This window comes from Rhyacophila brunnea, unplaced genomic scaffold, assembly GCF_057557595.1.
Source record: "Rhyacophila brunnea isolate RB1 unplaced genomic scaffold, BYU_Rbru_1.0 scaffold_22, whole genome shotgun sequence".
NCBI lineage: Eukaryota > Metazoa > Arthropoda > Insecta > Trichoptera > Rhyacophilidae > Rhyacophila > Rhyacophila brunnea.
The window spans coordinates 12,160,863-12,274,013 of NW_028232882.1; the positions used below are offsets into that span (position 1 = coordinate 12,160,863).

Here is a 113,151-nt window from a genome sequence, read left to right on the forward strand (position 1 = left end):
GTAGTACTTCACGGCTCCGGATGTTTTTTAATTATATTATTTATTACCCAGAAGTGAGTAGGTATTCGCGGCGATTTTAGTATGATGTCACCACTCTCAGCCAGTGATTTTTTCTATTATTTTTAACTGCTCGGGTTCGTAATACAAATGCCAATAAAAAATATTTTTACGAGTCTTTTGCCACCTAGACACATTATGCATAATATAATGTCATTTACTCAGATTAAAGAGTTCCTTTCATAATAGTGGCTGCGCAAAAGCCAATTATATGGCGCCAATGAGCCAAGAAGTTATTGAAACAAAATAATATTTTATACCAATATGTCAACGTAGGTAACGAAACAGTAAAAATTACGGTGGAGATTTATAGGTATATACATCCGTATTTTTTAATTTATCCAAACATTTTTGCCAGTCACCCGCGAGATTTAAAAGTTGCTGGATGTACCTACCTATTGTAAAATTGATATTTGACATAATCTAGTATTCGTGCATATAATAGGTATTTACGTTAAGTACCAGCTAATTGTAATAAAAATTTACACTAGTAGATACCTACCTAGATTATAATATCATCTGTTTACTACTATTTGTTAGTAATTATTGTGCTGTGAATAACAATACCTTATTTTAATTTGTTTTTTGTAAACATATCTTTTGCTGATAATAGTGTGGATTTGTGGTTTATTTAAATCATCAACATGAGTGCAAGACAACGACTTTCAGGAGCAGCGTATAAAAAGATAAGAGAACGAAAGGAGGCAAATGCTACAAATAATACAGGTACACTTAACAATTATTTTATCAAGAGTGAAAAGCAAAATCAGAAAGTCAGCGCAGAATACCTATCGTCTAAAACTAAAGAACCAATAATTCAAGAATCAGATGCTACAACGCTAGAAGAGAATGTAAATTACGATGCCAACGATAATAATTCAGACGACGATAATTTTGATTATTTAGACAAAGAAGAAGATAATAATTAATTTTGATGATCCACATTTTTGGCCAAGTTTTCTTGATGAAAGTACAAGGATAATGATATTAAAAAAAGGACCTATACAGAAAAAACTTGCTGATTATCCTATCAATACGTGCAATAGAAAGTTTTCCAATGCATAATATTATGAATGTACGTTGAAAAATGGCGAAACATATGAAAGAACTTGGTTAGTGTATTCTGTAAAAAATGATTCTGCGCATTGCTTTTGCTGTATAATATTTAATAAAAAAAAATGTGAGACTGGAATGGGATCATCAGTTGGCTATGATAATTGGAAAAACTTGTCGCAAACTATACAAACCCACGAAAAGTCAAAAAATCACCACGAAAACTTTTCAATCTGGCAAGATATTCTAATCAGATTAAAGCTAAATAAAACAATTGATTTTTGTCAACAAAAACTTTTCAATGAAGAAATTATACGGTGGCGGTCAATTTTAACTCGATTATGTGCAGTTTTGCGAGTCATGGCGGTGCAGAATATGGCTTTACGCGGACCTAAGTCCACAATCAACACACTGCACAATGGAAATTTCTTAAAATTAATTGAATGTTTTGGACTGTTTGATAATGTTATTAAGGAACATTTGAAAACCATAAGCTGTAAGCCCCGCACTACTCATTATCTTGGACCAAGAATTCAAAATGAATTAATTGCCATAATGTCGCAAAAAATCAAATCAGAAATTATTAATATGTTAAATGAGGCAAACTATTTTTCTCATATATTAGATTGTACACCTGACATAGGACATATAGAACAGATGTCGATTATAGTACGATTTGTTCGAAAACACTCAGAGGAAGTACGTGAGCATTTTTTAGGTTTTATAGAAATTGACGATAAAACTGGAGCTGGATTAGCAAAACGCATTGTTGAAGAACTAGAAAATTTAAACATAAATATACATAACATGAGAGGTCAAAGTTATGATAATGGTGCGAATATGCGGGGAAAAAAGAATGGTGTCCAAAAGCATATTAGAGACATAAATCCTCGTGCATTTTATGTACCTTGTAACTCACATACGCTAAATTTTGTGGTAAATGATGCTGCAAAATGCAACTTAGATGCGATATCATTTTTTGGGTTAATCCAAAAGATTTATGTTTTTTTCTCGGCATCTACTGATAGATGGAATATACTTTTAAAATTTTTACCATCATTAACATTAAAGGCAGTTTCTGATACGCGATGGGAGTCCCGAATCGAAGCAATCAGGCCTATTAGATACCAATTGGTAGAAATTTACGATGCCTTATTATATATTGAAGAGAAACATGCCAATTCACACACTGAAAATAGTTTGCAGACCAAAAATGATGCCATCGCATTATCAAAAAATATATGCAACTTTAAATTTATAAATTGTCTCATAGTTTGGTATGATATTTTGAGTTCTATAAATCCAGTCAGTAAACAGTTGCAAATGATAGAATTCAATATAACCAGCGCGCTTGATTCCATTGAAGCTGTTTTAAATTTTTTGCGTAATTATAGAAAAAATGGCTTAGTACAAATGAAAATAATCGCACACCAATTAGCAGAAGCCCTCGAAATACCTGCAGAATTTCCCAAAGAAACAGATTGCAGAAGACGAAGAGTACCGAAACATTTCGAGTATGAGAGTTGTGATGAAACGCCTCTACATAACCCTGAAAAAGAATTTGATGTCGAGTTTTTCAATCAGGTAGTAGATAAGGCTATAAATTCAATTGAAGATCGATTTGAGGAATTAAAATATCATGGAAGATTTTTCAAATTTATGTATAATATTAGCCTCTTAAGAAACATGACTCCTGAAAATTTATTGGAAGATTGTCAAAATTTAGAATATAAAACTCACTGCAAACGGCACATCTGATGTCGATGCAGTGGAGCTTTGTGAGGAGTTAAAATTACTGTGTAGACTTGTGACTGAAAAGTCTTCGCCACATGACGTATTAAAATTTATTTATGATAATAATTTGAAAGAAATCTATCCAAATACGGTCACTTCAATTAGGATAATATTGACAATGCCAATAACGGTGGCTGGCGCAGAGAGGAGTTTTTCAAAACTGAGAATTATTAAAAATTATCTCCGATCTAGGATGACCGAAGAAAGGCTAAATGGACTTGCAATATTGTCTATTGAAGCAGAAATGGCATATAAATTAGATTTGGATGACATAGTTACGGACTTTGCTACAAAAAAGGCCAGGAAAGTTTGTTTATTGTAACGGTTGAGTGTTGAGACAATTAATTAATAGTGTATTTGTGATTAAAAATATGTTCATATTAAATGAATGATAAGGAAAATGATTTTGTTTACATGTTGTACAATAATAGCATAGAAAAATAGTGTGAAAATAATACATCTGCGTATTATTACTAAATGGTACTCTGCAAACCAAATTTGTCAGACATATCAACAAATAGAATCTCAGACTCTGGTGATTTGGGTAAGTGTCTAACTAATATTATGTTTATTCGCTTTTAATATCTAAATTTAATTTTGTATGTTTTAGTGGTATATATTTTGTTATTAATGCATCGATACAACACATTTCTTAGATATAAAAAAAAATGGGGTGGCATTGTGACGCTGCCTAGGGGCGGCATTTTGTCTAGGGACGTCACTGAATATGACCATAAAATATATGTAATAATAGGGTGCGGTCCGATTCAACAAATTCACATTTTATTACATTTTTTACAATAATTGTAAGTTTATCTTTGACTTAAAATAAAAAATATTTTTTTTTTAATGTTTTCAGATACATCTTTATTTATTAATACAGTTGAAATTGTAAATTATCAAAAAAAAAATTCAAATTGCAAGCTTCGTATTTTTCCGCTAGGTGCCTCTTTAAAAAGGCTCAGTAAAGGCTTCACCTTAACCTTCGCGTTAGGTAAGGGCCCCATCAAACATCCTAGCCTGGGTGCCCGCGTTACGATGTGGGGGGTATGATACAAACCATTAAACAAAATTAAATGTACTTAGTTTGTTTAAAAGTGTAAAAACAATTGAGAGAGATACCAAGTATCGATACTTTATCTTTTGATATGACATCCATAATCTTGAGCTCTATATGTCATAAGAGTAGAGCTGATAAGAGCTTTGTTGCTCAAGTTTAGTGGACCAGAAGGAAAAGTGAGGGAACTCGATGGCTTCATCATCTATAGATAGACTTGCATGGGCTGAGTGTCAATCAACCGTGGAAGGAGAAGGATGTTGCATGCATGAAATAAATAACAATAAAAAACAAATGATTGGTGAGTCTTCCAAGAGACTGTTATAATATATTCTGCGGTAAACATAATTTTGAAACAAAAGTAACACAATCCATATTAAGAGCAAATCAACAACACAATATAATCAATAATAAATTACATTTACAGTGTGTTACAAAGCATTGCAATGAAGAAAGGTAACATTTCAAATCGGCATAAAAAAAACTGGTAAAAACACAAAAATATAAAAAGAGACATATTAAACACCACCATGTTAACATACGTCTTACTAAAAAAATCTAATATATAATTTTTATTGCTCAAAGTTAAAACTAAATTGATACTAATTCATTTTTAATGACTGATTTTTTTTTTTTGATAGAATATCATTATAATAAAGTCTGCGATAAGTTAATAAAAAAAATGCTTTGAAATCTATGAGGTCGAACTTGGTTATTACGAGGAAGATGGGACCGACTGAATTTGCTTGTTATATCAGAGAATAGGTATTTTTAAATGAGCGGTCACGTAACACAAAAAGTCGAAAATAAAAATCTGAAAACCATTGTAAAAATTCCCGAAACAAACAAGGCATTCATAAACTACAAAAGAAGTTGTTTATTGTAAAGAACGCTGGTACCTAGGTACCTACTGACTTCACAAACCTTGGATTTTTTTACTTATTTCAACCATATGCGTGGTTACCTTTTCAATATTGACGGCGAAAACATCAATTAGGTCGGTACTTAAGACACTTAACTAGTGTCATAAAAGTAATGCGATCCCGGCGGCATCCTGTCTGGTCGGATTTTATTACTTAGGGTCGAAATGTTTTTAAACAATCAACGCATTAACAGTTTTAAGAAAATTTTTGACGATATTTTAGCTCGGTATATCTGATAAGTTGCTCGTTATAACAGTGAATAAATGTATGGAGAAAATCATAAACTAAAATGTCAACGAATGTTTCCTCATTACATCCGAGATCTCGCTATATCCGTGATCGTAATAACCGAGTCCGACTGTATTTCAAATTAAAACCATAACAGGTTAAATAAGTATTTTCGAGAATATACACGCTTAGCAACTAAATCAATCAAAATGCATAATATTATAACTAAACATTTAGTTTAAAAAAAATTAATCAAATATAACACAGAGTACTTGTCTTCAAATTTAATTAAATAACTAAAATTTATCTTACTGATTGATAGAACATGATAGGTGTGGTGTGACATACAAAAATTCATCTTTATTGATTAATTTTATTATTCAACCATTACGAATGTAAAAATATTTTTAAATTCTACAAAATATTATAGAAAAGACATATTATGTTCACAGTGACAAGAAGAAAAGTGACTTATTTGTCCATTGAACTAGCAAAGATTGCATCCACATAGCCTATGTGGATTCCCGAACTGTTATGTTCGGCAAAACCCTTGAAAGATTTTGCGAAGAATGCATATGAACATACGTGTAAAGCAGTAAGCGGTAGAGGTGAGTTAGAAAAACTATCACCAGTTTGTGTACTCAAGTCTCGGCATGTACTACCCATACTCAGTACGTGTGGCCCAATAAACTTGTTCGAACGCATACAATGAGATCATCGCCGCGACTCGCTAGTTGGTACTGTTGGTAGACTTTCAACACTATTGACATGAAATGGACACGAGCGAGATAGCATAATACACTTACATCTAGACGTGATACTGATTCGTGATTCTTATGTAGGTCTATGGGTTTATAGGTCATAAATTTTGTGTAATTGGCAGCACATTCACTCATGAATGTGACGACGGCACAAGCTTGTTATGACAGCTCAAAACATGATTAAAATAAAAAAAAAAAATTATATATTCATTTTATGTCAACAAGAATATTATAACCTAACATGAAAACAACTCATAAATTTAAAATGTTGAAAATTTTATAATAAATGGGATATTTCGAAGGAATCAGCAGTGTATTTTAGTGATTCTATTAAAGCCAATATTTCAAATTTTGGAACAAGTTTCGATACCAAGTATTTATTTATACTGGTAGTAAGTATACTTAGTCTTCAAAATCGACCAGTTTTCCCATCTCTAGTAAGCAGCGACATATCACTCAAGAAACGTGCTGCCCTTAAGTAGACTTGCAAACTCTTACTATTTTTTAAATGCATTACCTACCATATTTAATTATTTCCATGTGGCTATCTTAAACGAAAACATGCAAAAATATCTTCACAATCCTATTTTACCTAACAGAATCCACTCAAATGTATTATTTGCCACCCTTTTAAAATGACCCGCGTACCTGCACAGGATGTCACTGTCAATAAGCTTAGAACGCGATGCAGAGCTGTCTGAGTTAACTTGGCAATAAACACCATCCAAACTTGCTAATTTAACTTTTCTTAGTTAGGCATGTCTTCGTCGTCATGTTTCATTCTGGGCCACTGCCTTTTTTTCATAGATTTACCACCTACAATATTATGACGTATTATTATGTATGAATAGTGTAGCTGTAAGGCAATACAATCTAAGTTACCGATATTGGCCTCTTAAAGATATTCACGTATCTTAGGGACTCACGCACCTAAGTATTGTTCTGCATCGCAATCTTAGTAAATGGTAATTAACGTATAATGTGAAGTGACGCTTGGTACTGACAATTTAAATTCTCTATTTTTATTCCTTTTCGCAACAAAATTAACCCTCCCAATTAAAACTTTAACTAGGTACTACCTACAAAATTGACTGCGACCGATGTTTAATGTTATCATGTTAAACTTCTTTCAAACACCATCTGTGCATCTACTCTATACACAAGACTGCTTTCGGCCGCTATCTAGGGTAGGTTTGTATCGAAGTATTAACACTTATTGCAACAATTACAAAAAGTTAGTTGTAATTGTTACAATGAGTGCTATGTTTTAACAGCACCTCTTTTGGCTGTGGTAAATTTTAGAACGAGATAGACAGTTTTGACTGTTTCAACGGCTAACTTATTGTAATTGTTACAATAAGTTTTAATACTTTAATACAAACCTACCCTAGATAGCTGCCGTAGCGGCCGAAAGCAGTCTTATGTATAGAATATGCGCTGAAGTTCAAACCTTTGTGTAAGTATGAACATGCAATATAATTGATTCATGTGTCGTTTTCCATTGTTCTTAACCCAATGTTTACGGGCCGCACAAAATTGTGTTTTTGCTAATTGCTTTTCAAATGCAAATTAACACGTTAATTAAAAAATTAATTAAAAGGGCCCGTAAGCATTGGGTTAATAACTGCTATTTTACTAATTGCGACTATAAGAAAACGCAAAATATATTTAGAGTGAATTAAATTACAGTTCACCAATAGATAATGCTATTCCATCAGCCAATTTTTTATTCTACCAGTTATCAAAGCAATAAAAGTGACAATCGGACATCTTGAATTACACTGTCGCCCTGTGGTCTTTTGGTGACTCAGTATCTATGGCAAACGAGCATCACCGGCGTGGCATATTCTATCGCCACTTTTCTTCACTATGAACATTCAAAATGAATGTAATTTCAATTCTACAAAATATTATTTATAACTGACAAATAGTGATCATGAGTGAAATAAAATACCTAACACAGAAAACATCTTCTGGAATCTAGATCCAGACAAAACTATACATGAATAATTGAGGTGTTGAGGATTAAACTAGTACAATTGACATTTAATTAAAACATCACACATCACCACGTATGAATTTATGCGTAAAACAAAATTCAAACATGTAACTGCTTTGTATGAAAAGTTAAAAGCATTTTATTACAAACATTGGATTATATTCCATGGACAAAATAGTGTTATTTTAATGTTTTGTGTGTTACAAAGAAATATCTTTTATTTCATTAGGATAGTAATAATGGATCATATGAGAACATGACCTCATTTATAGAATATTGTAAACAGTTTTGTGGACTTCACAATCACATATTCAATGTTGCTTTACTCAACTTTGCCATTGGTGCACCTTTTTGGTGCACAACACTAAAGCAGGCAATGAAGCCCAACGACGGTAGTGTAATGGCAGTACTAAACAATCACAGACAGACACACAGGCTTTGAGAAGGTCACATAGACGTATTGTGGCTTCACCGGGAATCAAATCCAAAGCCCCCGGATTAGAAGCAAGTCCCTTACGCTTTGGGATACAAAGACTTATAATAGTTTAATCCTCAGTACAGTTGAAAACTCAGTTTAAGATTACTTTAAGTAATCACACAGAATTAATAATATACAGGTAACTCCTGATCCAGGTGAGTGAAATTTCATTATAACGCGATCGGTTTATAATAAAAAAAATGTTCCGCACTTGTTTTGACATGTGCCACATATCACCATGAATGAGTGTGCGATCTTTGTCGCTCAGTTATTTTACTTTTATTTTATTAATGGAGTGTTATTTTATTAAATGCCCCGTTCATTGCGAGATTTTGCTTATCACGACCGTGTCCCCGCAATCAACAGTTACCTGTATAATGAATTCAGAAAGAATGGCTTAAGATATATATAATATATGCTTATTTTCACTTATATTATTTGTAATAAAAACAACAATCAATAGTAAAAACACTGAGTCCACACAAACATTATATGAGTATTGATTTCATTATTTTCAGATAAAATGGTTTCAAAACATGAACAATTCTATATATTTATTTATTACCTACCTTACGATATTCAAATTACATTATCATAAATGTACTTATGTATTGAAAATTCTCTATTACATTGATAATGTAAATTCTCTATTGATTATCCATGTAGCACTAGATTTCGCCTCAGATTCTGACTGAATACAAATATATTTTAAAAGCCTCCAGATTCTATACAATTTCAGAAATATATTGACTATTTATTGTTTTTTTCATTCACTTGTAAATTGTCTAAAGTAATGCAAAGAAACATTCAGACCAATTAGCAATATGTATTTCCATGAAATAATATTGGGGCACATAACAAAAGACTACATTTCAACCACAAAATAAAATTGTATGTTTTTTCTGTCCATAGATTGTTTATTTTTTTATAATTTAATTCTCAAGCTGTTGCACTAAGAAAATAGAAACTTGATTAATTATGTCAAATATTTTATTATGCTATTCTTTCGACCATGTTCGATCCTAATGGGATCATATGGGCCCCCATAGTGGAGATTTGTATTAACAGATATTATTTTTACGAGAAATGTATGTCAGCCACTTGCTCAACCTATTAGGTCCATACTCTGACTCATACACAAATTGAAAAACAATATGTGTACTTGCCAGACCCAGGTTTAGAACCTGGGACCCTTGACACTATAGACCGGCGCATAAGCCACGCGTCTATCGTGAGTGTTAGTGAGGCTTTCATCCCTGGACACCTCCGTCCTCCATCCTGAACCAGCCGGAGCCCCTATCCTCCCTTCACTATACACTAATGCAATGTTTAAGTTTCATTATCTTAATACATAGTATCTTCAAATGACCTCTCATTGTGTCTTAGGAAAAAGTGTGCAACAAATATGTGCCACCAATGCTCACACATACATGTGAAACATAATAACTCTCTTAATAAGAGAAATCCAAAAATTACCAGTAGCGCAATGTGGCATAGAAAGGTACATGCAGGGCATAATGTGGAAAGAAACAAAATAAACCAATGAATAAGGAAGCAAACAAGATGTGATAAAGGTGGCTAAACAGATGAAATTGATAGCCGGATATGGTACTCAGCGAATTGACAACCGGTGGACAAATGCCGTCATACGGTGGATCCCAAGGGGTACTGTACGACCGCAGGGACGCCCTGAACCCCGCCGGATAGACGAACTCATAAAGTTCAGTGGATGTATGGTGAAGAACTGGTGACCGAGAAGAGTGTGGGGAGCTAGGGGAGGCTTTCATTCAGCAGTGGATCGACCCTGGCTGATGATAATGATGATCTCGACAAGTAGATCGACAACATCTTTTTGAAGGTTTCAGATCATTATCAAAAAAGTTAAATTTTGTTGAACATTGTATGGAGACCCCATTTTTTAGGTATCAGCATGGCCCCAATTTTCAAGTCCCTGGGTATATGAGAAATAGGTGTAAAATCTTTTTGAGCATGACAGAAAAATGTGATTATATCTCTACAAATTTATTAGCAAACAATTAACCCTTCCTTTGAGAATGATAATAATGAAATTATCTACTAATTAAATATTGCCAAATGTTTGAAAGCTGCAATGGTCGATTTACGCTTGACATTTTACAAATGATGTTGTGTTAACTAGCGCCTCCTATAAACATTCGATAGCAAGTATATCATAAATATCATTTTAATTTTGAATAATGTACAACTGGACTATTTGACACAATTTTGACATTTACAAAGATACACTCTTCTTACCTTACTGAATAATTTGAAAACTTAACTAGTATTAGTGGTAAGTAGTAAGTATTTACATGATTTTAAAGAATTATCATTACTTGTTCTAAATTTCACTAAACCTAATAATTTTCTTTGCATAATAATTTACAGAAGATACCTACATAATATTCGCACATCATATATCTTCAAGACGATAACCATTAAAAACCAATACAAAATGGTATGATAAATAATTAAGCATTCGATTCCGCCGGATATTCATTTGACGATAGCCATTTTTCCTCAAATAGAATCGCCATCAGGAGTTGCATCAAATATTCAATTATCTATTTACAAAGCGTTTCATAAAATACCAATTTAAAATATCAAAATATTCAACTATGAATAAACATTTAATGAAAGACATTTTTTATAATAAATTAAAGACAAAAATAAATTTAACGATTGATGAAAAGTTTCTATAACAGATTATTGGATAAATATAGAAAAATGCATGTTTCAATCGTCGAAAGGGCAATGTCCTTCACAACTTAACAATTGGTTTCACTTTTGTCTTAAGAGTCTATTCCATAAAATAATAGATTCACGATGGATGAATGACATTTGACGGCATACTGCCGTACAAATTTAAACACATTGTTGAACGCCTCGACAATAACTGTGAAATTTGGTAAAAAGTTGATCATACGATTGATTCGGCTCGTGTACGATTGGTGTTGATTGATAGTGTTGATTTTCAGTTTGAAGAAAATGGCAAGGCCAAATATATTAATGATGCGCCAAGTCGGAGAAGAATGGATCATACGCAGTTATCCTGAAACCCCCTGGCAAAGAAGACTATCAAGAAAACGACCAAATCTAACTTCACCTCCCGGGAAATGTTTCCTGTAAGGTGTGCACACCTACCAAAATTTGTCCGCATACATGTTTTCATCCCCCGCACACTCCTCACACAAAAATATTGTAAAATAAAGTTTCTTTTGTCAGATTTTAGTAATAACTACAGGTGTGTTCGGTGTACATAACAAACAATTCAAGTGAACAATATGATTGCTTGCACAGTTAAATATATAGTACAATAAATTATACTTATTAATATAGAAAACTTATCCCCTAACAATGTCAAAAAGGAGTGGATGTGATATTTCAAATGCGATAATTAAGAAGAAATCCTTCGATAAATTTAAATTGGAATGGCTCTCTGAAATCGTCGAAACACAAATACCATCTTCAATGCATTCGCAAAAAGTAAGAATAATTTGTGATATATTTGTAAAATTGAAAAGAGGTGGACTTTTGAAAATAATAATGGAAACATCCGAAGAATGAAAGAATATGATTGAGATCACTGAGCGCATAAAATCTGGTTGCGATCTAGTCAAAGTGTTAATTGATACGTAATGTTGATTGATAATTGGCGAAAAAATCAAATTGCTTCTATGCTTTCTGTAAGTACAAAATATTCATAATCATGTATCGAAATACACAGGTATTCCCGAAAGCTGGCGAAATAAAAATTATGCGTTCGAATTTGTCCAATTAGTCTAGACTACAAGTCTCCGTTTCATACATTAATAATAATTATTATTGTTGATGAAGGTAAAAATATAAAATTGTATGTGTGATTGTGGGGGGGGGGGGGTGTAAATTTACCGCACTGGGTGACGAGTGACACTGCTCAGATGCGTTGATAATCCGCACACACAAGAGAAAAATTAGAGGCAACGTTGCTCCCGGGTCCATAAATTTACATATTTACTTAACTAAATCTAAATGACAAGAATATAGAAGAAACGTTATAAAAATCAAGCTGTGCTTCTTTCTACTCTATATCTACATCATATTGCCTCAATGACAAAGAATCCGGCGGGAAGAAGAAAAATTGTATTCAGGATGGCTATGCTGTGTGTACCATCACATAAAATCATCAAAACTCAAAAATTAAAGAAGAGGCAGGCATGGAGAGATGGACACGATTCACATTGGATTGTAGGGGCAATGATGACGATTTCTCAGAAGTCTAAGAGAAGACGAGTCTCAGAAGACTTCTCAATATGAAATCGAATCGAGATCTGTAGGCACTCAGCCCCTGGGCCGCCCCGTAAAGAGGCGTATAACATTAAGAGGTACGCAGAAAGGCTGAGTGTGACCGACTGGAGAGGGAGAGAGAGCTCGGGATAGAGATTCCTGGAGGACGGTTGTGCAGTCGGCCATGGACCTGAATGGCCTGTAGCGCTAGCTTAAGGGAGAGAGTATCACATATATGTTGAACGTATCAAAATTGGTGGCACTCTAAACAAACCACCATTTTTCCATTTCATTAAAATATTAATTTTACACTAGGTACTAAACTAAATCAACCGCACTAAAAATGTTTCAGAAATGCCATTTCACAAGGCTCCCTCTTAGGTGCTTTTTACTGGTTCTCCGTCATCTTTATCCGTAGGTCTCCATTTTGAAATTCAGCTATCTTTTTGTCATCGAATTATAGTACGCGTTCCAAGACATTATAGTATTTCGGCAAAAATTATAGAACGTGTTGAAAATGTAAGTTTTTTGTTACATAAACATAACGGAGAATTCGAGAAATTCCGACGCCCTGCTTTATTAAAACACCTCTTAACTGTCACGTTAGTTTTTTAGAGTATACAACGCCAGACTACGTCCATAGACTAATATCGCACACTGAGATCTTAAATTATTTATATTATATAGATTATACTTACTACGTCCCTCGCTTCATGTTATTATGATTTGCTGTGATTGAAGTACGAACATTTTACAGAACTTTAAACATCGACAATATAGACAACTTTTAAACAGAATGAAATAAGCAATGGGGAATATTTGCACAACCGGCGAATTCAATTAAATCCATTTTTCAAAACTGTAGTATTTTGACATACTATACTTTTGTAATAGTATGCGAACCAAAATGTACTATAATTATAGTTCAGTTGGCAATACTGCGCTCACTGACAGATGACAGCGAGCGGTGGCGGAGAACCAGTAAAAAGACCCCTTCTTACTACAGTCAAATACTTTGATATTTGCTAATTGCAGTGTTCAAAACATTTGCGCAATTATTCAGAAAGTTGTCACTGCTGACCAGTTAATTACCACAACTCGGTCAGTGCTCAAGACACGCCTGGCGTGTAGCAATTAGCATGATAATTCAATGTGGTAATTAACTGGTAAGCAGTGAATGTATATGTATCTAATGGCCACACGCCAGGCGTGTTTTGAGCACTGACTGTGTTAACGCACACGAGCCGTATTTAAATTTGATCAGGTCTAAGATAACTTTACCATTATGATTACCTATGACCACATTTCACAAGCATCTCAACGTTCACAAATCTAAACTAAATTAAAGTGAGGTCAGTCTTTATTCACATTCTGGATCCCTTCTGTTGCAACACTTTGGCTCTGTCCGTCGGTTCGGTCTCTTGGCTGTTCAGAGAAGCACCGTACTCCCGACTGACCACGCAGAGGAACTCGGCGTGCTCGTCGGTGCCGTAATTATATTGGGAGCCGATGTTTATTAACTGTTCGAACTTCCAGCCGTCCGACATCGTCGACACCATCTGAGTGAGTTCGTCCTCATGGCATTGCAGCACTCGATAGACATGTTTTTTAGAATCGCGGAGGGGCCTTCCGTCTCTTATGCATATTCTCTCTTTCACTAAACGTATCAGTTCGGTGATATTGTAAAACTCCGCTTCTTCCAAGATCCCTTCTTCCGCGATATCATTGTTTAGTACTAATTTCCCGTGTCGGAGATAGTTGAGGACCGGAGAAAAGTAAGTCGGATCTCTATCGATGAGATACGCTCCGGAATGATCCTTGAAATTACAAGATATAAACAGATTAACATCAACAATTCACGGTTTTTAAAACAACTCTGTTCGCGCAATGATGTCAAACATGCAATGAAAACAAAAAATACTAACCTTATCCGAAATAAGATCGCTATCCTCTTGGACTAGGCGCGACAAAAATGAATTCTGATCTCGCGATAGTGTTGTTTTTGTGGTTAAAAAATATGTGCCGCCGACATTTAATCTGACCCACTGTTTGCTACTACGCCTTTCTAAACTATTTTGTTTAGAATCTTTTAAGGAGTCTCCTTTCTCCGCCATGATGCCAAGTGTGACCATTCGGTTGAAAAATGTTATTCAGCTGCCTTTTTTGTTTTACCAAAGTCAAAACAAACCTGGCAGCACCAAAATTTTATTTTGCTCAAGTATTCTACCTATCTATGTATGATGCTCAAGTGTCACTTGTTCGGAGACTATTATTTTGTGTATTGCGCATACATGACAGCCAAAAAAGTATGACAGCTGTCACTGCGTACTTTGAGGTTAAAAAAACTTAAAATGGTGGTTGGCATTTGTTAGGAGCGTGACGATGTTATAACAATTTGTAAATTTGCACTATCAAAATGTATTTAAGTACATCTAATCCTTACAGGAACGGCTTATTGTATGCGGGATTCAATCAAGACCAAGGTGAGGTTTTAGAATACGCATAGACTGAGCGATTAATCCTGTCAGAATACAATAAATTCATTGTTTATTTTTCTTCGATAGGTTGCTTCGCCTGCGCCACGGAGAATGGGTTTCGCGTCTTCAACTGTGATCCGCTGAAATTAAAGGAGAGACAGGAGTTCACCGACGGCGGCCTGTCGTACGTCGAAATGTTGTTTCGATGCAATTACATGGCATTAGTCGGAGGAGGGTCTCGGCCGATTTATCCTCCCAATCACGTGATGATTTGGGACGACCTGAAAAAGGCGCCGGCGATATCGTTAGACTTCAACGCCCCAGTTAAGGCCGTCAAATTGAGAAGAGATAAAATTGTCGTTGTATTAGGTAAGTAAGAATTTAAAAAAATCGCCGTTATTATTGAAATTGTCTCATCAAGTATATATGGCGCCCACCATAAACCGGACTCGGGTGTCGCGCATCTGTTTGGTGAGCCAAAGGTGGAACCCCTTGAAATTCACATTTAATTTTTTTTCCAATCAATGTGTGTTCAAATTTTAGACAGGGACCTAATTGAATGAGTCAATGGCTAATAACCAATAGGTAGGTACTGGGGTAATTGTGCCGCAGAGGTGGATACGAGCTTTTATATTTTTTTTTACGAAAACAGTTTATTCCATGTAGACAATTATAATAAATACCTTTTTCTGTCGGTGCATCGGCTTTTCGATCCAATAATCGTTAATTGAAAATTGAAAATTTTGGTACTGTTCGGTTATACGGAATACAGCGGCAAACACATTTTGAAAATACCCGATATGCTGGATTATTTGTTAGTTTGGGTTAGGTTTGGTTAGGTTAACCTAACAAATAATCAAGTATATCGGGTATTTTCAAAATGTGTTTGCCGCTGTATTCCGTATAACCGAACTGTGCCAAAATTTTCATACATTTTGATACACCATTATCACTAAGATTATATGAGGTAATATTAGGTTGGAGTAGGTTAGATTAGGTTAGGTTTGGTTTGGTTTGGTTTGGTATGGTCTAAAAAGAAAGTTGTAAAATCTCATGTCCACCTCTGCGGCACATTTACCGGTAATGGTTAAAAATGCGTTTGTTAAGACACCCCCTGAACCCAAAAGGTTTCTATTATGGTCCATCTTAGAGCAATGATAATGATCGATTTTTAATAAAATTATAAATGACTACTTTATTTAGCACAGTTTTAAATGTGATTAAAATGTTTTTAGCTAGTCTACTTCAATCCCTCTGTCAAAATCATATCTTGCCAAAACCAGCAACCCATTCGGTGCCCCATTTTGGAAATAGAGTGATGGTGATCATCTAAATGATTTTTAAAAAGTAAATTATCATTTTCACTAATAAATTAAACCTACAGGCCTCTACAGAATTAAGGTTAAATTAACAGACTTTCTTATGAGGAATGGTTGCCATCCATTCATCCAACATTCGGTCCTTGTATCGGACCAAACACGTTACTATGTAACCCCTATTGTGACCCACAGCAATCTATCAATTACAGAACCGTGGATGCAAAGTAAATGATTAAGCTATCTTATTTCTGCATGGTGACTCAATTTGCACACATAATTTATATCTATGGCGATATTACATATTTGACATTTCCATGTAGGTATCAAGTCATAGCTAACTTTGTAGATCAATGACCGCAACAATAATCTTTGTATATCTGTTCTCACTTAGTTAGTTAACCTTTTAACAGCCCAGCTGAAAGTACTAGGTATACTCCCCAGGGCCCAGGAATTAATTATATTATAAAAAAATTAAAAGAATAGTGAAAAGTTTAATATAATGCACTTACATATATGAGACCTCAATTGAAGTTCGGCGAAAAAGTTTTTCATACACAATTTCGTGAAAATGTCTGAAAATTTTCAGGTATGGTAGGGTTGTCACAACACTGCACTTACAAGAATTAGATGATTTTTTTTTTTTTTTTAATATAAGTATTTTGAAAAATAAATTTTATAGTATTTTTGTAAAATGTCACCATAAATACTTATAGCACTAAGAAGTATACTAAACACATTAAAATCACTAAAAACTTTCTTGTGTATGGAAAATTTCGAAGCACGGTTCAAAACACAGAGCAATGTCGCACTGCTTGCACAAATACCTAGTTTCTTTCCGTCTTTTCTGATTTTTTGTATTGGCACATACGTAACATCTTCTTGCCGCATTAATTTTATTGTTAGTAGGTGGTATTTTACCCAAAAAATGTCTTTCTGTTAGCCTAGAGGGTAAGGGTGCTTTTCGCTTCAAAAGAGTTTTTGGTTCTAACTTATGTTTTTCGATCAGTTGTCCGATGACTTTCAATTGAAATTCACCCAGCGGTTGTTTTTTTCCAGTTTTTTGTTGGAACAATACATGGGCATTCAGCAGAGATAAATCTATCAAATGGAAAAAAAGTTTTTTGTACCATTTGACAGTTTTTCTTGTCGAATTTACAGAAGAAATTATCATATCACTACGATCCACAGCACCCATGTTTTTATTGTAATCAACAATGCATTCCGGCTTGGAAATCGGAATTTTAGTCTTATAGTCTACTTTTCCAGTAGGTTTGAAAGTATTGTTGTGAATTGTGGACAACATTGTAACATCCTTTTTATCCTTCCACGCCAAAGCCATAATTTCGTCAGTATGGAATGTATCGGTTTCCCCTTTTTTCAATTTCTTAGTAAATTTGGGCATCCCAATTCTGTTTCTCCTTACGGTTCCACAGGCATTCGTCCGGTGATCATAAAGATACTTGAATAACGTTGGGCTGCTGTACCAGTTGTCAATGTACAATGTATGCCCTAGTTCCAAGTATGGTCCAAGCATCGTTACCACCACGTTGCCCGATATACCGATGTAATTATTTTTCTCAATTTCAGTTTGTTTTCCGGTATAAATGATTACATCTAAGACAAAACCAGTTTTGCAATCAGCCATTCCAAAATTTTTTATTCCGAAACGACTAGCCTTCGTCCTGATGAATTGGCGGAATAAAAGTCTGCCTTTGAAAAGGAGAAGACTCTCATCAATACATATGTTCTGATATGGACACATGTACTGCTTGAAAGAAATTTTCAGTTTCTTCAGGACCTGTCTAATTTTATATAGTCGATCTCCGGGAACCTGCGTTTCATTGTCACAAAAATGCAACATTCGATGCATCAGTTCGAAACGATTCCTGGACATGGTTTCGGAATAACATGGTAAAAATAACAATCTGTGGATAGACCAGTGTTCAGATATTTTATTCCGTGAATTCCTTGACATTAGCATACACAGCCCCAAAAATGTGTACATATCATCAATTGTGCAGTCTACCCATCGCCGTAGACGATCACTCAAAACTGTGATATTTTTTGTGGCAAATACAAATTGTCTGTTGGTCTCTCGGACTAACATTTCAACAAAAGAAATATCGATGAAACATTTGAAATAGTCCATTTCGAGTGCATCCGAAGTCAAATTATCAGCTTTGCATCCCGAAACGTTAGCATCGAAGGAAAATGCGCGTGGCTCAAACATATCCGATTTCCAATCAAATGTCGGTCTTTCAGTGGATTCCGGTGTGATAATTTCACTTTCATCGACTTCCAAAGTTTCCTCAAGTTCGACATCCGAATCATCACTTCCATCGTCTTCAGATTCAACTGTTTCGATAAGGTTATCGATTTCACCAACTTCGTCGATCTCATCCATTTTGAATAATAAAATTTGTAAAACTAAACTCGTAAATAAAACACTTTGTATACGCAAATCGAATCCGAAATACAAATAAAAAATAGTCACAACACTTAGTCCTTTGTCAATTTCTATCTAAAAACATCGAAAATCTTTCTTTTCATTCAAGTTTAGTAGGTAAAATCTAAAACAAAACTCGTAAATATAACACTTTTTTATATGCAAATTGTTTATGAAATATAAATAAAAACACTTGGTCACTCAATAGAAATTTAATTTCAATGTAAAAACATTGAAAACATTCCAATTATAACGCAAATCTGAATAAGAAAGCATTCTGAATTAGCATCCCGACTAAATGATATTCCGGCGACAACTGACACATCACTATCGAATCGTACCAACTGCCTATTGTACAAGATATCCCAGTGTGCAGGGGAATTTTGAGCTAACCCTGATTTGGCCTCTCGGGATATTCCCTTATTCTCGCGATGTATGCGCCGTACAAATGTTTTTTGCTTGCAAGGTCTGATCAGAAATGTAGTTACACGTTTTAAAATTAAATAAATAAATATTTGACTCATACAAGCGCGTAGAACGGCTCGGCGTATATCGTACGGTATGGGCGCCTGAATCGCCGCCGTGCATGACGTAAACGTTACGTTACGGGCAGCTATCAGGTTAATAGCCTAATTATTACATAATTATAAGTTGATAAAATAATAATCAGTACGTCATGATTGATAAAAAGAGAATTATTCGATTATAAGTTTTCGACCGAAGCACATCGCTCCGTGCTGTGATTCGCATTATTGTAACAATTGTACACATGTACTTACGCAATTTAAATAAACTCACACCCTTCATAATCACGACAACGACTTCTCATCTCTCCTCGTCACCACACCATTGGCCCTCACATCGACGACCCCTACATATCTAATTATACTTTTAAATAATTATCAGACGTTGACTTTATAACAATAGTTCGCTTAAAAAGGCTTTGATTAAACACTTAATTATATCAGTCGCATTATATTAAATCCACTTAACTATTTTTTTTATTCAATGAATAATTCACAAGATTTAAGAATATCATTCTAATTATTGACCATACATGATTTTGAAAACATTTCTGAGAAAATAATATATTATAACCAATTTTTTCAAAAAGAGTTTTTCTATTGGTTATAAGCAATGACATTAATATGGACGACGCATCTGGAAAAAAAAATGACGCTCACTTTTTTGTCGGGTCTGCCGAATGGCATAATCTGTTCTAACGCCATTACAATAAAGGGGATATTGCTATAAATTCCCAATGCTTTGTGTCGGGTCTGCCGAATAGTTCGGTTCGAACGGGTTCACTCAAATGAAGATTGACACTAGAAACACTGTTCTAACGCCATTACAATAAAGGTGATATTGCTATAAATTCCCGATGCGTGATGTCGCATAATGGAAATTGTGTGACGTCTACCTATACATGTGCGAATGTCACTATGCGTGAATTTATTTGCTAACTACTGTATTGAGTGCGTTGTCATTAATAATGTCATTGGTTAAAAGTAATATATTTCCTCAGAAGTGTTTTCAAAATTATGTATGTTCAATAATTAGAATGTTACATTCTTAAATCTTGTGAATTATTCGTTGAATAAAAAAATAATCAATTAAAATTATTAGCAAGCTCAAGTAAGTTATAAACAAAAAATCTTGGAGTGATCCGTGACATCGGTTAGTAATTAAAGTAATTCCTACATTGATATAAAACACACAAACCGATAGCCAATAGTAGCTCAATTTAGAAATCGCTTCAGAGAGTATTTTAAGAGCCATTAGTTAAAATTTGTCATAGGTAATTAAGTATGGCGCCTTTAGCATTGTGGTCAATGTGCATGGGCGCGAAACCCGATAGATGCAGGTTCAATTCCTGCGGCGTAGTCTTACTTTTTTCAAAAAGATTTTTTCTATTGGTTATAATATATTTTCTCAGAAGTGTTTTCAAAATTATGTATGTTCAGTATTAAATCCAATTAGACTTGAAATAACTTATGTACCTACTCATTTATTGCTGTGATATCATGTTGATTTCATAATATCCTTTTGAATGATGACAATTATAATTTTATTTGTTATATATAGTAAACAATAAATTACTAAATAAAAATAATAAAAATAAATACTTACTTAATTCCTATCACCACAGAGGCCATTGAGTAAACAAGATAGTATAAAAAGTGCATTAGATATGGTTACAATTAATTGCATTATTGTGTATGAAAATAATCTCATCTCCATGTTATTACTCTCGTCCGGGTATAGGTCCTGCATAGTTGAACGTCAATAGCAACGTAGAATAGCAAGCAAAATAGAACGTCGTAGCATAGTGCTAGATAAAGAGCTCCAAGCTGATTGCAAGCCTCCTACCTCGTTATGTTGCCATGAACTACAGTCCGGTGTCTGCTAGGTCGATCTTTCGAAAATTTTCTACCTCTTGGGTATCACTGAATGACCAGATTTATCCAGCGACTATCTCTTCTTCATGCTATGTATTTTGCCTATATCCATTTTAGGGTTTTTGGCAAACTATCATATCGCGTACCCTTGTTTTTTCCCATATCCAATTGTTACTCTCCATGTTTTTACTAGTTGTGTCCAATATGCACCACATGCCATCAAAGATGTTGAAGACCTTCTTGTATAGAGATGGAGCGTAAATGTATAAAACTGATGGCATAAAAACAACCACTAATTTTCATATAAACTCTGAAAAGAAGAGTGTATGCTTAATTTATTTTGCAAACAAAATAGGCACTTATGTCTAACTTCGACTTTCTTCAGCGATTTTGATAGATAAATACTAGGACCGGTTAAAGAATTAGAATTAATCGTGAGCTTCCGAGTAGGGCCGCACGTGACGTGCCATTTGACAGCGTACATTTGACATATTTTATTCATTATTTTAACAGACTATAATAATATAAAACAAAAATAATTTGCTAGTAAATACAATCAGCAATTTGTTACTTATCTAAATGTAATCTCCAATAGTTTCCATTGGCATTTAAAGTAACAACATATTACGAGGGAAGCCTTAGTGTTGCCATTGAAGATGACCAATAGATGTTTTCTGGTTTAATTGTAATCTTTAATACTAGCAACTGAAGGTATATTATGAACCAATTAAATCAAGCGTCAAAACAATTGAGTCGGTAGCTGAATCGTTCCGTATAAATACTATTCAAAGTCGACAATTGCTCACAGCGATTGGTGTGGATCGTTGAATCTGTTCGGGTCTGTGAGTCTACTAGTCTAATTAGACGTTTAGTAAGTTAGTAAACCACAAAAGCTTCCATCTGGAAGAAGTTCACCATATTTGATATAGATAGACACTCACTAAATACCGATCATAATAATACATCGGTTCACATGCTAAATCCTAATCTTATTATGTCGGTCACACTGCTTAATGTTTAATATTTTTGAATTTAACATTTTCAGAGGGTATCATAAAGGTGTTTACATTCACCGTCGCTCCTCAGCAGCTTCATGTCTTTGAAACCAGTCCTAATCCACGGGGTCTCTGCGTCTTGTGTCCAAATAGTAATAACTCGTTATTAGCGTTTCCTGGCAGAAAAGTGGGTCAAGTCCAAGTAAGTTATCACTGCATTGATTTTACTTTGGTATTTTAAGTAATTTATTTAAATAATGCTATACATTGCTTTCATGTTTGGTCGTTATATGGTTGGTATTTGGTGTCAGATAATCTAATCTTCACATGGTAAAAAAAAACCGAACACTCGGAGCGGTCTACGCATTCATACAACCTAAGTCCAGTCGTATTTACAAAATTGACTCTACTGCAATACCAATATTTCAACTCTTTTCCGTGCACACAGCCAAGATAGTGACGCAACAGTGACGTTACAGCGACTAGCTGAAACAAATGATCAACCGCAAAGAACAGCATCTGCTCATGTTATGCAACAACATCTGCTATACTGACTGCGTCAACCTGATTTAATTGAAAACGTCACCGGCTGCTTTTTTTCAATGAAAAATATTGTATGTGTTTTTTGATTGCCAATAAAATCACATCAATAAATGCGACATTTTCCAGTGACGACAAGTTTGTATGTGCGACCCGGCTTACAGTACACTTCAATATATTATCTATTGAGAATGGCCTCTGCAATGAGCCTGAAACGTCAAAGAATGACAGAGGAAGAAGAAGAAGACACAGTGACAAAACAAAAACTGTTGAATATGCCATACTTACGTCGTAATTTAGTCATGTGATATGTGGTTGACGATATTTAGAATTTTAAAATTGCGAGTGTCAACATGATAAATTTATATTCTTATACGCCTGAATAAAATCTTCGATGACCAGGGATTTTGTTGTAAATTTGATTTAAAATGACGTGCTCCTCGCTCTGTGGACAATTTTCGACTGAAATATGAATGACATTTTGTGTTCACCTCACTCTTAAGTGGACATTAAAAAAGGCTATTTTGACTATTCAGATTCATTTAAAGATTGTAAATATAATTTTGGTAAAAAATTGCAATTTTATTAACCGGTTAAGTGCCCAAAGCGTCTTTGGACGCCCTAATTTCACTAATTCTTATGTTAATTACTATCAATTAACTAATTGCGGCATAGAAAGGATTAAATATGCCGGTATTATAGAACCTCTGTGTAAGAAATATCCTTTCATCCATAACATCTCTAATCATTTAAAAAATCAATCCATAAAAATCTTGTAATTTGTCACCATACAATTAAATGAATGGTATGAAAATTACATCTTCCTTATCTTTTTCTATGCCTCACAATATTACTATGGCAGTATCTGACAGGCTGCAGATTTTTAACGACACATTGAATGTAGAGCAAAGCTCTTACTATAATAGCTGTAATACCGATAATTTGTGGCTTAGTATTTCATAAGTATTCAAACAGATGTCACTGTGTGTTTAATTTTTTAGATTTTGCAAATCAGTTGACAGTGGCTAGTAATTTAAGTTTAAAGTCGGGCCAGAAAACTCACGAAATTTGTACGTGCAGCCTGTCGATCGCGGCCTCATAGAGTAAGATAACTCGCTGAAGGCAATGAACCAGTTAAAAAATATTGTATTGTATTTACGAGGTTTATAAGATGATGATGATGAAATGGATCATTGCAACATATTATTAGGTAAATACTATTATTAACTATGACAACTATAAACTGACAATTGACCGCACAGATAATTTCTTTATTTGAGTTGAAGAGTATGTATCATTTTTCAGAGCCAATTCCCCTTTAGAGAGTATTCATACCAATAAACCTGAAAGTCCATAGACATCAAGCGACTGAAAAATCTTAAATTGTGTATTCTCAATATGTAGTGTTTTTTTGGACATACAATATGCTGGCTCTCTCTCTCTCAGGTACAGAATGTATTATGAAATAATGTCCACATAAACAATGGACATTGGTTCCCCTTTTGTACTCCTGATATTCCTGTCATCCCAGTATTGCGTCGTAAATTATAATATCTGCTGGGAAATTCATAATAATTTATTTATTTATTTAGGAATACAAAACATTGTGGACATAACAAATCTAAATTCAAAACGTACACAACATGAGATTTACATTATAAGTCAAACATTACCCTCACAAGAGAGAAGAGAATATAGAAAAAAATATATAATAACAATAATAATAATAATAAAAAAAAAATGAAATAAAATACAGAAAAATACAGTTTCAAAAACAAAATACAAAGTACATCATTGAAAATGTCTATGTCTTTAGGGAGCGCATTTACTAATCTTGCACACCTCACTAATGGTGCCTGATAGGCTTGACATGAGAAAACGGTTCCAATCCAGAATAAATCATGGCTTAACACGTAGGTAATTTTTTTTTTTTTTAGAATTATTAATAACCATGTCCTTGCTTTTTCGTACAAGGTGGTTGTTAGTAATTTTTGAACAATCACAAACACCCAGGCTTTGAGAAAAACACATAAATATTTTTGTCATGACCGGAAACCTGGAAACCATCCCTCGCGATAACAGGCAAAAGTGTTTCAAGAGCAGAAGAGACCGACGAGATTCAAGAGAGTGAAAAGTAAGCATGCCTTGTAGAAAGGCAGTCGGAAAATAATCATCTGACGAATTATCGAAAGGAAAATACAGTATAACCCCATTTTTACGTTTTTTAAGGGACTGAAGAAAAAAAACCTAATTGGAGGGAAAATGTAAAAGGGGGGTATTGAAAAAAAGAACATTTAAATTTTATGTTTCTAAAAAAATAACGTTTTATTAAAAAACAACATTCAATTTAAATTTTTATTGAAATTTTTTTATTTTTTATTAAAAAAATCATGTATATTAGTTTGTTGCATTTTTGTTATGTAATTCTCACCTTACGCCGTTCGAATGTCACGACCCAATCATTGTTAAGCGCGCGTACCTCGCATATTTTGAATATTTCCGACGTAAATCGCGGGAAAGAAAAACGTAAATTCGGGTATTAAATGTACTGAAATACATTGGGACTGAAAAAATTACACGCAATTGCCGGGAAAACGTGAATTCCGGGCACGTAAAAACGAGGTTATACTGTAGTTAAATGTCTTAAAATAAAGACATCGAAGAAATTTCTTCTGGACGCGTTCTAAAATAAGCTTATAGGAAACCTCATAAGGACACCAGATAATCGACCCATATTCAAGAATGCTACGCACTAATGAGGCGTAGAGTGTAAGTAATACATTTGGATTCTTGAATGGTTTGGTTTGTCGCATGATGAATCCTAGAAGCTTACTCGCACGTAGAGCCGTAGAAGTTATATGCGAGTGAAAAGATAATGAAGAATCAAAAAATATCCCAAGATCTTTCGCCTCAGATTCACGCTTTAATGAACTTTTTGACATAATATCATTGATATACTACTAGATGAGGAGTTCCCATACAAGTGTCATTTTAAAAATGTACCACAAAAGAAGATATTACGAATATCGTCTTATAATATTTCCTTGTAGGTATAATGCGTTAAGACCGTTAACATGGATTCCCGAATTTCACCCGTATTGCCCTGGCTGTAAAACTAAATTTGCGTTCTTGAAATAGTGACCCTAAGGGTCTGAAACCCAAAGCTTGCATGCTACCAAAAATTCATGTCTGAGCGGACAGAGCAAGTCGTCATGCGCTGACTATTAGTTAGAGTAAGATGCAAGCAAGATCGGGCTTACTCATAATTATTGCCAGGTCGTTTTCGAGACAAATATTAAGTGAGCTTATATCGAGTTAAGTCCGCTGATATTAAAACAGTAAGTTTTAACACTGGCCGAGTCGCTTAAAATCGGGCGTTATTTTAAAAAGCATATGTTTCATCCAGTAGTATATCAATGCATAATATAATCATATTTAATCGGAGTTCTTGACCTAGATAAAGTAATACAAAAACATTTGTCAGTATTAATAATATTGACCAATATAATATAATAGCTATACATAGAAAAATTCAAAAATGTATGACAATTATTTGGAGACCAGATGTGTGGTGGTGTTAGTTTACAATTTTGAAAAGCAGGCAAGAAGAATTACCATTAACCAATTATTGGTGATATGTGCTATAGTTACATGTGTGACTTTGACATAATTTAGCATATTTGTCATGCATTATGAGTCCTCATGAGAAGTGACTCACGGTTAGCTGAATATGACTTTCAGAATGGCCTCATAACATGTCAACTGAGACCAATTAGGCTGTAAAAAACCATTTCCTGATATTATATTGTCTTATCTTATCTGCAGCATTAAATTTAATATTCCCCGTTTTTTTAAATGACTTAATATTTTAAATTTGTCATGTCAATTAATAAATGATAAACATTTCTGAAGTTTTTGAAACTTTATGCATTCCCATGGAGAATGAATTCAGCCACCCATATTTCATCTTTCGGCATCTGCAGGCTGTATATATAATACGCCTACCAAAGAACAGATTAATAAGATAGAAATGCGAAAGCCAGTTGCCATAGACCAAGATTTTGACGGCACTTTTGGTTTATGACTTAATGAGGGGCATGCCATTAAATGCAAGAAATACAAAGCCCCCTGAATGCTTCCAAATATTACCGATATTGAATATGTGTTGCGTTTATGTGTCAAACTTTAATACATAATATTACCACAGAACAGATAATAAATAGAATTCCAGTAGGCTATATTCAATACGTTACATTTTGATGCAGGGTTTTGAATGTGTGAGTGTCCTACAAAAATGAAATATGCATTATGCATGTGCAATAGTGTGTGTAGTACACCAATATTAAATGAGCGTCAATGCATAAACCGATAGCAGTTGTCAGTATTCGACATATGACATATTCTTGACACGTGCTTAAGTTTATCCCGGATTCTTCCTTACTCAAGATCGGTTACCTGCTACTCCTTACCCATTAGGTATTTCAGTTCCCATTATTTCTGAGTTCCCTGCATATTACGATATAGACATAGATATTGAAAATAACATAATCTTTAACACGTAAAGCACTTCCCATTATTTTTGTGTTCCCTGATGCCTACCTATGGCATGTATATAACTGACATAGATTAAAGTGCATCACCGCTAATATAATAAATGACCGATCGGTAGTATTCAAAGTGTGAATAGATAATTCTCAGCCTCTATGAAAAAAAAATGAATACCAGACAATCTTAATTCAGTACGACTGATGCGTGCGATGATCGCGCATCAGTCATAGATTTGTGTGCTTCGGTGCGTGTCCGGAAACTTGTACGTATGCAGTTCGCCGCATCACACTTCACCGTGAAATGTTGTATCGGAAATATATGGCCATATATTAAAGGCCGTCCAACCTCTTTGGGTCGTATAGTACTGACATAAAATTCATGTTTAAATAAAACACGGTTCTTGTTGGTTTACAACACTTTACGGGAAGCCAGCAGCAAACAAATTTTAAAAATAGCCGATATACTGGATTATTTGTTAGGTTAGGTTTTCATTCTTGAATTCATGAATTCTGCCAAAATCGGCTACGGAAATTGGCGCGGTTCCCACCTGGCTTCCTGTAAACCGACTTGTACCTAAAACACTTACAAAATATGTAATAAAAATTACCAAAATATGAGGGAAATACACTAGGAAAAAGGTATGTAATTAAATTAGAAATACAGGACATCGCATATTTTTTTCACTTCGGTGCTATATACCTATACTATACGGTCATTTCTTTCCGATAAGAAAGGTTAGGTTAGGTTTTCATTCTTGAATTTATGAATTTTGCCAAAATCAGGTATGAAAATTGAATATGTTCATTTTGAATCTAATAAAATTGGAGATCGTATAGTAAACGGTCATCTCTTTCAGATAAGAAAGCTCACGGCGAATTGTGCAACGGTGAAATGTTTTACGTACAATTTACATATAACCGCTTCGGTGGTGGTTTTCTTAACAACCATTTTCAATAACAAAATTTAAACTACTCTTCCCTTATCGCTACAGGCATCCTGCAATTTATAGTCATTTATAGAACAGTTTTAACACTGTGCCCTTCGACATGGAGAGAATTTGGACTGTCATTTTCAAGAGTGATTTCCTATCGTGTGTCAAGCGTAGGTGTTTAACCAGTATGTGTTTCCAGCGGTCATGTATGCGTGTAAAACTAGTAACAGAGAAATTCAGAAATCAGAGTTGTGGCATACAGATAAGATGTATGCTCGGCATCATGCACAGAGACACAGGCCAAGCACGTGGCTCGCAAACAGGAGTACTACTGGATGAATGCGATTGTCCAATGGTACCCAAAGGATATAAGACGACCAAAAGGTCGTAAGATTTGGCAGAATTACTTGGCAGCTAAGAACAAGGATCTGAGAAGAGCGGAGAGAGCTTGAGGATTGAAGTGGGCCATTATGAGAATGATGAGTGAGAAAACTTTTTTTTAGACAAAGTGCGTGTTGATCAAGGCCTGAACGAAAACGAAAAGTGCGAGTGAGAAAGTATTCGGCACCCTTATAATCTCTGCGACACGCGCTAGAGTAAGATAAAAGGTTTACAGATGTGGGAGATGGTTTGCTATAGTGTCGCCGCCAAATCTTAGTTTGTTGCTTAACTAAGCGTCGATAACCGTGTTGTTAAAATTGCTATTTTTTGTGTTAAACATAAAGTCAGTGGTAAATATTTTTAGTTAATTAAGTGGAAAAGATGGTTCTGTGTGTTGTATTAAAATGTGGTAGCCATACTGATAAGCAAGAAGATGGTATTACGTTTCATAGGTAAGTTGATACATGTTCGTGATAATTTATTTGTATATTATTATGTATTTTAATATCAAGTGACCTAGTGTTTCTTTAAAATAACTTAAATTATGGATATCTTTACCTAATGGTTGCATTTCGACCGCTTAAAAATACTATATAACGTAAAAAAATAGAAAATTGTATTTTAATTCTGAGCGAAATGGTCTATGGTCTCAAACATTTGTATACGAATGCGTTCTCTCGCCCACAAACCAAACGCACGGCACGCAGCTTCATTTAGCAATCCAATGGGTGGCGTCTAGATGTATTTATAGTCTAAGGCAGGGGTTCCCAACCTTTTTGTACTCTAGAGCACATTCTAAAATATCGGTAGGGTGGCGGGCACCACCTATTTTTAATCGACAAACTTCTTCCATAACTTCTCATTTTCCCATAATTTATTTTCTTATATTCATAATTTATTAATAAATAATAAACAAAAATGTTTCAAAATAATAAAACTATTATTCAAATTGCATACACACAGAGAAATGTATTTACATACATATTTTATAAAAAAATAGAATATCAATATGTCAATGTGATCTTTTGCATTGCATATCATTGGCCAGTGCCTCATAATTAGGAGAGTATGACGATAATCCTGTTAGCAAACAATCATAAAGATGCTCATCGGTGAGTCGAGATCTATATCTTGATTTTATTAAGTTCATGTTTGAAAACAATGATTCGCATAAATATGTCAAACCGAAAAATGATTCAATTTTATATGCCGCTTTTTTCAAAAATGGGAACTTTTCTCTGTCCACTGTATTCCAAAAGTCCTCTGATATTAAGGATTTAAGCAAAATATCATTCTTAAGCTCCAAAATTTCTAACTCTAGTTCTTCTGTCTTACCTTGAACAAAATCTGCAATACATGCGGCCATTTCCATTACATTTATTTGGCAAGTAAAAGGATTGATACAGAAGGAAACAATTGGCTCGATATATGTAAACTGCAAAAATCTCTCTTCAAATTGTTTTTTTAACACTTGAAGATGCGAGGTTAATCGGGACGGTACGAGCACGTGACTACTGTCACGTGCTTCGGCGTTCATCAGCTCAGTTCATGGCGTTCGTTCACTTCGGGTTTTCTGCGTGTGTCAGGCTAGCGTGAAAATTCTGTCTCTGTCGAATAGTGGCAGGCACATATGAATCGTTCCACGGGCGCCATGGTGCCCGCGGGTACGGAGTTGGGAACCCCTGGTCTAAGGTGTTGATCAATTCTTGTATTGTAAGTTATTTTTTTGCTCTGTACATCAATAAAAGATGGTTTTAAACAAAACCTTAATCTCAAATAATTGAACCGGCATTTACGTGGTAGAACTCCATTATAATGATTTTGAGACAATATTATTTTTGTTAATTCTACATTAATTGAGTCATTTTCGTTGATAGCTGTTTCGGGCTATAAAACCTTCTTATTAATCCTGACATGTGATTGTATTCGTTCTTTTTAGTTGGTGGACCTGGCGAACATTGAGCGAGAAAGTATTGATATATCGGCGCACGAGGCGGCTTTGAGTTGCATGGCACTCAGTCTCACCGGAACACGTCTCGCCACGGCCAGTGAAAAGGGAACTCTGATCCGTGTCTTCGATACCACAAACGGAGACAAAGTGGCGGAACTGCGGCGAGGAGCCCATCAGGTAATTTATTTATTTCAACAATTAATTAATTGAATCGATATGGAGTCATGTCTTCTATCAGGGTGTGCAGGAAAACTTTAGTATAACGACTCACGCCTATCGTCATGACCCATTATCAACGCATGTTGAGATTGGTTGCGTTGCTAATGTTAAAAAATATAAACGAACCAAAAATATCTACTGTAAAACCCCATTAATTCAAAATCGACGAGACCGAAAATCGAAAAAAGTTTGAAATACGAATATAAAATGTATGCAAAAAGACAGTGAAACTTTAAAACATTTCAGATACATACCCACTAGAAAAAATCATATTTCAAAAAAATACGAACCTCAACGGGATTTGAATCCCATATAACCATTGGTGTCGCGCCAATCTGTGCATTAACCAATGGTATGTATCTGAAATGTTTTTAAGTTATGTATGTTCAATATATGGAATGTTACATCTAAAATCTAGTGAATTATTCATTTGAATAAAATAAATAGTTTAGTAAAACTTTGTTGAAGTTTTCTAAGATGGTTTTCGTTTCCGATACAATCTCTTTGAGATTAATATCAGTTCTGATCATTATGGTTCACTCATCGAAATTAGTGGAAATCACTAATCCACTACAAATGGATTTTTAAAATCTTTCCAAATATTTTGATTTACAACGAATTTTGAATTAACAGTGTTCAAATTAACGGGGTTTTACTGTATTGGTCGGCTTGGTGGCTACACTAAACAATCTTCCCCCATAGTTTCTTACTTCAAATGTCATTGAATTATTGAAGATCGTATAAGAACAATTAACAAGTTTTCGCCTGTATTTACTAACATTTTTGTTTCACATCATTGTTCTCCGTTAAAAAGCGAAGACGTGTGTTCAACTCTCAAGATTTTTTTAGTCGGTATGTTTCTGAGGCGTATCCGAGTTATGTACATATGTTCAATAACAAATGCTACATTTTTAAGTCTTGAGAATATTCAACCTCGAATAGAAAGCAATTGAAATTTTAAAAATATATACATGTTACTTATGTGTCGTAGTGGTCATGCATAAGGATGCGCCGTTTCCCTCGATCTAGCAAGTCCCGCGTCTTTTACGATAGCAACCTTACGTGTGTAGATGACTCTTGTAATACTGTTGCAGGGTGAGAGAGGGTCAGCAATGACAACAAAAACCTTAGGAATTGAGCTATAAGAGGTCTGTGTCGAAATCTCGGATGGAATAATTGTTGATAATAATTATTACATTGGATATCTTCTACACACATATACCTACTGAATAATTGAAAGCATTCACATTTTACAGGCCTCAATATACTGCATAAATTTCAACCACACCGGCACGTGTCTGTGCGTGGCGTCGGACCACGGGACGGTGCACATATTTAGCCTGGAGGACCCCAAACTGAACAAGCAATCGAGCCTGGCCAACGCTACTTTCCTCCCCAAATACTTTGCTAGCAATTGGAGCTTCTGCAAGTTCACTATACCCAACGGACAGCCTTGTATCTGCGCTTTCGGCGCTGATAAGTCATCTATTATAGGTGAGTCTCAATTGTTATACTATTATGATTGCAAAAAGCCAACATGTAACATTGTCGATCCTGCAGGTCGGCAATTTTTGAACGAAGCACTATGGACCCGTTGCGCAACTGCGAAAATGTATATTTTGTCAACCGGCACTTAAGACTGCAGTAAGTTTTTTGAGCTACGTATACTTTGATGGTAGGGGCGCGTTCGGTGGTTTGACATAAATGGTAAACGTCAGATTTTTAATGTTGGAACGTAAAGGCTGTTTATCTATTACATGCCTTTTACATAACTATTACCGTTGAAAGTGTTATTTTGTGTTTAAATTCTCATTTAGGTATTTATTGTAATTTTGCAATACAGAATCATACATGTTTGTTTATAAAATACATCGGAATTTCTGTTCACATTCTTGTATTGAATATTGTAAAATTGCAGACGTAACTAACTAGCTTCTTTAAGGATCAGTTAGCTACGTACTTTAATAATGAATCGTTTAATAATGCAACGTTAACGGGTAAGTACTGATTGAATATGATGTCATTACCAAAATAGATAAAAATCTTATTTATTCCATGAAATCGACCAAAAGTTCGGTCAATTGTCAATTTTCAGCCGTAGAAATTCTATCTCACTCTAACGCATAGAGCGGGAGGTATAAGCGTGCCGAATGCTTACTCACTCGCACTTATGGTGCGTTTTTTTGTTCATGCCTCGATACCATTCGAAGCTATATACGCACAATATTTCCTTTAAAACTAAAAATTTCATGTACTTTAATCGAAGTGGACCGCGCGATGGGTTCCGTAGTGCTTCGGACCATACTCTGAATCTAGGGATCTAGGGGGGGGGGGGGTTAACAAGATGCCAGACACTGACCTTTTATGATGTTGATGATGGCTCCATGGTCTGGTTGCACTATCACTCACGCGGTATTATTTGTTGGGTTACCCGGTGCGCGGCACTTGACAGTACACTGTTAATGGATGATATATGACGTTGTTGAATGATGATGGTTGTATGAATGATGAGAGCCTGTATCACGGCTTGCCAGGTATTCAGAATTATCGCTTGGACGACGGTCACACTATATCAAGCTGACCCGGCCGTGGTCCACGAACAACTTCTGAATCAGTCTGTGTAAATTGAATTAATCAATAAACTGTGGTTTAGTGTTAATAGGCCAACACGCAACCGTTGTCTTGAGCTAACTGAATGTTATTCGCAATCACGGTCGGCTAATGACTGGTGGTCACCTGGTCTTGCGACAATAATAAATAAGGATATGAGGGTAGGTGGGAAGAAAGAATGAATGTAACCAAAATTGGCCCAACCATAAAGTATTCAATCAAATTTTTTGCAAAATATCCATCCTACTGATGACATAATGTTTATTTGTTTTTCCCTTTTTTATTTCCAGTCATATGCGCTGATGGATCATATTACAAATATATGTTTACGAATAAAGGGGAGAGCTCGAGAGACGTCTGCGACCAGTTCCTCGAAATGACTGATGATAGACATTAAGATATCTCGCTATTTCTTTTCTACTTACCCCATACTTTTCATAGTCATACATCATTCGTTTACTTTAAAGGTAAACTCATTAAGTGATTTATTTTATGAATACATATTATTATCTCGATTGAAATTATCACACTTGGTTTTTGGGCTGTCACGGTATCCTTCTTTCGTCGACGTTTCGAACTCTCTGCAGAGCCACCCTCAGGAGATAATGTTCTGTCATGTGTTTAAGTATACTGTCAGGTGTATGAATACAAACTCTGAGCTAATCATGTCGAAAAAGATTCAGCTTAGCAAACAGTGAATGTGGTTCAGATTAAAAAATATCATAATTTACTGTGTTAATGCTTTCAATGTACCTACACCAATAATGTATTATTTATTGTCTTATTAATTAATTAATTTCGGTCATGTCGAGTTGCCGGAAAATATGACTTTTTTAATTTTGTTATATTGGCCTGACCTAGCGGATGATTAAAAAGTGTGTAAGTTAACACGAAAGGGCATATCAGTTAAAGCAATACAATTTTGATAGTCGAACACGCCACCACAAATTGATACAGGCCACAAATTTTACTTCAAGACTGGAACGAGGGATATTTTTGCGCTCGGTAAAGATAGCCGTTGTAATACACCGGAACCCTTACTGTATTAATTTGGATGAATGGTTTCGCTTAAAAACGTCACGATTGCTTTTTTACACCTAACATTATATTTTACTACATTATCTCTTGAGAATGGAGTCCGCAACTCGAAGTGGAAGAATACATGGTGTTCATAAACCAAATACAGTAAGTAAGTATAATATGTATGCAGTAAAATGCTGAAGGAAGTGACATCAGTTGTATGCTAACATCTATCTGAAAGTGATACCCATACTAGTCTTGTTATATCTCGTTATCTGGTGTATTTAAGTCAACCAAACTATGCCATCTTGCTTCACTATGTTTGCAACATGAAGACAGTGAAATTAAGATTTTTTCAACCTATGCACTGGAGACAATTTATTAGTTGTTTTTATTTCATAAGTAAAAATGGAAACATAAATAAGGAATGAGACAAATCGGTTACGCCGACTGGACGACAGACATCTGCGTGTTGCTAGATATAATGAATTGTGTGAAGAAATACACATATTATGATACAATTTGATACAGCGAGTAGATACACACATATGAGTCTCTTCAGATTGGAGATTTTTGTTTATACGAAAAACGAATATTAACTGTTTGCTCAACCTATAAAGCTGGGTACTTATTATCGAGCCGTAATTGTGACCATTGCAGATACTGTAACCAACTCTAGATGTGGACGCGAAATCATGATTTCCGTGTAACCGATGGCGAGCCGCTGTATCCGCAGTGTTCATTCTGAACTGAATCATGTCAGATGAATTTTGTCTTTTGGGTCCCATAACACTATTATTTTTGTAAACATCAATTAAAAGTATTCATTTCTCCTCACCCCAGTCAGCAGTCATGTTCACGTAAAAAGATGTACAACAGCACTATCAAAGTATTTTCACTGTTCGCGGTGAGCACTGGTATCACATTCAACGTCCACGAGCGACTGCGAGCCTCCCTTTGATCCGCAGCAAAAATTGACAAATGACCGATCGCTGCGAGCGGCAGGCTCGCGTACTAATTATTTGGTGTCCATACTGGTTACTGTATCTGCAACGGTTACAGTTACGGCTCGCTAATGAGTACCCCGCTGTAGGTACTCTGACTCCAAACATCATGTGAATTTGCCAAATCTGGGGCTCGAACCCAGAATCTACGACATAATAAGCTGGTACGCTAGTTAAGATTAGCAAGTAGTAGATGGTTGAAACTTGTTGTTTATACCAATAAGTGTAAAGAGATATTTAGCACTTTATCTAGTGTTTGTTAATTTTTTAATCACGTTGAATAATCATGTTTTTTCATAAATAAACAAACCTTCCATCATCAAAATTCAAAGATATTGCACAATTGAATCATTATTAACGTGATTTTTATAACAAATATAAACACGTTTGAATTGCAATAATAATAATTTTAGCAATTATCTACTATTTTCCATTTTAAACTGTGACACACATATGTATTATAATACTTCTCCACACATTTTATTCGTCTTTAGCAATGCCCAGATGTCCACATCCAGTTTTCTTGACTGCACCGAATCATCCTAGACCCAAGTGAATAAGTCACTTAATGAGTTTTCCCTTTTGAACTAACGATGTCATGATGTGTTGTCAACGAGAGGTGTGCTCAGATAATATATAACATTCATTTATTGTTGTGTCAAAAATTAAGTAAATTTGGTTCAGACACCTCTTGCATGAAATTTTTTATAGTCTTGCAATTTTAGTGTCATGTCAAAAAAATTATTACATGCAATATTATTGAATATTATAATATGCAGTACGTATATAAAATAAATATTGAATTATATCAATGATATAACGACAATTCAGGTATTTACATAATATTGTATGTAACTTTTTGTTAATATGGTACCGGAGCTTGAGAAATAAACTGTTTTGTTATTTTACCAGTTGATGATGGACCGCTTTCATAAACCTTGAATGAAGGTTTATGAATATAATTCACGAGGGTTCGGTCATATTTTTTATGTTTAGTATTGTTTGTTTCATGTATACCTTATGTCATATTCCACAATATATTAATATTCATTAGAATAAATTTGCCGGTTATATATCTGGCAATACCTACCGTTCATAAGGTTAAAGAGTTATTATAATTTAAATGTTTAGTTGTTTATCCGTATAATAATTAGCTTTTTAAAAATCCCACGTGAGTTTTGAGTATGTGAATATGTAGACATTTAATATTTGTTTATTTTTTTACACTGTATTAAATGATTTGAAAAAGTTTTGTACATACGTTTTGAAATGTTAAAAATTTACATTATACAAAAGGCATGCCACTTTTTTATTTGTTTAATATTTTAAATTAGTATTATACATTCCCTTTCAGCGTATTTTTTCTGCAAACAGCCTTAAGTTTATTGTATTTTCTTCAAAACATAATGTTTACCTTTATAGAAAATTTTATATTATTTTGGTTTTAAGACGCTTTAAGTCACAAAATGTGTATTTTTTAATATAACTGCTTTAATATTTTCATACTTTTTTGTGGCAACTTATTATTATGTTTGAATTTAAATTACCAATGTTTGTTATATAGCCAGCCACCTTGAAGGTCTGTTTTATGTACGATACGACATTTGGATCCATTCTGTGATTTATCTTATGTGTCGACTCTAATGATGATAACTTAATGCGGTACAATTTGTTTTACGGGAAGCCAGGCGGGAACAGTTCTAATTTTCATAGCCGATTTTGGCAAAATTCATGAATTCAAGAATGAAAACCTAACCTAACAAATAATCCAGTATATAGGCTGTTTTTCAAATTTTGTTTGCCACTAGCTTCCCTTAAACCAGTGGTCGGCAAACTCATTAGTCAATAGAGCCAAATATCAACAGTACAACGATTGAGATTTATTTTGAGAGCCAAATTTCTTCAACTTACTGTACACTGTTAACGTGATATCATTCTCAACAATGATCTTATTTATTGATAAAAAATAAATTATAAGTAAGGTATCCATAAAATTAAATCATAACAATGACTGACAAACACTTAATGTGAACAATGGTCTTTCATCTCCTTGAAAAATTTGGGTAAGTCAGGTTTGTATGTTGTTGTTTTTTAATTTTGAGCACGATTCCAGGTTCTCATTAACTCTTGATAAGGTTCATGCTTGAAAAAGATTATGAAAATGAATATACAGAACTGGAAAGGGAAAGAACAGCAAACGCTAGTTTTTTCAACTGATCATAATATGAGTTAGGAATACTATTCCAGGTATTAAAAATCATCATGTCTTCCTTCTCCAGGTCTTTCAAAGCAGACTACTAAACTTGTGCTGTGAAACATGTTCACATTTCTTTTTCTCCAATATGCCCATATCGGCACAGAGATGTTCAAATTTAGAGCTCCATAATTCTTAATCCATAAGCTTTATCTATAATAAGAGTTGATAATCTTAATCGCCAATTCCATAACTTTGCAAATTTTTGCGCACATAGCTCTTCTTGACGAATCATGCAATGGTAAGCAAGTATCTCGTGATGTTTTCTTTCAAAATAGCAACAACCCCTTTTCTTACGCCGGTCATACTTAACGCCGTCTGTTGAAACGCCCCGCCTGTTGATATTGACATAATTTTATCGAGTGGAATAATATGATTTTTCTATACACTCAATTACAGCATTTGTAATATCCTCTTCACGTGTTTGACATTTGAGTGGCAATAATCCTACAAGTTCTTCTTTAGGACCTGTAGATGAAATAAATCGTACAAAACGTGAAACTTGTGCTGTATCATTTATGTCACAAGAGTCGTTAACTGCTATTAATCAAGCTGAAACCAATTAAAGATCTTCGACTTGCTGGTTGGTTATATTTGAAGACATTTTGACTGTTCTATCTTTCACTGTTTTAGCCCGTACATGGTCATTTGTGGCAGAGCCACACCCTAGGGGCCAAAGAGCCACGGTTTGCCGACCACTGCCTTAAACCAACAAGAACCCTTATTACCTAAAAGCGTTCAGAAAGTACAAACGTACAAAACAAACTATTATTAAATGTCAGCAATCAAAGCTTGACTGTGTTGCCATGCTGGATGAATCACTGATGACAAACTACTCCCTCCACTGCCTTAGCCTCAGAGATGCTGTGTCCTTTTCTAAAACTCGATCTTCTGATCTTTCTTTTCATGTCCGATCTATTAAAGTAGAGCCTCCTGAGTGATTGAGTGTCGATATTTACGTACGAGACGACATAAGAAATCTTTGTACAATGTGTATTGTTTGTGATTACTCATATGTACCTCGCCGAGTATCTAATCTATCTAATATATCTATCTCATCATTACCTTCCATTTGAAGATATTCAGGATATATCTCATATTTTTCAAAGACCCAACACTTCAATCTATAGGTCAATATGGCTTGATGAGGGTTTTGTACAGATTTGTTTGTTTGCCGGTGTAATTCTTTTGCAAACTTCTCGGTTGATGCCGTATTGGAGAGTGAAGCCTGAGGTTTTCATCATTATGAAAGAGTGAATCCAAATTTGGTACTGTACATCATTTTAAATAAAATAATTTGGCCACTTAAGGTCAAAGAAACGTATCTCAATTTTGAGTTACAAAAGGTACTGGATATAAAATCATTATTATTTAGTTACATTTATTAGGTGACAAAGAGACTTGCCCAATACATATCTTCTGAAAACACTTTCTTGTTAATGTCAATGGAATGTAAATTTACTTTTGTTTGGGATCTCTTGTAAAGCAGAGAGAAATGAGATACGTTTCTTTTACCTTAGGGTCGACCTAGGGGCCGATTTCTAAATAATTAACAAAAAGATATTCTTCCACAAAACTTCTGTTACAAAAATGTAAAATATATATCTATTTCCAAAGGTTATTGCACAAATATTGTATGTCCAGTTTTTACTAAAATTCAGTTACATATTATGAAACACCCGTCATTATCATATTATCTTTGTACTCCAAAAATATTGTGCGTTTAAATAGGGTATTTGAGAAGATTAGACATTCCTAAGCCAAGTGACAATTTGCAACTTCACTAAAGAATAATTTGAATCAAAGGACTTTATTGGTTTCATCACAGAATAACTCATGCTGATGACAGTCTAAATAATCTGACCCCATAAATAACTAATTTTCGCCATAACGTCCCTAAAATGATCGAATTATTGTCTCATTCAAATTCATAGCACCTATGTTCATTTCGCTTACGATTTTTAATCAATTCGAATTTCTCAAAACGTAAAAACTGGATATACAACATCTGTTCACTGACCCATCGATATTATAACTTTTATTTGGACTTATAGCGCCCCTACATAAGAACCAGAACCCTTAGACAGAAGGCATAAACTTTGCTGGGTTAAATTAATAGAGTTCTTTAAATAATTAATCTTCTATTTTCATACATAATTCGTATACACCCCAGAAATATACTTATTGTGAATATAATCTTAAAAAAAAATATGGTGCCGGGCGGGACTCAAACCCGCCTCCATCGGGTTCTGGTCAGTGTGCTTCACCAATTTAGGTAATAATTATTAACAAGTGCAAGTACATTATGACTAAAATTTTAAGAGATTCTTTTGCCGGCCAAGAATCAAGGCATGTACCAACTATTCGTACCTTGATTCAAACCATAAATAGCCAATATTTATGACATTGGAAAAGCATTTCAATTGCATAACTGTAAGTTAATAAGGTAAGATGCATGAGGCCAAATTTGTAAAACACATTAGCTGGAATCTGATGGATGCGGGTTTGAGTCCCGGCCGGCACCATATATTTTTCAAGTTTTTTTCTAATATGTATGTTTATAAAGAATTTTACATTCATTAGTCTTGTAAAGTATTCATTGAATAAAAAAAATAGTTCTATTTTCATCCTATTTTTATTATTTTGGGCTAAAATGTATGTTTAGTGATAAATAAAATATACTGATTTACGTTTAAACTACACTGCCCCATTTCTTTCTGTAAACATTCTTATGTCAGTGGCGCTATAGCCTTCTCCGTTTGAGAGATTGTTAGGTAAAGTGGTGAGTAGTATTTAGTCTACAATATGTTGTAATCATGTTGCATAGAAGATTGTATTATTGACGCAGCGATTTGCTATATGGAAGAATATCTTTTACTTAAATCAATGTAAGCAATCTTTGAATAACTTCTGATGAAATAAGAACCTCACACCATGTGAAGTTACTGCAATTTATATTTCTCTATTTATTGTTTAGAGCAGGGCTCGGTAACCTCTTGTCATCAATGGCGCGACGTTGAAAAATAAGACTGCTGAAATTACATGATTAAATATGAATTGAAACGTAAGTGCAGGTACCCTCTACACCGGCCGCATGTCTTAAGAACGGTATCCTCTTTATCCGTGTATCGTATCGTCCGGTGATGTGGTGATGTGGTCAATCAAACAGGTTAAAGATACCTGTATATTAAATATACAGAGGGAGCATAGCCAAAAGCACATCGAAAATGGATTATTTATGGGGCTCGATTGTTATTTCGTGGTAGGGTTAAGTACATTTTTTTTGTAAAAAATGTGTCATGAAATCTTCGTTAACTTCACAGAACAGTCTACGTTAACATTGTTCCGAGAATAGGATTACAGCATAAAACAGCTGCTAAAATAAATAACTCAAATATAGAATTTACAAAAAAACTTGTTTCGAAACCATTATAATAGAGTTGTACCAAACAGACGCCATTGCTATAAATAAGTTATTTTTTGAAATTGCACTCTTCTAAAGTTCAAATTACCACTTAGTCCCATTTGACTTATCACTCTGTATATGAAGATGATGCTGTCACTAAGGCTAATGAAATTGCAAGTCATTTCACATTGCAGATTAATTAATAGCAAATATCACACGTGTGTGCTCTGAGATTTATATTCCAGAACTGTACTACGATACAAACAATTTGCATTACTTTGACAGGCGTGGATAATACAAGTTTTTTATACAATGAGCCATTATTATTTAAAACATGAACAACCACAAAACAATGCAAATGACAATATGTTTTCACCAAATATTTTGTTTATACCAACCTGCCAATTTTGAATGCGCCACGTATAACAGAATTTCAAATTCATGTCATTTGTATAAAAAAAACTACATATTGTATGTATCATTATCTACCGGCATGTATCATTTTCAATATGCCACTTTACAAATATTAATTTTGCTCTGGCTATCAAACCTACCACATTAAAACTGGTCCAGAAATACCTACAAGTATTTTGATACTAAAATTTAATTTCTTGTGTGTAAGATTTTAGAATGAATACAATATGAAAATTTACTACATCGTGGAATGTGTTAAATGGTCCTCTCATCTTGAGTCATATGAGGGTGCACCGAGGATTGTCCGCCGACTCAGTGTTGCCGATCCCCGTTTATAGGTTATATTATTATAAATTTAATATTGTTACTAATATATATTTAAGTGAGTTAAAATTTACTAGTATATTTTTCTATATAATTTGAAGGTGTCCTCGAGTCATGTAAGGGCACTTGTTGTAGGCATATCATACGTACAGTTTTATACTAATGTCATTTTTAAGTACAAATTTAATCAAATGTATTTTGAACACACACGAAGTTTGATTGTGTCAGTTTATCACCGGTTTTGGTTTTGGTTTTTTTTTGTCACATTTGATCTGTTGTACAATGGGAGTCTTATTTTAGATCGGTGATTCTCAACCTTTTCATTGGAAAGACCCATAAAATAATTTCTAAAATCTCGAGAAACCTCTGGCTGACAGACTCATTAGATCGGTACTGTGATGGCAAACGGTTATAACTGCTGTTTACACAATTTTACAGGAGAGCAAAAACAAAGATTTGAAATCAGTCTGACATGTTAGTTTATAAAGTACCTATTTTGAAGTTTTTATTACAAAATAAGCGGAATCAGCATCCCAACCCAAACTTTTACTTTATTTTTTACGATTGAAGTTTTATTGTTATCTTGCATTTTAAGCAGATATATCTTTTTGCCATATCAACTTTTTTCACATTTGGTCAGATGCATAATTTTATCTTAACATTACTTTGTGAACAATAAAGTTGCAGTTCTAATATTTTGCCACATCAAAGAATGTACAATTTTGAAAATATTAGGGAAGAAAATCTAAAAAGTGAAAAATTTCACTTATAACCGTCTGCCATCACAGTAGGTAGGTACTACCGAGATACAACAGGAGTAAAAGATTATAAAAATCTTTATTTTACATAATATCCTGTTATGATTTTCTGTCTAAGTGTCTTTTTATAATCCTATTCCTGAGAACCAATGTAAGATTTTTCAAGCGCTTAATGTTAACAGATTTATGGCTTTATATTTATGGTTGTAGGATTCTCAAGTGTCAATTATGAAGATTCTAAAGTCTATTTTATTCTTTAATTGATTTTTTATATTCACATTGTCGAATATACACATCTTTCGAAGATTTTGTTAGTTTTCAACAAACCAACTGCCTCATCTGCTTAATAGTAATCCGCCACTTATAATAATAACTGTCACGCGAAATATAGCCTGGCAAGCTTTTTAAATTGACAATCATTGTTTTTTACTGAATTGCAAGAAAACTGGATAGCCATACATTTTTTTCGCAAACTTTCGCAAAACTCTGGCACTAGCTCGCGGAACACTGTTTGGGAATCACCGATATAGATTATTTAAATCGATTCATTTTCATAAAAAAATTATTATTTTGTTAGTGTAGTGGAATATCCACGTATCACAATCTCCAAGGTAAAATGAACTTTAATGAATTAGAAACAAAATATAAATTTATTCCTTCCTACGTGTGCACTGCTAAGTGATTATTATATGTTTTAAAAACCTATGTTAACATGTGTTCAGCTTGAAAATAAACTAAATATTACTGTCTTAAAAATATATGTAATTGAATTGTTTCTATCCTATGTTTCAACGTAACAATGCATTATCCTAACGTAAATAATTATATTTGTATTCTTTTTTATATCCTAATTAAGATGTCGGCCATATATCGACTACCATACCTACTATGAATACACGTCATTAAAATGAGTCTATTTTGCAATGTTAAAAGAATAGACAAATAAAAAAACAAAAATCATGTTATATATCAATAAAATTGTCTATTCCATTATTATATATGACGTCTACTATCGAAGTCAATATTCTTAATTTAAAACGGTAGTGAAAATTTTTCTTTCATTTAAAAAATAGGCTCATTTTATACAATCGAAGACTAAGTTTTTCTTTAGTTTTATATTTAATCTTTAGTTATAAAATTCTAGCGTACAAGAAGATTGTGAATAAAAAAAATAGTGCAATGAAAGGGACAACACGCATACCTACCAGTGAACGTGTGGCACTGTTGAAAAAATAATTCCGCATGAAAGAATTTTTTTCTCAGCGGTGTCGCCGCAGGGGATAAACGTAATAATGCAATAGGTCGTTGAATGCTTGGGAAATAAATATAGCTATTTGTAAATTGTAGACTTCGCTTTAATGATTATAATTTTGTTTATTGTACATAAATTTATTGTTGTAGTTATTTTGTTAATGAACTAAAACAGCTTTATGGAATTCACCAAAATCAAAAGAATAAACATTTCAGTACATAGCATGCTTATACAGAGAAGATTAATTAATAAAACGGCATATATGACAGTTCTTACATGTTTTATTTATGTGCTCCCTATAGATAGTATGTTTACCTCGCAAAGGATTGTCTTCATTCTTCCGGCCGTGCATAATGTATCATGCACAATACAATACATTGGCATACAAGTGATAGTTGATCAGTGCCAATCTCACGTACACGGAAAATTTTAAAGCAAACTTCTTCACCAATTGAAAACTGATAAGTCGAAGATTTGATACTAAATGATTATGTAATGTTTCCTTGACTTCAAGTAATTTAAATGTGAGAATTTGCAGTTTGGATAAGTTGCATTTGGAAGAATGCGAGTACGCCTTCGTGAGGTAAATAAAGGTATACCGATATTAACAACTTCATTACAATACATCATTATATTATATTTGTAGTAATTATAATCAAAACTAAAATAAGTAAGTACTCAATTTGATTTACATAATTTATTATTCTATGTTTTTATTTATTTTATATTACGACAAGCTCGTTATACTGTTGAACAATAATTATTGAAAATTTAAATATTTTATTTACGATAGATACGCTATGTTAAAATTTACACTAAACATACATTAATTGATTCTTTGATTACCGTAGTGATGAGATGAAAGTTAATATTTTCCTCCGTGTAAGCAATGCTTTTCTTCTGGCGATACACTCTAATAATATACTGTATTCCCAACTTTTTTTAAATTAACACATTGAATTTTAAATATTTAAAAAAAATCATATTATGTAGCAAGCCCTAACGTCAAAATACGGAGATGTTGCTGTTAAATTACTAACTAAAGGCCAGTTAGTTTGCCACCACATTTCAACAGCAATAAACACATAGAATTCAAGAAAATATAGTATCGTATTTCGTTCATTGTATCTTACGGGCAGTTATGCAGAAACCCCGCAGAAGGTGGTGTAGAATTTGCGAGACATTTACAGCACATTACTCAACAAGCATTTATATTTAAATGTCTGTTTGAATAATCGATTCGCAAAAATTTCAGATTGATAGGACCGATAACAAAAAGATAAGTGAGTGGCGTCACCGCTTAATCAAGCTTCTAGCAGTATAAACTGAGTGAACCACACACCCCTCCACCTTATAATATTTATGTTTAATGGTCACACCACATCCCGCCGCCTTCTATGAACTTTGCACCTAATGTTAAGAGAATTTATGTACATAAGTATGTCTAAGCGTCTGGCTCTAAGATAATATCAGCAATGAAGTTCATCAAAATTATTTGAAGCTAAAAAAACAGTTAAATAGGTATGCATGTTGTTTTGGCATACACAATATCCGTTTCTTTTTTATAGAAAAAAACATTGCTTATGATTCACATAATAATATAAATGCTTAAATAAATGCGTTTTAAATAAATTATTCAAAAAATCAATGTTTTAAATTCTCCTGAAATAAATGTTAATCAGTAGGCAACAGTCTTCATGGAAACACCATAAAAAGAATCCCAACACCTATTTGTACTAGTAAAAACACATAAATTTTATCATATCAATTTGACATTATTATTGTTCATTATATTAACAACTAGAGAGGTTAACTATAATACTACATTTTATTTTAATTTTTTTGTCTATTCTAAATCACACCAATTATTAATACCGGACTCATATTTATTTGTACACAAATAGATATCTCTGTCAGTTCAGACAGTACTATGTAATATTATTATTATTAGACTACTTTCCAACACCCAAACAAAAATACTACATACTATAGATCTACCATCATAAATTGGCGTTTCAGGGAGGGCGCTAGTATGACATTGAGAATATTACCATAACTAACAAAAAAATGGTAATTTATAATTTTTTATTGGTAGTAGATTTCTGTACAAATATTATGCAATCCAAACATGTTGTAAAATTAAATGGCATTTGTAACAAATTTATCCTCGATAGACAATTTTAGTTTAAAATTCGACCGGCCGCCAACTTACGATGGTAGATCTATAACATAATAATATAAATAATATTACTTGTAATTGCGTGTAAATAAACCAATAACCAATTAAAGAATTTTCTACTTAATTCAGATTTTCTATAATATTTATGTAACAACAGACTTGTAATTTGTTTGTGGATTTTTTTGCTAAAAAGTAAATATAATCATTGGACTGCAAAATGACAAACAATGCAATAAATGCCATCTGTTGGTAAAATTTTCAACTTAATAAAATATTGATCGATATTCTTTTGGGAGAGTTTTAAATTGAGGTGGTTATGATTAAAAGAGTACAGGTGGCATATAAGTTAAAAAATAATTAGTAAACCTACATCTTTATGTGTGAAAAAGAATTCAAACGTCATTTAAGTATATTATGAAGATTTATTATAAGCATCTAATTCTGTAACATTCGATTACACTCCATGAACTCATGTGTACCCCTTCAATCACTATTTAAAGATCATTTTATTGTACATATGTACTCTCCAACTCAAAATGATTAAAAATGTGTTACAATCAACAATGAGTCAAAAGCAAATGTGAAATTGCACGGATTATTCTGAAATAATCACTAAATTTGTAGGTGAATTGTGAAAAGCTTATTTTCAAACCATGAACAAAACAAGTATGTTTTGAAGGACAGCATGCTCAATGTTTTCTCTGATATCCCCTTCAGCTTCATGTCACAAAACTCATTGATCAATTCATATGACAAACATCCAATGGTACACGGTCAAATACATTTTTTGTGTATCTTATTACATATTACTATTTAATTTTATTCCTTTCTTTCCTCCACCAAGAATTAATTATATGTCAAACTTATCTGAAATTTGAAATCAATAGACATGTCCTCAGTCGATAGTGTTAATTAAATTTATGACATTATTGGCATTTTCCAAATGTCCAGTACCGTATTAATATTTGAAATATAAAATGGGTCTCTAACATAATTTAATCAATAATTTTTTTTCATTGATGTAACCCTTTAGAATCCATTGCAATATTTTGTGTATTTCTACAATAATTATACTGTGAAACTGAAAGTATTAATGCAAGAAAAATAGATTGTTATCCGTAAATGTTTCATATGTGTTCATTCCTGAAACAACAAATCAATATAAAACAACATTCCAGTCTTACAATAATAGTTTCATAAATAATGTTCTAAATTTATTAAACCATTTTTATAGTCGAGTTTTACATCCATATTCTGAGATGATCAAAAAAATCGGCCGTCTATACTTAGGTAACGATGTAAAATGGAATATTTGCATTGAAAAACAGATTATTAAATAATTACAAAAGCGAAATACAATTAACACAGTCTAATTGTTACAGGTATATTTTTTCTATTAGGCAGTCAAATAGTATGTTCATGCTTTACGGATGTTACTGATTTTCAATTTTAACCTAACTTCACTAGGAAAAGGAGTGGATTTGATAACTAATGAACTAACAGTAGGTAGGTATTACAATGAAAAATAATAATTAAAAGCTTTCAATAAAACATGGTTTTCAATTATTAAAACCGGAAATAAGTGAAAATCAATATTAATTATTTACGCATTTGCATAATTACAAGTTAGTAAAGTTAGGTCATTAGGACAGGTTGTAAAATATAGTACGTAGGTTACTCAATTTTTAAGGTTGGAGTGATTATTTGTTTGATTATTAAAATTTCTATATTGTTTAATATTTTATTAATATTTCAATTCACGTCAATATCATAATAAGATTGATTGGTTTTCTTTCCATCATGATTTTAATTCGTGTATTATTTCTTCTCGTATCTTTATTTGAAATTAGAATTTATATTACACAGAGAAACTCCTTAATTTGTGCATAGAAAGAAGGTTTTTACCTCAACACCATTATTATCAACCAAAGAGCTTGCGCCAATACTCTAAAAAATGTTTTTAATTATTCATTTATTAAAAAAATTAAAAACATTTACAAATTCAGAGAATGGTTTTCATCAATCATTAATTTTATTGTAAATAGTGTCCATTCTTTGGATGCCAGGCGAAAAATGGTATTTCTTTTTTAACAGGTAACATTATAAAATGAAAATATTAATTCATACATATTACATACACAATAGGGAACCAGTCTAATGCTGATTTTTAAATTCAATTCAATTCAATTCAAACGATAAAAGACTTTATTTGCCATTGCATAGGTACCTACCATAATAATTAATATTTAGTTTTATTAAAATCGTAGGTAGTCTTGGCCCTCTAATCTCTTGGGCCCAAAATATGGTCACACAAAACAACTGATAAATTTGCTACACCTAGATATCCCTTCCATTATTACATTTTACTACAAACCTCTGTAAAAGGTATGTTAAAATAATTACAACATTAGTAAAATCATGATGGAATTCAGCCGAATTTTTCCACATAATATCCAGAATACATTTTGGATAGGTACATTATAAAAGAAATACATATACACATTGTCCTAAATAAAAATAATCTACGTGCAATATTTTTAGGATGGTCCATTGCCGTTAATAGATATCTCTTCTAATATCTATCAAAACAAATTTTTCAAATCGATCTACATTAACATTGAAGCGTACAGTTTATAAAATATCTATTATTTAACCGATTTGTTCAATGCGATGGCGTCTTTATGATCTTTTCAATTATTCATTTTGAAAAGAAAATGAAATGTTATATCTGATTTCAAGTCATTTCTGTGAGGAATTTCAAACATAGTCTCCGTCAGATACTGGCCTGTTGACCAACGACTCGTTGAGGGGATTCTTCATACTATCTTTGGTGATGAGCATATTCTTCTCGTTGATTTCCACATTCAGCTGGAGGGTCGATTCGGATATCTTCATCTTCTTGCAAGAACTCTGCAGCTCGTAAATGAAACTGGCGACGGCTATGATGCAGTAGAAGTACCCCACAATCAAAACTACACTCCAGAATCCTAAAAGATAAATACAGCTTCTAAATTGACTATCATAAACAGAGTATAGTACAAATAATTTGAACTATAGTGAATAAAATCAAATTACCATTTTCGCTACTAGCTAAAGCGTCTGTAACTATGAATAGAGGAGGCTATATTTCCAGAATTTTTAATGAGGAATGGTAGCAAGCCATTTAGCCAACCCATTAGCTCATTATAGCAGATTGAACACATATTGATAAAACAAAACGTATTTGTTTGCCACCCGCAGAATTGAACTCACAACCCACCACTTCATAGATAGGCACTCTATTAACTAGGGGTCTGTAAGTCCTTGGATGATAATATGTACATACCTAGAGGGAATTTTATGTACTTTTGTATTACAACATTTGACATCTAATTCAAAACAATGTTCATGTGGACACGATTGAAAAAATCACGTTGAATCCATCGTTTGTAACTAAAATGGCGTCTTGTATTGATGTATGGCTTTGTTTACTTACCTATAAATACTAGTGATTTTGTATGATTATTCATCTAAATAATGATGGGTAGTTCTGCAAAAAAGATTTGTAGCACTGCAAGATGTTTTTATCTCAGTATAATAAGCAAATTAATTTCGGAGCACAAGGTTGTTTAATCAAACTGTTTCTGATATCAAAATATTCCACTTAGATAAGAGTGAATTTTCATAGACATTGTCTTATAATTCCTTAAAATAGGGTCTGATTAAATCACTCTGTAAAATCCTTACTGTTCACTGTGGTCTCATTTTTAAAATCTAAATAAGTCGAATGTCATTTTGTTAACTTGATAATTGGTTAACACAGTTATGTATTTTTAATAGACAGAATGCTAGATTCCTAAACCGTGTGCATGTTAAACTAGTAATATTAATTTGATCACATTGATTTTAATTACAAATATGGTATCTTTACTTTAATCAGTAAATACAGCAAATAATTAGTTAATCTGGCATTATAAATTGATGACTTGGTAGCATAAGAGAGAAAGCACTCACCCTACAAGTAAAAGATGTGTGTCCGATTCTCACACGGTCCAAGATTTTCTCTATGGTTTTTGTAATAGTTATGCTTATGAGGCTGTTCCAAATTATATATTTCAATTAATTCTAATGACAATATTCTTAAATGTCATCATAGTACCGTGAGCTTAAAATAGTTGGTGTAACATAATTTTCCTTTTTCAATTTATTTATTTTTACACATTGCGGACATTACTAATTATTATAAGTTCAATATGAATAATATGATAAACAAACAGACAGTTGATGCTCTCGATTTCTTAAATAGTTATCAGGAGGTCACAGATGAACACTATTAACACCATTTTACCATGAGGTTTCATAGTTTTGGCACGAAATAAGACATGGTCAGAGGGGCAGCAAATGAGAGAATATTGTTGATGTAAGTACAGTCGATGATAGCAACTGTAGCACTAATATCATTAGCACAGTATTCGTGCGCACTAGAAGTAATCGCATGCGTGCATGTTTAAGGTCAAATTGTTCCAAAATAGGAAAGATGCCAGAGTTTTCATTTACAGCACATAATAATATGAAAAGGAAAGAAATTTGCTCAATATAATGATCTCTTCTAACTTACTGTAAAGGGTGTGTCCTCCGCATATTCTGGTGAGCGTGACACTCTTGTCTCCGATCACCAACATCGCCACCAACAGCAGAGCTGCGAATGTTGCACAGAAAGTCCACGGTACGATGTACTCCTTCCTGTTCTTGACGGCGCCGTAAAACAGAGCCATGCAGAACACCAAGTAAATTGCCGTTCCAACCAGACTGCCATATAAGAAGAATACCATCACTGAAAATTTAATTAACAATTATGTACAATTTTATTACTTGTATCGGAGGTTTTAAAATTGTTCCTCTCAGTGCTTTGGGTCGCTGCGATTAATTCCCGGGGGCGCATTCAAAAATTTCAACAATTCCATTTGACTTCAATGCATTGATGAATGGTCACAATGATTGATTCAGTGACTGTTTTCTAAATGTGATAAAAATAACTTCAACACAGCATACTTACTTACACAGCTCTTCCCCTCCCCTATCACAGGCGGAGCCGAAATCCATTATAATTTCACCTCCCTCTGTCTGCCAAAAATTAAGGTAACTATGACCAGTTTGATTCCAAGAATTTAGAAGCTGTGTGGTGAATTGTAAGTGAACTCGTACAACTAATTATGGGTCAATATTTTAGTGTGTTGTGAAAATATCTTTATTAAATTTATACACTAAGGGTACCGTGAATCAAAAATGTTTCAAAATCAGTGGCCTATAGTGAACATCATGACCCCACAAGGGAGGGGTTGACAGGGCTCAGGCCTAGGGGCCCGGGCTCACAAAGGGCCCGGCGTGACGAGTCGACCAGATAAGTGAGATAAACACAGATCACAAATTTGCTCTCATAATAAAAAAATCGCTTGAAAAAATTTTCCTTCAATGATATTTATAAGTTTAAAATTTGGTTTAACGATACAATTTTTAAATGTGCCGACTCGACAACTCCATAATTCAAATGGATGTACATATTAAAAATACAAAAAATCGCTAAAGCTACACCTTAATTTTACCGCGTACGCCATTTGTAAAACGCTATTCCAGTACGTCACACCGCCTTTACACTTAGCGATAGGTAGGGGGGCCCGCCAAACATCCTAGCCTGGGGGCCCGCTTCAGGATGTGGGGTCCATGGTGAACATTAACCATAAAGTAATCAACAGGAGTAAATCGATTTCCAAGAAAAATTCTATATACCTGTTTTGAACATATTATTGTAAGTAAGGTCTGGATTTTCCGTGTTTCGTCAAAATTTCAACAAAAGTAAAGTAGGTTCAGCTTTTGAAAGAAAAATGGATTTAAAAAAACATATTGAAATAGAGGAAAGGGAAAATAATATACAAAGACTAGTTTTCATTTCGTTATCACCTGAAGAAAACAGCCATCAAAGCATACGAATCTATCGTGATCATACATTAGCAAAATTGTCTGATTTTTTTTTTTAAATCGCACAACAGACACCATTAATAGTAAATTTTCTTTTAAATAAGCAAGACAAAACTTACAGTCTTCTGAAATTATGGATAAGCTACCAATTCATTAATAATTAATTTCTCAACGCCTTTATTCCAATGTACTAACAGCAAGTGTAATGTATCATTCGCAGATTATCAAATTGTTATTACCTCGGTTATTATTACTAACTAGCGGTTATTATTACTAGCTGGGCAGTCTATAGTAACAAAGGTTATAGCAATTCTATAATCCTGGCATAATACATTCCTCTTGCGGTGGACATATTGGAATAAAAGCGCAGATCTGTGTAGCCTACCAATCATGCGCAAGACCGGTCTAGCAAACAGTTTCATAATTTTATATCGATATTCCATAAATCACACTGAGAACAGCATATTAATATTTAAAACCTTAAACTTGATTAAATTGATTTCTTTAAGTTTATTGTCTATGAGATTTCCACACTCCATAATCTAATGGTCATGGGAAAAATGAAACTCTGTAATTGGAAATCAAACATAATACGGCTGCATGATAATATTATTCTGATAAATATTTCAATATGCTACCATTCTTGATAAAATGTTAATAATAATTGTCATAATGTCTTACTCATGGCCAGGTTCTGAGCGATTTTAAATTTTTGTTGATTGTTAGTAGCCTCAAACGGAGCGTCTGCTAAATTCAGCTCATCTTCATTGAAGAGTATTGAACCTTCTCGTTCTGCGTTGTCCTCCATGTCGGCATTTAGCATGTCCATCATCTCTTGGGCGTGCGCGATCCCAACAAGCAGCAGCAGTAAAGCGCATGCTGATAAAGCCTGAATAAAAAAATCTTTTTTTGGAACATCGGTGACATGAAACAATTACTTGTGACTCCTTATAAATAATGTCCTAGTTATGTTGATCCCTGCACTCTGCTGTCTGCATGGCTGAAGGTATTAAGAGACTCGTAGCATTTGGTCAGACTATCGAGTAGGTCCTGTACTACACTGTAGGACATATTAAATGATCTCCATCCATCGCGTCGACTCTCAATGTTTCCACAGACAATGAGTCTTTCCAAATTATTGTTTTCCTTTATGGCTATGTGGCCAAAGAACTCTTTGAAGGCATATTTTTAGAGAGCCAAAGAAAAAACCATATCATTTTTTTTACTGTTAATTCTTAATAAAACAATATGTTATTAGAAATAACAAACACTTCAAAATATTTAGTTATAATAATGTAAGGCAGCTATTCAAGTCAAATCTGTTTATTTTACATATAATGAACATGACAAATTAGTTAATAATTGTTAACAAATAAGTGAGTGTTAAGCTTCAATTACATTGAGCTTTTTTACGAGCTGTTTGTTGGTGAATTTATAATCTGCCTGTAAAGTCGCCCAGTGTAATCATCGAACATGTTAGCTTGTTCGATGATTACACTGGGCGACTTTACAGGCAGATTATAAATTCGCCAACAAACAGCTCGTAAAGAAGCTCAATGTAATTGACGCTTTAACAATTATTTTCAAATAGAAATACAGGGTACCTACCTACTTAATGTGAGTAAATAATACAATAATAAAAATAAAAGTAGATGGAAGCACACAGAGTAAACTAGGTTGATAGACCCTATTTTAAAAACTTATAAAACAACGTTCACCTAAATTCACCTCACGTAAGTGGAATATATCAATATCCAAAGCGATTTGATTGAGCATAGTTACCGATTGAAATTACTAGTGGCAGGTTAGTTCTGCACCTTGGGAGAACCTTTGATTTCTAAGATAATAATCAAAGACACACAATGTATTATAGTAAAGTAGACAGGTATTTATTCAATAATTCAATCTAAAAATATTATTATTGTGAAATAAGTATCTACAGATAAAATTATAACTAAGCATTTTGAAGTGTTCGTTGTATCTAATGACCCATTTAATAAATTTATAACATTGATTTTTATCCGAATTCAATGGTACAATGATGGTTGAAAATCAAAATAATTTCTTATTACTCACAATATGCTGAACTGCTATAAGTATAGCACCTTGCCGTAGATCAAACACGTACAAAAATTTTGAGAGACGTATTGCAACGACATGCTCTCTCTTTTTTGCAGTACTTTTAGGTATCCATTGAGTCATTTTTGAGTTTTTTTTAAATAGCTGTTGTTGAATTAATAATTCAGCAATAAAATTTTCAAGCAGCTGTGTACAAACAAACTACTGTTCTACAAAATCTGACAGAAACTGAATTTTCTGAACTGAGCATGACTGAAATTATTGATTCTCACAGAGAAATAAAAATAGACTTTTGCTTCTTATTTTGCAGAAAAATACTGCAATATATAAAAATTATGATCTTTTAATATTTTAATATGTTAATCATGTTGTTTGAATCCCGTTACATTTATTTTTACAACTCGAGGGATTTTATTGCAGTTAAGAGGTTTTTAAAATATACTTTTAATTCGTTATCCATATTAAATTTTTAATAGCAACATGCCAACATCTGAATGGCGGGAATTTTATAAACACAACCTCAAATATTAGTGTGTAGTGTGTCAAAACTGTAAAATGTCATTGATGTTGTTATAAATTACCATTAGCTGTGTTTTATTTCTGATCGAGGTATGATAAGACTGCTCATTTTAACAACAAATATATTTAAGAAAGAACGGTTATCAAATAAAAGTAAATTCTATGCAAGTAGTTATTGTAGAAACGAGAGTAATGTTCCAGAAATGAAATATTTGAATGTAGCCGAGAAAAATGACGCTGCTAAAAATATCGCCGGACATTTGTCGAGAGGCACGTCGAGAAGGGTGAGTCAAGTTGTAATAAATAAACTTATATTTTACGTACCTACCATAGAAATATACAATAATGTTAATGTTTGGCAAATGTAATGTGACAGCAGCCGATGCTTGTCAGATATTGTTTTCTTTTACTGCGCCTCTCATGATAAACCGACGAAAGTTTTGTTCGCTGGCGCGATTCTCTTGTTGATTTCCTCTGTGATATCATTATCCATTAGGTGAAAAAACCAAAATACTCATTCGAAATTGACGACTTTATCATTCTTGTAAAATGTAAACAATGTTCAGAGTGCACTTTCCCGTGGCGTGACTAAGACGGCCGTAATATGGCTGATGCTTTTTTCGCTTGTTTCTTTTGTCCTGGACTCCCACTAATGTTAGTGTTTTTTTAAGCACCGATTCTGACACATTAGCAATTTTGGTATCGTGGCGTACGTCAGCGGCTGCACAGATTTTGCCGTTGATGCTGGAATCGATATCTGTGTTCCATGTGGTCGTTTCCAGTTAAATATTAAAGAGCAGACATTTCGGACATTTCGGACATTTCGGACGGAGACATTTCTTATTAGGTCTAAGGCCACTTGGTATTATAAATGGCTCAAATATTAACAACCGAAACTTCACCCGGTATTGCACTTGAAATTTTAACATTGTTTTGTAAACTATAGTTGTCATCAATGTTCCCTGTAAGGTGTGCACGCGCACACCTACCAAAATGCGTCCGCACACATGTTTTCATTCCCCGCACAGTCCTCACACAAAAATATTGTAAAAGAAAGTTCCTTTGCCAGATTTTAGTTTTGCTTGAATGCATGAAACGATCACATGCACATTTCTCGGAAGGCGAATGTCAAGTGCGACTAACGCGAGCACGCAAGTGATATTTTACGTCGAGCGGGATCACTATATCCGTCCCATTCTATCGCATGCGAGATATTATTAAATCATTAACCTTTGCATTGACCCTACAGCGGGAAGGATATTCACCATACAACAAAATATATGAATTCGATGGCAATCTGTTTGGACAGACATGTAAAATGGTTATGACATCTGTGTCGGGCCATTTACTATCTTATGAATTTGTCGGCTCGTACCGAGGTTGGCAGACCTGCAGTCCCCTCTCATTATTCGAAGCTCCCGTAGTGAAATCGTGTCCCGAGGACTACCACAAAATAAAAGTGAGTACATTATAATCGAATTATGTCATTTATGCATATTATATGCATTATAGTTATTTGGCATAATATTCAACTGATTTTTAAGACTCATCTCTCAATTCCTATCACACACCTTCCACATAAAAGTTCTGTGAAAATTTTGATCAAGTTTGGATTTGATTCTGGGAGATTTGCATGCAAGATTGCTAGTCTTTACTAGAGGTGGGAAAACTGGTCGATTTTGAAGATATAATACTTGGTATCGAAACTTGTTCCAAAATACTTACTAGTATTGGGATATTATATAGAGCGTTTGGCGTACTTGACTTTTTAGAAGCCATTTTTACACAAATTGTTTATATAATTATTATCCATTTACACAATCACGCATTAAATTTGAATTCAGTTAATAAGTTCCAATTATAACTCTAAAAAATCGAGAAACTCAATGTAACGAAACCATATATACTCAACTGGAACTAAAACTAACTCCATATTACTATAAAACGAACTCGTCACCATTTCTGTCCTTCACTATACCAACTTTACAACTGGGGAGAAAGGTAGAGCAATGACAGTTGAGTATATCACAGCTCAACATACATATATTATGCTATCTTGCTCGCGCGCATTTAATGTTAATATTATTAAAAGTCTACCTACAGTTCCAACTAGCGAGTCACAGTAATGATCTCATCGCATGCGTTTGAACTTCGAACAAGTTTATTGGGCCACACGTACTGAGTATGGGTAGTATCATGCCGAGACTTGAGTACACAAACTGGTGACAGTATTTCTAACTCACCTCTAGTCTTTACACTACCACTTAATTATGGTGACCGTCATTATGATGAAGTCTTAATATTTTCCCCCAGCAAACTCTCGAAAGAGAAATCCGAGGATGCCAAGGCCTGATAATATGGACCGATTGCGACAGAGAAGGCGAAAATATCGGCTACGAAATAATCCAAGTGTGCTCGGAGGTGAAGCCAAATTTGAGAATTCTTCGAGCCAAGTTTTCCGAGATCACAGCAACGTCTGTGGGCCGAGCTCTCCAAACTCTCGGAGAACCAAATAAGAATGTCAGTGATGCCGTCGATGTCAGACAGGAGCTGGATTTAAGGATAGGTATGTGAACATTCGCCCAATAACCACCCATGGTGGCCGCGCGGCTTAAGCGTTGGACTATCACGCCATGGGTCTCAGGTTCGAATCCTGGGTCTGGCAAGTACACATATTGTTTTTCAATTTGTGTGTGAGTCAGGGTATGGACCTAATCGGTTGAGCAAGTGGCTGACATCCATTTCTCGTAAAAAACAAAATCTTTTAATACAAACCTCTACTCTGTGGAGGCCCATATAATCCTATTAGGATCGGACATGGTCGAAAGGAAGAAAAGAATGTGAACATTATTATCAGCATCAACTTAACCACCCTTGATCCACTTCTGGATGAAGGCGTCTCTTTCTCGCACATTGTATATCTTCTTTAATTGCAGGTGCAGCATTTACACGGTTCCAAACTTTACGTCTGCAGAAAGTGTTCCCTGGACAGCTTGCCAGCAGCCTCATCAGCTACGGCTCATGCCAATTCCCTACGCTGGGTTTCGTCGTGGAGCGCTATCGAGCTGTGGAAAAGTTTATTCCTGAAGGCTTTTGGAAAATTAAAGGTTCATTTTATTAACATTATATTTCATCTGAATCTTCGTATCTCATATATTTTGAAATTCATTATGAATACGAACACGAAAGTGAAAACTAACCAATTATTATCTATTTGAGATTCCTTGCTATCTAAACATACCATTTAAGATTGTGTATTCAATGAAAAAATAAAGATATTCATGGTGCCATGAATATCTTTTGAAATGTGAAGGCCGCTTTGCCAAAACTGATTCTTATGGAATAGTACAAAACATTCAGCAATTAGAATTTAACTTGTATTTTATCTAACGAGGTCATTACTGTAAGTACATATTAAAAGATTTCGCCATTATTGGTGTAAGACAGTGTGACCAAATAATTTCTGTTGAATGATAGGCAATTTTGTTAGAATCTTTATGTTTTCAGTTTCTCACACTATGAACGATCTGACGGTGGACTTTTTGTGGAAAAGAAACCGTCTCTTTGATGAACAGGCATGTCTCGTGATACACGATCTGTGTTCGGAAAACCCAAACGCGACCGTTGAAAGCATCAAAAGCAAACCCAAGTCTAAATGGCGACCACTACCGTTGGACACTGTTGTAAGTAAATCAATGGGTAAAACTGCAGTATGCCGCTGCGCTAATTTTTCACACTATGTCCTTATACCTTATACACAAAGAAGACGCACCTGGTTGGTGATTGAAGTCACAGACTGGTCAGTAACTGATGTATCACATAAGGCACTATTCTTTAGAGATTGAAATCACAAGCTTTCAATTCATTGTTGCCATAGCAGCAATGCATCAGTTCGTTACTAGTAGCCTCGCGACTAGCATGTTACGTCTCTAGTGATTATTCACAGACACGTTGCACACGTTGAGGCTATCAGCCAACTACCACTGAAATACATTAGCGGTGCCGTGCAAGCTTTTAAATTTCCGTCCGGTTTTTTTGAGTAGCTCCATGTGCAAAAGGCCTAACAATTTTCAAAAAAAGCTGAAAATAATGTAGTTTTCAGTGAAACTGTTACACATAAGGGAAGAACAAAAATCATATATTTGAAATGATTAAATTAGCAATATTCATCAGCGACATATGCTTCCAATATGTTGTTGACGGTTGACGGTACAGTTATACACAGCAAGAAAATATAACACCATGTGTTCTAAGGTTTCATCACCTGCAGTTTATGGGATCATTGGAATATCCCCGTTTGAAACATAATATGCTTGCAAAATCATGAATACAGTAACGCAATGTGACTTCACAAGAGGGAATAAACTTTATTAACATAGTAAGGAAAAGGTTAAAAGTGGGGTGTTAATAGCAAGAGGGTTACCAACCAATAGGAACTTTCGAAGATCCCAATTGGTTGGCTCCGCTGAGGTAGTAGACAATGAGGCTAATATTTTTATTCCTTTATAGGAAATGGAGAAGCTTGGGTCCCGAAAGCTTCGTATTAATGCTAAAGAGGTTATGAAGATTGCCGAGAAACTCTATACTCAGGGTATCATCAGCTATCCCAGAACAGAGACGAACATCTACCCCAAGGAGCTGAATCTTGCCTCTCTGGTCACTCTTCAAACTGAAGACAATGACTGGGGAGCTTTTGCCAGAGGAATTATGGAGTCAGGAGGTCCAACACCCAGACAGGGGAATAAGAGTGATCAGGCCCATCCCCCCATTCACCCCACTAAACACGTTACGAGTAATATTCTTTGCAATTTATTCAATACTTACCATCACCAATGCCTAAATTACACAACCAAACTCGACGGTCAACAAATATCACTTTGAATCTCTTCTTTGAATGCTGTCACGTTGACATTTTGCCTTATAAAAAAGTCGTCTTTATTTAAACAGACAATCATAAATACGAAACAAAAATATTATGCCAGTAAATACAATCAGCAACTTGTTGGTGGTTTTAAACTCTATGACATTTGAGCATGGCTCCCAGGCTAGAATCTTTGGTGGCCCCCTACCTTTTGCCAAGTTTAATTAAAGACAGTGTGATGATATATCGTCAGTGTTTTATAAAAAGGGCGAATTAACCAAAATGCAATTTTACAGGAGGAGGATTTTTAACTATTGACATTTATTTGTTTATGACCTGTGGATGATAATAAATATCTAACAAGTTTATAATAAAGCTTAGAAAGAATACTGACATTATAATAGGCATTATTATATAATATTTTAAAAGGCCTAATATGTCACATTGGTTTTTTTTTTTTCGTAATTTTAATTAATTATTTAATTTTAGTCGATTATCATTTTTAAGTACTTTCCTGTGGAGATACAAATTCGCTGTTTTTACACAACAAAGCTAGTGGGGTACATATTGTATTTTCATTAAAATCTCGATTTCGCCAAAATGGTTGATTCGCCCTTTTTACAAAACACCGACGATTTTAGTTGCGTATTCCAAATGGTGTTCGAGGTAAAATTAAGGGTATTCAGTGTATTTTTTAGTGATTTTTTTGTATTCTTGAATGCACTCACTCGAATTATGGAGTTGTCGAATATCGACAAACAAAAATCAAAAATTGTATTGCACAACCACATATGTTTAAGGCCCTCCTCCCACGGCGCAACTGAAATCTGACAGAACTGGTTTGTGAAGGATCTCATAAACTGGCCAATGTGATGCTTCGCACACGGCGCTACTGAAACCCAGTTGAAATAATAATCACATAACCTCAAACTGTCAAACTGGACTATCAGCTGTGTTGTACAAAAACTGACAACACGCGCGCTGCAGCGTTTACAATTAGGTTATTTTAATTTTCCGATTAATATTTAACAAACAATGTCTTCGAGCGGGTCAAGTGACGAGGAGACAAAATAAAAGGAAATATTGGATTCATCCTTATATAGAAAGGAACATAAACTGCAGACTATTCGTTGCTGCAAAGAAACTGCAAGAAACTGATTCCAAATTTCTGGCTTTCTATAGAATGTCCAAGGAAAGCTACTTTGAGCTTGTTAGGATCATCACTCCTGCCATTCAAAAAGAAAATACAAATATGCGGGAATGCGTGAGTCCCGAGGAGAGGATCTTAATAATTCTGAGGTGCCTTTCCTACTTCATTCCAAGCCTTTTCCGTAATATCTCTACGGGAATATTGTGGTAGCCTGTAATTATACAGACAGGGGTGTCTCTCGACTTCTGCCACAAAATTTAAATTAAACGTCTGTTTGCTCATCTTGTACTTTTGAGTTTTGACGTCTCTGGTTGTTTCGGTTTTTACGATATGACGCTAGCGGCTTTACGAAGTGCTACCAATTTTGGTAAGAAAATATGATTTTTCACTGAAATCTAATGATATTGGTACCACTGTTTTACGGTGACTGGAAACTTCAGAGACCGCGCGACTAGCATGTCGCATCTCTTCGCGACCGTTTTGAAGCTGAGAGATTCCGGTCTCGCCGTCAGCGAGCCGCCATTGAAATACATTAGCTAGATACTGGCTGGAATTTTAGTTTCAGTTTCGACGGACATAAGTTGCGCCGTGGGAGGATGGCCTAAATGTTAATACGCTTGAACTGAAATAGCGCTATTTTTTTTACTATTGTTACAATTTTGTTCACCAAGTCGGGCCCCCCTAAGGCCCGAGACCCCAGGCCCTGTCAGTCTCTCTCTTGTGGGAGCCATGCATTTGAGTTATTTATCTTGACAGCTGTTTTGGGCTATAAAACCATCTTTAGAACAACAATAAGATTACTACTATGTACTAAGAGAAAACTAAAACTGAATGTTTGCAACTTTCACAACACAAAGATTGCATGGTGATCGCAAACATAATACATTGAAATATTCAATTATGCCAAAACCATACAACTAACAAAAATTTTGTTTTAAAAACCATTATAACGGAGTTCTACCACATAAATGCCAATTCAATTAATAACTTGTTATTTGTTCGAATGAAACCTTCAATTTGTCTGTGGTGCAGCAATATTTGAAGTAAAAAAATATGAAGGAAGACTGTTTACTCTGGCCACCAAGCTGACTGATAGATTTTTTTTGGTTTACTAACAATTTTTCACACTAGCGACACATTGTGAGTAATGAACCAATCGAAGCAAACATCGAGATAATCATATTTCTCCTAAAATCTTTGCGTGTAATTGCTATTTAATTTTAATGGTTGGCGTGAGTCGTCGTATGAGTTTCTCATTTATCTCATTAATCTCATTTCAAAGTGTCGGGTCATTTGACAATATGTATCAACTTATTACAGATCTCTCAGGCAATGACAAAAAGGTGTACGATCTGATTGTGAGGTCGTTCCTCGCTTGTTGCTCCAAAGACGCCCAGGGTCACGAAACCATCGTCGAGGTGGACATAGCCGGAGAGAAGTTTACTGCGAACGGTCTCATGATTATTGCCAGGAATTATCTGGATGTTTATCCTTACGACAAATGGTCAGCAAAAGAAATACACGTCTATCAGGTGAGACATCATTCTTCCCTTCTTCAATTGTAATTTTAAAGAATCAATACCGTCGAACCACAGCGTATGCCGACAAATCCTTAGTTGTTATGTATAGTGGAACCCCGATCTACCGTTCTCGCATAAATCGTTTTCCCGCACGGATCGTTCATTTTTGAAAGTCCCGCCACCCATAAGAAAAATGTTAAATAATCCCGCATTAACCGTTCCCTGTTTTATCCTTTTCCTCGATCTATCGTCTAAATATTATCCCGATTGACCGTTTTTGTTGAATATTTTTCATTTCGCTTTCGTAGAATTGTTTATGATACATACAGACCTTTCAGTCACGTCGCGTTGTTTGCACAGGTCGGTCGGCGTTCAGGCTTGCTCGCATCTCGTATCACGTATCATTTTTATAAATCGCAACTAAAATGCCCCCCATGAAGAAAACTAGAACTCTAGTTGAGAAACTTAATAAAATAGATTCAAGACATCGAAAAAAATCCAGGAGAAAAACAAGTTTTTTTTTATATAAGTATCCTGCATTTATCGTTTTTTTAGGGTCCCTTAAAAACCGTAGAATTGCGGTTTCACTGTATTATGAAAGGCGCTACAGCCCGGTGTGGACCCTGGCCGCCTGAACGTTGTCTTCCATCATCTCTTCTCCTTTACTCTGAAATGCTAGTTAAACACACTGAGAGTCTGGAAACATGTTTCTACTCCTTCGTGGAGAGGCGTGTCATCATTTTTGTTGGCTGTATCAATGTTAAGGGCTTTGACCGATGTATTGGCACCCTTTCCCTGGCCCACCCCGCAGTCTTTGGATCACTATAAATTTCACGATATCTATCTCATAACAGACCCTGTGTAGTCATCACCATACCCCGTTTTCAGAGATACCATAGTGATTATGAATATTATTATAAGTATATTGGTTGACATTATTTTTATTTTCGAAAGGAAGGGGAGACATTTTTACCGACACAAATGGACGTCGTTGGCGGTGAAACTTCAGCCCCCGCACTTTTGACAGAAGCTGATCTGATTGCCTTGATGGAAAAACATGGGATCGGTAAGGATCATCACTTTTATTTTGTTGTAAAAACATACGAAAGTCTCAATTATTATCTGTTGTCAAAGATGTTGATAAAAACCTTCTTCTATAGAGATGGAGCTTAAATGTATGAAACTGAAGCAAAAAAAGGACCTCTGATCTAACTGATTAAGTTAGCTACAAGTGACTGCATTGCAGGTTCATTTGAAGAAAACTTTACACTCAATCCGTGTCAGCATATTGATCGGCGATATTAAATACACATTTCCCGTAGTATCCAATTATGGCAAACTCAGTAGATAGCTGATTGCAATGATTGTTTCCGCGATATCTATTTTTCCACATAGTCCGCTATATCCGATGACGCAAACTCCATATAGTAACTGACGCAATTATAATAATTATTTCCTAAATATGTATTCTTTTCGAGATATTATTTTGATTGTGAGTACGTCAATAAATAGCGGATCATAATTCATTGGATATATCACTCGAATATACGTTCCCGGTCTGTTAGAATCTCAGTCTCTATATCGCTCCGCACAACATCTCATCCTACCGAGATTCGGACCTCGGAACAGTATCATAAGTATTGTAACATAACTACTATAACATAGTCTTGTACCGACTGTTTACGCTGCAAATAAAATTCGCTCCTCCATCCATCGGAACCACCAAATCACGACTTCTCATCTCTCCTTCTCACAACCTCTTCATCCATCACACCATGACTCCCACAGCGATGACCCCCACATATTTAATAATTACATATTGGGAAATAAACATCTGTTTTGCCTTAAAATGACAGATGCATTCGAGTCACTTTCAATACTTGGTGAAAAGTGTTGAAGAGTTGTATGGAATTGAAACCTTCAGCAATGAAATAATAAACATAAAGAAGAAGATATTTCAATCTAATGAAATAAAGTCTACATATTCTGAATTGTATTCCTGTTTACTTTCGGATAATCCATGGTCGGTGTTAAAAATCACTTTCATGTTTGGACGGTGGCCATTGTTTTCAGGCACGGACGCCACCCACGCTGACCATATTGAAACAATAAAGAGCCGTTCGTACGTGGCTCTGGCGGACAACATCCATTTTGTCCCGGGAGTTCTGGGGATGGGGCTGGTTGAAGGCTACGATTCGATGGGACTGAGTTTCTCCAAACCGCACCTCAGAGCAGGTCTCGAGGCCGACTTGAAAGACGTCTGCGAAGGCAGAAAGCAGCCGCAGGTGGTGTTGGCAGAACAGGTAACATCTGACATGAGATCTTTTAAAATGTGACATATTTCTGTTTGGTATAACGTACGACAATATCCGGAGCCACAGTAGCATAAGATTGCCAGAAGAAAAGGAATGTGATGGCAAAGTTGGATACTAAGTATCATAAAGTATCAGGGCAGCATGAAATGCGAGGAGGTGTTTGATTCAGTTCTTTTAAATATAATAATTTTTAAATATGGAAAATTCATAACAATAATGAAATTAATTTTCTTGTCCGATAACTGAATTGGTTACGTAATGTAATACAATTAGCACAGGTCAATGGAAAACAGACAATTTTTATGATTGTCATATTACTTATTATATATTTCGCCGAACCAGATCATTGGACAATTAATAATCGCATCAATTCGTGAGATATTGTTTGTTAATACTATCGGGGGTGCAGCTCTGATTGTAATAAGAAACCTGATAAATTACAAAGTAGAGGTTTTTATATTAACTTTGCCACGCAAAAGGCTGTCGGGATTGATATCTATTAGTCCGGGATGTATCCACCGACATAGCGGAATTTGTTGAAAGGCGTATAGCAAAGAAGTTTCACTTCTGTCATGCGTGGCTACCTGTATTTTTTTGTTTATTATGTTTTACAGGTTGCAAAGTACAGGGAAGTTTATTTAACAGTTTCGCAGGAAGCCGTAAAAATTGACCAAGCTCTGAGCATACGATTCAACCAGCAACCGACAATGCCTGCCGACAATGATCCTATCATTCCAGAATCTCATAAAAGAGGTAAGTAAGATTGGTTTCAGTGCGTAGTGATCGAACAGGGGCTCACAATCTTTTCTTAATAATGACACTGCGCTCACCATTGCAATAGACCTACATAAACATCTTGAAATTTATTAAACCGTATGATCTTAATGCTCTAGCACACAGAACGCGATCTGTCGTAGCGAGCCAGTCGTGATTGCAGATCGCCTTGTGTGTAGCGGGGATGATACAATCGTGTGTATACAACTAGATTGCGTTCTGTGTGCCAGAGCTTTTATGGTGATTAACCTTTCGGCAGACTATTTCAATTGAAAGTTTATGTGATATTAAGTACGTGCTTGTAATTTTATTTCCAGTCATGAAATGTCCGAAGTGTAGCTCTGACATGATTCTGCGTACTAAGAAGGATGGCCAGGGATACTTTATCGGATGCATGAGCTTTCCACAATGCAAAAATGTTGTCTGGCTTCCGTCAATTGTCAATAAAGTCATCGTCACCGACATGGCATGTGAAACGGTAAGTTGTAAAACTGACTCTTAACTCAATCACCGGTACCAGATGTTGTGATACTAGAAGTCGAGAAGAGAATTAATGCAGGTTCATCTACCAAATGAAATTGGTAAAACAACCCAAAATTTCATCCCATTTCCCTCTTAAATCGTGTAAATTCAAAAAAGTTACATTTTCTTACAATTTCCTACATACGACAAATATTGTTTCATCAATTATTAAAAGTCACCTGTACTGTAATTTTGTTTGATATACCTATTATAATACACCTCCAAAAACCAACCAACCAAACCAGCCAAACCAACGTTTGGCAGCCAAATTAACGGAGTTTGTTGCAAAATTGTAATATCATTTTTTTTGGTTTAAATATTAGGTCTAAGAGCCGTTTCACACGGGACACCTGCGTCCAGCCACCGGTGTTTCGAGCGGCTGCATTTACACATAAATGGATGAGCACCAGACGGAGAAACACGAGTGTCGCGTTCATGTTCATTTATATGCAAATGCGGCATCTCGACACACCAGTGGCTGGACACAGGTGTCCCGTGTGAAACGGGCCTAAGACTCATAATAATTGTCTGCCCCCAATTTCGGAAAGGCGGGCTGTACCTGCCATCCTGCGACGGAGTTACTAATATGAAATCGTGTAACAGAATAATAGTGATATGTAATATAAAATGAAAAATACTCTATGCTTGTCCGGCTCATACGTGGCACTCACTAATCGTCACACTAATTGTTTCGATCCTCAATAACCACCGTTCCTCTCTATGAGTCTTGATTATAGGAACCCCGGCCTACCCGGTCACTCGGCTAAGAGGGCGTCGTTTCAAGCCTAACCATTTTGTTACCTTTCTAAAAATTGTACTTAATATACGACTATCAAAAAAACTGTTGAAACAATTAGTGCATTAGAATTGAAGATAATATTATATTTACCAAATACATTTTAAGAAATATGTTTTTTTTAATTATTATGTTATATTGACAATAGGTGCTAATTTTAATAGAAAACAAATTCATTCTACATATGTATTTACATTATTTTAATAATTAATATAAGTTACCTACTATTAAAATAAATAAAAGACAGATCGCCGTCAGATTTGCAGGCACTCAGATTTTGTAAATGACTCCACCGCCTAAAACTAAAAAGGCCTCGGAAAGATTAAACTTCAAAAATTATATGATTGTGAAATTATTTGAAACAAATAAGGCTATACTTCAGCTGAGGCATGGTCTAAAAAGATCGTGGCTAGGCGATGCGCGGATTGTGCAAATGACGCATGCTGAACGAAATATAATTTGTCATAAAAATCCAACATGCGTCCAATTAATGTTATGTTTATTGTTATATTACTAATAATAATAGTATATTCATTGACATGTTTTCTTTTTTAAGTACATACGTAAAGTTTTATAGTCATCTTTACACGATTTAAGAATATTTTCATCCAACGCCACGACAAAACAAATCGACGTGCAGACACCTCGACTTTTGGTCTCCGATTGGCAACTAGTGAGAAATTTCATCGCACCTACTGTTGAAAATTATTTGCCGTTTCACTGAAGTACGCTCTTAATAGTTTTTGGAACCTACTATACAAATCTAAAATTATAAAAGTTTCATTCCAAAATAATATTATGATTGTCGCCTTTTTTGATCATAAATGTGCTCCTGATAAAAAACCAGTTGGGAATCCACGGTGTAAAACTATCGCTGCCATCTGTTATCGTTGACTTACTGTTAATAAAATATAAACACCTTCTTTCAGTGCCATGTCACGTAATGATTTTGGCCACCTGTCTGTTGTCTGTTCTGAACTGAGATTCTTCAACCGGGATGTTTTTCCGCCAGGACCTCGTTTACAGGAAATCTTCCCTCGAATGCTGCAATAAGCTGCAGAAGGGTACCTTTCGTGATGCCATATTATGTGGAAAGCACATTATGTTGACCTAAAAATATTGAACTTCACCCAAAAGCTTTCAACATTAATATTAATCCTCCATTTTTTTTGTACCTTTCGTGATGCCATATTATGTGGAAAGCACATTATGTTGACCTAAAAATATTGAACTTCACCCAAAAGCTTTCAACATTAATATTATTCCTCCATTTTTTTGTACCTTTCGTGATGCCATATTATGTGGAAAGCACATTATGTTGACCTAAAAATATTGAACTTCACCCAAAAGCTTTCAACATTAATATTATTCCTCCATTTTTTTTGTACCTTTCGTGATGCCATATTATGTGGAAAGCACATTATGTTGACCTAAAAATATTGAACTTCACCCAAAAGCTTTCAACATTAAAATTATTCCTCCATTTTTTTTAGTGTGGTCCGTCATATTCAAAACTGGAAATGCACTGGAACGGCAGATCACTCGACCACCGCTATCCATCTCCCCACGTCTGCTGTATCGGGGGCTGCGACACGGATATCCTTCAAATCCTAAATGTCAACGTCGCCGTTGTCCGTCCTAACAATAACTCGGACAGTGGACTTGGCACTTCAAGATTTTTATCCCAAAGCGGCACATCGAGTAATCAACAAAGACCAACACAATCTAATCGACCTCAAAATGTCAATAATCCATCCAATACCACCAACTGGTTGAGAAACGATAATATTCCATCTAGCAATATAACGAATCAATCAAATATACCTCAGAATGTCAATAACCCGCCGAATATGACTAACTGGTTAAGAAATGATAATATCTCATCTAGTAATGCAACAAATCAATCAAATAGGCCACAGAATACTTCAGGAAACACGTGGAATAATAATTCAAATGACAGTGGATTCACAACTAATTCGTGGGGTACAGCGCCAAGTGCAGGAAGGACGAATACAGGTGGTGATAGTGGAACGACTTGGGGAAGCGCAAACACTAGAGGAGGAAATAATAGCACGTCTTCTAGAGGTGGACATAACCAGCAGAATCAGGCGCGGGGTAACACAAACAGTTCTTCAAGTTGGAATCCTCAACAGAGCGGCGGTGATGATAATCATGTCGTTTGCCTGTGCGGAGTTGAAGCCATTCTCTTGACTGTGAGAAAAACAACAAAGAATCAAGGTATGTCATATAATGTCAATGTCTCAATACTTGATATTTATTACTTGACTTAAGTGATTGTTATGAAGGATTTTAAGAGTTAAGGGAAACTCTAAAAACTCATAGAAAAGAATTGAGAGAACACAACAACGTACCATTTGCAAATAAATAGCCCAATATGTAAATAATGGACAATGGCTGAATTGATTATTATTCAATATCAATACAACACAGAATATGAACAAAATTGTGCGAGATGTTCATTGTGTTTTCTTCTATCTTATTACAGGAAGACAGTTCTACAAGTGTGCCAATTCACGAAACACAGGGGAATGCGATTTCTTCCTTTGGGCATCCCCAGAAGATCCAAATGGGGAAAACAGTGGTACAGATTCTAGACCTGGCGGTAACACTAATAGCAGTTGGGGAGGCGGCTCCACCGGCAATAACACCAACTCGTGGGCTAACGACAACTCCACCAGCTCTCGGTCGAACCCTGGAGGAAGCGCGGGAGGACGGGGATCCACTTCCAACAGTGACAGTGATGGACACAAGTGCAACTGTAATCTTCCGTGTAAACTGTAATATATATTTTTGTAAATATTTGTAGTTATGTTCTAATTACATGAGCAGACTCAGTAACATGTAACGTTTCATATACCAATCTTCCTGACACTTGTCGTGATTGGTTCATAACATACGTTGTGTTGCTAATATTAAAAATTATACGTGAACCAAATATATCTTGGTCAACTGGGTTGCTACACTAAACAGTCTTCCTTCATATTTTCTTACTTCAAATGTCACCATGACACAATTGGAGATTGTATTTAGTAGTTCATTCTTTTTGTTTCACATTATTATTGCATGAATGAGAAAAATTTAGGTAACCTCACCACAACATTATACTCACATCTTGCGTGGCCGCATGCAGTAACTCACAACTTCAAGCGAATTTGCCAACCCAATCGTCGACTTGTATCGAACTCAATGAAGAGATTCATAATGACATTTCTCACTTGTGCCAGATGATCGGCGTGATTCGTCAGCTCTAAAAACTACTGTTGAATGCCTTACAGACAGTCTTATTTTGTTGATATTTTAGTCTATTGTGAGAATTGATTCTTGTTTGCAGAACAAAACGCAAGCATGCATGCATCCTATTTTATCTGATATCAAAAATTTGCGATCATGCCAGCAGTGGCATGATCGCAAAAAAATGGTTAATGAAACAAAAGCAATGTACCTATATATTATTATGTCGCACCCTCGCAACTAAACCGCCACAAGTCCAAATTTACGTGTTTTGAGTTAATTACTATGTTTCATTGTCTATCGTTCATAGTATATGTACCAAAAATTTCATATCTCTAAGTCATCAAATTCAAGTCAAAACTTCATTCAATATCTAAACATATTTCAAAAACACAGTACAAAAATGCGAAAGGTAAAAACTTCAAAGCTGATTTTCTCTGTTTGACGTTTTTTGGATTGTGGCAGTTTAGTTGCAAGGGTGCGATGTATCCACATGTCCCTACGTGCACCGACATTTAAGCACAACAGATAGAAACCGCCTAGCCATCCTAGAGATGACCTGATTTTGTCGGGCTGTCTGACCTGAGCTATACTCAGCCTGATATTAGGTTGAATCCAACTAAAACAGGCGTTCTGGAGAGCCCTTTAGATATGCGCATTCAGTTGAATTGTATTTTTGATGAAATGCTCATATTTAGGCAGTGCTGTCTGTCTGTAAACTTCAAGATAATAGTAGTGTAATGTACCGTTTGCGCAAATATTCAGTTGTTTTATTACTTACAATAAAATTGATTACTATATTAAGTTATTTGTAATTAAGATATTTTTATATATTTGTATGTATTATGTATTATGGCGCATTGGCCAAAAGCTGTAATGCCGTAATACTCTTTTTTATAAATAAATAAAAATAAATAAATAAATTATTACCTTATTTATTATCAATACTATCAGCTGAGGTACTTGATGAAAATTGAATTTAAATTCCAATTGATGACATTTTTACATTGTCCCACACCTATAGTAAACATAATGCCATAGATATACTAGTGGAGTAGTGGGTACCGACCTATACATCCATGAGAACGAGTTCGAAGTCCTTGCCTGGATCATTCACATGATATTTTATAATCTGATCTGTGCCAGGGGGGTTTTGTATGGCGGCAAGTGAGAGTATGCATATGCACGAGTAACATAAACCTTATTTTTTTTTTTAAATATATTGAAAGTTTATCATAAACACTTACCAATCATATGCTAAATGTCTCATTCTTGGACCAGTGTTCTTCTAAATTTTAAATTATTCAAAACAAACGCCCGGGACTGGCATTCTGTCTGCAAAGACAGGCGAATAAGTTCGCGTTTTTTATATAGCCGGTAGGTACTGTACGCCCGGCCATATCCGCGAACATGTTCGCTTTGGCACAGAGCCAGTTAAGGTGTGATCGATCCAGAGTTTGTGGGTTGGAGTATGTCTTGCAACTATCTCCATTCTGTGGATGCTCATATCGACTCTGTTTAGGAAAAAGGGCATAACCCTCGATTTTTCGAAAAGTGCTTTTATTAGATATTAACAATGTATACAACTAAATACACGTTCTGTAAAAAGAAAATAAGCTGCAAATTCCGATTTATTATCTAAATTCAGGTTTTAATTGAGGTTTAATTAAGTTTTAATTTAAGGAAAAAAGCATTTACCCTCAATTTTAATGATGTTCTGTAATAACTTCTTTAATTATTAGTAGATCGAAAAGATATTACACCAAATCATCAATCATCATGCACACAATGTCTATGCCTATTTTTTTTTATTAATATTAAACCAAAATCATTCAAAAAACATTGTTTGCCTCTCCTATAAAATTTGTTCTGTGTGGGTTACACCCTTTTTCCTAAACACGGTCGATATGCTCCGCCTTGAAGTGAGAATTTTCCACCTAAGTTTTGTATAATTATGAATTGATATCTTTCTTATAGAGCGACAGTCTTTAGAGAAGGACCAAATAAGGGTAGAAAGTTTTACGGGTGTCCAAACCCTCCTGACGGACGGTGCACATTCTTCGAGTGGGCCACCGATGAACCGTCAACTTCAGGTGAGTGATCCATCAATATATTATCATTTCGCTCTCATTCAAGGCCAACTAAAGAACCTGATCAGTATTCATTTTACACAAAGCATCAAGGCTGTGTTTAAAGCCATCCTAGGGTTGGGTCTTTGATGGTAGATTTACACATAATGACATGGTGCTATACAAAAAATGGTAACAGGACAATTATGTACTTTAACAAAAACCACCCGGACATTAACCCCTTTTCAAAAAACTCCCCCTGGACATAAACCCCTTGTATAAAAAACCCAGACAATTGCCCCCCATTTGAAATATTAATAGGTACATTAAATTAAATATGATAGAAAAGAATTAATATACAGATGTACATGAAGTTCTGCTACACGTTTCGGAAGAGCTGGTGAACTTTTGCGTCTCGCTTACAAATATTTTTTCTGACAGTATGTGAGTGTATTAGTTTTTAGTATATTTTTGAATAATAATATTAAACTACAGACCTACAAACTTATCTATAGAATGGATGGGGGAGTCACTGTCGAAAACTACCCAATCAAGACTCGCAACAGGACAGAATCTGACATTCGAATGACGTTTTAAAAATGGCGTCCATATGGTAGTTCGTAGTTCCATTTTTGACCATTCTTTAGATAAGTTTGTAGGACTGTACCTACATTTTCTTTTGACAATTTCAATATTTTAAAGATAATTATTTTTCTCCGCCTCGCTATTTCTAAAATGTGTATATTATTTAATTATTTTTTTTTTGTTAAATTAATTTTAAAAATCTTTTTCAAATAAATTTTTGTATCGTTTGTTGTGTCAAGGATATTTTATTTAGAAATTTAATTTTTATTCAAAGGAGGGAGGTTTAGTGTCCGAGGGGTAATAATTCTCCTAGAACCAGTAAAAATGTAACCGCATCATATAATATGAATACGTGTATTAATTAAGGTGCTAAGTACCAAAATAATAAAAACTGACATTTTTATAGAAAAATGTTCTACATACCAACGCCAATAACTTCAACTATAGTCTAAGTGCCTCAAGCAAGTCAAAAAAATACAGCAAAATAATTAAACCTGTCGACGTTGTAAGTCCGTTGGCGTGTTTTATTTATAATGGTGTAAGTAGCACTGCAGTGGTCAACGGCATTTAATATAAAATAGCTGACAATGGTGTGTTGACACTTGCGAGTTCTTAATACCTAAAACTATAGAAGCTGCCGTGATTGCTTCACACTATAAAACTACATTTTTCAAAAGGTCTGCTTCATGAAATTTTACTGCAATGACTCGGTATTTTATAACTACAGGCAATACTACTTTTTGGTACTTAGAGCCTTATTTAATACACGTATTCATATTATGTTGAACTTCAAAAAGAAACTACTTACATAAAATATGTTGAAAAATGTTACTAAGGTTAGTAGTGAAATCAGCTGAAAATCATTTTGCATGGCAGATTCATTTGCAGCAAACATCAATTTTTGTTCACTGAGATTTATTCACTTCAATTCAATTTATTTGCCAGGGCTGCACTAAGATTTAAAAATGCCTTGTTACAAGCGTAAACAGATTTTTTTATACAATGAATCGTCGTTTTTTAGAATATTTAGATAAATAATCACAAAAATTGTATATTCTTCAGTAAAATGATGTATGGCGAGGTGAAAAGAGTTGTGAGGCATTGCAGTAAAGAATGATGTGGACAGTTCTGGCAATAGTAGGGGTGCATAAACTGACCTGGTATTGTTGTGTATTCCGTTGTTCATATACGACTAACTTGGAACACGTGAATCAGTGGCTGCCTGTATGTCAGTCGTATGCCATTTTGTCACTGAATGAGACATGACTTACTCATGACCTCATGGCTGAATAGCTATCGTGTTCGAAATCGTGGATCGGAAGTCGAGGAAGTTGAAATGGAGGGAAAATTATGTTTACAATGGTGACTTTGCAACCAAGCTGCATGGTTTTCGTTTGATAGGACATGGGCCGGAATGCACATGTGGGCACGACCATCAAGACGCTGAACACGTCCTCTGGAACTGCCCGTTGATGGGATCCGACCGAGCGGAGCTGTTTGCCAGGGTCTGTCCACACACGGGCCCGATTGGCCACGCCGACTTGATATCAACCAAGGCCAACTTTGAGAACTTTGAAAAATTTACTGCGTCATATGGAGGACAGAATAATTCCGATCCCTCCTTAGATTCATCACTTTCAACTTCTAACTCCTCTGTTTCGGCAGAGTTTCAGTACACGGGTACAGAGGACACTTCATGTCATTAAAGATAAATGACGGCAGAGCAATTCAAGAATAATTTTATTTTCTTGAACTTTTTCTTTTAGCACTAAGGTGCATGGTTGCTACATCAGTCCCATGCAGCATCGCTTCGGGACAAGGAAGTGTGGCACTGAAATCTTTTCATTCTGACACGTTTATAGTGTCATGCAAGGCAGCCGTGCACAAACCGCGGCTGCATATACATGGCAGGTAGAGATGGGGTAACTCAAATCATGACTGTAGAGCCAGGGGCACGGAAGAATTACGTTCACATTAATTAAGTGACTCATTTTGCATATAATACTATTTATACATGATAATATATTTTTTTTTTAAATGAATAATGCAGGTCCCGGTGGCTCTAGTAGAGGACGCGGTCGAGGCCGGGGGAGTCGTGGTGGCGGGGGGGCCGGTACATCAGCACGAGGAAGCAACAGTTACTCCACTCGAGGAGGAGGATCAACAGGAGAGAGGGGAAGGAAAAAGTGCAGCGTTTGCCGGGAAGAGGGCCATACCCGAAACAGATGTCCGCAAAATAATTAAAATTAAGCATGAAATTATGTATGAATTATGGAGAATGACTAAATGGCAAATTGAGGTAATATTGAACATCACACTGAAGTTCTTTTTTATGTGGAATTAATAGTATTACTCCTTCCGAATAAAATTAAACCCGCTCCGCTAAACTCCGCTTAAACTTTTTTGATCCACGCTGCGTCATTGGGTCATTGGATTTCAACATGTCTCAATGGTGTTGCAGCAATCGGACAGACAAACATAATATTGTGTTCTGGGTTTCCCCACTGCCACATTCATAGTTTGTGGGATCATCAGAGAATCTCTACCTTGGTTCTCGTTATTACGGCTTCAATGCAATTTATCATCCTCAAAACTGTAAAGTTATGCATACTCTGCCTAGGATTCGGGGGTTGCCAAACTTTTGACACAGCAGACCCAAATATTAATCATCATCATAACCATTGTCATAGCATTATAATTTAGAATTTTTTTGAGAACCACATTATATACATTTTTATAAGTATTGTTTTACAGAAAATAAACCACACAATCACACACAAACATCTCTTAGCGCTCGTCCAGCGTACGCGCGTTCAGCACAGCATTGAGCAGCGCGTGTAACTCAAACGTATAACCGTGTGAAAATGAAATGTTCATAGATAATGTCTCATTTTGGTTATACGTTTATACGTTTGTTCAATCTATATTTATATCCCTTGTTATTCATTTCATATTAGGATAATTTCTAATAGCAAATTAAGTTATACATATTATACAGTCACAAGTCAGTCACAAATATATCTTACTTTAATATGTAATATGCAATCGCAAGTCAGTCACAAATCTAATTACATAAGTCTAAAGTCACTACTTTTCATGAGAATTTGATTTTGTATAATGTATCCATTTTTTTTGACCATGTCCGATCCTAATAGGATCATACGGACCCTCTACAGAGTGGAGGTGTGTATTAACAGATTTTCGTTTTTACGAGAAATGGATATTACACTTGCTCAACCTATTAGGTCCACGAATTGAAAAACAATATTATGTGTATTTGCCAGCCCAGGAATCAAATCTGGAACCTATGGCAATATAGGCCGACGCTTAAGCCGCTCGGTCATCGTGGGCAGTAATATTCATAGTAACAGAAAAATATGTACATGGAGACTGATGGGAGAATATTTATTACTATGTTATTATTAAATTTTACATTGTTAATTAGTTGACTAACTTACGTACAACAATCAAATAATGTGTCTACAAACAAATATTGTGTAAAATCTACATTTCTTATGTTTATACAGGTATTGTAATATTTTTACATGAAATAAACTCGATGGAGCCAAATTATTATGGTATTTAGAGTAATTTCTATGTTGTGGCTAACATGTCATGACGGCCATTCAGAAATCTAGTATTCCCCCTCTTTTCTTTTACGTACATCTCTATACCCCAGCCCCCCACTTTTGTCCTTTCACAATACATGCTATGACATTGTCATTATGTTGAGCTAAATTCTGGAGCCGATTTTTAAAGTGGGTTAATAATTAAAAAAACACCACTGTTTCAGTCGCAAAAAACCAAATTCATTTATTGTTTTAATACGCTAATTCATTCATTTAGTGATGAATATAGATGTTGTTTGTTACAGTGTAACATGATATGCATTTCCATTAAGTGCGTGTGTTTTAGATGAAATAATTAGTTAATAAATGCGTAGACTGAAAAGTGGGGTTTTCAGCTGAATGCCATAATTATCGAAACACCAACATGTAAAAAAGACATACATATTCGATTATATTAATAATTTGACCCTATAATATCGTCGGTGTTTTGTAAAAAGGGCGAATCAACCATTTTGGCGAAATCGAGATTTTAATGAAAATACAATATGTACCCCAGTAGCTTTGTTGTGTAAAAACGGCGAATTTTTATCTCCACAGGAAAGTACTTAAAAACGATAATCGACTAAAATTAAATTAATTAAAATTACAAAATAAAAAGCAAATGTGACATATTAGGCCTTTTAAAATATTATATAATAATACCTATTATAATGATAGTATTCTTTCTAAGCTTTATTATATACTTGTTAGATATTTATAATCATCTACAGGTAAAAAACAAATAAATGTCAAAAGTTAAAAATCCTCCTGTAAAGTAGCATTTTGGTTAATCCGCCCTTTTTACAAAACACCGACGATATGTATGTTGACATGTTTTAGACTTCTGTGGGTCTATTCTATACACAAGACTGCTTTCGCCCACTACGACGGCTAACTAGGGTTGGTTTGTATCAAAGTATTAGCACTTATTGTAACAATTACAATAAGTTGGTTGTAATTGATGAAATAAGTGCTATATTTTAACAGCATGGCTAACTTATTGTAACAATTTAATTATAATACCTCAATAAAAATATTGTAAATACTATCACTTTAGCTTTAGATTGTCACCTTGTGTATAGAATGGACCCGATGAAATGCGGAAAATAATTAAAACCACATAATATTTTAGATTTGTTTTACATTTCTAGACAATTTCTATTTGTACAAAATGGCAACATACTATGTATTCAGCAATATGCTGGTAATAAAGTACAGAAATTACTACAAATAAATAGGTATTATTAATTTTGTAAATAAAGATTTTCTAAAAAAATATTCGTTTACCATTTTAACTTATATTCCATATATTATGTGATAATAATTACCCACCTTCTGCTTATTTTCTATTCAGAATTTTAGATCGCTATTTATACAACCCATCTATATTATATTGTTTGAGCTTGCACTGTGTGTTACCAAAAGCGCCATACCGATACCATATTGAGGATTCAAGCACGGTATGAGATCTGAAGATCTGAGATAAAAATGTCTTACGACCAGTAAAAGACTCAGTCTTTGGATTTGGCAGGCGTTTATGGGCCAAACTGTCGCACACGTGAAACAAAGTGTATAGACCAGACCTTTCTTTCGACCATGTCCGATCCTAATAGGATCATATGGGCCTCCACAGAGTGGAGGTTTGTATTAACAGATTTTATTTTTACGAGAAATGGATGTCAGCCACTTGCTCAACCTATTAGGTCCATACTCTGACTCATACACAAATTGAAAAACAATATGTGTACCAGACCTTACATACCATAAAAAAGCGTTTCGGTGAAGCCGAGAGCACATTTTTACTAAAACTTGATGCATACGTGTCACACTTTTGACTTTGAGACCAAGATACTAAGCTGGAATAAACCATTAAAATATACCACTAACAGGAATGATGAGCTATTTGAAAATGTCATCACGGCTTTGCTGTCACCTAACTGTAACATTTTCCAACACATTTCTTTGGGAAGCATTTGCAGTGATAAATCTAACAATACACTTTACCACATTATCTCTTGAGAATGGCCTCTACAACGAGTCTGAAATGTCAAGGAAGGTAGGAGAAAAGAAACCCACAGTAACAATCCAAATACTGACAAAAACTTATATCAAATCTTTCAGGAGACAATTTAAAACACAGTCGAACTTTGTTATTACGATCACGGAAATAGCGAGATCTCGGATGTAATGAGGAAACATTCATTGACATTTTAGTTTATGATTTTCTTCATTCACTGTTATAACGAGCTACTTCTCGGGTATACCGAGCAAAACTGTTAATGTGTCGATCGTTTAAAAACAACATTTTCGACCCTAAGCAATAAAATCCGACCGAAACTAGATTGATGCCACCGGGATCGGATTACGTTTATGACACTAGTTCAGTGTCTAAGTACGTAATTGGTGTTTTCGCCGACAACATTGAAAAAGTATCCACTCATATGGTTTAAATTGCATGTAAAAAATCCAAGCTTTGTGAAGTCGGTAAGTCTACCAGCGTCGGCGGCTCAGCAGTTCATTACAATAAACAACTTCTTTTGGAGTTTATAATGCCATGCTTGTTTCGGGGATTTTTACGATGGTGTTCAGATTTTTTATGTTCTATGCTTAAATAGAACGTGGCGCGAGAAATGTTATGTAACGATATAACGAGTAATGCTTATAACGAGCAAATTTAGTCGGTCCCATCTTCCTCGTAATAACCAAGTTCGACTGTATATCACAAGTTTTGTTGGTGCTTTAGTTCTGTCGTAGTCTTTTTAAGAGATTTTTGTCTGTTTGCTTCAATTGTTCGATCTCCTTCATTTGAATTTGAGACTCCGCCGTCGTCTGTGTCAGCATATCCAAAATGATTTCATATTTTAATTTCAACAAATTGTTTTCCTCTTCTAATTGCTTCAGCGATTTCCTGAGCTTTGCATTTTCCTTGTGAGCGGCACCCGAACGACCACTTTCTAAAAAATACAAATATATATTATATAAAATATAAGGTAAGTATAAAAATCATTAGGTCAGTGAGTTGTATAAAAGCAAAAACGCCACTGTTCACAAAAATTCGAAAATGACGACGAATGTACACATATTCTCCATATTATTGTGTAATGCGATATCCCCAGAAAACTATGAAAAATGAATTTATAAATTGGGTTTACATGCAGTCACCACTGTCCACCATGGCCCCCACAAGAGGAGGGCTGCCAGGCCTTTAGCCTGGGGGCCCCGAGTGGCGCGTCTACCTTATAAGTGAGATAACACAAATCACAAATTTGGTCTGATTTTCCTTTAAGAATATTATCATTTTCAAATATGTGATTGTGTAATGCAAATATTGATTATTGTGTGTTGATATTCGAAAACTTCATAACTCAAGTGAATTTATTGATAAATACAAAAAAATCATTAAAAAAAACACTGAATGCCCTTAATTATTTTACCTGGAACACCATTTCGGAAACGTTTCTGTAGAGCGTCTGTATTTAACCCTAGCAATAGGTAGGGGGCCTGCCTGGCCTAGGAGCCCGCTTCAGGATGTGGGGGCCATGCTGTCCACACGTAGTGACATCATTCAAATACACCATTGTTTAAACCAGCCAATTAGGAGACAGCATAAGAAATTAGCAAAATGGCCACGCTATATTACTTACGAATGTTGAGATGCAAACACACCACTGTCCATTACCAAAAATCATTAAATATAGTCACTTGGATTGTATTAATTTAAAAAATATTTGTTTCCGCACCATCTAATATATCTATCACGGTTCACTTAAAACTCACATGTCCGTAAAAAGTATTAGAATAACCCCAGCATCGGCATTTTTGCTTTTATACAACTCGAGTAGTCTTGTTTTAATTTAATTATTTGTGAACAAGATAATCTGCGATAGTCACTTGAGGTGTTGTATGAATGTTTTTAAGTCATAATGTCTAATTACTTCTTTTCCTGCTGTGGTGTTACAAGAACAATCTACACTCTCCAGTCTGATATAGCATGAAAAATGACACGACCCCGTCTTTACCCTAATTCTTCAAAGCTGACGAGTGAGAGGATGAAGTAAGTAATTATGCTAGTTTTATAATCCTGAAATGAAAAATAACGATAATTTTCCCACTCTAAAATATGCTTAAATAATTACAGTAGATAGCTAAATAATATTTTTCTAGCCTGGGTTCCACCGTCCATCCTCGAACAAAACTTCATAATCATCAAGCTTCAGTCGGATCGGAGGAATGTCCAATCCGAGTTCCTTCGCGGCAAAGTCTGGTCCTAGTTCTTTACTAATAATAGATGTCGATGACTTTCTTATTGGAACCTTTTTTGGAGAGAATTTATTAGAAAAAAATGGCATCATAAAATTATATTGTAGGTAACTTCCGACATCTGCCAAATCCAATGTTTTGGTAATTAATATTCTGTCGCCATAGAAACAAATTTTTAGTCAGCAGTCACTTAAAAATAATAATAGCAATGTCGTTCGATTAATTTTGAGTGATGCTTAATAATCTAATTTAGGATTCCAGTCATAAGAGCAGCGTGATTTATTTTCAAATTTTAATGCGACGCAAAAGCGTTTCATGCAATTTAAAAATAACTCATTAAAAAATTGAACAATCTACCTATACGAATGAGAGTCAGTGATGACATAATATGAAAATGATTATAAAAAAATTACATTTAATAGAGTAAATTTAAGTTAAATATTTAAAAAAATGTGACAGTCAGATGCTATTTAAATTTATTTAAAAAATGAAGTATTTTTAAAATAATAACAAGTATACAGGTATACTTGTGTCTATGGTAATATTACTCAATGGCAACGTTAAGATAAATGTCAAAAACTTTTCAAAACAGTCCGGCACGTAATAATTGACAATTTGGTAATAGCGATAGTCAACTTATGATATAAAAATATGTATTAAATTGTTTATCAATCATGGCTGTTTCTCTGATATCACATAAACTAACGCTCTTTACAAGCAGAAATTTATACAAACAGTCACTAACTGTTACAAGTAATCGTTGGAGTTCTGTCAAACGGAATTCAACTTTCAAAGGTGCCTGTCTCACCGAATATGGAAAACCTTTAACAGTACAGAGATTCCCGCAAACTAACCTGAAGCCTGGAGAGGTCAGATATATTCATTTCTTTGTCGTTCTGATAGGTAACATTTATTCTTGCTTCTTTACAGGTATGGTACAGGTTACAGGTAGGTACAGGTATCTATACTTTGGTAATAAATATGATGTCATGCCTCCTACTCATGCATACCTGAAAAAAATTTGAATGATTGAACCAGTAATCCTCAATATGTATTTAATTATTACTATGGTAGTATTACTGCTTTTTTTCATTTCAGGTTAGAGTTAAAGTGAAGTATTGCAGCTTAAATATTAAAGATGTAGAATATTTAGAAAACAAAAACAAAACAAACAAAAAGCTTCCATTCGTGCCGGGATATGAACTGTCTGGAGAAGTTTTAGAGGTATGGTAATAAGATATTTTGCACTCCGGTGTTTAATTGGAGGCATTTACGCCTTCTTAACCTTACAGATTACACACATAACTCGCGAGTCGAGAACTACAAGGTTCGAAGTGTTTGTCCTTGGCGAAACAAAAGTAACAATGAGGCAGCTTAGAATAGTACTTCATTGTTGGGTTTGTTTTCTCAAGGACGAACACTTAGAACCTTGTAGTATTAGGCTCGCGAACTGCTGTCCTTTTACGTCAATTGCAGCATTATACAGTAAGCGCTTGGTAATCCGGCACCCATATTTTTTCAACTATGCTGGATTGTCGGAAATGCCGGATTATTGGATTTTTATAGGAAATAATTCTATCACAGATTTGCAGAGTAAAAATCTTGGTACTGTTCGGTTATATGGAATACAGCGGAAAACGCATTTTGAAAATAGCTGATAAACTGGATTATTTGTTAGGTTAACCTAACCTAAACTAACAAATAATCCAGTTTATCGGCTATTTTCAAAATTTCCGCTGTATTCCGTATAACCGTACAGTACCAAAATCTTTCCTGTAAATCTAATCCGCTTTATAATCCGGCATAGACCAGGAGAGCTGAGTTGCAAAATGCTGGACTATTGGATGTGCCAGATTGGTGAACGCCGGATTACCGAGCGCCTACTGTACTTCTTTCTTAGTCCATACCACATCCATCCATTCACACCTTAGGTAGAGCATATGGGCACCTCGTAGCATTTCCGAGAATCTCTGTGTCTCGCCAGTCTTCCCGTGTCGTGCCAGCATTCTGTAGTACCGCTGTAAATACCCTATTAATGGTATTTGATAATAAGGCAGGCCAGATTGAGATTTCCTAAAGGCATTTGTAATCTGGTTGAGCCAGGTCCAATGTTGCTTCTTCACTTTCAATGTGATAAGGATGTGGTCTATTTTTTTTATCTCGTAATAACTCAGTCATACTACCTCACACCCACTAACCGCTGCAAGCATTTATCCTCGAAACTCAGTACACGGTTGCTCTCTTCGTCAGGTGCCATGTCAGAATGCAAGCATTGAATAGGCGGTATTTGGTTTGGCATTGCACATTACAGTAGAACCGTGGATTGCGAGTAACTTGGTCTGCAAGTATTTTGCAAGAGCAACAAATGAAAAAAAACTCAACGTGATAAATGACCGAGGACTTGTAATACAAGCAAAATTTTGTAGAAAAGCACCAGTTGAGTACATAATATGTCTGAGTTTCCATTTCTTCTTATGGGGAAATTCACATCTATATGCGAGTGTTTTGGATTACAAACACGTATCCTGAATAAATCATAATTTCAATCCAAGGTTTTAATGTACTCACATAATTCATTTAGTCCTTTTTCTTCGCACCCCTGCTTTTCTCCCCAGTCCTAATGGATCCTCAATGCATATAATGCCAAAATCTGACAATGTCTTTAAGAATTATGTTAAATAGATCACTAACCAATATGTATTTGTACGAACATCTATTCACTAATAGAACAACCTTTTATTCCACATCCAAAGACGTCCCTGACTAAAATTTATTTCCATATTGGAATCATTGTCAGTCTGCTATCTCGGTTTATTATGTTGCTGCTCAATACTGCAAGAGCTGCCCATCGAGACTGTTCTCTGTATGCCCGAGTCATGTTTTGTGATTCCTTGGTCATATTGTGACCCAGAAAGTCTTGAAAAATAAATTGTTCTGTGCCATTTGCTGGGTAAAAGAGGCAGACGGCGAACACCGATGATCTGGAATGATTCACTGGAAAATGAAAAAATCGATAGCATCCACTACAAGGTTTGCAGATAGGTAAACAGTACCTATTCCAGGGTTATGATGAGGAAGAAAAGGAAGATATAATGTTTTGTTGTTGTAAGAAGCTGGCAGCAACATCATGTACTGCTCGAAATACATTTTTTATGTTCACGTTTACATAATCATGTCTGCAAACATTTTATTTAACAAATGCGAAGAAACAGCGTTGTGAATATTGCATAAAGATAAGCACTGCATTTCAACCCGTCAAACAAAACACCCAGGTTTGACAAAATCACAATGTGTTGTGACCGGGAATGGAATCCAGAATTCCTGGTATGATAAGCCAACGTACTGGTCTATGAGAGCCGTCTTAACAAACAATATACCTACTTAATAAAATCAATTTAGTACCAATAATTTTTACTCTTTGTCAACACAGAATAGTTTATTTATCTCACGAAAGCGCGTCCCTACCCTGCCAACCAGTTTTTCATTTGAATTTTATTACTGCGCATACTGCCTAACAGAGCAGGAGCTAGCCTTTGTGATATACATATCATGTATTTGATTTTTCAATTTAGTTTTATTAGTAAATTAAACGCTTTTGTCAAAATATTATCAAGACGAGTCTTGAAGGATTTGAATTATGCATAAGTGTAATATGGTCATAACCGTCCACAACAGAAATAGCTATCAACAACCTTTAAATAATTTATTAATTATATAAGCATCATTATCAGAAAAGCTATAACCCGGGTAGATCCTGGATTTCTCCAAAAACTCTTCGAATTTGGCAAAGTAAGATTCATGAGTATATTCCAATGCAATAAAAAATATATTGAGCTGTTTATCATTCTTAAGGCGAGCGAAGACTGTGAAGCCAATGAGGGTCAGCGCATAGTTGCTCTAGTGCAGTCAGGAAACGGCGCGTGCGCCACACAGGCCATAGTGCAAGGAAGTGATGTGTGGCAACTGCCTGCAGAAGTCCCAACACGTGATGCGGCAGCTCTCATTTGCGGGCACACCACCGCACTGCTGGCATTTACGGATTTTCGGCCGTTGAACGGTAAAATGAATGACTAACGAATCTCCCGGGTACAGTAACTTTATATTTAATTGACACTCTTGCGAGATATTTTTTCATTACAATTTAGTACCATGCAAATATTTGACAGGTCCTTCTGTAATTTTAACCCCACGGTAAAATAGAGGTAGACTGACTGAAGCATCGAATCAAGGATTTAAATCTTCCATCTGGTGAAAATTATGTCACAATCAATATGTTGACAATAGCATTAGAAATGCTTTCTCAATTAAAAGTACCCATGTGTTTGATGCAGAGCAAGGCTTCAATGGGTTGGGCAAAAGATTCACAACCGGTCCCTATAGTGTATTGTGGGTAAAATTACTTATATCGAAAATATCTATTTTACCGTAGAGCACTTTATAAAAATAAGCAACTTTTAAATATTTGTTAGATGCAATCATACAAAAATAAAACCAATTTAAATACATCCATACCTATAAAACACTATTCCCAAATTATTATTTTTATTTATTAAATTGGATGACGATGGATGAGTGATCCGCTTATGTAGCTGCGGGTCGCAGTTTTGAATCTTGCATGTTTGTATGTTGTTTTTCAATACGTGTTTATCTTCGGAGCATGTGCTTAGACAGGTTGAGTGAGTGGTTAACCAATTCTTTTCAGAAGATGTAATTATGTCGGAATCCAGATAAATTAATATTGAATAGGTAATTACTGTGTGATGTTTTAAAACATACTCGTAGTAAGTTCTTTATCACCTGTTACATTAATTCTTTATAACTTACCTGGAATGTGGAGTTTCAGAGTTCTCTTATCAATTCACATGTTAAATTAAATCAGTAATATTTCAAAGGGTTAAATAAACTCAGGTTGTGTTCCCATACAGTTTAATACCACATAAATCGTGTATTTTTTTTTACATAAATATTGAATGTTAATTCTCACAAAGGTCATCATTCTCTCTAGTTCTAGTAAGGTAAAAATCTGTCCTCAAACGGAATACAATGCAACCCGGTAGTAATAGCTTTATTTTTGCAACCGGTTCGAGTATCATGGATATATTATGTAAACCACATTCTGTTTGAGCCTACAGGCTTGTAAAATTATATCAAAATAGAGCGTCTACAAATTTATTATCATGCAAGAAATATTGTTTACATTACCCTGACGGTGACACTTGAAATTGATCCATTATTCATCGGTGATCCTACAAAATCTTATTGCATTGTATTCAGATTGATCAGATAGATCGCGGTGTCATCCGACCTTTTTAAATAATCGGTTTAATCCAAAACCTCAATATGATAAAATTAATCTTTCATTATGCGATACACACTTAAGACATGAAGTACACTTCTATTGAAAGCCGGATGTTTAGTGATAACACCACCGGATGCGGTGTCGAGGTACAGTGAAAGACATGAGGTTCTATACGATACACCGTTCTGTTTCCTTATCATTCTAGAGGGAGACGTGATTCTAGTAATCGCTGGTCCGGGAGGATATGGATTGGCCGCGGTCGAAACGGCAGCCAGCATATTTAAGGCCAAGGTGAAACATTTACACCGCTTCATATACATACATTAAAACTGAACTCGGGTATAAAAGAAATTCATCAAATTTACAATATTTAATAAACAATATTTCGTATAATACCTTCAAATACAGGTGGATTATTTTTTTTGAGCATTCCATAATATATCTTCCAATAAAGTTGTCTGCAGTGTTGTGATTTTGTGACTGTCAACTATTTGAGTATACTAAGAATTTGGAAATCTTGAGTTTTTAAGTAATTTTTAAAATTGTATTACAACTTGTATCGAATTGAGTAGATTCTACTACCTATTCAACAATAAATTAAACTATAGCACCATTCTATATTAGAGAGATATTTTGACACACATATTGGAGAGATGGCATGTAATATTATATCAATGAGTTAGACTGCGAAATCTTTAACGTGAGACCTGGCGGCGGCGCTCGTGTTGTATCTTGTCTATGGTTTTTGATTTCAAAGTATTGAAAGTACTGAAACGCGAGAGGAGGGGATGTAGTTCTCCAAGCCGCCGCCTATCACTGTAAAGATTTCGCACTATAGTGCACATATTATGTTGTGTCCATTTTGTATGTTTTATTGACTGTTCGATTGAAATCAAAGGTAAAGTGAAATACATATGGACATAAAAAATGTAATGATATAGAGAATGAAGAAATAGACTAAGTCCATTTTAGTTTTTTCAAATCACTGAAGGCAATGTTTGGATCTAGGCACACGTATCTCTCCACCTGTTTGTTCCATTTCTATGAATGTCCAGTTAGTGCTTATAGACACGTACGTCAGTATCGCACTCGATTGAGAGCTCGAGTCGGTCTGCTCGATCGGTTGGGTCAAAAAAGTATTGATACATTTCCTTTCGATATGGAGGTCACAGTGATCAACAATAATTATTGAATGGAAGTGTTATCTGCACCTCTCCACTCCACTGCTGCTTTTGATATGTAACCTTAGAGCATTTTGAAATATGATAAAACTCCACTAAATTTGTACCAAAAATGTGCAAGTTTCATCAATATTGGTTCAGTATTTTTTGAGATACAAATTTTATTGTCAGTATACAGTACATAATATAGATGAGACTATATTTTCTCAAATACTTTATTTTTATAAGTGCATTATTTTTACAGCACAAAAGTGTGACGCGGAAAAAATGTTTTTTTTGTATAATTTTGTTTAATTTCGGTAAACACTGTTACATACAGCGTCTGTGCATGTATTATTAATGAATTAAATTTGTGATAGCTTTACTGTTGATCCCACTATAATACTATGTCGTCTAAATCTTTTTTCTTTACTTCATATGAAAATTTATGTTATCTCAATATTAACCAACAAAACTGTAGTATTAAGTATATTCACTGATTGACAAACACAGACCATGGAAGGGTATATTAAGGGACTGATTGTATAGACTAAAAATGAATTAATGAAGCGAGGGAAATAACAAGAATTAATAGAGGCAGTTGTTAGTCACAAAACCAAACATATAAACAGAGCCAGACAAAAGACACTTTAATTTCATTCGATAACCATTAGAATTTGATCCAACAATTAATAGTAGTCATTCACAGATACAGTTACGCTTCATACAATTTTCAGCAATTGGAGTTTGAAATTTTTCACCACATCCCTATTGCAAAAATTTAATCATATATGTTATAACTACTTAAACCTTCGTACATTTGCATTTTAGTCAGGGGTTATCCATATATGACATCACACTCTGATATATTGAGATGATTTGTGAGTTAGGTTGGATTAAACCAACAAAATCATACCGAAATCGATTATTTTTAATGAATTTGTATTTTAACCGATGGGGGATAATTTAGACAAGGGAATAAAAGATTTTAGGTAGGTCGGGGCGGAGTTAAAAAAGCCGAAAATCGTGTGATGTCATTTATGGATGACCCCTACGACCATAGACAATATTCAAACACCCCAGTATAATCATTAAATGCAGCTGATAGCGAAAGAAAATTATTTATTCCGTAATATAGAACAATTGAATGAGATATGTAGTTACGTTATTAGTCTTAAGAATAGTTGATTTGTGATAAGGGCTTCCATCGAGGATTTAATAATGTCTCATTCCTGACCGATTTCATTTCATTGTCAGCGGTATATTCATTTTGATATGGTAAATTAACTATAGAATTGAAAAAGGTTTCCAAACAAAGTTTTGGATATTATTATTGTAATTATTTCATGCTAATTCACACTAAAAATGATAACAGTTAATGGAATACTACTAAATGTAAAATTTCACTTTCTTTTGCATTAGTCAAATTAGTCAACCGTAATGGATGCGGTAAAGGCAATTTTTCATTTTAAATCTAATAAATTCTTTCATATCTAAAATTAAATGCATATTGATTATGTATATTCCTTACATTTTTTTTATATACACGTCACAGGTTATTGCTTTAGCGGATACGGAAGGAAAAGCCAGCATTCTGAGAGACCGAGGCGCGTTCGCGGCTTTCAAGAACGATCTGAAGCTCAATTACAAGGAGATTATGAGCGTCACCGACAACAAAGGGGTCGATCTAATATACGACGCGGTCGGGGGGCCAATTCTCAACACAGTTTTCAAATGGTAAAGCTTATACATTCTCTTATTATTTACAATATATTAAAAATACATTTATTTTATGTAATTACGCTAACATGCTTTGACACTTCAAAAATGGTATATCCAAAAAGATACATTATAATAAGGATAATAATATTAGATTAAATAATAATGATTTTATACGCAGGTCGACATGTCAACCCGCAAATGGTATAAAAATATGTTGTTTTACATTTCTTGTTAAGCTCTGAGCAATATTAATTTAAACTAAGTGTTAAATCAAATTATAAATTCGCCAAATATTTTATTAAAAAAAACACAATCTACATTACTCAATCCACAATGATATAAAAATACATTTTTACAATTATTTATACAGACAACTTAATGATAACAATTCAATTTACTCAGGTTTCATATAAAAAGAATGATATTGAATAAATTAATCATTCTAATTAGCGGCTTATGCATAGATTAAGTAGTCAGTTGATATTTGGATAATAAGGGACTGACAACTTTAACTATTGTATGTCAATTAAAAAGTATTTCAGAATATAACAGAATTTTTAAAATGGCAACAATTTTGATTGCAGTCAGCAACGTTACCATGTTAATCACAATTTTTCTATGTCATTCCATTTTTTCATCTATGCATAGCCTTCCTGTTAGTTAGATTTATATAACATTTGATATTCTATGCATCATCCCCGAGTAAACAGATCTAAATGTCTGAATATATAAATCAATCAAATAGAACTATGTAATAACAATATTAAATGTATGCATAAATAGCTGTAGAAATGGAAAACATCGCTCGTGATTGTTATTAAAATATGTGGATCGAGTAGGTACTCACTATAATAACTAGTAATTATAATTGTTTTATTTAAGTTAAGATGTCTTTCCACTAAAAATTAAATTTATAGTTGCCACTGTAAAGAGATGTACATTTTCTCAGTCGGCGAATCTTTACAACATTACTAATAGTCTATTATTATCAATGAACTTTTGCACCACATAAAACACAAGTGTACATAATATTATATTAATCAACAATGTAAGACACTTTGACGACACTAAACATATTTATTATTATAAAACCGAATCGATAATATTAAAGGTATCGGTTATCTGTTAAAGCGAAAATAAATACACGCTCGTGTCGGCTGATATTGTTGCAGCATGAAGGATCCCGTTAACGGAACAGTTCTGGCGACGTACCGCCCCGATGTGCACCCGGACGAGGATAGCGACGGGGATGAACTCAAGAATCAGCGCGCTGCGGAAGACAAGAAAGCCGGGACACATCCGGAGAGACTGTCTCGGGAAGTGTTGGACAAATTGAAAGTCGTGAACATTTTCGATTGCCGCAACGAAAATCACGACAAGTATTATAACTTAGTTGAGCAAACTTTACAGTTCTGCGAGGATCAGCTGATCAGCGCCCACGTAAGCAAGAGTTTCCAGTTGGAGGACATAAACGAGGCCATCGACTACATCAAGGGGAAGATGTGCACCGGGAAAGTCCTCTTCCGAATCCAGCACGATGATTAATCGTAGTCCGCATGAGTATTTATTGTATAATTATTATTGTAAAATCTCAATACTAAACGAATAACGGTTATTGTTATTAAATACCTTATTTATTTTAAATTGTATTATTGTGTATCGTATTAGATACCCTTTGACGATTGATCCTAAAACACGAGAGGCGGGGACGGGTGACATTTAACACGATGGCAATCATTTGCTATAGTTGAAATATTACTTCAACTACGCCAACACTCATTTAACAGTATAGCCAGATCTGTCAAATAACTGAAACATTCATTTTTATGCATTAGAATATTATGCCCGTTTAGTCGTATTAAAATGACATGGAGATTCAACAATGGTGTTGAACATGGTTACATTATGAAGTGAATTATTTTCACGTTGGCGCAATTTGAAATAAGTGAAGATGAAATTTAACGAGTAAATAAGACAAGCTGGTATATTCTAGTCTTGTTTTTCATACACGCTGTCACATCAACATTTTGTGAAATCAAACTAGAACTAACCATCATATTGTGCCAGAGGAATAAAAATAAATTTTTACCTTAACCGAAGTTGCTGAAGAGACATCTTCATTTTCGTCTATACTCTATAGAGATAGACTTTATATATGAAATTGAATCCTTGTTTGTACATTATAAGGCTAACGATTTTATTAGCTGCGTCTTATTTCACATACAAGTATATTCATTTGTAGCATTCTTCTTGGTGAGATTTAAGTTTCACGGCTGCACTAGCTACACACCCAACAGGTGTCAGCTAGCACATTAATGCTAAACTGAAGATATTTATATCAAAGAAGTGTCAACAACAGGCTGACAGTTCCATTTTATTTACGGAAAATGTTTTCGGTGTTCAACATCGATAATAATGTTATCAATTTTATTTTCTTTGTAGTCCAGTGCGTAAGACACTGGTCTTTCATCCGGGGGCTCCAGGTTCGATCCCGATGAGGTCACAACATATTTATGTAATTTTCTCGAATCCTGGGTGTTTGTGATTGTTTCACTTCTACCACTACGCTACTAATGAGGCCCATTACCTGTATATATATATTATATATACATTTTTTTTATATACATATATTATGGTTTGCAATTCAATCATACTAAGAGCATTCTGAAATCGCTATCATTGTTGTAAAACAAAAAGGTTCATAGGCTCTTCCATTTTTGATGATTGTCTAGTGAAAGCTAAAATTTATTTTTATTCGTCAGGTGTATTATCTTATCAATGAAATATGTCATGAGTCATGCAAAAATGAATGAAATCCTCTGTGCTGACCGGCTGATCTCAGCATATGCGAGGAGTGATAATAATCTCGCAGAATTATGGGCATCGGAGCCGAAAATTTATTAAAATCACATTTTCTATATTCAGTGTAAATATTTTGTATCAATTTCATTATAATAATATATCGTTCTAAAAATTTAAAAATATTAAAATATGCATTTCGGCGGGGCAGTTCGCCCCCAAATATTATTACTCCGCCATTATTGACATTTGGCATAATTTATTGCATCGTTAGCTGCACTCAACGTGTAAGATGAGAACCGGAGGTAGGGGCATTCAGCACCAATCGGCCATGTAGGAGAAGTCATCGAAGAGGCGGTGGTCGCGGGCGGAAAGCAGACGCGGCTCCTTGGGCGGGGTGAGCGCGGCCCTCTCCGAGGTGAACTCACTGTCGAAGTTGCTAACGTCTTCAGGAGACGCGACGGCGGGCACGAAGGGCGGGCGAATATCGCGCAGCAGCAGCCGATCCCAGTCTGTGTCGCGGAAGAAGGCCTGCTTCTTGACATCCTCCGCGTCGCGCTCGCTCGAGCCCAGCCGCCGCTCGGGGTTCTTACGCAGGAGGCGCCGCATCAACGCGATGGCTTCCAGTGACAGCATCCGTGGATAGCGTACCTCTTCATTGACAATCGAGTCGAAAACTTCCCCCTCGTCGTCTCCCGGGAAGGGTGACTCCCCTACCAGCATCTCAAAGATGAGCACGCCGAGCCCCCACCAGTCGACGGCGCGGGTATAGGACGTCTCGGTGAGCACCTCGGGCGCCAGGAACTCTGGTGTGCCGCAGAAGGTACCGGTGCGGTCCCCCCACCCCATGCCTTCCTTGCAGAGGCCAAAGTCGGCGATCTTGACGTACCCCTCCGTGTCCAGAAGCAGGTTGTCGAGTTTGAGGTCTCGGTAGATGATGTCGTTCTCATGCAGGTACTGCAGCCCCAGAACTACACATGCCGCGTAGAACACGGCACGGCGCTCTGTGAACACATCTGAATGGATGTGCATCATGAGATCCCCTCCCGCTGCATACTCCATCACAAAACACACGTGCGCCTCTGTCCGGAAGCAAGCGAATAGGTTCACCAGGAACGGGTGACGGATAGCATTCGCCACCTCGAAGATGCGCTTCTCTGATAGGAGGGAGTCCACCTCATCGCGGGCAATGATGTCGCCCTTTTTGAGTGCCTTGATGGCAAAGTATTCACCGGTGGCGCGATACTGCGCAAGGATCACCTTCCCGAAGTGACCACGCCCCAGCACGCTAAGCAGCTTAAAGCTGTCCACAGTCATAGTCTCTCGGGCGGAGCGGGAGTCCACTACCCTATCTCCGCCCTCGGAGCCGGTCGCCGGCGAGGCCCGTGAGTCTCCAACCTCCTCGGCGATGGGAAATTCGACGGCGTAGGACTTGGGCGACGGGGACGGAGGATACTCCACGATGGGTCCGGCGGAAGAGATCGAGGAGGGCGTCTCGCAACCTGCACTGGCGCGGTTCTCCCGCCAGTCCTCCACGTTGAGAAAGTCGAATTCCTTGAGGGCCACCTGAAGCTCCTTCTCCATCCGCAGGTTGGAACGCGGCCCGATCTCTGGCTTCCCGGAAGGCGGCGAGGGCACAGTCCCAGGGAGCCCCAGGGGACGGACGCCAGCCATCCCACCGACAGTGGCCTCCGGGTCGTCAGGCGGGGGGTCACCGCCCTCGGCCGGTACGTTCTCGAAGCTCAAGTGGTCGGCGGGTGGCGGCCGGGTCCCAGCGCCACTGTGGATGGACGGGGATGACCTCTTGATCAGCCGGCCCCAGGTGGCGACGTTGATGTTCATTTGGTTGGCGCGGGGGATGTTCTTGACTTGCTTGAAAATCTTCCTCTGGCGTTGCAGCTTGGGCTTGCGGGATATCATAGGGTTGAGGAACTTGATCTCGGCGAAGAGTAGGCCCCGTGGCTCTAGCTGGAGAGCCATCCCGTGGCGGATGTCGTCAATAAACTCCTCGAGGCGTAGAAACTTGATGGCGCACAGCCCCCGCCAGTCCTTCCAGTGGATGCCTATCTCCAGCTCCCGGGACTTGTCCAGTTCGATTGAAAATCTTCAAACAGAAAATCATATATTTCATTAATAACTTTGACAGGTCTGCGAGCTACTATTCATATTAGATATTAATTTATGGGACAGCGCCTAGTACTTATATCAGGTATAGGCAACCAGACATACTTATGAATGACACGGTTTGACGTTTGATCATTAAGTTAGTTCATGTACTATGGTGATAAACTATAGGGCGACTTTAGTACACGAGATACTTTAGTACATGAACTACTTTAGTGCAAAAATGCTTAGGTTAGTTCATGTAATATAGAATTTAGTACATGAGATACTTTAGTACACGAATAACTTTAGTACAAAAATGCTTAGATTAGGTTAGGTAGTGCTATGTAGATATATAGACGGACAGTCGACCTGCCAGGTTCAAACTGCCGGCAACCCCCCACCCCCGTATTTTTGTAAAACTGTTGGAATATCGACTCGCCAAAAGTTCTCGGGTGACACTAGATGTTTGTGACGTTAAGTAGAATATTCCGCGGGATACAGCTGCGGCTGGTGTTGGTTGTTATAAAATACAAATTCATTTATTATTAATAATGTAATATGTACGCGGAGATCGCAAATATATTTTATTTATTTTTACGAGGGTAAAACAAAGTTATAATTATTTATGTAAACATATTTTATACAATATAATACAAATGTTAAAATTTTAGAGAGCATTATAATTAATATTAAGTTATTGTGAAAACATAGACTACTACATCAGTATTCAAATTTTATTTATTTTATGTAGTGAAAATTACAAATTATTAATTTAAGACGTTCACAACATAAATTAATATACCTAATTGTGAATGACAATGTCGGTAAATCTAAATAAAATTTACGTATATATTAATATTAACATAGTAATTCATTATTATACTAATGATTGATGTAAATATAATTTTGTGGCATGTTTAAATTGTATATAAAATCAATATATGAATATTACCGTATTCTAAAAATATGACCAAATAGATGAATACTGACTCATATGCCCATTAAAGGGAATAATTTATTCAAAAGCAAAGATTATAGATCATATTTTATATTTACACAAATGTGTATAATATTGTTTCGGTGAATCGATAAAATACACAATACACTAGTGCAGGGATGGCGAACCTATGGCACGAGATGATTTTGCATGGCACGCGAATGTTTTATTTTGAAGAGAAAAAATTACCTATTAAAAAATAATGACGACATAGCCATGCGTATTTGGCATAAAGGCTAGAAACACGACGAAAGATAGAATCTCAAGAACTCATTAAGTATAATTTTAATAGAATTTTTAAAAAATATTTTTATTTCTTCCACTTGAAAAACTGCTTGGCACGTCAGACAGTCAAAAAAATATTAGGGAAATTTTGGCACGCGTACGTAAAAAGGTTCGCCAACCCTGCACTAGTGAAATCATGATTTATTTTATCAACGTCATTGGTGTGTATTTTATGTCAATTTGTTTCTAGTAAAAACAATTATGATCATAATAAATGAACAAAGTAAAATTATTCATGTATCAATATCGTTCAAGTATACCAACTAATTGAAACACTACCCCCTGTGTATTATCTCCGCGAACCTAACCTCCACGGTTTTTGACACTTGCTCTGCCGCAGACAATAACTGTACGTATATGGGCATGTCTGTTGACAGTTCGATAGATTTAAATGGGGTAGTTTGAACTGATCTGTGGTGTGCCCACTAACATACGGTTATTGTACAATTATTGTCTGTGCCAGGTTCAACCTGCTACTGTACGTGTATGGTCACCTATTGGAATAAAATAATAAATATTTATATTCACACTATTTTTGAAACAATTGTCGAAATATAATACAACCCCACTTCAAATATTGGGTTTCTAGGTAACTATTTTTGAACTGCAGAAAAATTTTGCGGCCCACCCAAAAATCTTCGCGGACCACCGGTTAAGAAACTATGATTTAGATGGTGTCTATTTACATAATATATGTGACAGTGTGAATAATATACTCAACAAAACATTTAATACTGCTAGTCTTTTGTGTACGCCTATATAATTGGTACTCAAAATAATTTTCCGTTGTCGGAAAGAAATAAATGACATTACAAACCGTATTGGTTTAATTTCGGATTTACGAATTTTCTGTTGTTCGCAACATTTGCTCTTGAATTATTGGTTGAACAAAAAAAATAGTTTATTAAACTATTAGTAAGTGCAAGTACACTGGGATTATAATTTGGAGAGATTCAGACGCAGGTTAGGAATCAAGGTAAGTAAGTACATATTATTACTACCTTGATTCAAACCACAGAAGCTGGTATTAACGAAATTTGACATGCACTTCAGTTGCATGACTATTCATTAATTTCATCCTATTTAGGTAGGTAGATGACCAAATTGGTAAAGCATATTGGCCAGTATCCAATAGATGCGGGTTCGAATCCCGGCCGGCACCATGTTTTTTCAAGATTGTTTCAGAAATTATGTATGTTCAATAAAGAATGTTACGTTCTTAAATCTTGAATAAATACTATAAAAAAAATATTTAACACTATGTAACAAAATAGTTTGAAAACCACTGCGTTTAAGAGGGTCCACCTAGCATTCTCACGAAGAACATTCAAAGATTATCTGCTATTCTTATCTTTTTTTACCGTTGCGTAAGTAAGCAGACATTTTATAAATTTAATAGTTTCAAGAAAAATCTACTTTTTATACAAATTGAAAGTATCATTTCACATCCAAAATGTTTACATACCTACTAATTTAATTATAATCATTGTGAAAAAAGAAATTCGTATTACATATTATTATATGTCATCTTATAATATTTATTACAATACCTATGTCAATAGAAACAAGTTTCAATTGGCGAAAACCAATAATATCAAAAAGGATTTGATAAGATATCCTTATCAGCAGGGGCTATTGTAAATTAACTTTTCGACGAAGAGATAAGAAAATCTAATTATTTCATTTCAATATTGCAAGCTGGAACTGGAGGTCAAGAGAAACTTCTTATATAATTGAAATTTTTTTCTTCCTTTGATTTCATTTCAACCACTTTCGATCCTGGCACCATGACTTTTCATGTATACTATCGTCTCATTTAGACGAATTACAAACACATTGACGTCTCTCATATTAAGTAGATTTACAAAAAAGAGCCGCAGCACCCGATTTAAGTGGCTTAAGCGACTGAACCATGTGCGTGGCATGTTCAGTTAGGCGGTGATTAGTAGGAGGCATGACCACTTCAGCGACTTTTTAGGTTTTCTAGAAGCACATATTATTGAATTCAAACTTGAAATCGGGTACACAGTGGATGGAGCCCATTCGAGTCATGACCCTCAACCGTGAGGTTCCGATGACGAATAAGAAGAATGATGCAAACACCAAAGAAGCAAGTTTGTAAGGCGTATGTGCCCTAATCATCCCAGAAATACTATTTACCGTAGAATTAACAAAAAATCTTCAATTCATACACATTCTCAATATTGTAAGTCAAACTGTCTCTCATATACATACATAACTATAGCCCGGTACAAGTCGGTTACGGGGAAGCCAGGCGGGAACCGCGCTAATTGCCATGGCCAATTTTGGCAAAATTCATGAATTCAAGAATGAAAACCTAACCTAAACTAACTCAATCTAACAAATAATCCAGTATATCGGTTATTTTCAAAATGTGTTTGCCGCTGGCTTCCCCATAACCGACTTGTTGTACCCTAAAGTGCTTGTACAATGCAATTGTAAATTCAACTTTGGGGTTGAGGAGTTGGATCCGTGACCACTTCCGGAGCTGTCACTACGATTTTATGTGTATATTATCATCTCGGGTAGACAAATCACAAAATAGACATGTATATCATATTCTGAAGCGTGCGCTCGGTGCCCATCAAGAAGTAAGTTTTGGAGGTAAAGAGTGGGAGCCATGACCACTTCCCGGCCTGTCTCAATGAGTTTTCATGTATACTATGATCTCAAATAGATGAATCACAGAAGTGCATATCTCTAATTATGTATATGGATTCGATCACAGCATCCGATCTACTATGCGAAACTAATTCTTGAATGTCAAAAAATATGAATGTGTTACTTAAAACTATTTATTTAAAAGCGCATTCCTTATGACGTTATGTATTATCAAATTGAAAACATAATCTGTTGCAGATAGTCTAGTGAACTTTTAAACGTTGCGTCGAGTTATATTGCTGATAAATAAAAATATATATAAAGATCCGCTAGAGTACCTTTGATCCCAGGCTTGCTGGGAGCATGGCTTCCAGCTGGTCTGGCCGACAGTGTGGTTGTCCAACTTGAGGACGGCCATTATCTCCGAGCTGGTCTCCTCCTTTATGCTGTAGGACTTGATCGAGTTGCGGATAGTGACGCCCTTGACGAACGAACGCAGATCCGACGGACTGGCGTTGTGGTCTTTGCGAGCCCTCCCGGGGACCTCCTCCAGGAGATCCTGGCAACCCATCAGCCGCACTTCTAGCTGACCCGTCACCTGAACGGACTGAAGGGGAGGCATGCCCGGCAGGACGGTGACTCTGCCGCCGCTTCCCAGACTGGTGTATCCTGCGTGAGGGCTCGCCTGGAGCTCGAAGGTCACCTCTTGCGCCACAGGGCTGCGGGCGGGCAGTTCCTGCCTCCGCATGTCCAGGGAGCGCCTCAGGAGGTCCAATTTTTGGCTGGACTCCATGAGGCTTGTCTGGGCTTCTTGAAGCGCTTTTTTATCGGGCGCCTTGGTGCTTTGCAATAATCTAATGGCGTTCTTGGAACCCTCCACGACAGCTGTCTCGATGCGCAGACGGTTGCGCAGTTCCGTGATGCGATCATCCAGGTGAGTGTCTATGGATCCAGACTCACCGCGGCCGTCACCGTTGGATCCCGCCACGCACTCTGCGGACCCGTCCTTCTGCTGCCTGCCCTGTCTCATCTTGAGAATCCTCAACTTCAGATAGTCGATTTTCACTTTAGAGTCTTGCAGCATCTGCTGGGCCTCCGCGAGGAGTTTCTTGTCCCTCGACTGGTGGCCGGCGCTGATGCTCTGAATCATGTTCTCGGCGCCCTGTTTCACCTTCAACTCTATGTTCAGCTGCTTTTCGAGTGACTGGAGACGCCTGTCCGAGAAGGTGCCATCGCCCGCGTGCTGCTGGGCGTGCTCCGCATTGGACGACAGGATGAGATCTTCGTGGGACATGTTCAGCATAGACTGAGGCGCGGTTTGCCCGCGGGACAGGATAATCTGCGACTCGAGTTCCTGCAGTTCTGAATTCAACTCCTTCAGTTTCACGTTCGCCTTCTTGACTATACTCGCGACGTCCGAGAGGGACCTCCTGTCCGTGGCGACTTCGCGCAGTTTCTCGGCGCCCTCCTTTATCTTCAACTCCTTCCGGATCTCGCGGCGGATCAGCTCCTTGAGCTCTTCCAGCTTCGCCGGGAGGGCGATCTCCGGGACGCTCTCCGTCTGCACGCCATATTTGTGCCCCAATTCGTAGAGCACTGGATGTTGAATATAATCGCCTTGATAATAGCCCGGGTCTGCCATGGTTTCGAACGACGATGACCGTCACTCGGCCGATTTCACATCATTTTTCACCCGCGTCGGCCTTTGAGTTCGTTTAAAATCAGCACAGAATGGAGAACTTCATCTTTAAAATATTATGACTCAGTTTGAGTAAGGCAATTACTGACGAGAAGAAGTAACGTAAATTAAAGCCAAATTACTAACCAGTACTACTACCTAAGTGAACCATAGACAAACCTTCTGGGATACCTGTCAGTTAAACTTGCTTACGAATTCGAAATTGTTCAAATTTTATTTTTGTTAAAATCGCTATCCAGATAGATAGGATCGATTTAATTTAAACTGCAGATTATTTTTTGATGTTTTCTGTTTATATGAACTTAAAAATAATACCTATTTAGCTTTAAATTATTACTAAGCACATACAAAAAAATAACAATGACTAAAATATGTCTCAATAATAACTTTGAAACTATTTCATTCAAGATAATAATAATTAATAGGTACCATGATTTTTTTGTCATAAAGTCATCTCTACAACATACTAGGTAATAATTATTATTATTTATCATTTATTTTCGTCCAGGCACTGAATTATTTCGCACCGCCACACACCCAATAGCCAATAGTGAATGTGAATAGCCATAATATTATTTGAAACGTCAATCGATCAATGTTTTTGCTGTCAAATAAAATTTTCAAATAGTTTTATAAATATTGCCGTTATGATGGCCTTGAGGATTTTATTCAAAAAATATTCACGAAATGGATTGAGAAGAATAACAAAAACTACACATTCCTTTTCACAGATGGTATTTACAATAAATACTTTTAAGGTTAGGTTAGGTATCACCGAGTTCGAACCGTTGGGTTTTTAGATGAATAAGATAAAATTTACCCATTTAAAATTGAAATAATGTACTGAAAATATTTAATTGATTTGAACTAATATGCATTTCAATTCCTAGTAAATAAATGTATTAACCAGTGGCATACCTATCTAGAGATATTGGTCGACCCTATGCAAAATCATGCAAGGCCTCCTTGTTTCCTCAAAAAATCATCGACCAATACCTAACGTTTTTTAGCTTTTTCGGTAATTTTATCCTCCATCGTTTTTGTAATCGAGGCCTTTTGAGACCGAAAACCAAACAACCTATTGTAACCCAAAAATAAGTAGGCTGTGTTTGGCTTTGAGTTGTTAGCATGGACACATGCTTTTGTCTTGACCTCCCGGGCGGCTTCGTTACGAAAAATCGCACAGGCGTAACGGAAAATAATGTCACAAAAGTAGCGCGGCTGCGAGAGACCAGTCGGCCGCGAACGGCGCTTCGGAAATGACGTGTGAACCCGCGCCACGCAATTTATTTTATTTTCTTTCGAATTTGGACAGCCAGCATTCAGAGAATCAGTAGGCAAAAGCATGTTCCATGTTTAATAATTTTAGCAGTCAGTGTTCAAGTATTTTTTTTTTATACAATAATAAGCTTAGTTCTAAATTAAAACACCTGACGATTTGATTTATCTATATACTGTTTCTTTCAGTAGGTATTAGGTTTTGGTTTTGTTTTTGGTCTCAAAACACTTTAACCATAATGACGATATTGAGTTGTGCTATGTAGGTACTAATACAGGGAGAATCGCGAAAAAGCGGTGGAATGGTTTTGTGTAAAGTAAAATTTGAAGTTTGGGACGTCGCATACAAGTACAAATGTATTATTATTATTTCGTATTACAGAACGCGTTCGTAGAAGAATAGCATCGAATAAGAAAGCGTCTTAATTTAACAGCAGGAAGTCGAATACTGAATAAGTATCAAAATCCTTGTTCATTGGAGGGAATATTTCAATGATTCGGGACATCATAAATCATACTATATGACTGCTTTACTTATAGCATTCTCTCATCGGTGCTTAAATGATTGGGTTTACAGCTGAATGTGAGGAATCTCTTGAAATGAGTCCAGATGTGTAACCGTCATAAAAATGTCAATGTCGGTATGTACGTATATAATTTACTGATTGTGTTATTTGTTTTTATTTTGAGGCAGCAGCAAGTAAATCAAAAGATGAAGTAATATGGCCGAAAAGAATATTCTCTGGAGTTCAGCCAACGGGTTCACTGCACCTTGGGAATTATGTAGGCGCTGTTAAGAGATGGCTAGAGCTGCAAAACAAAGGCGAAGATGTCACGATATCCATTGTCGATCTACATTCTATTACTCTGCCGCAGGTTAAATAATTCCTTAGTACGAAACGAGCTTTACAGCAGGTCAATAGTTTGAGCCCCATAACTGTTCAAGGTTCAGAAGATGAAAAAAATGAGATTTCTTAATGCCATATGCATAATACTCATGGCTTTATCCGACTGATTTTCTTTTGCGCATACTTACATACGAAGAGATCTTTATTTGGCTTGGCTATGTATTTTTTCTGACTGAAATGTGGTGTGGTTCAGCAGTCTCGGTCTTTTTACGGGTCTCTTCACATCTGGGAATCTATAATTTTGAAATTTCAGTGATAATTTGTTCAGCAATTAATGGTGGGTTATATCTTTTAGGATCCTGAAGCGTTGAAGAGAAACATTTTAGAAATGACAGCCACATTATTAGCGTGCGGAATAGATCCAAAAAAGTCAACACTGTTTTTGCAGTCTTCCGTGTCGATGCATGCGGAACTCGGTTGGATTTTAGGCTGCATCACAACAATGGCTAGGTAATGTAAATTAATCAATACAGTGATAGATTCATATTATTGAGAATACATAATGCTGTATTATCGGCTTCTGTCGGTTCTCGACTACATAGAGCCTAAATATATAAAAGTAAAACTTAAAGAAGAGAACTCCCTGTCTAATGTTGCAATTAACCCCAATTCATTTTGCACTGGATTTATTTATGGCATAAGTACTTGACTATTTTCTCCTTCATTTGTCAAATCGTCACCTACGTAAAAGGTCGGTATTGCGTTTTTTGCTATTTTGACTTAATTGCCTTTATTAAATAATTAAATGATGATATCGAATAAAAAACAAAACATCAATCAATATTAGTTTTCATTAGGTTTCATGTATAACCTACTAGTTTAAATTATCGTAATTAGATAGGAGTCTCGTAGCATAATTGGTTAATGCATAGATTGGCGCGACACCAATGGTTATACGGGTTCAAATCCCGCCGAGGTTCGTATTTTTTTCAAATATGATTTTTTCTAGTGGGTATATATCTGAAGTGTTTTCAAGTTATATGTTCAATATTTAGAATGTTACATTCTCAAAATCTTGTGAATTATTCATTTGAATAAAATAAATAGTTTATAAATAATAAATTAACGTTATGGTGTCATTAAAATTTATTCAAATCGTACTACTTACTGAAAAGTTACCATTTTGCAGTTCCGACCTTATACATAGAAGGTGTCGAAAAACAAGTTTGCGCTAGTTCAACACAATTCAACATAATTCTAGATTCTCTGATACAATCAATTTCATAAATTATTAATATTATTTGACATGATGTTGCCGAAACTGTATAGTTTTAATCTTTAAATGGCGGAAAATTACTGTACGTGTACATTTCAGGATTTATATTTTATAAGATAGTATTAAAAGGTATTTATAAAGTGTCATCTGCTTAGCGTTTTGATTGTTTGCTTTAATAGGTTGGCACATTTACCGCAATTCAAGGACAAGTCCGAATCAATGAGAGAAGTTCCGCTAGGATTGTATGTGTATCCAGTTCTGCAGGCCGCCGACATTCTTCTCTACAAGGCCACGCACGTTCCTGTCGGAGAAGATCAGCTACAGCATCTGCAGATGGCCCAGCAATTAGTCAAAACATTCAATTATCGATTCGGAAAAACCTTTCCAAGCCCGCAACCTTTACTGGGAGGTATGCCGTTTCAGAATCCCAATCATGAGAAATTCAATTCTAATTGTTCAATTTTAATTTATTAATAACATCTGAAATGCATGAGTACTTGAGTATCAAAGTGGGACATGAGCCATCTACTAAATTTTACAGGAGAGGCTATTTTTCATTTCATACATAAAGATGTGAAAAATGTTCTGGGTAGTTTAAAATTTCTTCTTATTGAAAAAATAAGAAAACATGGAAAGTTTTAAAATTAATAATTATGTTTATGGAAACTTTGAAGTTTTTTCTTTGGCTCTTTTCCACTCACTGTGATTAGCTACACGCTTTCGAACATTGCTCGAATTCATTTCAGTTAATTAAAAATACTACTTTTCCTTCAAAACAATTAAAGAACACCTTTATTTTGAAAAAAAAAAACCAACAGAGATCCTCTATTTTAGAATGACGTTAGCACACTGCCTCCAGGCCAATAGCCATGATATTATAAGTAGATTCTAGCTCAGCGATTGGTCACCGTACACATGTCCTCTACCTTCACGAGCGTGGGCGTCAAGCATCCATTTTTGATATTACATACGAATTTTTAATTCAAAGATCTATATGAAAACAACCGTTTTTGATACTTTTGATGGATTTATTTAAAATACTTGCACTACATACAATAATCAATTAAAACATGAATTTAGTGGTGAGTAGGGAGTAGGGAGGTGGCGTTTGTCCGACTTTGATACTGAGCTTCTCACATATTCATAACTAAATTAAACTTTTAAATTAAGTTTATTTTTACACATTCAATAAAGTACGTATGTATGTACCACCACGACACTTGATTCGGTCAGGATGACTGACAGGCCAGAGTGTTTGTAAGAGGTTGATAGAGAAGAGGTTTCAAATATGAATTTTTCATTTCAGACGAGGCTTCCTCTAGACTTAAAAGCTTACGAGATCCCACGAAAAAGATGTCAAAGTCGGACCCCAATCCAAAATCGAGAATATTATTAATCGATACTCCGGAATTGATAACCTTGAAAATAAAGAAATCTGTCACAGATTTCACTCCAGAGGTAGAGTGCTTATTATTTCAAATTTGTATATTCGTTAAAAATCAAAACTGCCAACAATATTGCGACTCTCTTCTATGCACACGGGCGGGACCGCGCCGGGACAGTGATGCGACAGTTACATCAAGCGGCTAGCCGAAACGAATGGCTGACTGCAAAAATTGTATGCAGCAGGTTTTTTCTACCAAAAAATGTTGCACATCAACAGGGTATCCATGGAATTAAGCAAAACCGAATGGTTTATGACGGTCTCACCTTACGCCGGAACCGTTTATTGCCGCAATAAAACTTGTCGAGTGTTCACCCACTTGTCTGCGACTTTGTATATTCGGGTGCCGCGGTGTTCTATAATGCTCCATTTAAATAACGGTGTTTGTACATGCACGTCTCTGTAAAACAAGTATTCCTTATATTAAAACAGAAACATATTTTTTCTCTATGGTCAGTTTTTGATGTCTATGTGCACTTAACTGTCAAATAAACGATATTTTTTCACATTTTGCCGCTAGGTAGCCCTAGTAGTCCACATATTTTCAACTCGCTATTCAATGACATTAATATGTCATTGTCGCTATTACATACTTTCATATTATTTCTTTTATTTTTCGATTAATACTATGTACATTATGGCCGGATAATCCGAATGCCGAATAATCGTTATTGAATAAATATAATCATTACAATATAAACAAATGAAAGGAAATGGTTATCGTGATAGTATGCCTACCTACCATATAATTATTATGCATAAATCGATTCCAGCATAATCATGTGAATTGAGTTGTTAAAAATATTATATTATATTTATTTGATTTTCATGAATCTGCGTTTGATGTGTATTTACTAACGAGACTCTTAAATTCGAAAGCGTCGCCGCTTATACGAAATCTGCGGCATAGTAGATTAGCTTCATCTACGAAAGCAAAGTTTAGTTTTAGTACCTATAAATAAAGCATTCATGATTGAATAAAATGAAGCACCAATTATAGGATCAATTGTAAAATAGATAATACCATTAGACAATAATCAAAATAATTCACTGAATCATAATGAAATACGGAAGAAAACAAGTACCTAGGTATGACAATTATCAACAAACGCGGGCTGTCAGTTGATCTGTCAAACATCGACTCTGACAAATTTAGCAATCGGTTCGCTAAACTTATGGTAGAGGGGCATTCGGTGTACGGATTCGGCGAGATGCTTATATACAAAATTTGGATGAACGCAATTATACGGGCGTATTATATATCTGGCGTAAAATCGCATTCGAAAATATTGGATGATAGGGGCCTAAGTTACATGTATTTTATGAATCACAACAAAATCCATGCAAATAAAACATATTTTTTTGAAAAAGACAGCTTCCTTCAACTATAAAAGATGATGATTTTGGATGTATTCGATTTTACAGGTGACGTATGATCCGGACACAAGACCTGGAGTTTCCAACCTGATTGACATCCATTGCATAATGGCCAACAAGATTCCTGAAGAAGTATGTGAAGAAGCAGAGGGTATCAATACCGGAAGGTAATGAATTGTTCATTCTAAACAACATATTTCATAATTTATTATTTTCGCTGCAGCTAAACATAGTGTCATCAGTGATGAATGTAATAGTTTGCCACCACTGAATAATTATTTGTGTTTTATCAAGTTTGAAAGTAATAGGTAAAAATAGCATCGTTATTTTGTCTTTAGTGTAGAAAAATAGCACCTGCACGATGAAGTCGTGTATCACTTTCTCTTTTTATCATAATAATCTATCCTTTTCTCTTCGGATATCTAGCTTCTATTGTATTTGCAGTTTGTAGTATTTGGACTTGTTTTTTTTTTCTTAGGAGTCACTCGGAAGTACCTAACCCTGATGGGGTAATAATTGCATTATTTTCAGTCTTATAAAATAATTAATATTGATATTTCTTCTTCTTCCTGGCGTTACAACCCTATAGGTCATGACTCCTCCAGCGTCTGCCACCGTCCAGGTCCGTCTAAAGCTGCTTTCCTTCAGTTCAGGACCGATATTCTTAAATCCAACTCGGCACTATCTCTATATCTTGCATTATGTCGACTGAGTCTTCATTTGCCTTCCGGCTTCCCGAATGTCGGTTTCTTTGTCATGTGTGACTCGTCCATCCCATGGACGTGGCCCAGTTATCTAAAGTAGTCCAGTTTGATAGACTGTACGGTGTGATGGCTCCAGTGTAAAACGTTCATCTCATTATTGTATCTCTCTCTCCACCCGACTGTGTGTTATTGATGGGTCTGAAAAACAGCTTAGAATGCTTCGCTCGAATGAGACCGACACTCTTCCCTGATTTTGGTCATGCACCAGATTTCCGGACCATACGCATGATATTAATAATTGATCTTAACCTAATGCTTACGGGCCGGACAAAATTGTGTTTTTGCTAATTGCTTTTCAAATGCAAATTAACGCGTTAATTAAAAAATTAATGAAAAGAGCCCGTAAACATTGGGTTAATAGTGTTTTGTACAAGATGAATTTCAAGTGTCAATTCGATGCCTTGGAATGAATCACCTTCATTAGACCAAAGTGATATTGCTTGTCTAGCACAATTTTCTTTTCTTCATTTCGGTTTCTAGGCTACTATCACTGTTAATGAAGGACCCTGGCTACACGAAATTCTTGACCATCTCAAAGCGCTGTTGTGCTCCCTTAAAGTATCAAAAGGTCTTTGAGGGCCTCTGGAAACAACCATAAATATTTAGTTCCACATTAATAGTGAGTCCTAGTGTGCTGGTGTTTTTCTCAAAGTCCACAAATACTTCTCTGACACCATTTTCGTTACGGCCCTTTTATCAGCAACCTATATTAATTGGTCTCAATAAATGCGGACACTTTACATTATTCATATGTGTTTTAAATTCAATGATAATATCTTGGTATTTTCGTCCAGTCTCTGTCCTGTGCTCGTCATCCCTACTCTTTGAGGAGTGCCTGAGAAGATGAGGTATCAATAGTTACGATGAAATTAAATAGAAACGGCCCGAATGTGTGTACAATAGAATTAAAATAATGGTTTAAGGCCACAAGCTCTGTGAGATCTATCAGGGTGAGGATAGAGCAATCAATGCTTGGTCGTAGGATACTCCATCTTTTCGTGATTTGCCCATTTCTATACCTTAGATATTAGACAATTCCTTCATTTTTTCCAGGTACAAGTCCATAGTTTCTGATGCTGTTTGTCAACACACGGAGCCAATTAGAACGAAGATTGAAGAATATTTATCGAAGCCTCAATATTTAATCGACATACTTAAAGAAGGCTCCGAGAAAGCCACATCTCGGGCAAAGATCACCCATCAAGAAGTAATGAATAAAGTTGGATTGGGTATACCCATTTTCAGTAATTAAGTATGCTACGAAATATAAAATGAAGGAAATATAGTTCTATAATTTGGTTAATGATGTGTAATTTGAAGATTGATTGGACAATAAAATAACTATGAAAATGATTTTTTTGTGCATCATTTTATTTGGATTACCAGAATGGCAAAAATGTTTCTTAATATAAAACTTCTTAATGATGGTTTTGAAGCAAAGTTTTTGTTAATTCTACGATATCTGAGATATTTATGTTGATAGCTTATTCGAGGTATAAACCCTTTGAAGCTAAAACAATTTCAACAGCGCTTTTTTTTAAAATAAGGGAGTTTGTATTTGAGTTGCCTAGAGTCATAACTCATATATTCCAAAAATCGAGTTTTGAGATAATCGCAAAAAACCACCAGAGCACTGTTTTTTGTAATTAGAGGAAAAGAATTGAAATCCCTTGAATATTAACCCTTACACTGCGTATGGCATGTAAACATGCCATAGACTTTATCTCTTTTTTTCGACCAAAGTAGAAAGAGACACTTGGGGATAATATACTTTAAAAATTAGTTCAAACCTTTAGGCAGACATATCAGGCAACAGATCATAAAAATGTCAAGTAAAACACAAGGAAATATATTTTTGAAAAGAACACTCGTTATTCAGTCATTTGAATCGCGCGCCATAGCGAAGACGGGTGTACTCGATGCGTCACTAGGGTTATCAAAACAAAACATTGGTCATGCATCGAAAAGTGTGCATCGAAATTATTTTTATTTACCTTTTAATTAATTATTACGATTACGTTAGTGTTATGTATTTTTTCTTAGTGATTTGTGATCTCGATAGAAAAATTTTGACGGTTTGTTTTTAGTATTTTTTGTCATTATAAATATATGTGAAATAATTATTTCACACGCCAAAATGTCACTGGAAATCATGCTGGAAAATATTTTATGGACGCACAGCTCTCCAGTAAATTTGTATGGCTTTGTTCATTGTTTCATTTTTGATATTTACATTATTATAATGGGTAATAAATTATATTTTATATGTGCCACGAACTGTGTTAGCTCTTTTCACATAGTTGTTTTTTGCCTGGCGATATTTTGACAGGCCCTTTGTAAAGCCGATGGCGCCTCATAAAGAATAATAGTATTTTAGCCTTGGGTAATTATTTTTATTGATTTATTCTCCAAAACATCCTAATGTGTCATGATGACGAATATTATTTTATGGCGACGAAAATAAATATAGGTTCATGTTTTGATGCGGTAATAAAATTTGAGTTTATGACTTACCAATTGCGATATGCCGATAACCCAGTGATGATTGAACAAGTGTGATTTTTTAGTAATATACTGTCATAGACCGTAACTAACTCCGGCAGCATGTACTCAACCCTGTGTATTACAAATACAAACGCGGCGAATTGCTCGGTAGTATGTGTTGAAACCGTGTATGTGAAGACTGGACGGCCGCCATATTGACAGCGCGGTCAAAGTTTGGATATTTTTTAGCGTCTTCATTTTCTTCGATTTATTTTAGTGAGAATGTCACGAATATAGTTTATTTCTTGGTTCATTTGGAATAACTGATATATAGTTCATCTTGTAATCTATTTTATAATTTTGAAATCGATCTGTTTTAGCTGCAGTAACCGTTATAACAGATCAGTTTACTGAAAATAAATTCCCGGGAAAATGGCTCGCGTTGAAAGGGTTAATGAGTGAGTGAGTCGATTTATATATATTTAAAAAATATATATATAATACGCAAATCACACTATGACAAATAGAGCTCCCTGATTGGTAAGAAAGGCCTTGATGGCAGAACTCACATTAATTATTGAAAAATGTGAGTAATGACACCAATAGTCAACTTTGTCAACGATTTTCACATGGTTTAAAGTAAATTTGATAGCCAACTATTTTTCTTTATATAGATTAATGGCTTTTGAATCACTTGGTACGAGGGTGGGTCAATAATTCCTTAGAAAAAAGCATTAAAACAGTTTTTATTTTTGTATTTTTTTTTTATTTCTCAACATAATCTCCTTGGAGCTCAATACACTTGGTTAGACGTTTCTCAATATTTTTTAAACCGTCAGAAAAATAAGTTTTCGGAAGCTCCTCAAAATAAGCATTTGTCCGATCGATGACTTCTTCATTTGAAAAAAAACGTTGTCCACTTAGCCATTTTTTTAAGTTTGGGAAAAGGAAAAAGTCACTGGGGGCTAAATCTGGCGAATACGGTGGGTGGTCGACCAATTCGAACTTCAATTCTTCAATTTTAGCCATTGATCGTAAACATGTGTGAACACGGGCATTGTCCTGATGAAAGAGGATTTTTTTCCTGTTTAAATGAGGCCGTTTTTCTTCAATTTTGTTTTTTAGCCGGTCCAATAAAGATGCATAATAATCCCCTGTTATTTTTTTTCCTTTTTCCAAATAGTCAACGAAAATAATTTCACGTGCATCCCAAAATACAGTAGCCATAACCTTACCAGCTGATTTTACGGTTTTCGCCTTCTTTGGACATGGTTTGCCTTCGCAATCCACTGCTTTGACTGTTCTTTCGTCTCGGGAGTATAGTGGTGTATCCATGTTTCATCTACAGTCACAAAGCGACGAAAAAATTCATCCGGATTGCGTTGCATGAGCGACAACAGGGCTTTAGAGGCCACCACCCTATTGCGTTTATTGTCGACTGTGAGCAAACGCGGCACCCATCTTGCAGAAATATTTTTCATGCCCAATTTGTCATGTAAAATAGAAATGACGCTACCTTTTGAGATCCCTGTAACCTCAATTATCTCACTCAACTTTAATCTTCGGTCACTTAACACCATATCGTGGATTTTATTGATCATTTCTGGTGTAGTCACCTCTACAGGACGTCCTGAGCGTGGTTCATCCTTTGTTGATGTACGACCACGTTTAAATTCATTTAACCAGTTATAAATAGTTGCAAGTGAAGGAGCAGATATGCCGTGAACTAAATCCAACTCATTTTTTATTTCCTTTGCTGTTAACCCTTTTATATTAAAATGTTTAATAACAGCTCTAACCTCAATTTTCTCCATTTTCCATTTTTCCATTTTCCACAAGCAAATTTTTTTTTTAAATGTACGAGAAACACACAACAACCCGACCAATCTGATTGAAACTTCGCAGCATACTGAATCGGTAGTGCCGCTGCATGAAAACAAGCCGCTTACAGTACTAGTCGCGCCACCTGTCGGCTTTTCTAAGGACTTATTGACCCACCCTCGTATATTTAAATAAAAAATGTAAAATGTGAGTTATGACACGAGGTGACTCATTTATGAATGAATAAAAACTTTTATAGAAAAATAAAACAGTGAGTTCTCGACTTACGACGGGGTACCGCTCCGCCGCTTCGGTCGTAAGTCTAAATTCGTTATAACAGGCAAATGCTTGCTGAATAAAGCGGAGTATCTTCGAAGATCTATCGGTGTCCGAGTCCATATTTTAAAAATTTTGAATTGCATCATTGATTTGGCTAAATGCTGCAGCTATTTCTTTTAGCACAAATCAAAAATGGTTTCAGTTTATAACCAGCGACATTTCCTCCCAATAAAAGGGTTACACGATTACATGTTTTAATCCCAGGCATGCACTTAGGTTATATTTGAATGTATCTACACATGATACCTATCACGTTTTTCAAATATTTCAAAACAGCGGGAGCTTGCATTAAGATTTTAGTTACAGTTGTCACCCTCCTTCTTCAAATCTTAGGGATAATTTAAGTTCTGACACTGTTTTCCTGCACCCATGCTGTTTCATTTTTATTTTCATCTTTAAGTTTATTAATTAGTCTGTCTCTTATTTCTATCACTCTTACTAGCAGCCATTTTGGGAGTAGAAGCGCACCCCAAGGTTGAGTAACTGCACATCTTTTAAAAAATTATAGATGACAGAATGGATTGCATCAACTTATTTATGCCAGCAGCGCACGCGGGGGTCACAAAAAATAGAAAAACGGATTTTTCATAGTATATTATGGTATAAGAAAGTGCTGATAAACATGGATATTTTGTTGATAAAAATTCCTATTACATCTGCAGACTGTACGGATGTTTTTTTTCCTTCAAAATTTGCAATTGCAAAGTCCAATAATAGAAGAAAATCTTCTTGCATAGATAATAATGGAGGCTTAACATAAAATTGCAATGAGACGAATAGGTGCTCTGAGAATACTGTATTAATAATTTGTCTTACAAACTCTCAGGATAAACTTGTTTATTGATTCTTTCTTCTATACAAAAATGACACTTATTTCAAACTGGAACTTGAAACAAAAGAAGGGTCCATCTGGAATCAAAATTGTGTCCAGGATTGTTACTCTCTATGAATTGTGTTAACATCTTGTCTTGTAATAAAATGAATATGTTTTATTTTGTCTTTTAATTTATTTATTATTTTAATTGTTACAAGCAGCGCTTGAAATGGAATATTTTACGAACCGGAGGGGATGACCATTCGGCCAACCCGTTGGATTCCTATTCTGAATCAAAAACACATTGAAAAACAACATGTGTATGTATTTATCCAGAAGCAGAATTTGAACCCACATGGGTTCAGAAAAGTGTGGTGTACTGTTACTACACTTTAAGGCTTAAATGTTGTGTAATGAAAAAGGTGCTCACATGATATTGCGCTTCACATCACCTAATAATTTAAGCTGGTTGGATTGATTTGAGCAACTCTTCCTTCTCCATACGCATTGAAGGACATTCCTAGAGAACGTAGTTTGTATCATGACGTATTCTACACCACATGGACATGCTTAACGATCTCGACATCCAGCTCATAGGGTGTGCAGTAAAACCACTGTGTCCAGTCAAGAATTGACTGGCGTAATGGTCCAGAGTCAAAGACGGGTCATCTCCATTCTCCATTTAATATCTGGAAAGAGAAAACTTATATAACAATATGTATTGTGTGCCTGCCTATGGTGGGGGCTGCATCCAGCATCATTATATGGATAGTCCGCTTCCATGTAGAAAGTTTTTCACCATTACGGAGGGGAGGCGGCATGAGATGAAAGTCACCGACGTCCACTGCAACGTGGAAGCACTTCACAGTTTCGCAGTCGCAGATTGAGGGGAAGGACTCCAACCAGGACAGGAGGTGTGTCTATTGAAGTTGAACTGCCATTGTGATTGACAACAGCGCACTGTGTTGCTCAATTTAAAGATACCCAGTGGTTGTAATACTTTTGCGGATACCTACTTTTAAAATTATACAAATCGTCGCTTAAGAAACAACACCGCGTAAATCCCCATTTGGCGGTTTTGAGTTTTGAATAACATTCGGTAGGTAAAAAAATCCTACACCATGTTCCTTCTATGGAAAAATTCTTTTTGAATGAAAAAATGTTTTTTTTTTAACTAAACACAAAAAAAATAAGTTAAAAGGTATCAATTTTCAATATTTTGAAACGTTTTTTGTTTCCCCTGAAAATTTTAATTAATTGACTTCCGCGGTGTTGTTTCATAGTTTGTCTGTTCATAGAGTATGCGGTATGGTAGGTAGTGCTTGATACTTACCTATTTATTCATAATTAAAATAATTTCTGCTATGGCCGTACTCTTACGGATCGTCTTAGGTAAGCGCGTTCGGCGGCGCGTTGAGCGGTGCCCGCAACTCAAACGTATAACCAAAAAAAGACTGTCTACGAACATTTTCACACACGGTTATTAGTTTGAGTTGCGCGCGCCGCTCAACGTTTCGCCGACTTCCCCCACGTAAGACGCCCAGTTATACAGCCCGGTATTGACTATGATTAACGATAAAAAATCTTCAAAATATTTTAATATGTAAAAATAAAAACATATTTTTTTACATATATTAAGAAAAAGATGAGCAATTTAAGGAAAATTGGAAACTATTTAAAAAAAAATTTAA

The 113,151-nt window shown here is 35.3% G+C and overlaps 8 protein-coding genes across 12 annotated transcripts; 4 read left to right on the top strand and 4 right to left on the bottom strand.

Moving 5' to 3' along the window:
• Positions 1 to 12,250: 12,250 nt before the first annotated feature.
• inc (BTB/POZ domain-containing protein inc) lies at positions 12,251 to 14,821 on the bottom strand. The gene is made up of 2 exons (XM_085949990.1): positions 14,560 to 14,821; positions 12,251 to 14,451 (listed from the first exon to the last, which is right to left on the bottom strand). The coding sequence occupies exons 1-2, from the start codon at positions 14,764 to 14,766 to the stop codon at positions 13,999 to 14,001; spliced, it is 660 nt and encodes a 219-aa protein (XP_085806116.1). The 5' UTR covers positions 14,767 to 14,821; the 3' UTR covers positions 12,251 to 13,998.
• Positions 14,822 to 14,959: 138 nt separating this feature from the next.
• LOC147070051 (WD repeat domain phosphoinositide-interacting protein 3) lies at positions 14,960 to 36,208 on the top strand. The gene is made up of 6 exons (XM_085949988.1): positions 14,960 to 15,117; positions 15,199 to 15,480; positions 22,321 to 22,472; positions 30,610 to 30,798; positions 32,097 to 32,334; positions 33,741 to 36,208. Exons 1-6 carry the CDS (start codon positions 15,051 to 15,053, stop codon positions 33,845 to 33,847), a joined length of 1,035 nt encoding a protein of 344 aa, XP_085806114.1. The 5' UTR covers positions 14,960 to 15,050; the 3' UTR covers positions 33,848 to 36,208.
• Positions 36,209 to 48,150: 11,942 nt separating this feature from the next.
• Fie (Fire exit) lies at positions 48,151 to 54,300 on the bottom strand. The gene is made up of 4 exons (XM_085949989.1): positions 54,093 to 54,300; positions 52,698 to 52,905; positions 50,659 to 50,874; positions 48,151 to 49,048 (listed from the first exon to the last, which is right to left on the bottom strand). The coding sequence occupies exons 1-4, from the start codon at positions 54,216 to 54,218 to the stop codon at positions 48,819 to 48,821; spliced, it is 780 nt and encodes a 259-aa protein (XP_085806115.1). The 5' UTR covers positions 54,219 to 54,300; the 3' UTR covers positions 48,151 to 48,818.
• A 311-nt stretch (positions 54,301 to 54,611) lies between these two features.
• Positions 54,612 to 76,666, top strand: Top3alpha (topoisomerase 3-alpha). Of its 2 annotated transcripts, XM_085949986.1 has the most exons (15): positions 54,612 to 54,898; positions 55,864 to 56,073; positions 56,928 to 57,180; positions 57,551 to 57,721; positions 58,122 to 58,297; positions 59,124 to 59,406; positions 61,946 to 62,157; positions 63,100 to 63,211; positions 64,219 to 64,448; positions 65,075 to 65,213; positions 65,552 to 65,712; positions 68,046 to 68,790; positions 69,059 to 69,350; positions 71,782 to 71,897; positions 74,509 to 76,666. In XM_085949986.1, exons 1-15 carry the CDS (start codon positions 54,707 to 54,709, stop codon positions 74,700 to 74,702), a joined length of 3,486 nt encoding a protein of 1,161 aa, XP_085806112.1. In that variant the 5' UTR covers positions 54,612 to 54,706; the 3' UTR covers positions 74,703 to 76,666. The 2 variants fall into 2 exon arrangements, with proteins under 2 accessions (XP_085806112.1, XP_085806113.1); XM_085949987.1 differs by lacking the exon at positions 55,864 to 56,073 and having other exon boundaries at positions 54,634 to 54,898.
• Positions 76,667 to 77,819: 1,153 nt separating this feature from the next.
• On the bottom strand, positions 77,820 to 80,536 carry Cby (beta catenin antagonist chibby). The gene is made up of 2 exons (XM_085949991.1): positions 80,232 to 80,536; positions 77,820 to 79,020 (listed from the first exon to the last, which is right to left on the bottom strand). The coding sequence occupies exons 1-2, from the start codon at positions 80,416 to 80,418 to the stop codon at positions 78,806 to 78,808; spliced, it is 402 nt and encodes a 133-aa protein (XP_085806117.1). The 5' UTR covers positions 80,419 to 80,536; the 3' UTR covers positions 77,820 to 78,805.
• A 380-nt stretch (positions 80,537 to 80,916) lies between these two features.
• Positions 80,917 to 90,186, top strand: LOC147070055 (protein Cryzl2-like). The gene is made up of 6 exons (XM_085949835.1): positions 80,917 to 81,195; positions 81,425 to 81,550; positions 84,179 to 84,383; positions 85,831 to 85,916; positions 88,341 to 88,522; positions 89,680 to 90,186. Exons 1-6 carry the CDS (start codon positions 81,001 to 81,003, stop codon positions 90,050 to 90,052), a joined length of 1,167 nt encoding a protein of 388 aa, XP_085805961.1. The 5' UTR covers positions 80,917 to 81,000; the 3' UTR covers positions 90,053 to 90,186.
• A 1,083-nt stretch (positions 90,187 to 91,269) lies between these two features.
• Pkn (serine/threonine-protein kinase N) lies at positions 91,270 to 99,150 on the bottom strand. Its single transcript, XM_085949834.1, has 2 exons — positions 97,655 to 99,150; positions 91,270 to 93,410 (listed from the first exon to the last, which is right to left on the bottom strand). Exons 1-2 carry the CDS (start codon positions 98,956 to 98,958, stop codon positions 91,622 to 91,624), a joined length of 3,093 nt encoding a protein of 1,030 aa, XP_085805960.1. The 5' UTR covers positions 98,959 to 99,150; the 3' UTR covers positions 91,270 to 91,621.
• A 425-nt stretch (positions 99,151 to 99,575) lies between these two features.
• On the top strand, positions 99,576 to 107,366 carry TrpRS-m (Tryptophanyl-tRNA synthetase, mitochondrial). Of its 4 annotated transcripts, none has more exons than XR_015070981.1 (7): positions 99,576 to 99,749; positions 100,984 to 101,169; positions 101,497 to 101,651; positions 102,597 to 102,826; positions 103,724 to 104,081; positions 105,162 to 105,405; positions 107,056 to 107,333. XR_015070981.1 is itself a non-coding variant. In XM_085949836.1 (7 exons), exons 1-7 carry the CDS (start codon positions 99,663 to 99,665, stop codon positions 107,252 to 107,254), a joined length of 1,128 nt encoding a protein of 375 aa, XP_085805962.1. In that variant the 5' UTR covers positions 99,576 to 99,662; the 3' UTR covers positions 107,255 to 107,366. The 4 variants fall into 4 exon arrangements, 3 of the variants coding, with proteins under 3 accessions (XP_085805962.1, XP_085805963.1, XP_085805964.1); XM_085949836.1 differs by having other exon boundaries at positions 103,724 to 103,875; positions 105,287 to 105,405; positions 107,056 to 107,366; XM_085949837.1 differs by having other exon boundaries at positions 100,988 to 101,169; positions 103,724 to 103,875; positions 105,287 to 105,405; positions 107,056 to 107,356.
• Positions 107,367 to 113,151: the final 5,785 nt, after the last annotated feature.

Excerpts from the sequence above, each read along its gene's own strand:
- Cby (XM_085949991.1), bottom strand. The coding sequence starts at position 80,418 with ATGATGCCATTTTTTTCTAATAAATTCTCTCCAAAAAAGGTTCCAATA. Across the intron at positions 79,021-80,231 it reads GGATGGACGGTGGAACCCAG|AAAGTGGTCGTTCGGGTGCC; the intron begins GCTAGAAAAATA and ends TGTATTTTTTAG.
- LOC147070051 (XM_085949988.1), top strand. The coding sequence starts at position 15,051 with ATGTATTTAAGTACATCTAATCCTTACAGGAACGGCTTATTGTATGCG. Across the intron at positions 15,118-15,198 it reads GGGATTCAATCAAGACCAAG|GTTGCTTCGCCTGCGCCACG; the intron begins GTGAGGTTTTAG and ends TTTCTTCGATAG. Across the intron at positions 30,799-32,096 it reads TGCGGCGAGGAGCCCATCAG|GCCTCAATATACTGCATAAA; the intron begins GTAATTTATTTA and ends CACATTTTACAG.
- LOC147070055 (XM_085949835.1), top strand. The coding sequence starts at position 81,001 with ATGGCTGTTTCTCTGATATCACATAAACTAACGCTCTTTACAAGCAGA. Across the intron at positions 81,196-81,424 it reads CTAACCTGAAGCCTGGAGAG|GTTAGAGTTAAAGTGAAGTA; the intron begins GTCAGATATATT and ends TTTTCATTTCAG. Across the intron at positions 85,917-88,340 it reads CCAGCATATTTAAGGCCAAG|GTTATTGCTTTAGCGGATAC; the intron begins GTGAAACATTTA and ends TACACGTCACAG.
- TrpRS-m (XM_085949836.1), top strand. The coding sequence starts at position 99,663 with ATGATGGCCTTGAGGATTTTATTCAAAAAATATTCACGAAATGGATTG. Across the intron at positions 101,652-102,596 it reads TGCATCACAACAATGGCTAG|GTTGGCACATTTACCGCAAT; the intron begins GTAATGTAAATT and ends TTGCTTTAATAG. Across the intron at positions 103,876-105,286 it reads TCACAGATTTCACTCCAGAG|GTGACGTATGATCCGGACAC; the intron begins GTAGAGTGCTTA and ends TCGATTTTACAG.
- Top3alpha (XM_085949986.1), top strand. The coding sequence starts at position 54,707 with ATGATAAGACTGCTCATTTTAACAACAAATATATTTAAGAAAGAACGG. Across the intron at positions 57,722-58,121 it reads AGGCTTTTGGAAAATTAAAG|TTTCTCACACTATGAACGAT; the intron begins GTTCATTTTATT and ends TTATGTTTTCAG. Across the intron at positions 68,791-69,058 it reads AAAAACAACAAAGAATCAAG|GAAGACAGTTCTACAAGTGT; the intron begins GTATGTCATATA and ends ATCTTATTACAG.
- inc (XM_085949990.1), bottom strand. The coding sequence starts at position 14,766 with ATGGTCACACTTGGCATCATGGCGGAGAAAGGAGACTCCTTAAAAGAT. Across the intron at positions 14,452-14,559 it reads GCGATCTTATTTCGGATAAG|GATCATTCCGGAGCGTATCT; the intron begins GTTAGTATTTTT and ends TGTAATTTCAAG.
- Pkn (XM_085949834.1), bottom strand. The coding sequence starts at position 98,958 with ATGGCAGACCCGGGCTATTATCAAGGCGATTATATTCAACATCCAGTG. Across the intron at positions 93,411-97,654 it reads CAGCAAGCCTGGGATCAAAG|ATTTTCAATCGAACTGGACA; the intron begins GTACTCTAGCGG and ends TTCTGTTTGAAG.
- Fie (XM_085949989.1), bottom strand. The coding sequence starts at position 54,218 with ATGACTCAATGGATACCTAAAAGTACTGCAAAAAAGAGAGAGCATGTC. Across the intron at positions 52,906-54,092 it reads TTATAGCAGTTCAGCATATT|GCTTTATCAGCATGCGCTTT; the intron begins GTGAGTAATAAG and ends TTTTTTATTCAG. Across the intron at positions 50,875-52,697 it reads CGCTCAGAACCTGGCCATGA|TGATGGTATTCTTCTTATAT; the intron begins GTAAGACATTAT and ends TTAAATTTTCAG.